This window comes from Argopecten irradians, chromosome 16, assembly GCF_041381155.1.
Source record: "Argopecten irradians isolate NY chromosome 16, Ai_NY, whole genome shotgun sequence".
NCBI lineage: Eukaryota > Metazoa > Mollusca > Bivalvia > Pectinida > Pectinidae > Argopecten > Argopecten irradians.
Genome location: NC_091149.1, coordinates 24,470,521 through 24,592,416, shown reverse-complemented (window position 1 = coordinate 24,592,416; position 121,896 = coordinate 24,470,521). Strand labels below are relative to the sequence as shown.

Genomic DNA, 121,896 nt, shown 5'->3' with positions numbered 1-121,896 from the left:
TATGAAAATTAAGCAAATAATGCTCATAAATATGTTTTCCCTATATAAACTACCGTAAACTTGACCGCCTCCCCTGGGGAAAAAATTAAACCCTAGGGTCATATAATTCATAATTTTTGTAAAGGACCTTAAGACCTTTCCATCGATATTTGATTCAACCATTTCTGGAGTTTCAGAAGAAGATTTGTGAAGTGTTAGCCTATTTGATCCTATTTGGCACCACCCTTCAGGCCCTTTGGTGTAAGTCGTGGAAAAATTATTAATGTGATTTAATGGTCATCTCATAGTGGTAATTTTGACATCTGACTTATTTCCCATTACAAATGACCAAATAATGCTCAAAAATGTGTTATCCCTATGTCAACTAAAGTAAATTTGACCCCCCAGGGGAAAACGTGAAACCCCAGGGTCATATTATTCACATTTTTTTGTAAAGGACCTTCGAACTTTTCCAGAAATATAATTAGTATTTGGTTCTATCATTTCTGGAATTTCAGAAGAAAAATTGCCTATTTGATCCCTTTGGCACTAAGACCCCTTGCGCGCTTACATCAGGGCCATCGAGAGTGATTCACATAAGTTGTAAAACTTGTTTCTCAATCGATGTAAAATAAATAAAGTTTATATTTTATATCCCTTTGGCACCAACCTTCAGACCCCTGGGGGTCAATCATGGATTTTTTTAATAGGATTCAAAGGCCATCTCATAGGGATAATTCTGACACCATTTGACGTATTACAAATGACCAAATAATGCTCAATAATTACAGTCTTCATTTCAGGTGACTTAAAACGAAAACAATAAAGAACAAACAAACAAACAAAGAATAAAGACCACAAGAAAAATGCAATATTTTTATTTCTGATGGAAAAGTGCATTATGAACACATACAATAGGCCTGAACCATATAACCAGGCATTAGGAACATAGGTAGGTGTTCTTTAACAATAATTATGAAATACTATCCACTTGAGGATTGCTCACTAAGTACAGATGTAAAATCAAAGTTTGGTTCTATTTTTAGCATACATACTTTAGGCCTTATAGGATATCACACATTGTAAAAAGTTTATATAAACATTTGGCGATGTAAATCTGAATTTATTTTTTCTCGGATCAGAGACGAAGCTTCCAAACGCAGAATCCAACTCTCAAGAAATCGTGATAGATAGGGCGATTTAATAAACTTAAAATTTGTGCTGGATATATACAACTGTTGGTAACTCTTACTCTCTTAATGAGTTTCAGATACCGCAATAGATGTGTCAAAAGAAATCTAATCTTACTGCTACCAAGAAATCTGCATCAGAAAAAGAATTTGAAAATATATTTACTACATATTTTATGTACTGCTATATTGATCTTTTTGAATGGGGACAGTTTATTATTGTTAAAAAATAGTTTAAATTGACCTGAAATCGATGAGAGACATTTTCATCAAAACCAATGACCAACGGACTCTGGTCATAGAGTATATACTGATATGAGGTATTACGCTCTTCGTTTGATGTATTTCAAGACTGGATTTTGGCCTATTTTAACATTATCTGATAGGGCTTAACTAGTAAGTACGGATACCAAATACATTTTCGCAGTACAAAATAGTTTAAACATCAGAAATCAAGTTTAAATTGATTGCAAAAATTTGACTAGTCTGCAAAAGATGAAAAAATGTACATCACTAGGAATTAGCCAAACATATAAAAACTTCATTCACAAATGACAAAAGGTCAAGTAACAAAAATATTACAGCTCTAAAGTTGGATATACCAATACTAGAAAATCTTTAAAATCCACTGATAGATATTATGAAACAAAACCTGGCAAGATAAATATCATGACACCTGGTGTAATTCGATAGTGATGGGGATAGTAGAAAGGGAATAGCTTATGTATATCACTCTTATTACAGTACATGTATTTAGCATCAGTTTTAGACAAAAATATTAACGTGTCATACGAAAAGTAAAATGTGTTGTAAAGGTGTTACATATCATAATATAATGAACATAACATTGATTGGTTAATGAAATCGGAAACATGCTCGTTTAATTTTAGCTTTGAGACACATTATTTAACTCACCCCCTAAAGTCATATTAAGACTCCCCTAATTTAAGAACTAGATCAGTCCATTATGAAATTTCAGGGGTGAATGAGGAAATTGAAACTATTTAAAACAACCGATTTAATCATTATTACTATAGATTAATGATAAATACAGACAAGGTACGACCCTGGTTTAAATTATAACTAAAACTTGAAAAAATAAAACCCTTCAAATCTACCCTGTGTTTATAAGCGCGTGCTGATATAAAAATAGCATGTGTGGTGAAATCTAAATCTACAACTAGATATGATAAATAAATAATAACAGAATAAGGGCGAAAAAACAACAACATTAAGGTATAAAGATAACGAGTCGGTAATAATAAACCTCCCATGTAAACTACAACAAAACTAAACAGGAAATTAATTAATGAAATTTGTATCTCCTACCTAAGTGGCAGTTAGAGCACCGTCATTACCATATCTTATATACGAAATCATCACCTACAGATCTTAGCTGTTTCTATTTTCTATTTCCATATTACGGAATTATCTGCCCTTGCGGGTATGTATCGAATATGACGTTATGTGATTGTGAGCGTAAGGTTTTTATAGAAAACAATATGAATTTAGTTCAAAATAAGGACATAATCGATATCTTTCTCCAAGGGAGGTAACTCTATAATCGGCAACGATTACATATTCGAACCCTGAAAACCCGGACAAATATCCCTGTTACACTTTTATCAAACTAAATAAAAAAATATTTATTTGATTTAAACATCAGCAATAGTTTTTTTGTCCCGGTAAAACAGATTACAGAGTAACCAGAGATATATTTCAAAGATTATTATTCAATATCAATATTTTCCAGAGAAGAACGACCTATATTTCTCATTTGCACTATCAATCATTTGGTCACTTTTTCGTTATTATAATTCATGTATACACAATAAGTCACTGTAATTAATACAGTTACAGAAACATTAAAATTATGTAATCAAGATAATAATTATAACTGTGCAGTTTAATATAAATCATACATTTGAAATACTGAATATATATTCAAATACAATTATCACATGAAATACTGAATGAAATAATTGGTGTATAATTGTCTTTCTAACAATTTTTCAACATTTAAACATAAAAAAAGGATTTTTTGAAATTGAAGAAGAAACAAGAGATCCCAGAGGGATCTTGGCGCCCACCAAAGAATGATCTATGTCTGACAACAGAAAGAGGGATCTTTTCCCTGCTTTTCAAACTTTTACTACATACTATATATGAACCTTGAGAAAGATCTTTTCAGTACTTTCTGAGATATGTAGCAGTAACAAACTTCAATTATCAAAATTCAAGATGGCTACCTGTCGATCATCTTGCTGACCGATCTGTCCCAAAATGCAATATGCATAACTAGGGTCGTAGGAGAACCTACATATAAAATTTGAGAAAGATTCCTTCAGTACTTTCTGGGAAATAGTGTTAACAAACTTTAACTATCAAAATCCAAGATGGCCGCCAGTCGGCTATCTTGTTGACCGATCACTCCCAAAATGCAATATGCACAACTAGGGTTCAAGGGGAACATGCATATGAAATTTGAGAGAGATCCCTTCAGTACTTTCTGAGAAATAGCGGTAACAAACTTTAACTATCAAAATCCAAGATGGCCGTCAGTCGGTCGGCCATCTTGTTGACTGATTGGTCCCAAAATGCAATATGCACAACTAGGGCCCTAGGGGAACCTATATATGAAATTTGAGAAAGATCCCTTCAGTACTTTCTGGGAAATAGCGGTAACAAACTTTAACTATCAAAATCCAAGATGGCCGCCGGTCGGCCATCATTGTTGACCGATTGGTCCCAAAATGCAATATGCACAACTAGGGCCCTAGGAGAACCAACATATGATATTTGAGAAAGATCCCTTAAGTACTTTCTGAGAAATAGCGGTAACAAACTTTAACTATCAAAATCCAAGATGGCCGCCAGTCGGCCATCTTGTTGACCGATCTGTCCCAAAATGCAATATGCACAACTAGGGCCCTAGGAGAACCAACATATGAAATTTGAGAAAGATCCCTTCAAAACTTTCTGAGAAATAGCGGTAACAAACTTTAACTATCAAAATCCAAGATGGCCGCCAGTCGACCATTTTGTTGACCGATCTGTCCCAAAATGCAATATGCACAACTAGGGCCCTAGGAGAACCAACATATGAAATTTGAGAAAGATCCCTTCATAACTTTCTGAGAAATAGCGGTAACAAACTTTAACTATCAAAATCCAAGATGGCCGCCAGTCGGCCATCTTGTTGACCGATTGGTCCCAAAATGCAATATGCACAACTAGGGCCCTAGGGGAACCTACATGTGAAATTTGAGACAGATCCCTTAAGTACTTTCTGAGAAATAGCGGTAACAAACTTTAACTATCAAAATCCAAGATGGCCGCCAGTCGGCCATCTTGTTGACCGATTGGTCCCAAAATGCAATATGCACAACTAGGGCCCTAGGGGAACCTACATGTGAAATTTGAGAAAGATCCCTTCAAAACTTTCTGAGAAATAGCGGTAACAAACTTTAACTATCAAAATCCAAGATGGCCGCCAGTCGGCCATCTTGTTGACCGATTGGTCCCAAAATGCAATATGCACAACTAGGGCCCTAGGGGAACCTACATGTGAAATTTGAGAAAGCTCCCTTCTGTACTTTCTGAGAAATAGCGGTAACAAGAATTGTTAACGGACGGACGGACGGACGGAAGGACGGAAGGACGGACGGACGGACGGAAGGACGGACGGACGACGGACCACGGACGAAAGGCGATTTGAATAGCCCACCATCTGATGATGGTGGGCTAAAAAGCTTTACATTTATATACATAGTATTTTCATATCACATTTTCGATTGAGCAATTATAATACTTAATTTATCGTTCCTGTGGACGGATGTTGAAACGTGTATTGAAAATAGCATTCACATAGAAAAAATTAAACATTATAAAGAATATCATTGAAATATAAGTACATAAATCCTTATAAATTGATATAAATACATATACAATACATTTTAGGACGGTTGAATATATCACAAGTTTAATTGACACAAAATGATTTCAAAATGTGTCCATCTAAAAATATCGCATAAAAGTAGACAAGGGTTTCTGAAATATGCAAATCAGTAAAATGGAATTATTTTGATCATCCCGCTAAAATTCATATTCACATGATTTCCGACATACAACTTTTAGCTTGATATGCTAATATAGAAAATATATATACAAAAATTTAGAACATTACAGAACCATTAGCTTTCAGAATCGAATGAAAACGTGGAGTTGTTACCGAGTTTTACTGATTTTAACCGAGTTTTACCGATTCACGGAAGGGTACTCAAACCAGATAACATTTCTAGCTTGACTTATTTCAAATACTATATATATAGTGTGATCTACCTACATTTAAGTGAGTAGCCTCCCTTTGGTTATGTTATTTCCCCCTAGAAGTTTTAATCCTAAATGTTGTCTTTGAGGAAGACACTGGTTGTTGATTTTGTAGATTATTACTTTGATCAAAAGGAGTAAATACACTTTTTTCATTTAAGATTCAGTGCTGATTAAAAAATGACAAGCTTTTTTTAAAATATAATATTTATAGATAGTATCTCTTGTCTAAACCGGAACGCACCGGCACCAGCATATTTTATCGGTATAGACAGGTTTCCGTATTACATAAGTTTGAATTACTATAAAATAAGATAACCTGCCATACAAACATGCCAGATTACAGAGGGGTCCGGATTAGACAAGGGGCTGATTTGACAAGCGATGCTATAATTAAAATTTTAAACATCAGAAGTAGTCATAGTCAAAGTAAAATTATTTACTCCTGTAGAATATTGAAACACGACCTAAAACAACCTGAGTATGTATGATGACTAATATTGGTTGAGTTTGAGCAGCTCAAACTCTGGGATATCAAGTCCGAGCCATGATAGCAGTTCATAGTAGGAGAATACAAATGCGCGTGTCATACTCTGGGAGTGCGTCATGCCTGACGACTCCACCTGTATGGTGTGGTTGAACTTTAAACGGGCTTCCAGCTCTGCCTGACGACGGGCCATCTCCTCCGCTAGCTTCCTGGCTTCCTCCATGGCCTTCTTGGCCTCCTCTTCCCTTTTGATCCTGAAGAAAGAAACCAAACACATACATTGAAAATGAAATAAATTTAGTGAAGAAATAACGTTTAGAGAAATTATCATCATATGTTAATCAATGTCCTTTTGGCCTTCCCCTCTTCTGTTCAACGGAAATAATCCTAATAAAGTCAACAAACTGACGTGAAACTTATATGGATACATGATCAATTTCCTCAGAAAAGAAAGAGAATATGTATCTCAGTCACAGTACAAAACCAATTCAGACAACGTCACAACTTCTATCTGAGTAAAGGCGATAAGCGATGATAACAATAAGATTGCAGTCACGTCCGAAAATATAACCCGGTAAAAGTCGATATCATAACAAAATTAACTATGTTTTTTTGTTGTTTTTTTGTTGGAGACTTTACCTTTCTTCTTCCTCTTTTCGTTTTCTTTCCTCTTCTTCCTTTCTTTTCTTTTCCTCGTAAGCTAATCTTTCTTCCTCTGCCATTTTTGCCAACATTTCTTCCTCTGCTATACGCCTCTCTTCTTCCTCCCTTGCTTTCCTCAATTGCTCCTCTGTAAATATGTGCAGATTAAATGAGAAACTACAACAGTAGCTGGTATCACTGACGTCTCTGATCAGGCTTACATTATGGAAATTCAAATGCTGTATATACGGTTCTCCTGTACATACATTGTTTTCAGTTTTATTTCATTTCAAATATCTCATTTAATCCAAAATATCCAACAGGGATCGGACAGCAGACACCGCCTATGTACACCTTTTCTCAACATGACATGCATTTCCATTGTATAGGTGAAATAAATATGTTAACACCTATATCTGAAGTATTGAAATTATAATCACGTTATGTGTATGGGACATATTACATTTTTAACAAGGCAGATGAAACATCAACCTCTTCCTAAGACATCTGAAATTATTACGATGTAGTAACCTTTCATGAGGAATGGACCTTCTTACGTTCTGACCGATTAGATTACTACTTAAATCTGGAATTCACGTACCTTGTCTCCTTTGTTCTTCTAAGATTTGTTTCCGCTTCATTTCTTCTAATTTTCGCTGGTACTCCTCCCTTCGTCTCTTCTCCCGCTCCTGCTCGGCTAGTAACGCTTGTTGTCGCCTATGTTCCTCCTCTGCTTCCTTAGCATTTTCCTCAGCTTCTAGCTCACGTCGACGTCTGCAAAATGAAAACAGGTCAAAACACATTTCCAAATATTTCAAATACATTTCCTGTATTTAATATAAAAATCATATTCACGTTGAATTTTGAGAAAACAATAAGTTTATTTGTATTAACTTTTCAAAAAATAAAGTTTCAAAGTATATAGATTTTCTTTTCATTAGATTACCTTTATTATCATTATATTTCTTATTTTGTTGTATATGTCTTATAATACGGATAATATAAACGACACTTCGATCATTAAATCAGTCTTTTGTGGTCATGCTTTATTCGAAGTACCTTCTATTTTCTTCGTTTCGTTTCCTTGCTTCCTCCAGCTCCTGTTTCAGAAGTTCCTGTCGTTCCCACTCCTCTTTCTCACGTTTAGACTGCTCGTCACGCTCGCGTCGGCGTCGGTCGACTTCCTGCCGACGTTTCTCTGCCTGCGCTGCACGTTTGGCTGCGCGAGCTTCCCGGTTAGAAATCTGGCGGAGTCTGGCAGCTTCGTCCTACACAAAGACACAATGACTAAAATGAGTCTGGTGTATATTACTTTACTTATCGTTTGAATCAGCAGGATATACCTGTTCATCCATCATTTAGTAAGACTGGGTGGTGGTGAAGTTGTCATTATTTTACGTATTTGACATATGATTTGAATATATTATCGCTTAATTGTTACATTGCCCAGATATTTGCTTTAGCAACACTCAAAATAAGCGTAAATTATTTTTACATTATGTTTATACGAATTGTGTTTTCAACAATAATATAATTAAAACACATCTATATCATCACTACAAATGAAAAAAAAATATAACAAAAATAATCTAATGAAACGAAAATCTACTTTAAAGGAAGATATTTTTCCGTGTCTATTCATAGAAAATGCTATAGAGATAAACCGATATGTTTTTTTCTCTAAATTATCAAAATAAATTATATTACTATAAGTTTAAATCTAAAGCGAATATATGTGTTTCGCATATACTTAACAATATTTCCAAAACACATTGGAAATTTTTAGGACCACAACTATATCATTTGGCTATAATGTTCTCAAAAAGTAACTCTTAAGATTGTATAAAGTTAAAACTAGAACTGTCGTACAGGAGGTCAACTTATACCGCCCCTTTGTTGCCACCATGATTCATTGTAATCTTTTTGGTAGGTTAGGAGGAGTGGTGTTTTTCAACAGAAGGACAACCTTAACAAGTATAGCACGTACGTTTGGGATCCGGTGGCTAGTGGGGTTGGGAGAGTGTATTAGGTTTGAAGGGTATAATTATATTTTGTAATAAATCTTGTAAATATGTTGTGTTTATATATAATGATAATTGTCACATAACTGATCTAATGTCTAATACGTTGAAGATATAATTGTTTCTTCGTCAATCAGCAACTCCCGGAGTACAACAAACCTAAATAGTGGCGATAAATATGCAAAGCGTTCCTGCATTGTCATAAAAATAACACGAAGCAAAGAGTGCAACTTAAAATACATTAGCTCAGCGGCAGCCAACTGAAACTAAATAAATATTAGTCGGCGGCTGAAAAGCATTTTTGCGAGAGATCGGCGCATTTGATTCAATATAACAGTATTCTAAAAGATAATACATATGAAATATAATACATGTAGAAATAAGTGCACACGTGGTTCCATCATTATTTTGTGAATTGATATAATGGATTGGATTATGCAGCTATCTTAAAACCTAGCAAGGACGTATCAACACATCCTTAAATACAACAGCTACATTCTAAATATTTCTACATAAACTCGTCTCTCTGGTATATCGCAAAGCTTTACGAAATACATTTAATTTTTATTCTAGAAATGTGTGTTTCTCAATCGGATTCTACAAACTCAGAGTATGCGTTTCTCAATAACCCTGCATTTTAAACGTTAAATGGTGTTAAGTACAATCAGATATAATCTTACCACTTTCTAATGCAGTTCATAGCCTATGAAAAAAGTTGATATTTAGTTCTTTATCAGGATATGGTAATTGATCTATGAATATTCATCAGTTCATTATAGCAAAGAAACCAGGTATTAATATTTTAATCAATTTTACAAAAATCGTTTGTTTTTATTTTATTTTTATCTTTTATTTTGTCTTTTTTCGCAATCCTGTAATATCTATAATTTTATGAGAGCTCTTCATCAGTTATCATAATAAAAAATACAAGAACAAAGTGAAAGAGACAGAATAACACAGACGTGCTATCATAATAATTGTTCCTAATAAAACAGTGATCTATTTATAGAAAAACACACATTTTGGCCGGTTAAGCTCCGTCTCTACATAATGTGATATTCAGTGCATTTTAAGCAAATTTACCTTTTGCTTCTTAGCCCTCTATATTTAAGGCATTAAAATAAACAAAACATGCAGATAAAAGTAAACATATATACATCCAACAGTCACAAGTGATGCATGCAAAGAAATAAATTTTGTAAAGAAATTAGATATGTATTTATATTTTATTGAGATCCTGATCATAAAGTTTAAACTCGAGTAAACTCGCAAATTACATAATATTTACACGGAAATGATCAAAATTGAAATTTACATTGAAATTAAATATAAACATATCATTTCAAACAAAAACATTTATATGGTATCAACCACTATTGCCTATCTAGCTACGCTGACAATGAAACAGTTAATGGCAATGATATGGTATCCATAATATTTTTTATGATACTGTAAGAATGACAAAGGTCGTCTAATTAAAAAAATAATGCTTATTATAAAATATAATGTGATCAAATGATTATAAGCAATACAATAATGAAAATGATAAAATAAAAACGCTAAACCCAAAATAAATATGTAAATCCAAAGCAGTGAATCTTAATGCGCATCATTGTGGAATGGTTTATATGATTGATTTCAACATATTAACCCCCTGAACACAAATTTAGACTCTTCCATATCAAAGGCTAGATCAGACTATTATGAAATTTCAGGGGTAAATTAGAAATAACGTGGAATCAACACTACGAGATCTTTGTTATCAATAAAGACAAGACGAAGTGTACAAAAGTGATTAAGATATCAAACCGCTAATCTTTGTAAATTGGGGGATTTAACTACACATTCACGAGCTAGATATTGTAAACTACGGAAGATATAGTTGGTTTTGATTTCGTAGTTCTAGGGGTTATGTTTTCTTTTTTTTGCAAATCAACAATCGACTAGAATGTTAACAGAATATGTTAATTAAGGAAATTTTGGAAATAATCTATGGATATGAAAATGCTTTAAAACCAAGTTGAATTGATGTTTAAAAGTTTCCAAGTTTATAACTTCAAAACATGCCACATATGAAAATGAATAGTCTACCATAATTTTTTTAAAAGTATTTTCTTTAGAAACAATGAGAATATCATAATTCACAGTTCAGGTGAGAATCACTCCACAGAGGTGCGAATTAGGTAAAATATAGCCCCATACTCAAAATAAAATATCAAAACTATCAACTACATGCTCTGACGGTGGTAAAATGATAACACAAATTCTAAGAAATATATCTGCCACCTTGTCAAACATCTAAACCCTTCCTTTCTTTAACCATGTTTGACTGAATGGTGTATATAATGATACTGTACATATTTAGTGTAGAGACAAGATTATTTACTTGGTGAAAAATAGAAAATGTGATAGTAATTTCGTTAAAAATATTAGAGTATTTTGTTATCGATACTTGATTCTGAATTAATGTTTAGAACGTTTCATCATTATAATTAAATATTAGTGATTTTTTGTAAAGATGAAAATGGATGTTTGTCAAGCTAACTACTTAAACAAAATGTTAATATCAATTATATAAACATTATTAATTATTAATATTATCGACAGATGGGACATGTATAAATATTTTACGAGAAAGAAAACAATCTGAAAAAGAAAGTTAAAACTACTTAAAAAGATTGACATTAAATAAGAAACATGCCATTAATATGGTGCTAAATTGTTTACCTGTTTCTTCTGTTTCTGTAGCAGGCCGAAGAAACGAAATAACAATTAATTATTTTCCGTAAAACAGTGTATCTCTTTTATAATGAAAATGACTGCTTTTATCTGTACTATGCAAGACCCCATAGCTTGTTAGTTATCTAAGTAAGTAAAGCTTCCGATTATCAGCATTCAAAAATGAAATATTAAGTTATAAAAAATCAATTTAGGGTTTTGTCGAAAGAGGAATATATAATGTATGGTTTTCTGTCTTATTATTTTACTGGTCAAATGTTCCCGAGATTTGAAAATTATTACTTCCAGAAGAATGAAAGGCTGCACAGGTTTTGTAGTATCAATTGATATTCTTCACTAATTATTAAAAGTCTTATAATAACGTGTTTGGAAAATTGTAAGATTTGAACAATAACTTATTAGCTTAAAGTTATATGTGCCGTAACTGGGCGAAAATTTTTACATGTTGATTTTTCTTAGTTAATCTATTGAAAATCATAAGGTTTGATTCATTAAGCCGTGAAAATCATTCAAATGGCTTCATATGCCTTATAAACCTTAGTTACAACACAGAAATTATGTACTGGATAATTGTTGTTTTTTATGCCTTTATGTATATTTAGATGGATACTTTCCTGCAGAAATCACTTTATAATTAATAACATTGTACAAATGTGAAATGATATTGTAGACCACAATTTGGCTTCATGGTCTGACCGTAGGTACTCATTTCGCTTTACTATAGATGTACATATAATGATTTTTTGCAGTACTGTTAAAAATCATTTTCTGCTCTTATTTATAGTTTTGAAATTAAAACCAATGCATTGAAAGCACTGTAATTTTCAAAATGTTAATAACTTTTGGTGATGAATAACATATTAAAAGCTTATCTTGATTCGTGAGTATGAAAAATACGGCACATATAACTTTAACAGAATTCAAATTCAACTGTCTATCTATCATTGTGCAAGATCCAATCAAATATATTACGTGAATCATAACAAATAGTATTTCATCACAATAAGTATAATACTAATGATTACCATTTTCTGAACTAAAAAGACTATATCATATTAGGTTGTCTAGGCACATGTGTTAACAGAATAATTCACTTCTACAAAAACGTGGCAAAAGTCAAAAGAAACAAAGAGAAAATTTCTAATGAGAAACAATTTGTATACGAGAACCACATGACCATATTTATAGCCCCAACATATACGTCGTGCGCTGATTTCATTATTATTTTTTGTGGTTCTGGTAAATTCTTAAAACGTACTTAAATATCATGCAAGTTGAATGTTTCTCAAACATTCAGTCATCAGTCTTTATGTAACAACCATTTATTATCTCACGGTCAAAATGAATTGCCTTTGAGGAAAAACGCTGCGACAGTATTATCTATAATTTCTTCAATGTGAAGCTAACATGATGGTAATTTGGTGGAATAATGAATGAAAAATAATAGCAATTCTAACAGAAGTCCCAGTTTATGAACATTCATTAACTTAAGTAATATAAAATTCTTTGTATAATCGCAATATAGACGTCAAGGTTAAAGCTAAGTCTTAATGCTTTTTTCGCAATGGAGAACTTTCACTTATCAAAGTCTTTATAGGTTCTATACCGCCGCAGAATCATATTGTTTATATATTTAATCAGAAACAGACGTTTTAAGTGGTAAAGTTACTTACTTTACACGTTTACCATCATTGAAATGTTTGAGCTTCGTTTTTGTTCTTCAGAATACATTTATTTAATATAATTAATTGCATCCCGAAAACAACCGTCGTGTTTTATGAAATTGGGTACTGATTATACAGACAACAAAAGCATACAACTTATTTTATATGTCTTTGTGTGTTAACTGAAGAATATATATACGACTAAACACCAATTATTTTCCAAATTATACATATTGTTTATGCTCTGTCGGCGGAGGAGCATCTTTAAGTTACAAAATGTTCATGAAACTGAGCCCTGGACTATCAGAAAATCACTTCAATACATTTACAATAATCAAAGTCATACAAGCAGCAACTCTGTAAGATTGTATTGAAAGATCAACAACATACAGTTAATCATCATATGTAATTACTATCATGATACTTATATAAGCTTTTCTTCAAAACATGTTTATCCCTCAAGTTTTCTATCACATAAATACACATTTCCCCGAATTTTTTTTTTCTAAAAGAGTACAAATGGTACTAATATGTAATTACTATCATGATACTTATATAAGCTTTTCTTCAAAACATGTTTATCCCTCAAGTTTTCTATCACATAAATACACATTTCCCCTAATTGTTTTTCTAAAAGAGTACAAATGGTACTAATATGTAATTACTATCATGATACTTATATAAGCTTTTCTTCAAAACATGTTTATCCCTCAAGTTTTCTATCACATAAATACACATTTCCCCTAATTGTTTTTCTAAAAGAGTACAAATGGTATGGATAAAATATATTTTTTACGATATATAATTCATTTGCAGAAGAAAGACAATGAAATGCAATATATGGGATCGACTATACTGCTACAGCATAAAGACATCAACAACTAGACCATTACAATGTCTTTGTGCAGACCAAACGTAAGATCAAACAATTCGGGAATTAAGTTTAACATGTGAGAGTTGTGGAACTTTACCATCACAGAACGAAAACTCTGAAAGTTGGATGGCAATTTAATATGTGAGGATCGTGGAATTTTTCAAATTACAGAAAAAGTAAACATGTGAGAAATTGTATTAGACGGGTGACAGAAATAAATCGGAGTCGTATTTCAACACACAACATGTGACATTGGTACTTTACTTAATAATATGAAATATAGTTGAACATGGTGGGAAGGTGGGTTACGCTTGTCTATGGTCACAATGATATATAATTAATATTATTATTTTTATTATCATTCTGTTTTAAATATATTGTACATTTTCTCCTTCTGGAGCACGATTGTTTGAATATTATTTTTTGAAATTTCTAGAAATAACATCAATTATTGTGAATAAATTACTTCATCGTTTCCTCTCTAATATTCAAACAGAGAAAGTCTTTTATGTTCGTGTTTCATACTAAAAAATAATTGTAAAAATATACTATTGTGATACTCTATTCTTTGAACGCTTACACAAATATTGATATTTAGTCTTACATTAATTTAAAAATTCTTTTATTATCAATTAACCGCATAAAATAAATTAATATTAACTGATTTTTCAGTCTTTTATATATGAATATAACATGAACAGACAGTAGCATATTTCATTTTTTAAATGTTTATGTATTTGTTCAATTTCAATTGTTCATATATCATAACTTCGTTTCAGCTGTGCATCAAAGGAATCTTACCGAAAAATATTTTATAATATGAAGTATTGATAACCATAGACACGTGCGTGAATTAATACAGATTTGACTTTCACATGTTATTAGGTTTATTACCTTTCCTCTCTGTAAAAAGAAAACAATTCAATATTCTGTTACTAAACATAAAGTAATGAAAACATATTAAGGAATGAAACAATTGTACCGAAATCCCACTAATGTGGAAAGACTATCTATGATGGATAGTGCAAAATCGCATATAAAGTGGTGGCATACATGGAAAACACAACAACGTCACGAATTCATTAAAACATAACGATAATTTTTGACACTTGAGTACAGCACCTGGAAATAAATTTCAATCTTATATCTAATTAAAATACTTTGCACTTCATCACCTTTCAACAAAACTAAGTTTTCTAAAGTCATATACAGTCGTATAAAATTGAATACAAATCACTGTCACAAATGAAAATATATTTATTTCGTTTCTTGTATTCCGTCTTGTATTTTACAGTTACCTCCCTTGTGAGTAGGTATCGATTGTGACGTTAAAACTGACGTCGTTTTCTCTGGAAAATACGATGTTACACTCCTAAAACATGACGTTACAATCAGTAACAACATGCAAGGGCAGATATTTCTGTTATATGCAAACAAAATTGTTTCTTATCTTGCATGCACACGTTATTATCATGCATGCATATGTTATGTTAAATGTCACGTGTTTACAATATGTACTTACATCTTCTTCATCATCCTCATTCTCAGTCTCCGTGTTGTCGTCGTATGATGGCAGTGACGGTAGGGATCGCTGAACTGGTTCTGGTGACGGAGAATCACGTACGATGTTGAACTCAAAGTCAGACTCTTCCTCAGATTTGTACGAGTCAACAATGGATTCCTGTATGTCAAAGGTCACAAAAAAGGTTACAGCCTCAAAGGTCATATAATTACTACACAAAGTTAATAAAATGTTAGCCTTAACATGATTTTTTATTTAAAGGTAAATTCACAACTAAACATCAATTCCTATTAACACTTTGAAGGTCATAGAATTTTGCATAGCATTTGTTATTTCTAAACTAAACCAATGAATTTTACCTTTCCAATGGATTTTAATTTCATAATTCCTTATTTGTGTTTTTTTAACCCATGACTGCCCTGGCAACATTTTACTCATCTTTTAAGAGCTTATAATCGCTTCTAAAATTAATTACTGGTAATCTGTCATATAATTCACAAAAGTAGAAAGACGGCATGTGAAGCTAACGTTGCTGTACAGTGAAATAAAAACCAACACGAAATGCATTGTGATAATTCAAAACACAACATGACGGAAAGCTGCAAACGACAGTGTCCAATTAAAAAAACTTCTTTAAGTGTATCTACCATTAGCTATCAAACGAAGATATGTGAATAACCATACTTTTTATATCAAATGAAAATTATTATTATTATAAATAATTTTCCTTAACAGGAAGGCGTATATCTTGTATGGTCGAATTTTTGCTCAAGTACTTACGATGTGAACTAAGATTACTTATTTAAAACTTTACTGTAATTAGGTTTTGCTTTATTAATCATTATTTCAAACTAAATCATTATATCTTTCTTACAAATGCGGTGATAAAACGAGTTTTGTTTTGTACAAGGGGGTTTTGTACCCAAAACAGAATGTGTTTGAGACAGAAGTGAGATGTGTCCGCCTGTGAAATCGACAACCACATGGAGATTTCAGCTACATAACGTGAATGATCTTTCACATTATCAAACAATTACTACCTTCGATTTCACTTTCTTCATCTTCAAATTTAAACTGTTTTGAATAGATTGTCTCTGAAATTAAGATATATCATTTTCGTATTTGAATATGGAGTTTTATTTCCGTGAATTGATGATGAATGATAAATGATGACATCAAATCATTGTTCAGCTCAAGCAGGGTGATTTTTGACTTAACTGATATTTTGTCAACAAGTTACAAAAGGTTAAACGTTAGTACGACATCCGTTTCTGCCTCTTGTTTTGAGAAATCAAGTCCTGATCTTAGGCTGAAATTCTAGGACTTTTCAAACCAGTATGGGAAAGTAGACATAAGATACTAATAAAAGATCCAACATTATTGGATAAGTTTGCTATGAGTATTTCGGAACGTAACGAAGAGTACAACTATTTTTTTACAACAAATTTTTCCGTATTCAGTGATGCTGACCAAGATAAGCCTCCAGACATATCAATCAAAAAATTAAATACACAAATTCAGAACAGTAACACTTGTTTAAAGCCACTCAATTCATGGTAAACTCACATTTAAAGATATGGCCGCGCTAGCGTGATCATTACAGAATAAATAAAAAGGAAACATCTGTAGAAATTTCAACAGAAACATTTCCAGATGACGAATAATGTTGTACTCTTACTTACCCGAACAGACTCGGCATCAACTTCCGGTTCCGGTGGCGGCGGCGTGGGATCTTTAGGTGGCGGTGGTGTTGGTTCTTTAGGAGGTGGCTCCGGCTCCTTCTCCTCCTCCTTCTTGGCTTTAGCTTTACCTTTACCTTTCTTAGGTTTCTCTTTTGGCTTTTTGAGAGGAGGTGAAGCTTTAGGTTTCTTATCCTTAGGTTTGCCTTTTGAGAAAAATCAAGAATATTATATATCGAAAATATTGAATATTTTGGAAAAACACCTAACCATTTTGACAACAAATATCGAATTATAAAGGTAAGCAAGACACACATAGCATAAATTCGGTTATGTAGATTAGAATTGGCAACAAAAAATCACTCAGCTGAGGAAACAATTCTTACAATAATTTTGACAGTAATAAACATTTCAGCAAGCGGTGGCTGAAGCGGATTCTGACGAGGCTTTGTCATGAGCGCCAAATGAATACAAGAATGTGTTTTAGATATCAAATATCATTGCAAGTCTTTCTCATATGGATATGATGATATTTATAGATGTATATCAGTATTGTAAATCATATATATAATTGTTAGCATCTTTCTGCCATGAAATATACATAGAATCGTACAAAACAACATAAAGATAATGTTTATGCCTTGATAATCAATTTACACAAACTCCAAAGACAATTTTACATACATGTTTCATAGTGTACTAATCAGTAACAAAAACGTATACCCAGGATAATCAGAGAGTCTAATACAGAATTACCGAGGTATTAATCTGGAAAGATAACAGTAGAAACCCACAGTTGTAGTCGATACAGAATAACGTGCTCATTTACAGTTAATGTGATAATGGTTGGTAGGACAGATACAGCTACATTGTCATGTTTTAATTAAAAGGGTTTGATACATAACATTACAATACAAACACAAAGAAACTGAAAAGTTTGGATACAGAAATAAAACATACCACAATCAGATTCAAAACAGGGTATAAACAAAGTTCAGAGAAAGGAAAATAAAATCATGGTTCATACCAACCCATTACTATCTCGTATCCAATTAAAAGGAGGAGACAGTTATCTAAGGTTTCTAGTTTGAGAGTTGTTATGAAAACAAAACCTTTTCTCATTTCTCACTTTTTGAAGAGTTATGTAAAATCTATGAAATTTTTTTTTTATTAATTGCAAAAATAGTTTTTGTGCCGTCCAATCTGACGATCAAGGTCTTAAACCTGATCAAAGTTAAATGTTTGTTTCGTGAGAAAAGGGTTTTGATGAGAGGAGACGAGTACCGTTTAAGTACATAGTATAGATAACACTGTAGTACAAATGAGATCAGTTCTAGCCGTTTTCTAAATCATACATTTATTTTCCCCATGAAATAGGACGCACCATATTCCCTACTGATGAATGAAACGGGGTGTAATAAATCTTAATTTCTAAAAATAACTATAAATCAAAACAAAAACTAAATTTTCATTTGGAAGAAATAGAAATGTTTCAAAAACTTAGATATCCCAAAAAGTCGCCTTCTCTGAAACACGACATCACGCTCGCAAACACTCAATGACGCAATCAATACCTACTCGCAATGACTCTTTTGTACGCAATTACATAATAAACAAGCTTACATAATAGCTCAAATTAAACGTATGATATTAACATAATCGTATGATTTATGTAAACGGCAAAATAACTGAACCCGCTATACAGTGTCTGAAGATAGTTGTGAAAGACTTCTATAACGTGAGGGTTAGTTAGGTATTCTTCTGCACGTAGAGAGGTCCGTGCCAGAGTTGTCTCACCCTTGTCTTTATTGGCGGGCAATTTTCCAAAAAGTTTTTCCAACTCTCCTTTGAAATTGGGCTTGCCTAAAATAGCAAAAAACTCTATTTCTAAGACGATGCTTAAGAGGGGAGTTATCTATGGAATATTTTCATATTTATCCCCTGTGTATTTCATTTATCTAAATCCAAATAGAAATAAGCATTTCTCAAATTCATGAGTTTGAGGAGTGTATCCAGATATTTCTATCTAAAATATTTGACATTACTCATTTTTCCTGCAAAAAAAAATCGAAATTTTCTATGGAATATAGATAAATCCTGAAAAACGAACTGTAACATTGAGATATAAATGAAACATAAACAAAAAGTTAAAATCAAAATGCTAACTGAAACAGAAACAAGTAAACACATTGTGATTAGTAAAGAAGAACGTAATTACTGTGAAATGAAATCAGTCTGAAAAAAACATGCTTTCAAATGGTCCACTAGGACAAACCAATGTGTCATCATTTCAATTCACAAATGTGTTACATATCTAGCTTCAGAAATTGAAAAACAACCAGTAAATGTGAAAATATTTCAGTCTTGCAATTCAAGAAATCAGAAAATGTGAACATTCAAATGTTGAAGTAGTTATGTAATTAAGAAGATAGTATGACATCCAGCTTTGCAACCAGTATTAGACAATCCGAAAAAAAGTGTAACCATTCAGCTTTAGTCATTAGCTAATAAAAAGAAAAGTACAACAGTCCAACTTTGCAATCATTATTAGCCAATCAGAAAACGTGAAGCAGTTCAGCTTTTCAATCAACAGCCAATCACAATCCAGAGCTCTGAGTGACAGCTCACCATCCTCAGGAATGGTAGAAAGCTCTTCTTCTTCTTGTGGTGGATTCACCACAATTTTTTTGGGCTCCTCTTTCTTTTTCGGAGGCTCTGGTGGTTTTTTGGGAGGGATATCTGCCTTTTTACGAGGTACCTCCGCTTTCTTTTGAGGAACTAAAAGTTTACCACAAATCAAGCATGACCAACTATTTACTTATAAGTTCATAAAAATGAATTTGTTGTTAATACATATATAAAACAGAACAACCCTAGTTTGTATTTGTACGCATTTTAAAAACATGTCCAAAATAGACCTAGTTTCAATCGAATACACAATATGTTAAAAATTTCGTAATCCTTTCGCAAAATAAACACCTGCGTCATGATAAGAAACTGGTCATATTTGTCTATTCAGTCAATTTATCGTTACATAAATTCAACATGGTAAACTATTACTTTATTTATCACAGTTAAGGAAAAAAAACTATCGATATTTACCTAATTTACATTACTTGATCATGATATCAAAATAAAACTTCACTAGGACTGAATTTAAGCTGGATATCCCTCTAGCTCTATATATCAACTATCAAAATGAAGTGACGGTTTGTACGTTAATAACTGGATCAGATGAGTTGGACATCAATGCATGCCGACTCAAATCAAAGGAATGTTTTTTAGTTTTCAAGTTGAATATTTTCTTTTGAAAGCAGTCATTATTTTCTCAATTAGATAAAAACAAACCGTCATTCTCATTCATTTAAAAAACATTACTCTATCCACATGCAATGTATACCAAAAAATACCAAAAATACCACATTTGACGTGCAATAGGTGCGACATACCAAGGAGAAGGACATGACGAGGGCATCAACCTCAGTGCGTGAAAACAGACAGCAGTGATCAAACACGACATTCTCAGAATGTTTTAATGGATATTTTACACAAGTTTGAAACTTGGAATAACCTGAATTAATAATAGTAACCTATCACTAAAAATGAAATGCATACCTTAATCATGAAACCTTTCCATTAAGTCAAAAGGTTACTAAGTATCTGCTACACAAACTGTATCACACAAATATATTGCATGGTGAAATCCTATCTTAAAATGTAATGATACAAGATCAAAAGAGTATAAAATTATATTTCAACTGATATAGAACATAGGACGAGTTTGCAGGGCGACAAAGTATAACACGAAATGTTCGTATGGTTTCTATAAAGATTTGGAGTGGTTAAGTATCATAACGGTGAAATAAGTGTTACGTCTTTAAAGTACATGTATAAGTTCATTTCTGCAAACTTCAGTACCCACAAATACAATGGCTAGATTGAAAAGAGTGATAACCTTGATAGCGTATTAATCTAAAAATTGACAAATCACGATAATTTATTGCCCGCAAATAGGTATAAAAGTAAATAGCATTAAATAATCGCGCAATTTTATCGAAAACTTAAAATATCATTAAATATATTACCAAAAGCAATAGATTTCACAGTATTGAAGTCACGTTTTCCGAGAAAATTTCTAATTACAAAAAATAACAACACTATGCGTACAAGACTCGGAATGCATTGTGTTGTATTCATATTTATGATAATAGAACAACAAAAATGTCCAGTTAAATTCCATTTGAACGAACATTTAATGACAAATTGTCTTGTGAAAACCGTAATAGTGCTAATAAATAAGGACCACAACATAGGCTGGAGTATAGGGGGTGTCACACGTAACACCAATCACTTACTGTCTGGTGTGGATTCTTTCTCTTCTGATTTATAAAATTAACAGAAAATATCGTTAACAGTGACGTTATGTGAAGAATTCAAATGTTTGAATTACGTAAACCATGCGCATCAAATCTGTTTTGAAATGTCAGGAATTAATATTTTATAAATGATAAATTAATAATTGGATACTTCAATCAGACCAATTAGCATGCTTATCATTTTAACGAGCAAATACTCAAGACAAAATATCATTGCTAATGAGGTAATTGAAAATATGAAAGATACATAAGTGGAAAACTGTAAATATTGATTCATGGGAAACATATGAGTGTACCACCACAACAAATGTAAAATATATTATAATCGCAAAAAGAGTTAGCGGTTATTTAAAACACAGTCAAGTTTAAGACAACAACAGTATGCTTTATAAAAATACATATTATGATATATGTGAACAATCAAACATTTAAAAGACATACCTGTCAAAGATCTATAAATATTGGTTAACAACTGGAGATTATACGTAACAACAGTTTAAACTAAATTAATGTATAGAATATAACATATTGGTTAACAATATCTGTTCATTTTAATATACATATGATAATCAGTTTTTAAGTAATTTATTGCAAATATTGATATCTTACAAAACACAAAACTAATGCTAAAACCATTTGACCATCACTGTTTGAAATTGTATGAAAAAAGAAAGAAATAAGATACTTTGAAGTTTAAATTTTAGAAATCTTCTCACACAAACGGGAGAATCCCGTGAGTTTTACGGGAGTCTCCAGTCCAATGCGGGAAACTTGACAGGTATGCTCAGGTATAAAACGTTATATTTATATATATGTAACATAAAACACACAAAAATACATTAAAACACTCACGATACAGGTCAAATCAGATCATTTTGGTGTGTTATTCTGATGTTAGGTAGACTAGGTTAGTTAGAATATTCAGAGTTTTATTAGAGTTTTCCCAAAGTTTGAGTAATCGGTCTTTAAAGTCTAAATATTAGGTCATTGTTTATATTTTCTTTCATTCAAGGCCAAGCTTTTATCTGCCCCTTATTATTAAAGTGAACAGTCGGGCAAGGATGGCTAAAGTCGGTAAAAATGGTGTGAATGTATCCAGTATAATTTCTTATGAAATGGAAAAATAAAATCTCTCGTCAAAATCTGTCTGCGTACGAAGAAATTAATTTAAAGTATGGAAATTCTAAAACGTCCTCCCGGTTCACTCTGTCCGTGGTTACATTTCCACGCAGCCTCGCTTTCAATGCTTTCAACTTTTCTTTACTTTAATGGTCAGAACTGGGAAACTAAGCAGAACTTGGCCGTATTATTAATATGTGAGAACTTTTGGAAGGCCAATGAACGCATTTAGACTGGTTTTCTTTGCCCGACTATTCACTTTAATATAGTGTTCCTTGAAATTTTGATAAGTTAGGAGAGAACATAAACCATTGTAGTTCGTATAAGTTGGATTGTACTGTTAGCCCGTTACTTTCGTAGGAATTATTCTTTCGTAATTCCATAGGGCATTGTTTAATTGCTTAATTTTATCCACAGAATATTAAAAAAATTATTGGATCATAAACATGCCATCACAAAACATTTAAACTCCCAAAATATTATTTTCTCATTTAGTATTTATTTTTTTTTTACAAAAACTGTTTTGTTTCTATTTGCGTGCAAAACCTGCACTTGGTCTTTTAGAAGTCTTGTAAAATGCTTTGCTTTATTTGTTTTTCCATTGTTTGTAAATAATGGAGTTAATTCTTATTGTCATCTTAATATGTAATATATATCAGGCAACGAAAAGAAAATTTTATTTTGCTTAAAACAAATCCAAGTCGTTTCATCATTGATACGATAATCTTTGATCAGCAATAAAGTTATTTTTTTCTCATTTCAACCACTTTTTAATCAGAATGCCATATTAAGAAAACGTATTCAACACGTTTTTAAACCTTTTAAATCAAACGCCATGCATAGTCATTTAATTTAGATATGCACAATGGGAAGACATAAATGGTTATAAACCATTCCCACCAACAGTATCACACAAGCATACAGTCAGAGACAGTTATAATAAAACCACATAGAATATTATAAACACAAACCACTTTTTCAACATGACATGAATGTGACATTATCATATTTTAAATGTTTTTATTTTTTAGAAACTGCAATTTATCAAATTAACCGCTGTGTATGAAAGAAACATCGAAGGAATAAAGGATGGGAGAAATTTCAGAAAAGCGCGTATATCTTTATAAACGTATATAACAATATGTAACTATGATTTTAAAAGATAGTGGGACTACTTAAATAGTTGTACCAATGCATTTTCAGAAAGCAAGCAATCTGAAAAAAGCTTCTTATACATTGTATTTAAATAAATCAAATATTTATAAATCGATGTCTGAATTGGCTCAAAGATATTTCTTCTCTCTTTTTTCCTAGTAATGTTTTACCCAAACCCCTCAAGACGATGATAATAAGAATATACAGTTTATTACGACGATGATTTAATTTACATTTCTTTACGCTAAAAACGTTCCGGTTTCAAATTAGAAGAAAATTTCAATAAAACCATCAATGACCATTAGGAAGAATTCTTCCCTTTAAATTACATAGAGATTGTTATGACGAAAGCTTCGGTAATAATTATTGACCATTCGACCGTTTGACCATTGAGATTTCCATCAAAACAACTAGAATATAATTATGTCACATACTTTACACCACAATTTGTTACAGTACACTTCACCAAAGGTTAATACGTCCCACACAAGTGAGAAACAGTTCTCACCAGGTTCGGCGGGCTGACTCGGCTCTTTAGAAGGTGGGTCCACAGGACCGTATAGCTGTTCTAACTCGTTTGTCTGTTTCACTTTACCTGTGTATCACCACACATACAACTCATCAATCCTTCTACCACATGATATTTTTTTTTATTTTCACATGACAATAATGTATGACACGATGGCAAGCCGTGATTGCAGTCGGAACACTTTTCACGCTGCTACAAAAGTGGATGTTTTCGCTAACACGTGCTAAATGTTTTATAAGCATAACGTTTTCGCAGTGATATACATTCAAACTTTTAGCTATAAAGTTCATACAGTCACAAAATATTGCAAACTGTGGAAATTTTCGCGATCACGCGTCTTCGCGTAATACGTCAATATAATATTCACTTTTCAGTATTCATTATATAAAGAGCTTCTTTCAGGTTTGTTTTCAAATCTATTAGTGTTATGGAACGGTCATTCTAGATACCAATATCGCAACCACCAGATAAAAGTAACAGTCAAATCACTAATCACTCACCCAACCCTGTAGACATATTTAAAAGTCTTTTCTAAGAGTAGATTAGTTCATTATAAAATTTAAGGAGTGAATGAGTCAAAACTACAACTAAGTAATGTATATATACTAAATACAAAAACTAAATGACAACAGGTCTGTAGTATTCAACTTATCCATCCCTATAAACACATTTGAAATGTTGTTATTCCACGGTTTAAGGTCCATTATCATATGTAATAAGCGGTGGTAAATTAATTTAATGAATATGACATAAGACTGGTAGTCTGTCAAACGTATCTAAGTAAAAGAACATCCAATATGAAGCCAAGCGAATTATAACACAGGATTAATTGGATTTCTTTTTGTGATAATACGTATAACTACTGATCTAAAAAGAATCAACAATCAACTGCACTACAGTATTCCGTCTTTGAATATTACAGAGTTAGCTCCCTTGCGGGTAGGTATCCATTGTGACGTCATTATTTGTGAGCACTATTCACGTCGTTTTCTCCGGAAATCATGACGTTACCCTCACAAACACATGACGTAACAATCAATACCTACCCGCAAGTGCAGATAACTCTGTAATATGCAAATGCAGAATAACTACTTCAACTGCATAAAAACACAAAAAAGTTGTACAATAATAATACCATATATGGATTATGTTAAACTCTGGTTTATTCTAATAAAGCAAATAGCCATATAACAAATATCCTTTAATATATTTTTTTTTATTTGGAAAAGATCGCTTAGTGTTTTGTAATTGATTATATTATTTTAATGATTTTAATAATAAAATATTTGCTACTGTAAATGTACATATCTTAGAGGTAGTATAGATGCGCTAAAATGATTGCACTGACTGTTGTGTATTGATTATGTATTCTTTATCGTTATTGCCTACATGTTCTAAATAGATTTTGCGATAAAACATTATTGTCCTAAAATATACACATTTACAGTATTTCTCATGTACAAATTAAAGTCCTAACATTAGCACTGAATGCCTATACCTTCCTTTGCGGAAGAAGCATGAGAGTATCAAAAAACGTATAGATGACGCTTACTTACCCACAACAAACTCGTCCCGTTTTTCCAGTTCTGATTTGCCTTTCTGAGATGTTGTGTCCGATACTTTATTCTTCTTGTCCGATACACGGCTCTTAGCACTCTTTGTGCTTTTCTCGTCCGACTTCTTACTGATGTCCGATTTCTGGCAACAGGAAATGACGTCAAAATACCACGATACATTGGGAGAGTTTAATTTCTGCTCTGAAGGGGAACGGAATTTAAACAGGAACTTACAGATATTTTCCTCTAGAGTGAGTGATGTATAATATAACATTCCAGTGTACAATGATAACATCTTTAAATGAAATGTCATTATTAACAATTGTCCATTTTGATACTTTATACTCTCTAAAGAGAACACTATTGTATTCAAGAAAAAAGTGCTGGATTCTGAAGAGAAAACTACTGGTAAGTTATATTTATATCTTATTGTGAACATATCTGCTGTCTAGTGACGATTGGTGAACAAAGAAAATTGAAATATGGAAATGTTTGAAAGACGTTTGAAAATTCTAAACCTATTGGATAACTTATTGCCTTCTATAATAGGTAAATATGTCCATAGCTTTTGTCTTCTAAAAGAAGTTCGGAAAAAAAAATGATTTTCAGTTACTATACACAGATAAACGTATTACGTTTTTGTTTTAAGAAAAAAACTCTTCAATGCTAGTTTCAATTATGAATTCAATCAATATTTTCATAACAGTAAACGTGGCATGCAGTTTTAAGACATTAAATGGAAAGTCATTCAAAGTTTACTCAAATGCTCACACTCAAATAAAACAATACTTAAAGTAAGAAAAAAAACATGCATAGATGGTAAAAAAAATAATGAACGAGTCTGAAAGTAAAAAAAAATCATCAAACTTGTTAAAGATCACTGTATAATTTGACGATAACATGCAAAACCTCAAAAAGAATTTATTAAGGTACAATACGAAAACCAGATCCTAAAATAATAGAAAAAGTTAAGATTCCCTTTCTGGTATTCAATATGCTTCCTATGCGTTCCAAAGACAATGATTAGGAAGTTAAAGACATTCAAACGGTCAAACGACATGCTAGGTCAGAGGTCATATCAAAAGTTTGACCTTGACCATGAGCTCACTCTGAAGACAGCCATGCAGAAAATCTTACATGGTGATGACTACATCGGCTTTGGTGACTTTGAAAACTGTAGCGACTTTGTAGACTCCTGTTGCTTTTTCTACTTCTAGCTCTCTAGATCAATAAATTATATCTGAATATTTTTATATTTAGTTTAGTTTTAATATCAAATCAAGACAAGTTCAACATTATTAAACATTATATTTTGCATTTTGTTTTTAAATCTATAAAGAAAATTATTGTCTTCGTTTCATTGCCCTATTATAAACACGTTCTAGAAGTTTTTATCAATATTCTGTACAGGTTGCTAAGAACCAAACGAAATTCTGTAATCTTTTTTTTTTTTGCTTCTAGCTATCTGACTGATCAATCAATCATATTTGAATAATTTTCTCTGGCAATTTGTGGTTATTTGACATTTATTTTAAAATAATCAAACATATTTAAGTTTGACTGTCGACCAATGGAAAATAATAGATAATTGCATTGCCACCTTCTTGAAATGTGTTCAGTTTACTGGGGAAAGTACTACTAACCATAATTCCTGGAATGTAACTAACTTTTTCTAAACATTGTGTCCACATTACCGAGGACTTTCTAGACTATTGACCACAACTACTTAAAGATAACTTATATTTTCATAAAAGTTGTGTTCAATTTATTGGGAACATTTAGACCATAGACCACAATTCCTGAACGTTACATATTGTGTTCAGTTTTAGTGAATACTTTTAACAACTGATCAAAATTACTGAGGTAACAAATTTTCATAAAAATGATGTCCGATTATTGGGGAAAATTAGACCATCGACAACAATTTCTGGATGGTAACAAATTGTCTTCAATTATGTGAAACATTTACAGTCGATTTTTTTAAAATACCGACCACAATTCCTTGAATATTTATAAAAATGTGTTCAGTTTACCAATAACCTATTATACAACCGACCAGACATCCTAGAATGTAGCCCTCACCTGCTCATCAGGAAGCTTCGGTTCTTCCTCCTGTACCGACGGTTCCTTCTGCTGCTCCTCGATCTCCTCCACGGCCTTTTTGAACTCGTCCACTTGCGGCTCTGATTGAAATGATACAGTAGATTTTTTGTCTGCCTCCACAACCTCCGGCGGTTCCTCCACAATGGACTCGCCCATGATGGACGGAGGTTGGGACTTACCAACCTTCTCTGAGGGAGCTTTATCTGATGGCGCCTTTGCGGATGGAGCTCTCTCAGAGGGAGCTTTTTCTGACATTGCCTTTTCAGACATCGCTTTCTCAGAAGAAGCCTTCTCTGAGCCCGACTGAGAAGCGGTGCCGTACTTGATAACGTCAAACTCTCCAATGTCAACATTGGAAGTTCGGTCGACTGGGATGGACCCAGGCCCCTTCTTGGCGTCTGTAGGGAGGAGGACAAAGGGAAGATAAGCCAAGCAATCTACGCAGCAAACCATAACCACACTAGCTATTGTAAGTTTATACCTTAAACACCTAGTGTAAACCAACATTCTTCCGCGGTTATTAAATTTCGCGACTTTTCTCGCGGAGATTAAAATTGAATGGTATTTCTTTTCAATATTAGAAAGGTAATGATATTACACGTGAAAGGAAGTTGGTTTACAGTTTATGTGGATTCAATTATTTATTGGTAAACTTACCTTTCCACGTTGACATTGTTTAAATAATTATTTTATATATCAGACCTTTTTGTCTTTCACATTGTAATTTTTTATGTAGAACATTTGGCATGAGATTTGTTACAAAAACATGAGCATATTATGCAAATGTAAAAGATCATGTTCGAGACAATATGAAATGCAAAACCATTGATAGTGTCGATATTGGTTTTTTCAATCAAAATAAAAACAAATGATAGTACGTGTATATTTTTGTCTTGAAGCTTAGAGAGATATAAGAAATCATAAATATGTCAATTATAAGTGTTATTAATACAAAATTGATACCATAAGATTACCGATGATTTTTCATTTGTTGAATACGTAATCTATAAAAAAATCTTCTTTTTGCTAAGCTACAAATTTTTATCGTCAATAAATGAAAGCAATTTTCAATATAATTCAATGCAAAGTAAAAAAAAATATGAAAGAATTGAAATGACCAAAACACATCTCTAGCCAAGTATAAACAGTGTAAACTAATTAAAACCACGTGTGAAAACATTTAAGCAGTGTATGCTACCAAACTTATGGTCTATATCAAAACCCTAGCATTATAAGTAAATGACTAATCGGTGGAATTTGATGCTAAGAAAAACCAAAATAAAAGATATTCCATGTTTTTAAAGAAACAAAATCCAACATCAAACTTTACATGACGCTCAGCAGATTGTTTTTTTATTAATGTTTGTGAATTAAATCTCTACAATATTATGTAGCAATCGTGCAGTATATTACATGAAATTATAATAAAAAGTAAAAGAAAAAAATGAAATTATAAAGACTTAAAATGTCATAACTAAAAAAAAGAATTAAACTTAACTGAAACTGAAAGATAAATTCAATGAAAAAGAAATAAAATAAAAAATCAAACCAGTCACCTCTAACTACTCTTATAGAAGAAAATAAATAAACTGAAAAATAACCAAGTAAATAAAATTATATAATCCCTATAACCAAAGCTAGCAGCAAGACGATACTTCCCAACATTGGCGGGGAGGGTCATGGGACGGGACATAAATATATTAACAAAAAGATACATCCTGATCAAACAAAACAAAACTCAACATAAGGTATATAAATACATTAGAATACGCTGTCTTCGTATTATTTCAGTATGCCTTTACTGTATTGTTGGTTATTTTCACTGGAAACTGCTGTGAACGCGAAAACTTCATCCGCGAAAATGTTGAGAAATGATTAAATTACATATACTCTGGAAGCTAGATCGCGAAAATTTTAAAACGCTAAAATGTTATTTTATTGTTTTCAGTTTTTAGTCATAACTTAGACCCACAACAATAACCGACTATGCAGCAACTTGTAGAAGCCTAAGTTACTTGGTTTCCGCTTATTATATCAAAATCTAAAACGACTTAAAGCGTTCAATTAAATACACTTGGATCATTACTATTAAAGTAAGGCAATATACGATAATAGCTATAAATCTCTTATTAACAAATGCATTTAATTTCAAAACATTAAGTTATAATCTATAATTCATGATAAATATTTCGTTATTTGACAGAAAATCGTAGTATAACAAGCACATCCATATTTTCTGGACAGTAAAACGTTTGACCTACTTTTAGATCCAGCGACGTAGATATGGCCCTCCTTGACTCCGCCCATGGCATTGGCGAGCTGACTTCGGGACCGGATTACACTTCTGCCACTGTCAGTGTCGTGGACCAGCTCCAGATCCTCTGGGGTCAGTGAGCCGTTAGTTAGCGCCTCAATCACTTCAGGTGTGATCTCGGTATCGTCCGGTATGTTCTCATTCAGACCCTGGGCTTTCACTGAAGAGGTAAGAAATATATATCATCAACTAACTAATCAAAGTGTCTGCATATGATAAGGCCTTCTAAAGTAAGAAATATGTATATATAAATATATTATTAAAACTTAAACAAACAAATTTGATATACTAATATACAAAACAATTAAAAATTAAAATTCTTCCTTTTTTAATTAATAAGTATTCACGTAATAGTTTTATATTTCAGATTAAAACAAACACCACAATTGTACGAGAGGTGTCTATAGATATTCTTTTTTCATTATAATTTTCATCAAAAAACATAGCAACATACGCGCCATATATTAGTTTCTATAACATGCGTAACTTGTGTTATCCTGTTCTATAGGTACTTACTGGCTGTTGTGAGAGATTCCTTGATTAGTTCCCTGTACTCGCCAGCTGTCGGGCCAGCACTCTTCCTCTTCTGTTTCTCTATCTCTATAATCTCATCAATCACCATCTACAAGGGGAGATAACACTAGTAAGGAAGGGGAGATAATTCTTAAAATCTAAATAAATAAATACATTGCTGCAGATGTTTTACCTTTGGTCCCAGATGAAATAAGATAATTACTTCATAATTATAAATTACGAATGATTCAGAGTTAATTTTCTTGTAGTTGATAAATATGCCTTCAGGAATTTGGAAAAATATGCCTTCAGGAATTTGGAAAAAGGACATCATCTTCTTTAATAGATTGTAAGAGCATTACTACAACTAACGAAATCATTAAATGTATTAGAAGTTATTGACTCATCAGCGTGTTTATAACAAAATGTAACAAATCAATGAATTGAACATATAACACCTGTCACATAGCCAAATGTGACTGACATTAAAACTTCCACCACAAACTGGCGTTGTCGTTGAACCAAATGCTAGACACACATTATAACTTAAAACATCAATTAAGTATAAACACACACCACACGCTTAAGTAATAAAATTTAAAACATCTAAAATTTTCTAGCAAATATCTGTAGCTATTTTCGCAATGACCTAACAAAACTTCCCATCCGTAAAATAAAGAAATAATAATATAGGTTTTGGTATCAGCTGCTAGTGACAACTTTGAAATAATATGTTAATTTCGTATAAGTGTAACTGAAATTACGCTTTTATTCCTTATTTAAGCTACATGCGATATCATAATCAGAGTTTTTACAACTTATATCTTGTTGTTACACTTCATAAGTATTTAAATTGAATATTCTTTAGATTTTTAATCAAAAGCATCAAAATGAACATATATGATATTAATAAAGTCAACAGAAATAATCTTAATGTCCATGCAAATTTGTGTTTGCATCAATATGAGTAATTAATTGAAGCTTTTAAAATAATCTTCCTACATAAGTTTGATATGTAATTAGCTGTTATAAGAGCCAAGTGGTTCGATGAATGAGCCTATATGTTTCCAAAGCTTACAAAGTGATGTGTAAAACACGTTTTAATCAGTGGATAAAATGTTCTTTAAAACTATCCAATTAAAAATGATATTCACAATCATGCATTTGTAACACAATTTCCTGTTGAATCATTTTGAATTCATTATCAACGAATGTAATATTTGTTATTCAAGTCACATTCTTTTTTCAAAAGCATGCAATTTCAACTAAATTCTAGCAAATTAAAATTTATTTCAAATTAGCAATGTAATGGTATACCAGGAATTCAAGTTTACACCAGATAAGCCAAGGAAAGAACTACAAAAAAATAATAAATCAGAGAGATATACAAATCACTTTCACTTAACACAATTAAATTAGAAATTTGGATGTGATGTGTTTTAAGCTGATAAATAAATCAGCTTAGCTTGGGCGCAAAATCAATAATTTTAGCATTTTTAGCAATTGAAGTATTTTGAAATTAATCCTTTTTAATCTACAATATAATTAAACAATATCATATTATAAATTAGTATACGGTATCCAATATCGATTAAAATGATTTAAATAACCAACAAAACAATTTTAAAGAAAAGCCTTTGTTTTGACTTTAGGTTATCTATTACATTGTACTAATTACCGAAATGTATGATAAACGTTTCTGTTTTTAGATGTCTAATTAAATGATATTCCGAAAAAAAGTGGTGAAAAAAATATTTATAAAATTTATATGATTTATCGACTTATAAAAATCAAAATCAAAAGTATTATTTTTGAACAACTGTTTTGATTGATATAAAATTTGCAAACCTAAAATCGGCAGATCATAATATATAAATATAAAAAGAACCTGGCAAAGTTATATATAGAAAGATAAACAGTGCAGACTTTCCTCATATTTTACACAGGTATAACAATGGTGCTACGGCAACAGAAAAAGACATGGACAAAGAACCTTTACATCCAATAAAACATAGTAAAATGATACAGTTAATCTGTGTCGAAAAATGAAATAGATGGTCTGTGTTCTGGTTTGAAATGAAATTTTCAAACTTAAAATCGTCATGTAAAGCTTGCACCTAAGTATGTAAATAAAATATAGCTTATCAACACAAAATAAAGTATAACCCTTTATATTATATTGTTCCATATATATTAAAAGGCGTATCAATAAAAAGATTATGTAAGATTATAATCACGTTATCTATATCAAGTCAAGATTTGATGCTACTTCATTTTTGTATAAGACAACAGAGAAATATGGTTACAATGGTTACACGTAGTCTTACATTGTCACGATTGTCCTGTATAGACTGACTGCGAGAAATTTGTCGTGGCGGGTGTCGCTCCATCCACATCTCGGCCGCATGCTGTAAGTGAGTCCCACACAAATAGATATATATAGAACACAATGACACTCATATTAATCATTAATGCAGGCAACAGATATATATCATTATTTACTGTACAACATGAGATGTTCACCGAGTATAACATTTCCCTGCTTCCGTGAGGAATGACCACAAATGTGTTCTGATTGTATAAAATACTACATGAAGAAGTTATCTAAAATTTATCTCGTCACGTCGATGTAGGTCAGATCGATACAATCAGGCAGATTGTCTGCAAATAAGCCCCCCCCGACCACTTTCGACATTTACCGTATTTAAGATTGAAGCAAATAAGTGAGCGCTTAATAGAATAGAAATGGACTAGCCTCTAATAAAATTATTCTACAAAGTAACCCATTTAAGTCAATTTGTAAACGAAGTAGTAAGTGAAATTGAAGCAAAAATAAAAAGAGAGGCGCTTATAGGGGCGCGCGATTAATGGGTTGAATACGTGAATTCATGTCTGGGTGAGGGACTTATTGGCGGTCAAAATGATGATTATACATGAACATTTCATGGTAACAGTTGGCAGGTATATATGGGCAAAACCAGCATTTAACACTCATATGATTCAGCACAAAAACAAACATGATAGATACATGGATAGAGTTCACAATATATATGTTTTATTATGATGCTCAAACTTTTAATATTTGCCAAACATAATATATGAAAAACCAAAATTAGTGTTCGATAAAGCCAAGTAGTATGGCAAAATAAAGACAATTTTAATCACAGCTGTAACCCAAACAGAACTACACTGCATTTGAGATTTGACCTACCCGGACGTCCGCCTCCAGATCCTTGCCTGTTTCAGACTTTGAACTTAGGACGCTGGCTGCGACCTGTTGAGCATGCTCAGTAAGAGCATTTACAATATCCTCCTCAGATATCTGGGATTTCACAGAACCTTCTGAAAATCGAAATGAAAATTCTAGAAATGCTTGCAAGAATGAAATGCATCCGAACCATGTATGAATTCGTGACGAAACAGTAACACGATATGCATTCTTTCCATTTCAAGGGCGACTTCATAGCAGGGGCAATAAAAGTTAATTTTCCAAATCACTTACCTTTGATAAGCATTGCTACATTAAAGAACACAACTACACAAAATAAATCATAATATACTTACATTTGATTCAGAGGTTGTTAATTTATTTTTGAAAGTTTTGATACTGAATTTGAATAAACAGATATTTTTTATTTCCTCTTTTTTAATGGAGTAACAAAAGTTGTGCATACTATGTATTTTTATATTCTTTCCATACTTATGGTTCAAGAGATCAAAATCTTTCAAATAAGTAACAATTAAACTTCCAATGAAAGTCTTCAACGTATTTTTGAAGTATGCTTTCATTTAAGTATTTTAGTTGAGTGTAACTACGTACTACTTTTGATGTCCATTCGAACAGAAATGTTATTACTACTTTTGACGCATTAAAGTGCGACTAAACTAGGCGCCACTTGGGGTTCCAGCTAACACATCAGGGACTATGTTTCTAATATCGATCATAATAAATTACAGTTATCTGTAATAACTACATTTTTAGTATTCATTATTGTCCTGAAAACACTGGTAATTAAAACAGCAATTACAAGTGAAGTTTGAAAAATTTTGTCTAAAGGTGAACATTTTTATAATAATTGAAGAAATTGCAAATACTACAAAGGTGTTCATTCAACACACAACCAGAGACATTGCACTATTAATTAAATGTTAATACCTGAAATAAAAAAAACAACATGCGTGAACACATTTGGGTAGAGAACAAATAAACACTTGTTTACTGGAGTGCCATTCAACATCTGGGTGGGTGAATTACTTTCTGTTGCTAGGACACGTGACAGGAAATCAGTGGTGACACAGGTCAAATGTCAAACAAAATGCTACCTCTTGCTGATACTGGTAAGCTTTCAGGAACTGGTTCCTGTTGTTGCATCTCTTCCTGTAGTTCCTCGGCGACAGACTTAGCCAGCGACAGACGAGACTGTTGCCTTGACACAACACGAGGCGTACTGCTTTTCCTTCTACTTTCTACTCTTGGTGTTTGGTCCTCGGGAATATTTTCCTCTGGTGTATTTTCCTTGTCTCTCACTTCTGTAGGTATCTGCACTGGCGTCGATACCTTTGTGTTCTCCGTGGAGACCTGATCAGCAGTCTCCGTAGGAGGAGTGGCGACCATAGACTTCTGGTTCTGTACAAACGTCACCTGGGAGACAGGAGCCGGACCCTCAGCGTTACTGCTGACTCGGCTACCGTCCGTTATCTTAGAGACAGTTCCTTCTCGTGTTTCTGGTCCCTGATTGGATTCCTCTTCTATCATATCTGGATGTGGGGTTTCTATGGGAGCAGGGAGTGGTGTACTTTCCATCATACTAACAGACGTGAGTCTGCTAGGAGCGGCAGTTCCCTCCCCTCCCAAGGAGGAGTTTAGAATCTCAGTACCAGGTGGTGCTGCGTATCGTGTAGAGAACGTGTCTTGGGCTGGTGTTGGTTCCGCTCGATCATTTTCTTCTGTTTTTTCAGTGGCACGACTTAGAATTGTTATATCTTTGGGTAATCTAGAGAAGACTTCTGAAAAAGGAAGTAATGGACGTCCAGGACCTTGCGCTCAAACCATTAAGTCATTTCTAAGTTTAAGTAAAATATTTGACACGGTTTTTGTTAAATTTGAATAATATTTTTGATACTTTTTTAAAGTGAATATAATTCCTTAAATAATTTTACAATTCAATGTGTTATCGATAGTTGTTTGACGAACACATTAATTAAAAGGAAATATGCATAAAGCAATCACTATTATTGCAATTACTGAAATACATTCAATAAATGTTATAATGTACATGTATATAGATAAATTATGTTTTTAGTCGTAGAACGCACGACAAAACCAGTGCAAAACAATCACATAGAGAGTACCAGGTGGAATCAGGTTAAAACAAACTTAGGTACAGGTCAAGATCACAAGATGAAAGTCAAACAACAGGTACATCGTTCTCATGTGACAGTATGTGGGACAATCGAATAGGACTGTTGTGAATGGGTGACGTAGACTTCATACGATCGGACGTGAATATTACAAAATGAAAGGGCATAAAACATCATCTATGGCAACGTGGAACATCTAGGAATATGAGGAAGGGGAAAGTTTTAAGTCTTAATCAATGAAAGTATTCTGAAGTGCGGTATTTGGGAGTATTTTGAGAATGTGTGAGAAGTCTGGAAGGAAACTGACATTCAGCAAAACTGGAAGTAAGAGATTATTGTACATGACATATCCTAAAATTGGAAAAAAAAGTCTAATGAACATGTGCTCTACATGTATGGTAACACTGTAAACTATGTTTCTATGACAATATCTAATGTTATGATAGTTGTACACGTGATGAGTAAACTAGGAACTTTCTACAAGAGTACCAGAGATAAGATTATGAATCTTTTTTTTTATTACGACTATTTGTCACTATCAGCTAGACAACGGAATAAAACTCTAAAAATGGTAAAAGTGTGATTTCAGCAGAAGGTAACTTTCAAACATCGGAAGAATAATGACGTTCAATATTTGGAACTTCTGGGAATGTGAGAAGAACTATAAAAATTATATTCAACTATCTGCAAATGATGGGGGTCTTTTTAATAATGGTACAGTCTACAGAAATCGTTTTAAGGGTTGGGAATGTAAACGATCACACGGAGGATGTTAGCTGGTTCCGGGACACTTGGTACGAAGGTCACAATTCACCGGTTACCTTGCTCCTTCGCACTAGACAGACCGTCTGGCAGACTTTTACATTTTGACGTCACGTCCATGACGTCCGTATCTGTGTCACGTGACATGTAGCTCCACGATTTGATCGACTGTGTGGCGTCAATATCGCCCGACGTATAGTCAATCTCTGATGGACCAATTCAACAATAGATATAATATAGACAAGGTTCTTGGACATTTACATGCTCTAATGAAACCCTTACTAAAACGTTCCACATCTATCAAAACAACTTGTGTATCAAAAGTGACAAAACATGAAAAATATATAAACAATTTATTTTGTGGTTGGCCATTTTCTAGATGAAGCATTCCAAAACAAAAAGACACTATCAACTGTGTGGTATACCTGTATTCTGTATAGTGTAAAGTTAGTCTCCTCAACTGTTGTAGGAATATCACAAATTCAATATCAATGGGGAAGATAATTAATTGGGAAAAAGTTTTTGAAACGTCTTAACTCTATCATGAATATAAAATGGCAATCACTCACTCATTTGTTTGCTAAAACTATGAAACTATTATAATGATAAGCTTTAACACTTCCATCATAGTACGACTTTCCAACCATTTTCTTAATATTTTCCAGAAATATCATATCGCTTGTAATTGACTTATGCCATTTGTATATCAGTGATTTCTCTTTACAGTCAATAGATCTATAACTACCAACATCTATACTATACAAAGAAACAATAGATGAATTATCGCCTGTTGTTTAAGAAAGAAGAGGTTTTTAACAAATAGGATATGCAAAATATTCATTCAGATTAAAAACGATTAACAGAATACACAATAAGCAGTTAACTGGTTCTGTCAGATAAATATAATTTGGTTCTGTCAGATAAATATAATGAGATACAAATGAAAAACGATATTACATTAAAAAGTAGGTCGAAAGCAGGTTATACAATATAAATTTCATATTTACTTATTTAACTGATAGATATAATTGACCTACCTCGCCTCATCACTTGTTGCCGACGTAGGGCCTTACTGTGCTTCCATTCCTCAGGTTCATCGTCAGATTCGTCGCTCATTAGATCTGCGGGCACAAAACAATACATTCATTCACCTACAACATTTCCCTCGAGAATTCCGTGTTTGCATGACTGTGACGTCATGTGTTTGCGAGCTAAGACTGAATAACCAGCCAATGAGAGCTGAAGATTTACTCCTCTTATACCGGCAACGTACGTATATTAGCAATCAGTGTATTCTAGTGCAAAACATGCTGCGTTGAAATATTTGATTTTTTTTTCAGCCATTGATACGATTGCGCAAACTCATCATTGCGATATCCTAATCAAAATCGGGTTTTTTCTTCAAAAAGTAATATTACGCCAATAAAAGTGTGTTGAGTAATTTCTTTAGGCAATGATAAATAATTTACTGTTACTGTAAATATTATTTAAGATTACTAATACCAAATGTATTCGGACATAAAAAAATAAAGTGTCTTATTGAGCATTCCAAATCAAATTTGGAGGGCGAAAAATCTGGGTTTGTATACACTGATATGGGCGTAACCTGGTGGATACATCGTTTTCTCCTTCAAAGATATAGCATCAATATAATGGTCAATCTGGCTGATGATTACAACACTACATATGGGATAACAATTCATATGTTTACATAATGAGCATACACAATCTACAAATGATACACACACATATATATATATGATAAATTTAAAGGAATATCCTTCCTATAAGAAATAAAAACAATGACGATTGACTAGTGAGCGCTTTCGCCCCATTCAAGGGAGCTCTTCATATATATATATAAATATATATATACACACAATTTCTATCTTTACATAATGAGTATATAGAATCTACAAATGATACACATACACATATATATATAATTTATATGCGAGACTATACAGTCTATGGAGAAATAATGCTATAACATATATGCGAGACTATACAGTCTATGGAGAAATAATGCTATAACATATAGTTAGGATTTTCGCAGGGTTGATACTGTCGCGGAAAATTGATGAGAAATGGATGAATTAAATACACCCTTCAAGCCTAATCCCTATTTTTTTCCCAACTGTTTAAACTTATTTTTCTCTTTTTTAGTCCAAATCGCGAAAAGCTTGACCCGCGAAATTTACCGGCTATATAGTAGCAAGTACATAAATATATTGGCCTGTAACAGAAGATTAAGATATCTATTTTTGCTAGTCAGTTGTGCGTAGACATCTATTTTTGTTAGTCAGTTGTACGTAGCTGTTCTGGTTAAAATAAGGCTCAAACATCCCCACCAATATCATATACATTTGTATAAACAGTTCTCAACGATCAACCATGACCAGACCTACAATCACTTTAATCTGTTGAAGACATTATTATAATCTTTTTAAATACAAATTTACAAATATAATTAGCGCCTAACGTTTTTTAATTCTCACAACCAGCCAATCAAATAACACATAACTTTTTAAAAATGTTTACTTCCCACAACCAATCGAATAACACCTAAAATTTTGTTTTAATTCCAAAAAACAGCCAAGCAAACAACGTCTAACATGTTTAATTCCCACAACCAACCAATCAAACGTTTCTGTAACACCAATAGTCTCAGCTGAAGCTTCCCCTACCATTTAATTAGGTGCCAGCTATCCCCCACATCACCATATCATTACCATCAAACCGACCACAGTAACGTACCATACATATCGTGGAAGGGAAGGTCGATAGTCAGGGATCCTAATATAACATCTGTAGAGGTCATAGGGTCAACAAAATTAAAACTATCGACGAAAACATCAGCTTATTTTAATGATAAAACACAATATATTCTTAGAAATTGACTATCACATTTTCTATTTCTAAATATCATGAAAAACAGAAATTGATTATACATGTAATCTTTTTTTCAAATACTTTTGTGGTTAAGTGGCAATAAAACCCATTAACCACATGCATGCGAAGTTAAGTGATTTCAGAGAGTAAATATCAGTCTAAAATACTCTTGTAACCTAACACAATTCAGGTGACTGTAATACAGGAAAGGGAACAAAAATGTCTAACCTAGTCAAAAGCCGAAGATGGTTTCCATTATATTATATAGGGAAAAAACCTTGAAAACATAGAAAGGTATAATCCCTGAATTGTTTTTTAGGGAATTTGCAGTTATTGTAATAAATGATGGTGATGGAGTACTGACCAAAACCACAGATCAGAGAGCATTTCCTCCAATAGTGCCATGCAATACTACGCTGTATATGGTAAGTTTCTGATGAAGACCCTCACAATTACAGAACATGCCAAAGGAGGGAAATGGGTGGTATAAGCTTTGGAAAGGAACATTTTGGGAAATACCTACATGTGTAATGAAGAATGTGGCAAATAACCGTTACTTACATTTGAAGCTACTACAAGTGTAGATGGTATTAATACCAGAACCATGGAGAACCTTTCATCCATTAGCTTCATGCAATCTACTTAAGGGACTAAGGTTCTAATGAAGACATTTCCTGAACAAGAACTTGTCTTATGATGAACCTTTCCACATACAAGAATATTGCAAATAATTCCCACAGAACATATATAATGAAAAGGAGGAATAAGTCTGAATCTATATATATATGGAATGGAGCATGCTTGGTGTGGCCAATTGTCTGAGGAGGGGTGCGACTAATATATGACTAGACTATATAAGGAGGGCTGCATGCCGACTGTAAAAGCTACAAGGTTTACCTTTACTTATTGGGGCAGGCTTTTTGATACCTAAAATTCAACATGTCATCAAAGTAAAAAATAATACATCAATCGCCATAATTAAATTCAGTGAGTTTCAAGAATATGTTGTGATGCATCAATAGCTGTAAAAAGAAATTCCATTGTGGCTTAAACTGCAAACCACATGGTAATTATTCTCGAATAAGTGATGGTGTAGTTGCCATTTTTAAAAGAAAGAAAAAATGTAAGAAAACATATAAAATACTGATGCAATATGGCTGTAAATGTAAAATCTGCTACAACTCTGCCCACAGAAACATTTGAAATGAAAACAAAACTGAGGCAAGAGTTAGATCCATTATTGGTAGATTTAATGATATATATTCGATCAAATAAAGGACCAGATATTCTAATAATGGTTATCGTAATCTCTGTAAGAAGTAATTTTTTCCCTAAAATATCCAACCAAACTTCATACTTGAAAGATCTAACCTGATCAGATAAATAAGCAAAATGTCTTTTTATCAAAAACAGAAAAGTTTCAACAATATTAATATTTTTTTCAAAAACAACTGTAAATCATTAACTTACCTTTCCCGAAGATACGGTTGGCGTCTGTCACCTGGTCAATCATGCCGGTGGCCTCTATACGGGGTGAAGGTTGGATAGCCCCGCCCACACTGATCACCTGACCGTCAGGTCCGAATATAATGCTGCCTTTCTGTGAAGCCTCATCTCCACTTCCTGTCATATGATCAAAACAGATCGTCAAATCATCTTAGTCAAGGACCATAATGTATCATCTTAGTCAAGGACCATAATGTACGAGATATTCTTTCGGATCATTTTTCAAAAAGATAATATAATGATAAATCAAGATGGTTTCATTAATAGAAAATGAGATGAGACTAATATTATCTTGAATTGAAAACTCACTTAGATTAACATTGTTATTAGATGATTTTATATGAATGGAATGATTAGATAGATGACTATGCAATGTAAAAAAAATATGATTTAGACATTCCTTCAAGATGTAAAACTTGCGAATTTAAAATCGAATAACAAGTACATAAAATCATCCTATCCTTCAGTTTGTTGATAAAATATCTCATAACAGTAAACCAAATCTTATATGTACATATTACATACAAAAGACGATTCCTGTTCTTAGAAATCAGAATACAAGTATTAAGCCATCCTTGTGCTTCTAATTTTATTGACAATTTTTAACTTCAAGTTGATAAGCAAATTAACTACATCTGTGAGCTATTTGTAATCTTGAAATACTTCCATACAAAAATATATCATAATGTCCGTATATTTCACAAAGAGTAAATTTCTATTGAACGGTGACAGTATGATAAGTGCATGAGAAAATAAAATGTGATTTTGGTGATGTACATTCAAATTAAAATAAACATGATGAATACATATATAAATACATGTATAGATATATATATAATGTTTAATGTGTCAAAAAGTAGATTTCAAATTCATATATATAGATGATTAATATAAAATTTATATATATCCATGTCCATTTGATATATTTCTGCAGATATTAGGTGTTCAGACTTGTAGTGTGAGGAAGCACGGTATATATATATTTTTTATATCGTGTCAGTAGAGTTTATACACGTGTGACATCCTACAAAACAACAATTAACATCAACCACAAACCCGTCCGAGACAAGTGACCAGAACAAAAAAGACAGATTTTTTTTTACAATTTAGTTAAAAGTAGTTTCATCTAAACTAATAAAATATGTAAGTGTAAAATCTAACATGTATGATGATGAAAATTGTCCTCAAGACTTGTTTTTAAATCTACATAACAACTGTCCACAAGATCATATTAATTAATATCATCATTTCTATTTTTAAACAATTTTTCTAAAATATTTATATAGTATTTTTTCCCTTTCTTTTTTGAAAGAAAAAGAATTATGCATTTTTTAAAACATTGTTGGGGTTTTTCCTCTCCTTTTTTTTTTTTATCTTTTTCACATTTTATATTTATTGTAATGTTATCAGCAAAATTCAGCACATTCTCACACGAAAACAAATCTTGAGGACATTTAGGACAAAATGAATTAAGGATAAGCTAAGAATATCATTCAAAACAACGATGACACATGAACTAGATTTCACTTCTTTCACAAAAAAGACGATTTCAGATGATAAGATGACAACAAAAGCTGAGATGTAAGCAGCTATACACATTCAAATCCATCTTAACCTCCTCCCATATTAACGTTATTGTTGTGTAAACTTTCTTTACCGCTTCAGTAGAGCTGTATGGTAAAAAGGAAAAAGGGGAGACAACAAATAACAAGGAAAGATAACTCTTATGTTCTGTAATAGACGTTATGTCATTTGTAAAGTTACCATAGTTAAATTTCACACACTATATGTTAAACTGACACCAAACCAAAAACACAGCCCCAATCTGGATATGGTGAATATTTAGAGAAAAATGGGTCAAGGAAGAAGACTGAAAATGAATTCAATTGGGATGAACAAAAATACATAATTGGCTTAATTCATCATAATCTGGATCTCTACAAATGCTACATAAATTTTAATGTTAACCTTTTTGTTTAAAACCAAAAGATATCTTTTGAAAATGTAATACTGTTTTTATGATGTAACTAATTTTTCCTTTTAAATGTTTTACTCTGAAATCATGTTAAAAACATTTCAGAGAAAGGTTAAGATATTTCTTTAACTTTGCAAAAAAATAATTTTACATAGTTATGTATTTCTAAAATGAAAGATTCTGTAATTGGAATTTACTATCACCACAAATACGCAAAGAAAAATATAATCAGAAAATTCATGTGCTTAACACAAACAAAATCAAAGAAATAAAATTGATATATTGCAGATTTCAACCACGATAGCCCAAAAATTACAGATATATATAAGTCTTTGTACAAACAGCAGCCAGAAGAGGGAACAGAATCAATACATACTGATCTACTTATAGATAAAACACAAAAGAAAACAATTACGGGCGTCAATTTCATTTTCTGGAGATATTTCTTCGTCACTTTCAGCTGTAAAATAAGCCAGGGTTAAAATGAAAACTAGAAGTATTATTTTTTTCAATTAACATAATTATGAATTTTAGTGAAAACGTGATTAAAGAATATAAATATATGTTTTATCAAAATATTTGATTTGGTTAATTAATGTCCTATAAACAGCTAGGGACGGCGTTTTATCAAAACTTAGAATTTAACAATTTTTTTTTTTTTTGCATCAATAAAATTACAAATGTTACATAAGTTAATGTTTTATCAAAATGTTTTGTTTGATTAATAAATGTCATATTAACAGCCAGGGGTATTAAAGGACAGCGTTTTATCAAAACTGAAAATTCATAAAACAAAGCAATTATTGTTTTAAGGAAAAATATTTTCTTTTCGAGAGTCTTGTAAACACACACTAGATGCTCCAGAAAATATATTAAAGAAAATTCCAGGAAATTTAATGTTATATTGATATTTGTAAGATCTGATTCATCAATGAAACATCAATCTAATTATTTGAATTATTATGAATATACATAAAATTCAAATTCTTACGGAATAAACTACATAAAATGAAATGCATTTTGAAAAATTTTTATTATAAAAAGCTTAAATATATCAATGATCTTTTTCACAGTGTAAGATACCGAGATTTCCAACATATTATTTTTTTCTTATGAGCCACTATTTCAACACTTTGTTTAAGAAATAACTTTAATGATTTCTAATTTCATATTTAGATTAATTTGTTCAATATTCAAGTTTAATCAACTCTTGCATAATCCTGAAACTTAGTTAATATAAAATGTTACTATACCATCAATTAACATACTAATTTTTTTTAATTAATTTTAACCTTTTGATAAATATGGGAAAAATACTTAATCTATTATTACATTTATGCAGCATTATCCATTTTTTTCTCAAATCATTGTTACAAATTCTTAAAAATGTATATGACAAATGTTTTTTATAAACAATAAACTTATTCTATTTATACTTCTTATGATAAAAGATAAAATCAACTTAAAATAAAATGTATTTTGTTCTTTGACTATCCAAGACTTATTTTTAGAGAAATTTTGTTTGACTATCCAACACTTCTTATAAAGGAAACATTTTTTCAAGTTTGAAATAGTTCCGAATGGTACAGGTAAAACAATTAAGTTCCCAAGGACATCTATAATTAAACAGGAGCAATAAATAAGCATTGAAATGTATAAAATCAATAAGCAATCATTAGTAAACAACAACAAAAACAAATATGTTTTAAAGCACCATCAGATAAACAATAAATTGAATTTCAAGAGAGAAAAAACCAAATGATTCCAAAGTAATTAAAAATACTCAATAATTATAAACATAATAGGTGGTATACAAGAATCAAAAGAAAAAAAAAGTATTTCGTGAAATATGATCAACTCATTAAGTTTTTTATAAGGTGTAAAATAATAAGACAAATTAAATTAAATGCTAAGTAATATAATATAAGGAAAATATATAACTTTCAATATTATTCTGTTGAAGAATGTCAAAATAAACTAGAATCTGGAGCTAAGCTTTGCAGAAACTCAGGCTAGCAAAACCGCTACTGTCAGACAGAGTTGCCTACCTTTCTTTGATCCCATACTCCTTAAGCTTTGGTTACTCCCCTTCCAGTTTGTACGGATAGGCTTGGCTACAGGTATGGACCCTGTGCTACCCGCTCCAAGACTTTCACTGCTACTCTGGAGATAGGCGCCGCCGGACACCGTAGGACCTGTACAAGGAATAGAGAGGGACATTCTTTAGACATAATGGCATCACTGTGAAATTTATTCCCTTTGGGCTCAATTCCAATTTAATATGCACATTTTTAATTTTTTTCCAGACTGAATTTTTAGGATAATGTCAAATAATGCTCTGCAAAATTCTACAAAAATCATCCACACAAAAGAAACCAGCCATGATAATCTAATAATAGCAATAAATTTATTCTATATATTACACAACCTTCTCCTCGCTTCCTTCGATGTTGTTCTTCTTTACGACGGCGTTCTTTGTCCAGCGCCTTCTGTCCTATAGCCCAGGATCCATCAGTCAGATCTGTAACCAACAAATATTGTGTAAATGGAAGTTTATTGTTGTACTGAAGAAGGCTTACCTCATATCAATTACTGAACAAGTTTGCTATATAGCCACTCAGGATCCTCTGTTTTCATTCTATTCTTATTTTCCAGAATCTGCACACAAATCAAAAGTTTATTTATATGTTCCTCTATTTGGGGATTGGAGATTGGAAAACAATTTTTGTGATTTTTCTTCTTCTTTTTTTTTTTTTTGCATTCTTTCCATCCTTTCTTTCTTTCTTTTTTTCTATTGTTTTTTGTTTTGTTTTTTATTTTATTTTTTTGATGTTTTTTTTTCCTGGGCAATTAATTTCAATTTCTGGATTTACCCAGTGATATTGATGATGGTGTATAAATCAGTGAAGCACTAAATTGGTTGCCCTTGAACCTTTATCAAGTAATTCAAGCAATTAGCTGTACTAGAGTTAATCATTAATGACTTTCTAAAAATAATGAATGGGAAAATTAAATATGTATTGAAACTAAAATGTCAAGATACTTTTATGGTATGTAAAGTGATTCTACATTGTATGCGTATATAAATAAGTTACAGTACCTGATGGGGACAAGTAACCGTCGGTACCATTAAATGTTAGTGACAATTTCTGGGTATGTTTTAATTGCCATATAATTCTTAGCCATGTCAATATCCAAAATTCTTCACGATTTAAAAATTATACACAGTTTTGTTATCTTCAACTCATTTACTTTCTTTCAACATTTTTAATAAGTCACACTAACATTGAATTGACAAAATAATAACCATTTAAAGATGCTCCACCACTGACAAATGGGTTTTTTCACTATCAAAAACAGGAACAGATGATCTAGGATTTTTCTTCAGCTACAAATGTTATTTAGTTTACACCATTACCACCATTGAAAAGTTTGAGCTTCTAATTTTACTTCCAGTAAAAAATATGAAAAATAATTAATTGAATCCCAAAAAACTTCAGTGGCACTATATCATATATGTAATGAAGTACTCATTGCGCATGCACCAAAAGCGAAATACATTATTTCATTTTATTTTTTGTGTTAATTAGGCATATATATATACATACATGATTAAACACCAATTATTATTCAATTAATAATATTAATTATATTCTGTCGGCGGTGGAGCATCTTTAAAAGTAGTAAAAGAAATCCGACATGTTATAAAATTGCAATTTTGGGTTATATTTTAATCATTTTTAATCTTTAACCAGTTTGTTTACATTTTTTCCTAACCTTTTAAATACATTAAAACATGATGAAACTGACAAAGTCAACGACTCATTTAAAAACAGTAATAGAACTTTGATAAATTATAAATTGCAATTCTAATGGTTACAGCTAAATCATTTTTGATCTAAATGCAGCCCATTTACAATATTCCAACAATTTCAATATATAAAGCATGAAAAAACTGAAATTGGCAAATTAGAAATTATTTTAAACGGGTAATAGGAATCTGACAAAATAACCAAATTGAAATTTTAAATGTTATAATAGTCCATTTACATATGCGACATGTAAACAATTAGCGTTGTTTACGTCTTTGTTTGTTTATTGTTAAGACGTAAATATATATATATCTATACATGCATCAGGTCACCTGGTTACCGAGGGAAACATGGACAACGATCACATTAAACTCTACTGATTGTCACGAACTGTTGAGTTATCGGTATTGATCTCCAAGGCCTATTAAACACTTAACTTCACAGGTAAGTGTCACACATAAGTGTGGTGTATATGATATTGTCACACCCTGATACACAGGACAATGTTACAATACATTAATGTCTTAAATAGCTCTTACCTTTACTGTCAAAGGGGTAAATAAATAAACAAGAGGCCCATAGGGGCCTTAACCTTAAATACCCAGTAACTATAACAGGGCGAGAGTAGAGTAGTTAATGTAAATTTTCAATTTTGAAAAATCAATTTAATTTTCTAAGTTAGTAATTTATGTCAATTATGTTTAAACCTGCTTCAATACTCAGACATTATTCAAAATTATCAAAACCTTTAGAAATAAGAAATCCTGAGCAAAAGATTCATATTGATTTTTTTAAGTTCATAATTAGGTATCAAATTATGATTAATGTTATATAAACTTCACATTCATGATGTGCAGTATTTATACAATTAAAACTGCTTCATTACTGATTTTGTTCTACGTTACCATCAAAACCTTTAGACAATAGAAGCTCATAATCATAAATGGAAATTAATACAGACTAAAAAAGAGCAAAAAACCCATATTAATTTTTCGAAGTTATAATGATTTATATCTTCAAATACAGTCACTGTAATAAACACAACATTCATGTCATTTTCATAAAACATAACATACACATCTGCAAATAAAAAACATGCTATATTTCCTTAAATAAGAGTTATTTTTATATTTCCTTAAATAAGAGTTATTTGTATATTTCCTTAAATAAGAGTTATTTGTATATTTCCTTGATTAAGAGTTATCTGTCCTTTGTTACCTTGCGGCTCCTCCTCGGTCTGCGTGTTGAGGCTGGGTTCCTGAGCTCCGTGGGGTGTAAGGAAGGTGTGCTGGGGGGTAGGAGGCTGAACGCTGACTAGAGGGACTAAAGACAACAACGGTGTAATAAGGTTAGGCAACAAGCTTAGGGGTCAAAGGTCATAGTTCTCTTCGCCGAAAGGTCAAATCTGCTGGTTCAAGTAATAAGGTTTTCATTTTCTCAATCCCTAATTATATATTTCGAAAGGTGTGAAAAACTATACTCCAAAATAAATTCAATATTCTTTTTACACAATTTGAAGAGATCCAATCATGTTGATTGCAGTTAAAATAAATATCTTTAATAACTTTTTAATTATAACTTTGATAAAAAGAAATTAAAAAGAAAAAACATTTTTGAAATATCACTGTGTTTGAAGCTGAGTATGGTCAAAGAAATATTTCTTTTACTGTTTTTTACATTATATTTCTATTCATAATCTGAATTAATTGGACAGCAGAATCGACCTCTCTAAGAGAACTACTTCTTCATGCGTAGCACTAATCAATAGCAGGGTGATGCGGGGGATTGCAAAGCAATGTGAAGACCTGTGTATTCCTACGTCACAGAAGTCAAGACACATTAATTAAAAGGAATTACCATTATTTTATTTTTAATTCAAAAAAATTATATTTGGTCAAATATACAGTTCAAAAAAATATTCATTTACCTCTCATTTTGTTCTTTTTAGATACTGCTATGTACTATTGAATTCTGTGCATATTGGACAGCAGGTCTTTTCTTATAACAATTAATAACATTTATATCAAGATCAAAGCGTATTTAACGATTCTGTTCAGTGAAATATGAATTAAAGAATTTACTCACTTAAAGCCAAATCATGAAATTATGTATCACGACAATTCCTTTGTCTAGTTTTAGATCCAAATTGCAGAAAATTTGACCCACAAAATAACTGGTTTTTTGGTAATCTTAGCAGCAAAAATACATCATGGAATCTTTGATCTTGCTAATAAATCTTAACAATTTATTGCAGCAATAATTCAGCGTTATATCATCTCAATATATGCTCTTTTTTTCTGAACATCAAACTGGGAGATTAACCTTTGTGACATATCTATTATACTGTATACATGCACTTTGTGTAACAATAACTAAGAAATATACTATCACATGCATATATATTCTCAGCAAATAATATAAAAATACATTTTTCTCGCTTGAAAGAAACTTACAGGTAGAAATTAAACAAAAAAAAATCTAAAGAAAAAATAAGTTTGAGCATAAGATACCCCAGTAGAAAGGAGAGAAAGATCTAAACGTTAAATAACTAATTTCTTCCAATACCATTTTAATGTTAATAAAATAACTATGTCTATAAATCATTAAATATTTAATCAATAATTTCTCCCCAAACCATTTTAATGTTAATGAAATAATTTGTCTATAAATTATTTAATATCTAATCAATAATTTCTCCCCAAACCATTTTAATGTTAATGAAAAAACTATGTCTATAAATCATTAAATTTAATCAATAATTTCTCCCCAAACCATTTTAATATTCATGAAAAAACTATGTCTATAAATTATTTAATATCTAATCATTAATTTCTCCCCAAACCATTTTAATGTTATTTTAATGTTAATGAAAAAACTATGTCTATAAATAATTAAACATCTAAATTCAAAGAATAATTATGACCTCCGCCAACATTATTAAAAGACAATAGCCCATTCACCACATTAAATTTGAGAAAATATTGTATGGGATTAAAAAAAATTGGAAAATATCAGGATTTTCTTTTTTATATAAGCTGAAAATGAGTATCTTCTTTGACAGTTTAAAATTCATAACCAAAGAGAAATTAATAGCCTGGAGAAGACTTTTTGATGCTTGAAATAGATGAATTAAAGGCTACATAAATATTTCCAAATAACAACTTCACTGAATATGGTCTATAGGTGATCCTAGTACACTATCATAGAACGTAAATTACCTGCGGTAAATTTTAAGTTATAACCATTGTAAGAATTATTAGGGAAAATTGAACCTTTCAGAGTCTTGTTCTATTCTCACTTATCCAAATAATGAAACTTAACATAATGAAAAAAACAATTCTTCACTGATGTGTCCAATTTTTCCAATAAATCTCTAAATTCTGATGGAAAATTATTGAATTTACAACTAATCCTTAGCCAGCTGCTTTAGAGAAGTTTGTGTTTGGGGAGGGAGTTACACTAAAATACATTATAAGGTGGAGTAGTTATAGCTGGTTAAAATGTCTGAGGTCAACAGGTTATATTTCAAGGGTTTTTTACCATAACCAGGTTAGAGTATACTTGGACAGTTATAACCTTAACCAGGTTAGAATAGACAGAATTAAAACCATAAATAAGTTAATTGCTTTGTAAGCGGTTAACCCGATCCCTTCACCCAAGCCCAAACTTTCAAAGAACAAAAGACATAAGAAGACAAGGAAAGCTGTATCCAAGGCATTTTCATATTTCACCTTTTAAAAGATGTGTATTTTTATGATACTCATAAAAAGTACTGGCTATTTAAACAATCAAACCACAAAGTTTTACTTTTTCTAATAAAGTTATAAAAATATTTTCCTGGCAATGCCCTTTTTATAACCTTTTTTGCTGTTTTCACATCTTTCTGAAAACCTTCCTTTTTCTTAAATATTAAATTCAAACTAAAGAACATGTTATACTGCTATTGAATCGCCTGCTCAAAAATACAGTTTCCAGTATAGCTGTGAGGTCAATATCTTTTTCTTATTAAGAAAACATAACATCTTAGAGAGGAGAATTGTGAAGATGCCGTCTAATTGCACAGGTTGTAAAAAGGAACAGAAGGAAAAAAAGAAAAATTAATATCTACTTGTGAAATATGTAAATAAATAATCTCTGAACAGAGTTATCTTACCTGCTTCTGTTGCAATAGGTGGCAGCACTACTGGAGGGATGTTGGTCTGTTCCCGACTCGCCTCCCCGATCGGCGGAAGAGGCATAGTTCCAGGAATTTGTGGAAGCGTAGTCGGAGAGGAATCTCCAGAACGCATTGCCACAACCGGGACATTTCCGACGTATTCTTTATCATCTCTCGAGGAAGAAAGTGACTCTGCAGAGGTCAAAGTTTAATATACAAAAGGGGGAAAAATTCTCTATCATAAACTTAATCTGTTTAAAACAATTTTTTCTCATTAAGAATATATTTCAGTGAATCATTAAGAGTTTACACAAAGTTTTGTCTTTTATCATACAGTGACAATTCAGATTCTAAAATGATTGTTCTACTTACTTCTGCCCTTGCTGCCCTTTGATCTTCTGGCCTTGCCCTTGAATGACCCTGAGTGTTCTGACGATTTGTCATCATTAAAGTCTGCATCTAGTACATTTTTCTTTTTCTGTCCATCAAGAAGCGACTGAAAAAAATTAAACAATAGAATATTAAGGAAATTTATAAAGAACTGTTGAAGTCTGCATCTAATCATTTTTTATCTGTCCTGTCCATCAAATAGTAACTGTAACAGTTTACAACAGTACAGCAAAGAGAACTTTGCTGGTGTTTCTTTCAAACTTAACATCAATGTTGTGTGACTGTCTGACCAGAATTTCCAGATTTGAAGTCAACTTTTGATGCGCATAAGTAATTAGCTACCATATAGCCAGTTATTTTCAAGGTGGAAATGTTCATGATTTTGAACTAAAATTAGAAATTTCAATTTTGGGGAATCAAAATTTCTTTATTTGGCTATTTGTTTATTATTCAATAAATAAAATTTCACAGATCAAATTTTCGTGACTTACATAATGACATACAAAATCGCGAAAATATCATCCTTACAAAAATAACCAGCTATACTGGATTATAAATAATGTAAAATGAAACTAAACATTGACAGACTACTAACTTACTCGGAGTTTCGCCTGTGACCGGAGTATTTTTAGAATGACCACATGGCGCCTGTAAACTCGAGCTTTAGCATACGTTAGATCCCCAGGAGGAAAAAGACCAATCCTGAGATCGCGGTAATACATAACTATTCACTAATTAGGCTTCCCAAGGTTACATTTGTAACAAACTCAAATTTCTTTAATTATAGATAATCACCTTATGTTATAGACATCTTATCATCAATTAATTAATTCTTGAAATAATAATTCAGATTTCCATAAATGGGCTTTCAGATGATAATAATTTTCTTTGTTGTTATGATTACATAGGTTTCAACACAAAAACACATGGGAATATGTGTTAGCAAAACACTACAGTCCTGGAACAAGTTAATGAATCCACACTCAATCCATTAAATTACATTATGATATATAAATTATATCAACACACATTACTTAATTCCTAACTAAAGTTGCATTTTAAATTCCAAGTTTCAGAATTAGAACACTTTTCCTATATCCCATGAAAATTTCTCCAAGATTGACAAGAAGATTTTCACAAATATTTTTCGTTCAACACTTATAAAGTATTCCAAAGAAAACCACATCTTTCATCGTTTATTCCTATGATATTGTGAAACATTTAACGTTCGCCTTTCTGTAACGCACTATCCACTGTGAACGTTACCACCCAACTGTTTTAAAGTTTGATATACTTGAGCCTACATATAGGAACCCTGGCAGTTATAATGCAGGTTAACATCAAAATAAGGCAACGGATGTCTTTCAAATTAGAAGTGATTGAAGATTAGTCACTTCAACTTAGATTTTAAAACATCTACAAAATGAACTTTAAAACATATCTTAAGCACATAAAAATATCAACTATAACATTAATGCTTTATTTCAACATTTAAATTCATTTTCTTGCATATAAAGTCTATGAAAGTGACATACCTTCAACTTTTGTAGATGATAATTTTTTTATTAAGCTAACTATTCGTTAAATTAAACGCCCCCCTGAGGTGGGAAACCATATATACATTTACACATTCAATTAATGAACATTTATTCATTACGAACATTGTCCAGAAATTGACCACTTAAAGGTGAAATTTGTTTTCCGAGTAGTCTTAACAGTAATCTTTGTAGAGATGTGTATAGGTAGTTTGAAAGCTTTCTCCGCTATTACAAAGATAAATGTCGCTATAATATACAGTCTACGAAAGTGAAATAGCCCCATTTCCTTCTGCTTAAGTCTGTGACGGAAAACTCAAACAAACTCCTGTTGATTAATTATCCTTAAAATACCAGTGGCGTTTACTTTATTTTTATAAGGAAAGATTGAAATAGAAACTTGCTTTCTTTAAATCAAAGTAGCCGCTTTATCAAAGTGTTTGCTTAAGTCTGTAAATAATTTTTTTTCGCAGTACACACACACCCAAGCCTTTAGATGTAGAATAAAAATAATGCTATTGTTGTTTTTCTGGACAGAGCCATGCGAAACAATATAGGAGTAATTTGACTTTACATACATTGAAGCAATAGCAGGTTCATGAATAAAATAACACTGAACTGTGATACTGGGGGTATAACAATGTCATCTTAGTGTAAGTCCTTACAAGTCTCATTGCTTGTAATTGTTGGGAGGGCGAAGGGGTGGGAGGAGGGAAGTTGTTGTGAAATGAGAATTAAAACAAATAAAAGTATATATTAATATGTTCTTTATTTGTTGTAATACTCATTTGAATTTCAGAAGATTAGTCAAGCTGATGATGAAACCTAAAGATTTAAAGGGGATATCAATCCTATTCCCCCCCCAGACACCATACACCATTTTGTGATTTGTCACCAGTCATCAGTCTTATCGAAGAGAGGTTAATGAAATCTTCCACTATATTGACAGGAACTCACCCCTTGAAGTAAGATTATCAAGAATCTATTAATATTATGGTTGAAATCCACCCCCATGGTTACCATTGATAATATGATAGTCATACCCTTCAATGTGGTCTGAAAAATCACATTTAAATTTAATGTCACAATCACCGGAACGTGGGACTAATGAACTATTCACCCAAGTCATTTTGGCATATTGGTTTGTGCATGCAGGTTGTCTTATTCATTACGTAACAGATTGCACAAATTTTTTAAACGGAAGCGCAGACAAAATATTTGCGTGACATTATCATTACACACAACTGTTAATTGTCTTAATTGAAAAGTATTATTCTCTTAGAGTTAAAACAGGGTAATCTTATCTATAAAGGTAAGTTTCTAAAGTTGTCAAGTCAAACGTGCCAACTGTTTGCATGACTGCCTATAAGAATCTTACTTTGAGGGTTGAGAGATATCTTACCCTCACAGGAAGTGCAGATACTCTGTCAAGGTTAAGAGAAATTATCTTCCCAAACAACAATTCTATCCCTATTTTAGTACTAAGATCAAACCTTACCAGCATGTGTGTTAGTATGTGACTATCCACAACTACAGGAGGCAGTAGACCAGAACCAAGACGCCTTAATCTCTGACCATCCTCAAGGTCGGCGCTGTATTTCAGAAAAACGTTTCGACATTGACGTCGCTTTTCTTTGGCACGAAGTAAGTTCCTGGGACGGCGTCGTTGCTGTCGGCCGAACCGTTGTTTGACAAGTCTATAGTAGTCATTGTTATCATCAGTTTGTTTTTTTACTTTGTCGACCATCTCCTGTAAACTTTCTCGGTGTGTACCAAGCCAGTGCGTTCTACTTAGCCCATCATGTTGATAAGAAAATCTATCCAATTCGTTGCTTTTTCTAGAATGAATGTCAGGAAGTTTACTTGTATAACTAGCACCATCTTTGTTATATTTAGAATGCTCAGTGTAGTTCTGATGATATTCATATTTAGGAAAGGTTCGTCTGTGATGATGGAGTTTGCGGTCATCTCGGTCGTCACTGTACTTTGAATACACCGTTCTGAAATGATGATTCTTAATGCGATCATCCCTTTTGTCACTATATTTAGAATAGGCACTGCGGAACGGTAGAGTTCTGTTATCACGTTCATCACTATATTTAGAGTACACACCATGTAAGAAATGACTTCCAATACGGTCCTCTGATTCATTACTGTATTTAGAATGTATGTTTCTGAATGGTAGATGTAATCTACGATCGGTCTCTTCGCTGGTAAGGGACGTCACACTATGGCGGCGGAAGATTTCTTCTTTGTCGCTACTGATATCTGGAAGCTTTGTACAACTAGAATGAAAGCTTTTTTCTCGGTTTGAAACAACCCTTCGATGACCTTTCCTATCATTGACCTTTCTGTACCCATCTTTTGGACGATGTTCTTTTTTCTCATCATAACGACGACCTAATCGCTCCTGTTTCTCCTCTTTTTCATCCTTTGTGATGACGATGGAGCGTTGCCTTTGGAGTCGTTTTAGTTGTCGATGAAGAATATTTGACCCCTTTGGACGCGACGACCTATGGTCCTCAATAGGATCAAACGACCCTGGCTGGTAGGTTGGTTTGGGCAGAACAGGAAACTGCTCGGCAGTTATACGACTTGTGATGGCTACCATATTTACTATTAACTTCTCTAATCCATATCTGAGGCAAATGCCAGGTCTTATTTTGACCTGATTTTGAACATCGGTAAAAGTTTGGATCTTAGATTCAGGTAGAATTCTTTGTTATGTCATATCCATATTCCAAACACAATGGACACATTTATTCCACTAGAATGGACCAGGCTCAACTAAACCTTGACTCATCTGGTTACTAAATCCACATCCTCATTAAGACATTATGCCTTTGCAGATCAACACCACTTTCTCGCTGAAATATAATTTATTATGCTAAAATTTCTTTAACTTTAGAAAGAGGAATACAGTCAGTAAACAGAACTGAATATTATCTAGGGGAGATAACTGGTAAAGGTAACCGAGAGTCTAAAGGAGATAACATCTAAATACAACAGGCATCATCTAAGGAAGATATCTGGTATATGAATGGTGAAGTTTATTGTTTATTATTAATTTATATTTAAAATACAGGATTTATAATATTCTATCTAAATCACAAATTGTATACAACCTACCTAAACACTACATAAACTTGAATCTTGACTTATCTACCTGAGGTCAAACAACACAATTAGCCTTTACACCTGGTAAGGTGTTGTATTACTTACATGGGTACATTTGTACCAAAGTATAAAAGACTTTTAACATCAGAATCTAATCTTTAATCTAATACTGTAGTCAAAATTCCAAAGTGTGGTATACCCAAACAAATCACTGGTCATTGTTTTACTTTGATAGGAAAACAGGATTTATTTGTTGTCAGTGACTCATTTCTCTCCCTTTATTTTAAAATTCATTCTAAGGGGATATGATTGCTTTCAAACTGAAAACTTAAAAGAATTGTGGCCAAGGTTATCTCGTCCAAAGTTTATGATATATGGAATCCATAGACATTTATAAGGATAAATATGGTTATTCATCTAATACTGGTTAATTCCATAAAATCAATGTCCTAGCCATTAGCCTCAGTCGATATATATCCATATACGACATACATCACTATCAATAAGGCCATGGAGTAATGTACACGACCATCTTAAAATAGACATTAGAACGTAAAACGTTACACTGATTTTTGCAAAATAAATTTATGCATCGTTTACTGTTCTTCCACTAAGAAAACAAATTAAGTTTATTTTCTTCACATTGTCAACTGCTACGTTTGTATTTGTTTGTAAATTAGAACGCTGATTTTTTAAAACATATTCATGCATAGATTACTGGTCTACCACCAAGACTTAAAATTAAGTTTATTTTCTTTACATTGTCAACAACTACGCTTGTATTTTAAATTTTTGTTCATAACAACATCGTAATTTTATATCTTTCATACTAACATGCCATATACCACATTGAAGTCATTTTAACTAATCATAACTGTTACAAATTTCATTCACAAAATGTGTATTGTAATTTTACTTTCATGAAACATAAATTGTATACCATGGAGTCTATTTTTGTTGTAGATAAGTTATTATTGAGAACAGAGAAATAATGTCTCGTTTATTTTTCCTGCCAATTGTTGTTTAATGTAGCGTGAGAGATACGTCAATTCTGCTTCGTCTGTGACAACCAAGCTTGCTTTGTCTACAATACCCTGTTTGTATATTTATTTGGTTTGTTTTCAGATTTGTTGATTTTTGCCAACAAATGAAATCAAAAGCGAGTTTAAATCTGGTAGGTAAACAGTGTATACTCTGTCGAAACCTTGTAGACTTATTCATGTACATTATATATACACATCTTTTTGGACCTTCAGAAATTTTTCTTCAGAATATTTTTCAATGTCTATAAAAATACTTCAGAAAATTTCGACAATACTTCAGAAAATTTGGACTAAATCAGATGGTCAACATTATTGAAGTAGCGGTAAATACCTGTCCATTTTACAGGTACACGTAGGTATATATATTAGATATATAAGTAATAATACCTGTCTATTTGACAGGTTAGGGTTAAGGTATACACGTAGGTTAAAACTGTTATACATTCAGGGGTGGGGTTAAGAAACTGACCCCAATGACTTTATCTTTCTCAAACAAATATTGAATGATTGTTAACAATGAATGCCAATTCTAAACTTTGTCAGGTCATAACCATTCAGGTAGATAAAAGTTAATTAAGTTATTCCAGGTAGACGCAGGTGTCCTAGGTGTTCAGGTACAAACGAAGCTTCAACAGATCCTTTAACAATCAAGAATCATATTTACAAAACACCCAACAGAGATTAATTATCATCATAATACATATTTCATTTTAAGATAGACTCATATCAGACTTAAACTATAGATGTATCCATTTTTTACACCACCTAAACTATAAATACATTATCCTATCTGTCTTATTTGACAATCTAACAAAAAAAATGTGTGAAGAAAAATGTTCAAAGATTTGCAAAAATAGATATCAATGGACATTATCCGGCCTTCAATGTTGATCAAAGGATTGATACTCTGAGAGCATGACGTTAAAAAAAATCTATCTATTTCTTTGATATGTTATCAAATAAAATTCTTTAAGTATATATATATTATAAGCACTGAATGTATTTCTTATATGAATTGATTCCCTTGTGTTTTTGCAAATCAAGCTTTATGTATATGCAAATAATGTTGCATTAATGTAAATAATGTCGCAATATAAGCAGCATAGAGCAAGTGCTGTCTTATATTGTTATATAATATGTGACATTAACTAAATATTCTTGTATCAATCTCAAGAGTAGAAAATGAATTACCATTAATTCAGTGATATATCTTCTCTGTATTTTTACAATATTAAAGTATTAACTTAAAGATAATTTCTTGATCTAAACAAATGAATTTTGACTTTGCTGTAAAATAATTAAAAGATAAAATCAATTTTGATCTTATAAATTATCTCCATTTTAGCCTTGATCCAATGCAGATACATACCAAACAGTAGATTTATATCTTACAATAAAATTACATCATTTTCTGTGATGATTCCTATATTTGATAGGTATCAATCCTCAAAGAAAAATTAAGAAATTTCACACAACATCAATCAACCACAATAAAACATTGATCCTCTTCAGCACATCGATCAACACATGCTCTGCTCACAACAGCCGATGTTGTTACACGAAGATAAATCCCAAAATACTAAAAAGCATTAGCACTATCCCATCAGTATGATAACGTTATCTCGTGTGTTGTGTCTGAGATCCAATCTCCACTTACTAACACAGACAGTGTAAATCCAGGTATATCTCACACAGGTAAGCTCGTTAACACCGGAAAATAAAGCGGCCGTTTGAGGTTACCCTGAGATAAGGCAGACGATACCAACTATGTGTGTATATAAATCATATCTCGCCAGGTTGGGGTGTTGGTGTATTAGAGCTATCGGGTCACGGTCAATGAACCGGGTAATAACTCATAATCGAACCGGGTAATAACTCATAATCGTTGAGCAATTGGAATAGCCATTTGTCAAGATTTACAACAGATTGATCCACAGGTATAATACTTCCACACAATCCATGATACTCTGATACAGTCGTAGGACTCATGCTACTGTTTATGTATCTACATAGAAGTCTGTAGCGGACAGATTCTTAGCTTTGTTTTCTTCCTTTCTATTGATATTCCCTATACATCGATGAGATCCTTAGCATTCCTATTGATGCTAATTATAATAATTTCACTGATGTTTTATTGTATGTTACTCTAATGTTCTAGTGTTCCTCCAAACGTCATTGGATTTCCCTGGTCATATCGTCGATTTATATATCCCTGGATTTGTGATCTTTATACATTCTCATGTATGATTTACTTTACTGTATATTTTCTTGAAGCTTATAGACGGAAATACTTGTTGGTATACAGCTGAACCTGCCACCTTAGTTACCAACAATGTATTTATAAAGACCACCTGTTTAATGAGGCCACTTTCTCAGGGTCCCAAACGGTCAATTTCAACACAATTCAGCCTGTATATAAAGACCACCTGTTTAATGAGGCCACTTTCTCAGGGTCCCAAACGGTCAATTTCAACACAATTCAGCCTGTATATAAAGACCATCTGTTTAATGAGGCCACTTTCTCAGGATCCCAAACAGTCAATTTCAACACAATTCAGCCTGTATATAAAGACCACCTGTTTAATGAGGCCACTTTCTCAGGGTCCCAAACGGTCAATTTCAACACAATTCAGCCTGTATATAAAGACCATCTGTTTAATGAGGCCACTTTCTCAGGATCCCAAACAGTCAATTTCAACACAATTCAGCCTGTATATAAAGACCACCTGTTTTCTCAGGGTCCCAAACGGTCAATTTCAACACAATTCAGCCTGTATATAAAGACCACCTGTTTTAATCAGGCCTGCTTTCTCACGGTCCCAAACGGTCAATTTCAACACAAATTCAGCCTGTATATAAAGACCACCTGTTTAATGAGGCCACTTTCTCAGGGTCCCAAACGGTCAATTTCAACACAATTCAGCCTGTATATAAAGACCACCTGTTTAATGAGGCTCTTTCTCAGGGTCCCAAACGGTCAATTTCAACACAATTCAGCCTGTATATAAAGACCACCTGTTTAATGAGGCCACTTTCTCAGGGTCCCAAACGGTCAATTTCAACACAATTCAGCCTGTATATAAAGACCATCTGTTTAATGAGGCCACTTTCTCAGGGTCCCAAACGGTCAATTTCAACACAATTCAGCCTGTATATAAAGACCACCTGTTTCTTTCTCAGGGTCCCAAACGGTCAATTTCAACACAATTCAGCCTGTATATAAAGACCACCTGTTTAATGAGGCTGCTTTCTCAGGGTCCCAAACGGTCAATTTCAACACAATTCAACCTGTATATAAAGACCACCTGTTTAATGAGGCTGCTTTCTCAGGGTCCCAAACGGTCAATTTCAACACAATTCAGCCTGTATATAAAGACCACCTGTTTAATGAGGCTGCTTTCTCAGGGTCCCAAACGGTCAATTTCAACACAATTCAGCCTGTATATAAAGACCACCTGTTTAATGAGGCTGCTTTCTCAGGGTCCCAAACGGTCAATTTCAACACAATTCAGCCTGTATATAAAGACCACCTGTTTTGAGGCTCAGGGTCCCAAACGGTCAATTTCAACACAATTCAGCCTGTATATAAAGACCACCTGTTTAATGAGGCCACTTTCTCAGGGTCCCAAACGGTCAATTTCAACACAATTCAGCCTGTATATAAAGACCACCTGTTTAATGAGGCCACTTTCTCAGGGTCCCAAACGGTCAATTTCAACACAATTCAGCCTGTATATAAAGACCACCTGTTTAATGAGGCCACTTTCTCAGGGTCCCAAACGGTCAATTTCAACACAATTCAGCCTGTATATAAAGACCACCTGTTTTCTCAGGGTCCCAAACGGTCAATTTCAACACAATTCAGGCCTGTATATAAAGACCACTGTTTAATGAGGGCTTTCTCAGGGTCCCAAACGGTCAATTTCAACACAATTCAGCCTGTATATAAAGACCACCTGTTTAATGAGGCTGCTTTCTCAGGGTCCCAAACGGTCAATTTCAACACAATTCAGCCCTGTATATAAAGACCACCTGTTTAATGAGGCTCGCTTTCCCAGGGTCCCAAACGGTCAATTTCAACACACAATTCAGCCTGTATATAAAGACCACCTGTTTAATGAGGCTGCTTTCTCAGGGTCCCAAACGGTCAATTTCAACACAATTCAACCTGTATATAAAGACCACCTGTTTAATGAGGCTGCTTTCTCTTCAGGGTCCCAAACGGTCAATATCAACACAATTCAGCCTGTATATAAAGACCACCTGTTTTATGAGGCTCGAATGAAAAGCAGGACAAAACTGAGGATGAAATCTCAGGGTCCCAAAACTGTCAAATTTCAAAAAATTTCAACACAAATTCAAAATGTATAGTTAAACTGACTATCATGACGAAGTTTCACTGTACTGGAAAAAATCAACAAACTTACTCGGACGAATGGAAAGCAGTACGAAGTTGTCCAAGAGACAAGGGCTGATGAGCTAGATCACAAATAAGACTGTATTAGGTCCGAATCTAGACGAGCAGGTTTAAACTGTTACTACGACGAATGACAAGACAAGGACGTAAACTGTACTAGGACGAAATGATGAGGCCAGGACACGTACAACTGTAATAGGGACGAATTTATGCCGAGCAGGAATGAACTGTACTAGGACGAATGATGAGCCGGGACAGAAAACTGTAATAGGACGTGATGGACGAGCGAGCTTGAAGGGACGAGTATACTAAGGACGAATTGTTGAGCAGGGACAAAACTGTAGCTAGGGACGATGGTCCAAGCAGGAACGTACGAAACTGTTACTAAGGACGAAGGACGGAGCAGTACAAAACTATACTAGAACGAATGAATGAGCAGAGATAAAAACTGTACTAGGAACGAAGGACGAGGGCAGGACAAAACTTTGTTACTAAGGACGAAGGATGAAGCAGGACAAAACTGTTTTACTAGGAAACGAAATGGAAAAGCAGGACAAAACTGTACTAGGGACGAAGGTTGACCAGGAACCAAAACCTGTACTAGGGACGAATGACGAGTTGGGACAAAAACTGTACTAGGAACGAAGGACAAGGTAGGAACAAAACTGTAATTGGGACGATTGGACAAGCAAGGACTAAACTGTACTAGGACGAATGATGGAAGCAGGAACGACACCTGTACTAGGAACGAAGGACAAGCATGACGAAACTGTTACAGAGGACGAAATGACGTGCAGGATGAAACTTGTTACTAGTGACGAATTGATGTGAGTATTGATGAAACTGTACTAAGGACGAAATGATGAGCTGGACGAAAACTGTACAAGGTCGAACTGGTTGAAGCAGGAGCGAAACTGTACTAGGGAGAATAACAAAGCATGGATAAAAACTTTTATAGGACGAATGAAAAAGCAGGGACGAAACTGTACTATGAGGACGAAGTGACAAGCTGGACTAAACTGTACTAGGTCGAATGACAAGCAGATTAGAAAACTGTACAAGGGAAGAAGGACATAGCGCGACAAAAACTGTACTAGGACGTATGGACACTGCAGCGGACAAAAACTGTGTACTAAGGACGAATGATGAGCAGGAGCGAAACTGGTATACTTGAGGACGTAATGAAAAGCAGGAACGAGAAACTGTACTAGGTCGTAATGATGAAGCAGGACGAAAATGTACTAGGACAAATGATGAGGTCAGGAACAAAACACTAGTACCTTGGACGAATTGATGAACGCAGGACCAAAAACTGTCACTATGGAACTAAGGCATGAGCAGGGAAAAAACTGTACTAGAACGAAGGACGAGGCAGGGACTACAAACTGTAATAGGACGAAGGACAAGCAGGACGTATACGCTGTACTAGGAGCGATTGATTGAGCGGGTCGTCGATTACAGGTAATTAGGACCGGAATGACAAGTGTCAGGGGACCAAAAATTGTACTGATGAGCCGATAGGAACAAGCAAGGACGAAAATGTTCTAGGACCGAATGACAAGCAGGACGAAACTGTAACTATGTCGTAATGACAAGCAGGGACGAAAACAGTAACTAGGGGGATGAAATGACCAATCAGGAACGAAACTGTACTCTATGAGGACGAATTGGACGAGCTAGTACACAAAACTGTATCTATATGACCGAAGGACGAGCAAGGACGAAGCTCGTGTAAATTACTAGGGACGAAGGAGGAGCTGGACAAACACTGTTAGCTATGAGCGTAGGAAGCACGAGGCAGGGGACGAAAATCTGTAGCAAGGACGATTGACAAGCAGGGACGAAACTGATTAGGACGAATGGAACAAGCAGGACGGAAACTGGATCATAGGACGAATGACACGGCAGGACGAAACAGTTACTGCAGGACTGAATGACAAGGCAGGGACGAAAACTGTACTAGGGTAGAGGCAGACGAATCATGAGGACTAGAACACTGTACTAGGACGAAGGTGACGAGTGTCAGGAGACGAAACTGTACTATACGAATGATTGTGCAGGACAAAAACTGTAACTAGAAGAAGGAGAGCAGGACAAACTGTACTAGGAAGAATGAGATGAGCATATCAAGACAAAACCGTTACCTCAGGCACGGAAGGTACGAGTCAGGCCAAAAGCTGTTGCTAGGAAGTCAATGACAAGCAGGGGACGAAACTGTACTTTGACAGGAGGACGGACTCTGAAATTGGACGAATGACAGGACAGGACATAAAAAACTGTACTAGGGACGTATGAACAAGCAGGACGAAACTGTCCTAGTACGACTTACGAGCTGGACGAACTGTACTAGGACGAATGGACATGCAGGACGATAAATGTGTATCTAGTGACGAAATGATGAGCAGGACAAAAGCTGTCGCGTCAGGACGTGACGACAGAACAGAATGGGGAAAAACAACTGTAACACTGAAGGGCCGAAGATGTATTGAGACTAGTATCGTTAATCGTGTGACTAGGGAACGAATGACTAAGCAGATAAAAAATGTACCTAGGAACGAATTGATGAGCAGGACCGAAACTGTAACTACTATAGGACCGAATGAATGAGCATGAACTGAAAACCATGTACGTATGGACGAGAGGACGATCAGGAGACATCAAACTGTTATATTGACAAATGAAGTGCAGGACACAACAATTGTACAATGGACGAAATTGACGATGTTCGTGGACAGGAAACTAAACTTACCTATGCACAAGGATGTTGAGCTGGGAATGGAAACTGTAATAAGGGTCAGTAATGATGAGGAGCAGAGCAAAACCTGTACCTAAGGACCGTGAAAGACGAGCATGGACAAAACTGTCACTAGGACGAATGAACTAGCAGGCTCGAAAACTGTACTAGTACGATTGTCAAAGCAGGAAAAACTGTAGTAGAGGACGGAATGAACAACGAGCAGGACGAGAACTAGTATTAGGACGAAAGTGACGAACGAGGGACGAAACTGTAATAGGATCGAATGATGTCAAGCAGGGACAAACTGTACTAGGTACGAATCACAAACAAGCAGGGTCAAAACTGTACTAGGTCGAAGGACGTGGCAGGGACAAAAAATGTACTAGGGACAAAGAATTGAGCAAGGACGAAACATAAAGCAGTAACGAATGACAAGCAGGACAAAACTGTTACTATTACAAATGGACGGAGCAGGTCGCAAAGCTGTACTAGGAGACGAATGACAAGCACGGACTAAAACTGTACTCACTTGTACGTTAGGACGACAGGACAAAAACTGTACATAGGACATAGGTGCACGAGCAGGACACGAATCTGTATACGGAGGCGAAAAATGCAGGACATAGTACTAGACGAAGGACGGAGGCAGAGATTAAATCTATACTAGGACGAATGGACTGTTAGGATGAAAATCAACTAGGAAAAGGTAAATCTGGACAATACTTGTACTAGGAAAAATGAAGGCAGCAATGATTCTAAGGTCGAATGATGATTAGGACAATAACTTTAATAGGACGACGCTTGATGACACGGACTAAAAACATGTACTTAGGACGAATAGACAAGCAGGACGAAAAACTGTACTAGAGAACGAATGAGGCAGCAGGACGAAAACTGTGCAAGGTACGTAAGGATGAAGGCAGGACTAAACTGTACTAAGACGCACAACGTGAGTAGATGAAAACTGAAGGAAAGAATGTGACAGATAAGATGTTACTAAGCGACGAAGAGACTGTACTAGGACAGAATAATGACAATCATGACAAAACTGTTAACTAGGACGAAATGGACGAGCAGGTACGAAACTGTACACTAGGACGAAGGAACGATGCAGGACAGATACTGGTACGAATGACGAAAGGACGAGGCAGGACAGTCGAAAATTGTTACTAGGACGATGATGATGAGGCAGGACAGTACTAGCGACGAAGGACGAGCAGAGACACAAACTGTACAAGGACGAATGACAAGCAGGAGAAACTGATGACGAAGACCAGCAGACGAAACTGTACTAAGGACAGAATGGCGTGAGCAGGACATAAACTGTATAAACTAGGTCAAGGAACGAGGCGAGGTCGTCTCCAAACTGTACTAGAGAATGACAAGGCAGTGAGCGAAACTGGTAACTTCGGCTCGCGAATGTTGGCAGGGGACGAAACTGTACTAGGACGAGATGACGAAAGCAGGGGGACGAAAAAAATGTACTGAGGGACGAAACTGAGATGAGACGAGCAGGACACCAACTGTTAAACGAATGAACTGTAAACTGTACTAGGACGAATGAGTGAGCAGGGACGAAACTGACAAGGAACGAAGGACGAGCATGAACCGAAAGCTGTACAAGGTCGAAGGACGAGCAGGACAAAAGGCTGTACTCAGGACGAATGATGAGCAGGACGAAATCTGTACTGGAGGTACGAATGACCAGAGCAGGACGAAACTGTGTACTAGGACGAATGATTCGAGCAGGACAAAACTGTACTAGGGACGAATGATGAGCTAGGACGAATGACATCGCAACGAACTGGTTTACTAGGGACGAATGACTGAGCTACGGAAAAACAACTGTACTTGGACGGAATGACAAGGCCGGAGACGAAACTCGTTACTATGACGATGATGAGGCGCGTGAGAGACAGAAACATCTGAGTAGCTTGCGACCGTAAGGAATTGAGCAGCCGGATCATAAACTGTAATAGGAGACGAATGAAGAGGCACGAAACTGACGGAAGACGAAACGAAACTGTACTAGGACGAATGATGAGCAGGACGAAACTGTACTAGGACGAATGATGAGCAGGACGAAACTGTACTAGGACGAATGATGAGCAGGACGAAACTGTACTAGGACGAATGATGAGCAGGACGAAACTGTACTAGGACGAATGATGAGCAGGACGAAACTGAATAGGACGAATGAGAGCAGGACGAAACTGTACTAAGGGGGACGAATGATGAGCAGGACGAAACTGTACTAGGACGAATGATGAGCAGGACGAAACTGTACTAGGACGAATGATGAGCAGGACGAAACTGTACTAGGACGAATGATGAGCAGGACGAAACTGTACTAGGACGAATGATGAGCAGGATGAAACTGTACTAGGACGAATGACGAGCAGGATGAAACTGTACTAGGACGAATGACGAGCAGGATGAAACTGTACTAGGACGAATGACGAGCAGGATGAAACTGTACTAGGACGAATGACAAGCAGGACGAAACTGTACTAGGACGAATGATGAGCAGGATAAAACTGCATTAGGAGATCTATAGTGTTTAGTATCACTGATATAAAACAGTATCTGTCAGATTCCACGAGATGTTTTTATCAGGTACGGTACCGATTCATCAAGTGATGTTAACAGCTCTGAAGATTACAATGTGTAAATTTGTGCCAATCAATAATCAATAGGAATGTTTCTATAAGTTTACGTTGGTGATGTTACGGGGGTATTAGGCGGTGTACATTAGCGCTGAATGGCATCCCAACAATGAGACTTACTGGGAACGCTGAATATATGCTGAATAAATCTCCGTAGGGTATCAGCTCGACATCAATTATCACAGATTCATTAGCTGCAGGTATAACGACTGATGTTTAAAACATCTATGAATAAAGACTCGGGGTACTGACCCTGATTATACAATATTGGCCTAATGTCAGGACGTGACTGGGTTTGATGGCCAACTTTACATAATGTCTCATACAGAACATCATCCATTTTTTTATTTCTCTTTTCAGAAGACAGAATGTCATTGCCTTCCTTTGACAATATAATTTTGACGACACATAATTTTGATTTATTGCTTTGTAAGGAAATTGATTTCCATTCCAATTTTTACATAATTTTTCAGACAAACACGAATTGTGATTGTAACACTCTGTGGTACAGTGGTATGGTGGATATTTTACCTCCCAGTCACCAGACATTGTTACAGAGTCATCAAATCTATATTAAATAATAGACCTTTGAAGTAGAACCCCTTCAGCCATGTTTGATCCCATTCTGTTATATGACACCATACTTCCACTTTATGGATTCTCCCAGACATAACGTATGACAAAATCCCATATTTATAGTTATTTTGTTTGATTTTAAGGTGCCCGAGTAAGATTAACACCACAGTATCAAATGTGTTTATTGCCTGTAGGACAAAATCACCAATGTTTATTCCTTTGACACCTATTATCTTTTGCTTCAAGGTCACTTATAGTAACAAAGTCAACAGCCAAGGTCATTTAAGGACAGGCCAGGTTTGATGGTGGAGGAATGCGGAGAAATTCACCAACCTGCAGTCAGAACCTCAGACAACTGCCTAACATGGAATTTGAACTCATGACCCACATGTGGAGAACTTGTGATAACATGTCAGGACATTTTAACCACTGAGCACCACAGCACCATTATAAACATATATGTCCATTAAAGCCATTATCTCAAAGATGGAACTTTAAAGATTGTATTAACTCATTCACCCCTGAACAGTCATAATGAACTGTTCCAGTCTTTTTATAAGAAGAGTTCAAATGTGTATTCAGGGGTGAATTAGTTAACAAATACTTAACTTCTACATTCTCTTAAACCATTTGTCCAATTGATTTGGAAAAAAAAAGACTTTCATGATGAAATCTAATATTCTAGACTTCCTTTGTAAATTTCTACTGTACAATGATTGCATACATGCACTGTTTACATATTAAATCCTATAAGTTCTGCCTTATTGCTGACCTTGTGACTCCATGACCTTGATACCATATTGACCCCTGACCTAATGTGACCTCCACCACATTATGTAACAATGCAATCCTTATGTATCAGGTATCAAGTAACACAGGTATTGTAATTTGAAATCATTTTTACACAAAGCAGATCTGTTAAATGAAGGCAACAGAGTGACACAAGCTTTAACAGTTAATGTGTATAAATACTAATTCTTCGAGAATGTAATTATGCAAGAAGAGCTTCAAACAGAATCAAACATATAGTGTCAACTTTAGACAGAATCAAATATATAGTGTCAACTTTAGACAGAATCAAATATTTATAGAGTAAAACCAAAGTTTCCTGATGTCTGAACACACATAGATTCTTCAAAACTTCAACAAATGAAAACTTAAGCTTAAAAGAAAGTGAACAATAAGTTAAGTATCTATACTGAATGTCAAATGTAGGTCATGGACCCAGAGTGACCTAATTTGCTTTGACACGTCACCTAACCAAGGTCACCAACCCTACCAACTTTCCAACATTAAGTAGTGAGCTCACAAACTTTATCCTTGATGAGGTCAAGGTCATTTATTTCAGGTGTATATGTATATACTTTAAGACCCCTCTGAGTTCAATAGAACAATTATCACTGTAGTTATTAAAAGTAGTAATACACATATGATAAAAGGGTAAATAACGATAATTTCCAGACAAAATTGGATGGCAGCATTTTATCAAATTTAGAACCAATTAAAACCTACACTTAATTCTATGTATCTCATGAAAAGTTAACAACTTTCACAAATCAAATTATGTAACTGAGACAATTTTTCTCATAACCTTCGAATAAGAAATAGTTGGTTGGAGCTGCCATTCTGGCGCCACCATTTAATGAACAACAGTTAAAACTATTCTATCCAATTTTAGCTGAGTTAGCTAGAACAAAGGGTTACATATTTCAAGGTCACTAAATAATGCAACAGCCAATAGCTCAGTACTGAACCTTTGGTCTCAAGCCTACAAATTGACCTCAATAATGGAAAAGCTCAAATAAAGGTATGAGAATTAATTAAAATATACTGGAAACATCAAAACCTCAAAACCACAGTCCTGATATTAATAACCAGTACACCTTTATCATTGTATACATCAGTGATTTTCTGATAGGTGTTTTACATGATTCTATCTATTTTCACACATGATTACTCCCTAGCCCTCCAGTCAACGCTGTAGTCCCCAAGTTTATCACGATTAAATGATCGATAAACGGCTGATAGTATTCATTTGATAGGTTTATTGTCAAAGACAAGTCTGTAACACCAGACATGGGGGCTCATTAAGGGATAATGGAATGAGCCTCCATATACTAGAAGTACAAGCACTGGTGTACGATTCCTTGAGGGGCCACAATAATGGAAAAGACAAAGACTTGTGCCTCGGTTGGAACTATGGAAGTGTAACGAAATTCCCAACATCCGGATTTGTGGTGAGATCAAAATATGGTGGGAGATCTCAAAAACAGACATCTAAACTGCTACAAATCACTAGGTATGGTGGCCATCTTGAGTTTCAAGTCCAGTCAAAAAGTCAGCTATATCTCTGAGACATATTAGGAAGTCCCAGTATATTATCTGGCATCAATTAATAAGACAAATATGCCATATTAGTCATTAGTACATCACATGACAGAATACTGACTATTGATTGGTTATACACTTGGGTACTCTGTTGTAATACTGCCAGCTAAATCCACATGCACTATTAAAATATGGTATGATACTGAACAAGGATCTTTTGTGACATCACAGAATGCAGAAGATTCAATCATCTTTGAACAGTCTGGGGTTTTATGGTAAACCATACCCTTTTAAAGTCATGGCTGACCATAACTTTCTTCTTTTAGCAAAACTCGGTACTTGTCATTCTCTCTAAGCTTACTGAATCAGATAATGATACCTCCCTTCCCCTGCGAATTGATGTTCATGAACTTTCATGAACCATGAAATGTTCATGAATGTTCATGAACTTTCTGTAAATGTTCATGAAATGTTCATGAAATTTTTTCATACAAAGTTCATGAACCAGTTCATGAACATTGGTTCATGAAGTGTCCATGAAGTTTCATGAACTTTTCATGAATAGTTCATGAACATAATATTTAAATATGGTTTTCATGAACTGTTCATGAACATCAGTAGATTGTTCATGAACTTATTTTTAATTCATGAACTATTCATGAACATAAATTATATGTTCATGAACTAAATTGAAGTAACTGGTTATATATCAATTATGCTTTAAAAACATGCCAGGATTTTTTAATGCTAATTTTTTATCTGTTTTTCAAAAATATGTGAAGCTCAAAAAAAATTTAAAAAATCATTAAATCGAAGAGAAGCCTCTTGCATGATCACATGACAAACAATCTGGCTTTTGATTGGTGCTGGAATATAGGGTCATGACATCAGCAGATTTTAAACAGTGATGGAGGCATTTACAAAGAGATGAACTATGTGCAACAATTCTTAGGATATATCATAATCCAAAGGTTCATATTATGGATTGATGACACAGTTTTCAAGGTATGTTAAATATCTAATTATATTGTTTGTTTGATTTCAATTTAATATGCATAGCATATCTTTTAGGAGCTGGAGTTTGCATCTACATGTGTGTGCAACATAACATGGAGATCTTTGATTTGATTTCTACAAGTACACAAGCTAGTTTCATAATCTGAAAAGTGTGAAACAATAAAGAAATGTATAAATAATTGGTATCTAAAAGATTAAAAGGTTAATATATGTAGAATCTGTTTTCTTCAAAAGTCACATTTTAACTATTGAAACTTTCAATTTACTGGCTCCATTTGTTTGACAAGAAATGCTTCACATGTAGTCAGAATCAGTTGATATACCTGGTAACTAGCCCTTTAATTAATGATAAATATTAGCATTTTATGGATATAGAAGCTATCAAATTTAACTAGTCATTTAAAGGGGTCATGACATTTCCTTTCACAAGCTAGTAGCCTGAAATGTATGTGTACATAATATTGTGCTTAGACATGTGTAAGGAATTTACACACTGAGATTAAGGATGGACCATTGGCCTGAAGGCCATACTTAGTGGGGATAGGGAGGGGGTACAGAGAAGGGGAAACAGCTGGACACAAAGGGCCCTTGCACTTATATACTATCAGTGTAAATTTCACCACTGCACTGCAATAGACAGGTTTATTCAAAATATTTGCTATCAAGGGAAATTTTTTCAACTCTACTTAAAAACAAAACAGACTTATATATAATAATTATATATATTGTATGTAATGTATATGCTATTATGACATCTATTTATAATCTATACTGTGAGTTTGCCATTTTCTCCTAAAAAGAAAATTCATAGCTTGAAAAATAAACATGTCAGCTGGAGACATTTTAATTAATTTGTTTTTCAATATTAAAGTATGATTGCCGCAGTTGTAATTCATTGCAAGTTTTGATTCAGTATCAAACTGGTTAGGATGCAGTTCATGAACTGTTCATGAACTAAATATTCATGAACCGTCATCAATTTTTTTCATGAACAGTTCATGAAACATTGTTTACTATTTTCATTTGGCCATTTAATGTTCATGAACAGTTCATCAAATGTTCATGAACTATTCATCAAATGTTCATGAACTATTCATGAACTGTTCATGAACTATTCATGAACTGTCCATGAACTATTCATGAACCAGTTCATGAACTATTCATGAACTATTCATGAACCTGTTCATGAACTAAATATACACGGACAGTTCATGAACTGTGCATGAAAAATACTGTGTATTATTTCCATTAGGCCATTTAATGTTCAAGAACATTCATGACTGTTCATGAACTTAGTTCATGAACTTTTGATGAATAGTTCATGAATAGTTCATGAATGTTCATGAATTATTCATGATCGATTCGCAGGGGTTATAAGAAAATGTTAATAAAGACCCCTCCCCAGAATCTAAGCATCCTTATGACCAGGACTGTTACTCTGTCTCTGAGAAAATGGCTGCAGAAGATGGAAAAGCTGATAACCACACCATTACACAAAGGCCAAGAGAATTTATCCTTAAAGTTATTCAAAACCATAACTTCTATATGAAGGGATGGATAACCATAACTTTTTTAAAATAAAAGTTATGTAAAACCATAACTTCTGTATGAAGGGATGGAAAGCCATAACTTTGTAAGTAAAAAAAGTTATGAAAAACCATAACTTAGTTCAAAAATGTAAATAATGACTGCTCCCTAAGTGTGAGTATGTTAAAAGATATGGATAATCATTACTTTTGTCAAAGCGATGATAAACCATAACTTTACCTTTATGATACAAGTGATGGTTAGCCATATCTTTTATGAAGGTATGGTTTACCATAAAACCCCAGACTGTTGAAATTAAATTTTGTGCAGAAATTGGAACTTGAAAAAGTAGCATTCTGTTTTCTGTATATTACAGAGTTACCTCCCTTACATTAAGGTATCCACTGTGATGTCATTATTTTGTGAGTGAAACTTCTGTTTTCTTTGAAAAGTATGATGTTACACTAGACAACACATAATGTCACAATCAATACCTACCCCCAAGGGCAGATATCTCTGTAATATGCAAATAGAATATAAGAAACATTAAAAAATTAAAAAGAAGAGTAACTCACCTCAACTGCATCCTGCATATCAAACTTTGGTACAGGAGATTCTGGCACCTCAACAAGTTTGTTCCCTTGGGAGTAATAGGTCCCATCCATGTACTCCTGGTATAAAACACAGAAAATACCACTAAAATCTCCAAATATCTCACTTTCTTACAGACTTCTGTGAACATACTTATTTTGCTGTAATTAAATTCAGCGCAAATCTGATTTTGAACAAGTTGATGAATTTATGCATTCACCATTGTTGCTGCATCAAACACTAACAAGACACATATAATAAGTACAAGGGTATTTTAGCACACAATATTTATAGTGAGAAATGCTCTAACATATTATAACCACTAATATACATAAAAGGGTGTGTTATCTTTAGGATGCAGTAAATCAGAGTACCCAGAGAAAAACCATTGACCTGCATATCTGGCAACTGCCCACATGGGACCCAGATATGCAGGTCTTAATTTGTTGTTATGCGGCCCCACATTTTAACACCACCCCCCACCCCCCAACCATGGTGACCCCTGATTTAGCCTCGCTATAAGAAAATTGTCCACAACCTTCAACCAACTGACCTGTTGTTTTTTCATGGCGTAGTGGACGGCGCTTTTGACTAGTAGGTCTGTGAGAACCTCCTCCTTAGCGTGGCGGTCCAGACTGGCGTAAGTTACCTCCCTTTGTATTCCATCTCTCGTACTTATCACTTTGATGGAGGCGCCTCGACTAATGGCCGTTCCCATTTCTTCGTGTGACACTGTAAACACAAAAATAGGCAAAAGTGGAAACATTTCATTTTTTAAAATCAGAAATCAATCTATCTGTTCTTCCAAAACTGTAAACCAACTATCTTTCGCAGCTACTAAATGTCGAGAATCCCATCTTGATATAAGTTTGTGAAGATTAATATTCTCGGATTTATAAAAACTGAATGGAAATTCCTTTTACTATATATAATGCAGATTCTGCATTAATATGCAATGATAAAGTTTTACTAATTAACGTGGATTACGAAATTTGTGTAAATAAATCACACCTGGAAGCCGATCGGATTACAGTGCTTAAATTTTATTTATGAAAAGGCAGGAATTCAGTTCAACCCTAGAGAACACAGTTCTAGCTGTTTAATGAATATAAAAACATTTTTTATGTGACAGCTTAGCAGTTCTGAGAATTAATAATTGTACAATGGCATATACCAAGTATAGTATTGATGCATTGAATCAATCAGGAATAACAGCTGTGAGATAGTTATTATTCAGAATCACATCTCCAAAATCTTTTACCAGTAAAAGGGGAGCTAACTCTAGCTAATACGACTAGTCAAGAAAGTTTTGTATTGCTGATGTTAAAATTAAATCTCACAGTAAATCAGTTAATTAATCTGTTAGCTTGAATTGTAGTAAAAATCATTATACTACCTTATTTTTGTTAAAACAATTTATTAAGTATCTTTCCAAAACAGACAACCTCTACAGAACAAAATAAATCAACATTATCTGTCTTTAACAGACAAATCAATTAACACACATTCTAATTGACAATTAAAGAACATGCAATTAGGAAACAATAGATTAGTGACAAATTTTACCTCGTTGTAATCCTGAAAAAATACAAGTGTATCTAGAATACATACTTAAAAGATTTCCATTAATCACAGGTCATTTTAATTAAGGTCGTGTCTTGTAACCCACTCTGACATTACAAAGGTTACTTATATGATCATTAATTAGCTAAAAACATTTTCCTTCAAGCATAGGTGATTCTATTTTTCCTCAGATGTATTTCCAAACAAATTTTAATTTGAACCAAATCTTGGCACTTCTTTCACTATGGCTTTGACATTGGGAAAATCAGTGAAGCAAATGACAACATCAGTAAGCAAATATCAAAATGTGGAAATATTGTTATGTGAGTTGAGGAAATGTATTGGCCATATTGGGGCTCAAACCCAGACCTCCAAACACTAGGCAGATTGACCCAGTCTAACGCCGCTACACTCTTCCCTCCTTTCTCTCAAAGTCTTCACCATCAAAGATACATGTGACCCTTATACTAACACCCTGCATTAACTGTTGGGTGCCCAGTTTATAACAGACGAGAAAATGTACTAGTTGTCAACTAGACCGGGGCTCAAACCCGGGACCTCCAAACTGTGCTTACCACTACAATATATCACTTCAGCCATATCAATAATGAAAAGAAATGAGGAGTAGGACTTATTCTTACTAAATGAAATCAATATTTGTGTAAACCTCTTTATAAATGTACTTAGGCTTGGAAAATAGTTCAGAACCTGTCCACAAGATCATTAAAAAGTCCAAAACAATCTGAGTTTAGACTGAGCCAATCATAGATGATGTTACATAAAAGTACATCATTTTTGATTGGCTAAGACTGTTTCATGATCCTTGGGAAGCTTTATCAGTAGAGCATGAGGCTATTGTTTAGGGTTACCCAGCCACAGCTTTCACACCCTGATCTGTAGGCTGCTACATTTGTTCTTCTCAAATTAAAAAATAGTGATTTTAAAAATCCACTTACGTATCGTCTCCGAGGACTCGGGTCGGACCCTATAGAATGTGTAACCAGAGAGACTGCCCGGGGACATTAACATGCTCCTCATCAGTTTGTACGGGACGGGGTAGTGGGACATGTCATCGTTTAATCTCCGCTGGAGGTGGGGCATCAACGGGTTATAGTAGAACAGGGACTTCTCCGTCAGGTAACCTAAAACATAAATCATAATTAAAACATAAATCATAATTAAAACATAAATCATAATTAAAACACAAATCATAATTAAAACATAAATCATAATTACAGTAGAACAGGGACTTCTCCGTCAGGTAACCTAAAACATAAATCATAATTAAAACATAAATCATAATTAAAACATAAATCATAATTAAAACATAAATCATAATTAAAACATAAATCATAATTAAAATAAATCATAATTAAAACATAAATCATAATTACAGTAGAACAGGGACTTCTCTGTCAGGTAACCTAAAACATAAATCATAATTACAGTAGAACAGGGACTTCTCTGTCAGGTAACCTAAAACATAAATCATAATTACAGTAGAACAGGGACTTCTCTGTCAGGTAACCTAAAACATTAATCATAATTACAGTAGAACAGGGACTTCTCCGTCAGGTAACCTAAAACATAAATCATAATTACAGTAGAACAGGGACTTCTCCGTCAGGTAACCTAAAACATAAATCATAATTACAGTAGAACAGGGACTTCTCCGTCAGGTAACCTAAAACATAAATCATTATTACAGTAGAACAGGGACTTCTCCGTCAGGTAACCTAAAGCATAAATCATAATTACAGTAGAACAGGGACTTCTCTCCGTCAAATAACCTAAAACATAAATCATAATTACAGTAGAACAGGGACTTCTCTGTCAGGTAACCTAAAGCATAAATCATAATTACAGTAGAACAGGGACTTCTCTGTCAGGTAACCTAAAACATAAATCATAATTACAGTAGAACAGGGACTTCTCCATCAGGTAACCTAAAGCATAAATCATAATTACAGTAGAACAGGGACTTCTCTGTCAGGTAACCTAAAGCATAAATCATAATTACAGTAGAACAGGGACTTCTCTGTCAGGTAACCTAAAACATAAATCATAATTACAGTAGAACAGGGACTTCTCCGTCAGGTAACCTAAAGCATAAATCATAATTACAGTAGAACAGGGACTTCTCTGTCAGGTAACCTAAAGCATAAATCATAATTACAGTAGAACAGGGACTTCTCCGTCAGGTAACCTAAAACATAAATCATAATTACAGCAGAACAGGGACTTCTCTGTCAGGTAACCTAAAACATAAATCATAATTACAGTAGAACAGGGACTTCTCTGTCAGGTAACCTAAAGCATAAATCATAATTACAGTAGAACAGGGACTTCTCCGTCAGGTAACCTAAAACATAAATCATAATTACAGTAGAACAGGGACTTCTCCGTCAGGTAACCTAAAATATAAATCATAATTACAGTAGAACAGGGACTTCTCTGTCAGGTAACCTAAAACATAAATCATAAATTACAGTAGAACAGGGACTTCTCTGTCAGGTAACCTAAAGCATAAATCATAATTACAGTAGAACAGGGACTTCTCTGTCAGGTAACCTAAAACATAAATCATAATTACAGTAGAACAGGGACTTCTCCGTCAGGTAACCTAAAACATAAATCATAATTACAGTAGAACAGGGACTTCTCCGTCAGGTAACCTAAAGCATAAATCATAATTACAGTAGAACAGGGACTTCTCTGTCAGGTAACCTAAAACATAAATCATAATTACAGTAGAACAGGGACTTCTCTGTCAGGTAACCTAAAACATAAATCATAATTACAGTAGAACAGGGACTTCTCCGTCAGGTAACCTAAAGCATAAATCATAATTACAGTAGAACAGGGACTTCTCTGTCAGGTAACCTAAAACATAAATCATAATTACAGTAGAACAGGGACTTCTCCGTCAGGTAACCTAAAGCATAAATCATAATTACAGTAGAACAGGGACTTCTCTGTCAGGTAAACCTAAAACATAAATCATAATTACAGTAGAACAGGGACTTCTCTGTCAGGTAACCTAAAGCATAAATCATAATTACAGTAGAACAGGGACTTCTCTGTCAGGTAACCTAAAACATAAATCATAATTACAGTAGAACAGGGACTTCTCTGTCAGGTAACCTAAAACATAAATCATAATTACAGTAGAACAGGGACTTCTCTGTCAGGTAACCTAAAACATAAATCATGATTAACATAAATCATAATTAAAACATAAATCATAATTACAGTAGAACAGGGACTTCTCTGTCAGGTAACCTAAAACATAAATCATGATTAACATAAATCATAATTAAAACATAAATCATAATTACAGTAGAACAGGGACTTCTCTGTCAGGTAACCTAAAACATAAATCATAATTAAAATATAAAACATAATTACAGTAGAACAGGGACTTCTCCGTCAGGTAACCTAAAACATAAATCATAATTCGAACATAAATCATAATTATAGCATAAATCATAATTAAAACAAAAGTCATAATTAATACAAAAGTCATAATCAATACATAAATTATAATTAATACATAAATCATAATTAAAATATAAATCATAATTATAGTAGAGCAGAGATTTCTATGTCAGGTACAGCTGTACCCTAAATTAATAGAAGAAAGAGTTTAATTTCTCAATCTGTCAAAAAGATTAACCTTGAACGCCAATATTGGACTCAAATCCCAGTAACTGCCCTATATATTTTTCTTTAATTCTGTAGTTTTTATTTCAAATAAACATTTTCTTTCATAAAGTTTACAACTTTTGTTTCTTACTTTATTCACCAGATATACTAATGTCAATATATTGAACTTTATCCAAAGCTATGAATAGAGTTACCTACCCTTGCTGATGACCTTTTCCAGGACAGAATCGTCCCAGGACTTTGTCCAGGACGACAGATAACGTTTTGCTGAGAACCCTGGTCTTATCTGTCTGTCAAATAAATCCTTTTTCTTACGGCCGCGTATAAACTTCATATTCATAAATCCTCCGTCCAGATCAGGGGAATCCTACAACAGGAATTGTGTGAAAATTATCTGAATTTCAACTTAGCATTATGTCAGCACAAAAATACAGATACTGATCACAAAGTACATACTGGTTTAATTGAGGTCTTTTTTTCATATTTGAAAACATTGTGCAAACTAATTCCCACCATTCAGTAACTTTCAATAAGGAGACGACTGACAATATTTACCACATTTGATCATGTAAGGGCCCCATCCCTTTTTGAGGCCTCTAACTACTTATCTTAAATCAAAATTCACCCAGTACATGATAGGCAAATATGAAAACCATATGTTTTTTTATCTCTTTCCTCAGCCAGTTCATTTGTGGCCCAATGATTTTTTCATTATTTTCAGCATACTTGGTTGGGCACATATTGGATTGAATACAGTATATACATTACAAAACCATAATCTCACATAATTTTTGCTATTTATTATTAGACTCATTTACTGTTAGATAATATATAATGTTTTACATTATCAAATATTTATCAGGTTGACTGTAACACTTTATTTCATGGGATTTTCTCCGATTTCAATTTCAAACATAACAACCACGATTTTTCAACACACATTTGGCGCTGATAAGTTATAGTTACCGATGATCGAAGGTTTTCTAGGTAGGTATATACTTCAGGTAATGCTCTCCTTACAGTTTTATTTGTTTTTATCTGGACCAATATATGCTCACTATACTTCTTGAAAATCATAATACACACACTTATTTCAAACATTGAAGTCAAACATATACTTGAATCAGCAATCCCAGTCAAGCAGACACTTGAATCAGACATGAGTTATTTATGTCATACACTTCAGTTATATTAGACAAAATGCTTCACATGATAAACTGGTGAATTCCATAAAGACAACTAGTCTGATAAAACCCTCCAATACACTCCAAATTTTATCATAAACTTATGATTTATTTGCTGGGGTTTTTTAAATTTCACAGTTTAATAGGCAAACTATGTATGGTAAAGGATAGAAAATACCTTGTTTAGTAATTTTCAATTTCTTCCCTAATAATATACATATTTTAAAGCTCATTTATTGTATCCAAGTTCAAAACACAATTTTTTAAAAAATCTTTGAAGTTGTTCCAAGACTGGACACATCAGTTATATTTTTTCTTATTTCTTTAGATTTTCAAAATGTGACAAATTTCTCCTTAATATAAATAACCTTTTTTGAGTAACAATTTTTACTTTATTCATTAATACATGTAAAAATAAAACCATACCTGGTTGCCATAGAGAAGAATTGACTTGGCAAGGTCATCTACTGTCTTTAGGTCACCATTCTCGTCTGGGGTGAGGGAGGAGAATTTGGTCTCGTCGAGGCTGTGGTAGTTGTGTCGTCGTACCATAGGCATGACAGGGTTCTTTTGTGCAAGGTCTTCAGAAAACAGGAGGAGAGCTCCCTTTCTGGTGGTAAACGTTTTGGGGATCGGGATCTCCGGTTTGTGGGAGCGACGAGAAAACGTGGGAGAGCTGTCATAGGCATAGGTAGGTGCTGGAGGCTCGATGGGAGGCAGGAATGTCCGAAAGTTGTAGTAGTCCTGTAAAATATACAAAACGATTCATAAATATATTATTTCAAAAGTAATCAAACACAAACGATTTATCACAAAACTTAATCTGAATGACAACACTGAGCTACAGCATTATAATGGGCCAAAATGACTGGCAAATTTTTATCTTTTAAGTTTACCTATATATATAAATGAGTTTTGTACAGTATCAAGAGCAGGAATAATTCAATTTGGAATTTGAAACGGTCCTAAGCTTTGACCATTGGTCATCCATCTTTTAGAAAATTAATTCTTCATTTATATTGTTAGTGGCCTCATGAGAATTGTCAAAATCTTAAGAACTAAGTGAAACAGATCAGTGCTGGAAAGAGGGAAACATGCATGTTTTTTTAGGTAAAAATGACGAAAATGGGTGAAGTATAAAAAAGTCATTAATTTTGAATGCTACAAATATAATGATAAGGTATAAAAACGGTATAAAGCTAGTATATAAATAATCCGAAATAAAAGGCCAAAATAAATTCAAAGTAAAATCAAAATCTTTTCTATGGAATATATATTCAGCCACTATAGGGCCTTCTTCAGTCCTCTGAGTCTACAAATATACAGTTTTTGCATTGTAATTACATGAACATGTTCCTATAGGGATGAAAAGAAAAGTCTATAGGTATGAACTCACATCTCCTTATGTATTATAGATTCTATAGCCTTTATCCTATACTTGTTAATGGGCCATAAATCAATCTAGTCTAAGTCTGCAAAGGTCTGTACTAATCAGGCAGAAACAGGTACATGATACGACCATTACTAGGGTTGAATACCACTAAAGTATATGAAACGGTACGACACCATACCCAGTATCACGTAAACGATGGCAATACCTATACTTCTGAAGAAATATAATGTTTGTCTTACATACTAGACTACATGTATATAGCTACATATAAATTTTTTACTTGCTTTAACATTGTAATTTATGCATGCATATAAGAAAATACACAGGTTGTAGTGCAAATAATGTATTTTAATTGCATTATAAAACAGAACTGCAATACTTTTGAAGATCATGTTCTTATTACACTTATAACGGGATTGTCTGAGACCAGATAGCTAATATAGCCCGTACAATAGCCTGTCTCCTTCATTTAATCACTTTTACATGTGGATTTACTTAGAAAGTCATGTTGGTTTTTTTCAAATACCAATAAGATTATTGGTACTTTTTAAAACGAGTAACGATACTATATCAGTATCAACTCTAACTATTATCCATCAGAAAATATAGATGTCTCATTGTTAAAAATAGATGTCTCATTTCAGAAAATATGGCTGTTCAGTGATTGGTTAATTCTGCTTAATGACTTATCAATAGCTATAGGTCATTCGGGGAAGGTCAAATAAAAATGTTCATGGAGATTTTGTGTTTTTTTGGGAGACTGCAGCAGAAAGCCTGTGTTTCAATGATTTAATGTCCTATTAACAGTCAGGATCATTTAAGGACAAAGCAGGATTCAGATAGTGGAGGAAACCTGAAGTATCCAGAGCAAAACCACCGACCAGCGGTCAGCATCTGGCAACTGCCCCACATAGGATTCAAACTTGTGACCCAGAGGTGGAGGGCTAATGGTATTATGTCAAGACACCTTTATACCACTCAGCCACTGCAGCCCCTGAATGATTGCGTTTTTGTGATAATTGGAATTCTTGTCTGTGTTGTGTGTAAGGTATAAAACAAATTATGCAATGATGTGTGTTTTTTATAATTTTTACTTTCTATATCGCATGTCTACATGTAATAGCTAAGATTTTATGAGTAAGGTAGGGAACTTTTCCCATCAATAATTCAACATAACATATTAGACTGTACCTGGTCACCCCCGACTACAAATAACAGCATTGATTTAGATATGTACTACGATCTGCTTTTTTGTACTGTCAGATTTTGATTAACAATGATAAATGATATTGTAAATGTGGATTATTTTCGCGAGTGCTGAATTTTGCGATTTATGTTCATAACATTTCCACAGTGTTGTTATTTTTGAGAAAGATACACATACAGGTACAAAATATTATGTGGGGGAGGGTGGACTTTTGCTATTAATATTGTGCTTACATGTATTATGATAAATACAGTACTTTTATCTGTTTCATTTATTAGTTGTCAATGCTCAAAGGCTGACTTATTGTTAGTGGAAAAGAAAAGGTTTCAGACTAATTCAAAGAGCAGATATACTGAAAATATCAAAATATAACACTAAAGTTAGTAAGGGGGATATAATCTAGTATATCAATAACTTAGTGTCTGGTGGCCAATCTAATATACACTTAGACTGAACACCAGTCTCTAGATTATCAAAATACAGATCACTAAAATCTGTCTTAATAATATTTGTCTCTGCAATATGTCTGCTCCTAAATTTCAAACTAGGGGGAGATAATCTAGTGTTAGTCTTATCTTAGCATCTGGTAGCCATTCTAATCTACACATAAATTCTTACATAACAGAGAATACAAGAAACTAAAATGATAACCATTTAATGTACCATATCATTTGTTCACTTCATTAAATTGTTTTATATCATGATTGTTAATAACTGTCTAGTCAGGGAAATATTTAACACCTAGATGAGAATGTATTGATGTAATTAGCTATTTAAACAGTTAAAGTTGATACAATCACTGTATATAAACACAGCAGTACTCGATACTACATTTGTCGTTAGTTCAATAGTTGATACAATATTAATGTAAAGTACTCTCCCGAGGACGCGGAACACGAAATGCTAGCTATAGAGGGCTAACGAGGGAAACAATAAATAATCCTTAATCCTCCGATTAACCTTATAACAGTCATACACCTCTAATATAAAATGTTAACACAGACCATGTACAATTACCCTATAAAGAGATAAATTAAAGTAGTACAAGCACAGATTAAAAATAAGTCGGAATCCTCACACTTGAAATGTTAACACAGACCATGTACCACTTGAAATGTTAACACAGACCATGTACAGTTACCCTATAAAGAGATAAATTATAGTAGTACAAGCACAGATTAAAAATAAGTCGGATTCCTCATACTTGTAATTGATTTATGTTACGAATGTTACAGTACTCATGATACTGGACTTAAGTAGTATGATGACATTCCATTTTTATCAAAGTTTATTATTGATAGAAATATAAGAGGAAAACAGCATGTAATTTGTATTAATATTTCTGCAAGAACTAAAAAATTAAAGAGAAATATGAAAAAAATGTTCATTTTAAACTATTTAGGTCTTACTAAATAACAATATCTACATGTAGTCATAGTTATTTCTGTTAATTTGTTATTTCTCTCTAGGGTTGACTTAGGACAAAATGATTATTACCAGTACATTATACACTATTCAAGGATACATAAATCTGTGAATTCATTAAATAACAAGTTAATTGATATCTACATCTGCAAATATCTTCAAATCACCATGATTTTTATTTTCATGCAATGTTTACCGTAATTAAATCTTACAATTAAAAAGATAGCAATCACTGCGATTAAGTAATTGACGTAAATTTCCTAACTACCAAATAGACGTCTTTGATCTTTTTAAAGAAATCAAGATTTTGACATCAATGTTGATAAAATTTGAAAACACATATGACATTTATAATTAATCAAAATGCTAAAATAGCATTTAATTGTTATGTGTAGAAAATCATGTGCTACATTGATTAAACATAGGTAATCTTAATGCCTACGACGTTTGCTATAAAAAACACCAACTACACAATGTAATGACATACAAAATCTTCTCAATCTTTCAGCTTGAACTAAAACAATGGTGAGTTGAGTCTGCATGATTGGATCAGTATGATATATGGGTATGAACTCCAGACGTGACTCAATGGTGTTTATAACGTATGTAAAGTGTATATAAACAGGTAGGATTGTCTGGTAATCAATGATCAGGACACACCTAAACTGTACACATAATAATGCATTTGACTCGAGAAAAAAATAAAAAGGTTAACGCCAAAACAGATGGAATCTTTTTTCTACATTTATCATTTTAAAGTGAATCAGACAGACATATTACATGTATATTAGGTATGACTTCAGTATAAATAAGTGTCATTACTTATATGTTTTCAATTTATTTTATATACAGGAGGATTGATACTAAATGAGTGTACTGTAAATGGATAAAATGGGGTCCCTGTCTGTCTTATTTGAATTAATTAACTTTTAGAAAAATCAAGTGGGGGTCCTTTTCATTTCCTGTATTTGTGGATGTGGGGATGGTATTGATGCAAACCTTGATGTATCACAACGTCAGGAATGTCAAGAAACAATAGTGCGTTTTTATGCATCAAGATCACATTTTATCTTTATAACCAATTGACATCAGATGCTCTCCAATATAAGAGTCCAGTGACATTGAATGATTAGCGAATACGTCGACAGGTTTTTAAGTTTATATTTTGGTGATGATGTTTGCATGAAAGTATACATTGTAATTGTAGATAAAACTGGTGTTTGAAGTCTGCTTTCCCTACATTGTAATACACCATTAATGTAGTTTTGAACTTATTTTTTATTCAGTTCTTACCCCCTGCTTTGCTATATGGACGAACAATGATACATAAATTAAATTCTCCAAAAATTAACCTACATGTTGTCACGAAAAAGAAATAAAAAGAAAGGAAAACAATTCTGGACAAAAGTAAAAGTACACACATTACATACATGTTGTCGTAAATATACACATGTGTACGTGAATTATAGCCAGGTAGGCCTAGTTGGTGAGAAATGAACCAGACATTGTGTCTTATATTTAGAGGACGGAAACGGATTTCAATCCTGTTATTTGTCTGAAATAAACAACAAAAATAAACGTGCAATATACTATTGTGTATCCAATGTTTACACTTTTACCATGGTGTAAAACTCTGTCTGGTTTTAGGATTTCCCGTGTAGAATGTAGACAGGTAAATAATATGACAATGACCTACCTGTGGCTCAAAAAGAACTTCAATCTTCTCGTGTCCATTTTTAGAAACTTCTCCAACACCACGACTGAGAAGTGATAGGTTTAATGCACCCCCACTTCCCGCCATCTTGTCGTGAAAATCTGTGCTAGACAGAAATCACTGCAGTAAATATCACACAAATTTAGATATGTTTGTAATGTCCGTTAGACTGTGTATACAGTCAGACATTTTAGATTCAGCCGGATATCAGGCGGGCGCCATTCGATACACACTGACACGCGACCATTCACAGTTCAATCTACAGCTGACACTGGGCGGCCATATTGTTTGTCGTTGCTGGGTGCTTGTGACGTCACACAGATCTAGATCAAGACCGGGCACTTGTCACTTCCACTTCTAATTAATTGATACCTCTTATCGACAACGCGTTGATTAGCGTTAACTAAATAGTTAAACAACACATTAAGATTTCTGTTAAATAACTTACTCTAAAAGAACATTGCAATGATTGCCTTTACATGGAATCATGGTAAAATATTAATTACTGTACATGTAACACTTAAGATTTCTTGTAATTATACAATTGTAATTTGATAATTTTGGTGGTTTTTTTTTGTCATTTAATGAATGCAAATGTTTAAAAATAAATATGTTATCAAAATTTGTATCGAATCTATAATATTTGTATATAATTTGATATTTTTTCAACAGTCGAGAGACTTTATTGGATTTTGAATAATGTCGTGAATATAATACATTTAGGCCTTATTCAGTCCTTATTAATTATTATAGATTTAAAATATATCTTATACCTTTTTCGTGGACTCTTTTTATGCGCCAGGATAAAGATAATATATCTTACCAGAATTACACATTTTGATAAAAAAAAATCAAGAAAAACGGACCAATAAAAAGTTATTGAAATTACGATAATTACATGTACAGTCATACAATCCGCTAGAGACGTGTTATCATGTAGACTCCTCCTTTTTGTATTGATTCAGTCGGAACGGAGGAAATATGGGGATTTCATAAAGCTCCTGACATTGAAAATGTACAAAGCAGTTTCTTTAAAAGAGTAATTGGTGTGAAGAAAAACATCACTAATGCTATGGTAAATATTAAACTTAGAAGAGTTTCTTTATCTACATGTATTATCAGGGAAATTAGAAATCGAAGAAAATAATCATAGCTGGATTTTTCAGTCTAGATTGGAATTAAACAATTGTGGTTTGGGCTATATATATGATTTGGAATCGTTTCTTAAATCTGATTCTAATCTATTTGAACTCAAATTAGAAGATCTTTTTAGACAGGAATGTATACGTTTGATAAATGATTCATCTAAAGGAAATTTATATAAACATATTATTTTTGTCAACCTCATTCAAATAAATTTTTAGACATTAAAGTTAAGAGAAACATATCTAAATTCCGATTATCTGCATATGATTTGAATATAGAGAGGAGAAGATATAGGATATACCTAGGAATCAAAGATTATGTTCATTTTGTAATGATGATATTGAAGATGAATTCCATTTCGTTATAAAATGTAAGGTGTATGAAGATTAAAATTTATAAAACCATAATATGTCAGAAAGTAAATTCAATTATTAAATACACAAAATGTAAAGGAATTAAATAATTTGGGTAAATATATTTATTTTGCTTTAGAAAGAAGAAAATTGCTGTCAGGTTAAGACCAAAAATTGTTACTGTCTCTCTCTCTTTCTCTCTATTCTACAAAAGATGTAGAATTTAATTGGGTTTTTTTATCTCATTTACTATATTTGCAGTAAAGAACTGTACATGTATTAAAGTATGCACTGTGAAAAATGTGATGAAAAACATTTCTAGGGCTGCTTGCTGATGAACTTAGGTGGAAATAATTTTGAAATAGTAGCTATATTCTCACTATATAGTTACTTTTAATATCCATGCTGGTTTATATTTATTTGTAAATTAAATAACTAAAAAAATGTAGCTATGTTCAAAATGTCATTACTTTGTTGTCCATTCTGATACATATTTATTAAAAATGAAATTTATCTGACTAATGTATTTAAAAGTAGAAGTAGCTATGTTCAAAATGTAATTACTTTTTGTGTCCATTCTGATATATATTCATTAAAAATAAAATTATTTGAAAGTAGTAGCTATGTTCAAAATCTACTTACTGGATGTATGAATTTACTGATTTACAATGTGTATTTATAAACGGTGTTCTTTACACGGGGCCTGAGGCTTCCGCACATCAACCGGTTCAACAAACGAGCCAAGTGTTTCATATACATGTAATACTTAAATATCCAGCGTTTTCATCTATGCAAAGCTCTCCTGAACTTGACGAAACCCACGTTAAACAAGTATAGAGGTTACAGGAGGGTAATACCTCATTAACTATATGTAGCTGGAATGTCCAGCGCAATTTAAGGACTTAAGCTGGAAAATATAGACTTTTGTAATGTATTTAACAAAACAGATATTGTGTTTTTGTCAGAATGTTGGTTAGATAATGACTCCAACCTTGTAATAGATGGTTTTGAATTTTGTAAGCCAGTCATTAGAGCAAAGTGTAAAGGTGGAGGTATCGTTTGCCTACTCAAAGCATGGCTTTGTCCGTTCGTGTCAGTAGAAATGATAGAATTAGATAGTATTATGTGGATCAGAATAGATGGCTCTCTCTTTGATGATAAGAAAGATGTTTATGTGGCTTTTACCTACATTCCACCAGAGAGATCTATTTTCTATGGTTCCTATGATGAAGATATATTCCAGGTGTTAGAGAATGGGGTTGGTCATTATAGTGAGAAAGGTCATGTTTTTGTTATTGGTGACCTGAACAGTCGGACTGGAGTAGAACCAGATTTTATAACATTCGACAATATGTATATGCACAATAACATAGATAGTTTAAACGACGGCTTTATATATCTTATAACGTAGAACAGACTGTCCCTGAACGTAAATCCGAAGATATACGACTTAATACGTTTGGACGTAGTCTTATTGAACTATGTAAATCTACCGGTTTAAAGATTGTCAATGGTCGTTTATCTGGAGATAGAAATGGTAAGATCACGTTTTATAATACACATGGTACAAGTGTAATTGACTATGTGCTTGCTGATATTATGGCTTTGTCAAATGTTACCAGTTTTAGTGTAGGCTGCTTTAATGAATTCTCAGATCATGCACCTATATATGCTACCCTGAATTGTCAAAAGACAATAAGTGATAAATGTAATTGTTGCTCAGATGATATTAAGCATCCTGTCATGAATGTAGTCTGGTCTCATGAGGCCAAAGAGAATGAACGTATTTTAGAAAACATGCATCTAATTGAGAGATCTGTAGATCAGCTAAGTAATACTAAGGAAAGTATCGACGATTGTTTGGATAATTTTGTTAAATGTACACGTTCTTTGTTTGATCAGTTTTGCTTACGTCGACGAGAAATAGTAAACTGTACTTGTTCTTGTCATTGTTTAAAGTCTACTAAGAAAGTACCTGATAAACCATGGTTTGATGATAATTGTAGGCGGTTATACTCTAATTATAAATCTGCTCTGACTATTTTTAATAGAGACAGATCATTCACTAACAGGATAGGTCTATCGGAGGCTAAAAAATGTTATAAGTCATTTGAAGCGAAGACTAAGCGTTCTTATATGAGAATGCAAAGGTAACATGATGGATTTACTAAAGCGCAATAACCCTAAGGAATTTTATAAAACCTTTGCAAAGCGGAATGTCAGTAGTGTTGGAGATATAACATTAGATGAGTTTTTTCTTCATTTCAAGAGTCTTGCTGGAGATCATATCACGTCTGACACTGATAGTAGCTTGGATGGTAAAAATCTCGATAATGTTTTTCCTGAATTAGACGTGGATTTTGAATTAGATGAAGTTATTCAGGCAATTAAAGGTCTGTCTAGAAATAAGTCGGCTGGTACCGATATGATACTAAATGAGTACATGATTGAATATAAAACCATTTTTTGCACCTGTTCTGTTAAAATTGTTTAATAGTATTATGGAAGTCGGATATTTTCCCGATTCCTGGGCTCAAGGTATAATTATTCCTGTATATAAAAAAGGTGATAAGAACAATGTAAATAACTATAGAGGTATTACATTGATTAGTCATGTAGCAAAGTTATTTACCAGTCTTTTGAACAAAAGGCTGTTAAAATGGAGCGAATCTGTATCTGCTGTTACAGATGCGCAATTTGGTTTTAAACCCGGTTTCGGTACTCGTGATGCTATATTTGCATTAAGTAGTCTAATTACTAATACTTTACAACAAAATAAAAAGCTTTGGCTTATGTGGGAATTAGGGGTAGATTGTTGAAAGTGATTATATCAATTTATGATAATGTAAAATCATGTACAAAATTAAGTGGAAAACTATCTGCAATGTTCGATTTACATGTCGGACTCTTACAAGGGGAATCTTTGTCTCCGATACTTTATTCTCTTTTTGTTAATGATATAGAAAGTGAATTGATAAACTCCAACTGTCAAAGCTATCAACTGCAACTTTTAAATTTGTTCATACTTATGTATGCTGACGATACAGTTTTGTTTACTGAAAATGCTACTGACCTGCAAAACATGTTAGATTGTCTGCAAAATTATGCAAATAAATGGAGTTTATCTGTTAATATAGATAAAACCAAAATAGTTGTTTTTAGAAAAAGTAAACGTCTACAGGCTAATGAGTACTGGACCTTTCAAGGAAGGGCTATAGATATTGTTGATAATTTTTGTTACTTGGGGCTAGTTTTCAATTATAATGGGAGATTTACTCTAGCGCTTAATACTTTAGCATCACAAGGAAGAAAGTCATACTATCTCCTTAATAGTAGAATGAAAAAAATACATGCTTAATGTTGAAACAAAATTATCCTTATTTGATACTTATGTTTCATGTGTGCTTAATTACTGTTGCGAGGTATGGGGCTCGCACCCAGCACCTAAGATTGAATCTGTACATCTTTTATTCCTGAAGAGTCTATTGAATGTGAAAAAAACAGTCAATAGTTCTATGGTGTATTTTGAGACTGGAAGGTTTACTTTACATATACAGCGTAAAATAATGGTGATGAAGTATTGGTTAAAGCTATTAAGAACAGATAACTGTATTTTAAAGTCATGCTATAATGCTCTATTTGAGCTCATTATGAAAAAGCCTAATTATAAATTAAATTGGTTGTATGATGTAAAAAATGATTTAGGCAGATGTGGTTTCAACAATATTTGGATTGCTCAGAATGTAGATAATGAAAAACACTTTTTGGAATTGTATTCACAGCGCTTGCATGATATATTTATTCAGGAACTGCGTTGCGCATTTGACGTGTCTCCTAAATGTGAAATTTATAAACATCTTGTTGATAACTTTGAAATTCAATTTTATTTAAAGAAGCCTTTGAATTCTAAAACTAAACAAATATTGAGTAAATATCGCATGCAAGCCCACTCTCTGCAAATTGAAGCTGGCCGTTATAACGCCGTTCCCAGAGGCGATAGACTTTGTACTGTTTGTGACAAAAATGATGTAGAAGATGAAATGCATTTTGTATTACTATGTCCTGCTTATTCTGAGTTACGTAAAAAGTTTATAAAAACTTATTACCACAAACACCCAAGTGTATATAAATTAATTATGTTATTTTCATCTAAAAATGTAAAGAGCTTAAATCTGTTGGGGAAATATTTGATCCAGGCAACAGAAAAAAGGAAAATTATCATTAATCAGCAGTAGTATATATATCATCATACTCATGTATTAATCATTTTGTTTAATTTGGTATGAAGTATATTGGAATTATCCTCCGCCATCTTGAAACATAACAACGATCATTGTATTATGTATTTGTGTATTGGTTAAACCTATATGCTGTATTGCATTTGGAAAATAAAAAACTTGAAAACTTGAAACAAACCCGTAAAAGTTGGAGGTTTCATGAAACAGTCTATAACCTTACCTGTAATTATCTGCTATTGTTTTATCTTTCACACCTAGTCTCACCTGGACAACAAAATACCTTACATGTATACCTCAAAATTCAGAATGTTGGCTGAGTGAGAAGACACCGAGGAAATAGGGCAAGAGTGATATAGCAAAGATAATATTTGTAATTAGTGTTCTATTTTACACATGAATGTAGTCAGAAACGTTTACTGATACATATGTATGTAGTCCGCTAAACCTGCCTATATCACTAGGCTTTTTCATTTTTTTGCCTAATATATATTAGGCACACAAAAATGGAAAAAAAAACTAATAATATACACTGTGGTAATTTCGCGCGGATTTTAACATATTACACCAGAGATTAAATAGTATTGTACATGTACGTACTTCATATTATCAATATTATTTTTTACGGAGTTTTCACGCGACTGAATACCTACAAATACTAAAAAATCATATTTTTTTAAAGAAAGGATATTTACAATACATGTAAAATATATTTCTACAAAGATTGACTAAAACAAGGATTTCTACAAGTAAGTGAGATGTCATTGATTAGGTATTCTCTTATATGTCATACTCAGATATAATGTGTATAACCAATGTTATAATGTATACATATCTGTGTTCTCTGTCATTTTGATTTTCTTTACTTTGTATTTTTTTCTCCCTTTTATTTTATGACCTCTGGTAGCAGTAGGGAAAACAAACGTGAGCGGCTGCGTGTTATTGCTAGGTTTACACTATGTTCCCGGCGACCACGGTAGCCCCGTTTGTCCGAAACGTGGTGCGCCGTGGAATTTTGGCTATTTTTGCAACTGTATTCAAGTTGAGCTAGGTCTTGTAAAGTTTTGCCACGGTCTTTTACGGATTACGTGGTGGACCGTGGATATACGGGAAAGTGCTGTTCCCGGAGGTTAAAGGAACACTACGGCTTGAGCACGGTCTATCAAGGATACCACTACGTTCTCTCTAGGCCTGTTACGATCTGATCACAGGTGTTCGTTTCTAATATAAGTATAAGTATAATACTGGGTCAAGGTCTATAACTCGGCCGGCCATATAACACTACCCAATTTCAGAAAAAGTATGATTATTAACCAACCGTATAGGATATAATAATAGGAATACTCTCAATCGACAGCCAGATAATTTATCTTTATTTTGGTATATGATACAATATATATCATGCCGTATAAATGTCACTAGGTATCCAAAAACATCGGAAAACAGCCAGATTGCAACTGGTCGGACACTGTGGTGTCCTCCGATGAACACGCCAGGGCTCTAATGGGAAGCTCAAAAACCACTGCATGTCTCAACACTTCAGCGTCATAAGAATGAAAGTTTGGTAGAAAACAAACTTACCGGTTAGTAAATCCCTGGATAAATACCATCCATTTGCCTTACGTAGCCCTTTGAAATTTCCGATTGAAAAAAATTATGTCTCTAGCCGCCATGTAAGTATGTGTGCAGTAGATTTGTTTTGTCGGCGTTGATTGGCTCTCGAAAATTAATTGACCAATCAACGCCGAGAAAACAAATGTACTACACACATATCAACATGACGGCTAGAGACACACATTTTTTCAATCGGAAATTTCAAAGGCTGTATTGCGCAAATGGATGGTACATAGATAAACACTAACATACCGGTAAGTTTGTTTTTTACCAAACTTTAATTCCTATGAAGCTGAAGTGTTGACATGCAGTGGTTTTTTGAACTACCCATTAGAGCCCTAGCGTGTTTATCGGAGGACACCACAGTGTCCGACCAGTTGAAATCTGGCTGTTTTCCGATGTTTCTGGATACCTAGTGACATTTATACGGCATGATATATATTGTATCATATACCAAATTAAAGATAAATTATCTGGCTGTCGATTGAGAGTATTTCTATTATTATATCCTATACGGTTGGATAATAATCATACTTTTTCTGAAATTGGGTAGTGTTATATGGCCGGCCGAGTTATAGACCTTGACCCAGTATTATACTTATACTTATATTAGAAACGAACACCTGTGATCTGATGAGGTCTGCTACGTTTTACACGTTTTGATCGGACTCCAATACGTTTTTCGCGGTCCGCCAAGGCTTACTAGGATGAAAGTCTGATGCCGGGCATTTTGGAGCAAATGAAACAATATTTATTGCCGAAAATGTCATTTCAAACACGTTTTAATTACAAAATTTGTTAAAAGCATATTTGGTATAAATATATAATTATAATAGCCAAGTGTTTCTACGCAAATATTTTTTTTTCTGTACTCATTTAATCTGCCTTTTGCAATAATAGCTTTGGTGTAATTCGAGGGTTTAAATGTGTTTGATAATGACTATTCCTATTTATTAATACAAATAGTTTAATGAAGTAGCAAATATGTACCAGGCCAGGCAATGATACCCTTATCATATTTTGCTTGCAACGTAAGACCGTAATAAGACGTAACAAGCCGTATGACGTCGGACTTTCAACCGCAACAAGTCGTAAGAAGCCTTGTCAGAACGCATCAAAACGGTTTTCATCCACTTTGGCTTGCCGTAAAAACCTTGACAAAACTGGACAAAACGGCACGAAACGTGCAGCCAATCTGCAGCAACCGTGGTCAAACGTGGAAAAAACGCTACAGAACGTCACAAAACTTGAAATCACCGTGAGATTCTGGGGAACGTGCTTGCTGCCCGTTCTACCACGGACCGTCTTGAAGTTCTGTTACGGCCTCGTACGCACTGTTACGTTTTGTTACGTCAATCCCGTTTTATTACGTCCTGTGGCGTTCACCATCTGTACCGTGACTGCCGTGGCAAATTTTTTGACAGTTTAAAAATCTGGCACGGCATCCACGGTAATCACGATCGCTCACGTTTATCTATCACGTCCTTCTGCGTTGTCTCACGTTGTCTCGCGGTCACCACGTTTTGTCCACGGTGGCCTGAAACGGGGCTGCCGTGGCCGCCGGGAACATAGTGTAAACCTAGCATTAAACTGCCAAAAAATTGCCACGGCAGCACGGTACAGATGGTAAACGTAACATGGCGTAATAAAACGGGATTGACGCAACAAAACGTAACAGTGTGTACGGATAGAAACATATATACATAGAGATTGGAAACGCTTTCTTTGTCTTTGTTGACAGGCAGAGGGACCTCAGGTTTATAGGCATTTTCCCTTGGCTAACTACTTTTAAGTGTATTCTTTTAAACATGATATTTTTGCATCAACACAAAGTTTCAACATTATATCATAGTTTGATGTGATCAGTTTTCCCGATTGATGTTATTTAATATGATTTTTGAAAGCACGAAAATAAGTAATTTTACCTGGTTTTTCGAAAATCAGGCATTCAAAACCGGAAGTGCGTTTTGTTTCATTCATAAATAACTTAAAATATTATTTTTTCTATCCAAAACCGTACTCCTTGGCCATATTAAACTTTTGACATTCTTAGTGAGGATTTTAAGCCGATTAAGTGAGAACTTTTACATAAAAAAATGATTTGCGTAGAAACACTTAATATTAAACTTTTGACATTCTTAGTGACGATTTTATTGCAATTCATTTAACAATGAACAGAACCATTGTGAACTACCCATATCGAACAGCAGAATCAAAATGGTCCCTTTTAAGGATCAGAAAAAATAGTTTTTAGGCCCAACAGAAAAGAATTCAAATTAAAAAAAAGATATCTGAAACCATGTCAGGGGTTGATTTTTCTGCAACGACAAACAGTGGTAAATTGTCCCAAACAATGATAGCTTATTAAGTCTTGGCCAGATGGAAGAATAGTATCATGTTTCTTATATCTCGATGTCTTGGGATAATTAAATTGTTTCAATAATCTCATTGAAGAAGTCTAGAGCAGTAGGAAGACATTGACATTTCTTTGAGGGAGTTCTCCAATAGTGGTAACTGTTGAGCAACCTCTTGTTACTTAGCTGCTATACAATACATTGAATATTTAATAATTATATATTTATACCAAATATAGTCCAGATTTTCTTTTCTTTTAACACATTTTGTAATTATAATGTGTTCTAAATGAAATTTTCATTTCACCTTTGATACTCTGGACATACACATAATGATTTAGCAAGACGACACAATACCAAGGCGTGGATTTAGCGGAGTTTGTTTAAATATTTTGCTACACTTGACGGTCTCTCAATAATATATGTATAGCATACGCGCCTACAATACAATAAGACATCATTCTTCACAGTTATGAGCACTACCTGAAGTCATATTTAAAGTTATTTTGAAAGTTTGCTAATCGGAAATAAAAATGTCATTAACTTGCAGCCGGCCAGAAGACATTTAGTAGGCCGGTACCTACATATTCGTTCTAATGATAGGTGACATATAGAGTTTTTTTTTACCTAACATCAATGATTTGTGTATCTTTTTTTAAATGAAAATCATTAATTATCCTGTAATACCAATAGCTCTAATGACATTGTACAATATAATAAACATTTACAGTGTAATGTAAATAGAAAATTAATTTCTTCGACGTATATCTACGCATATCTACGCTCATATTTTATGGACTGAAAGTTTCACTGCACATTGAGCCATCAAGAGCATCTGGGTTATATAAATAAAGAATACTATATAATATGGGGTTTGTTTCGTGTTACCTCCTTTTATTTTACTACAGACAAAAAAGAATAAATGTCTCTAGCTTTACCAATCAAGACACTCTGAAGAAGCATTGTAAGCTTATCTTCAGGCCATTTCATACTGTCAGCTATTTTCTCAAAATGCAGAAAATACTTGTCAACTTCTTTCTCTTGAAAAGGAGGAACTAGCCTAATGTTTCTATCTGTCCTGATTGTGATGGTCTATTCAAAGACAAATATTAAAAGCTGCATCATCGGGGTTGCCTGATACATGTACTTGGAGCATGTGTTGTCTGTAGTAAACTTTCCTCTTACAAAGTGACACTTTATCCGAAAGTCGGCTAAAATGACTAATTGACTTTGTACATAGCCTACATTGTTTATCACAAATATGTATATACCTTATGCACCAAAAGTAACTTGGCTTGCCATAATAATCGTACGTACATATGTAATTAATGTTTACCATATGACTTCAACGGGTCACGTGTGCGTTAACATAATTTTGACCAAATTAGAATATCATGTCATCTAACAGATCAACTTTGAAGCTTTGAAGTAATGTCTGTCAGGAAATGTCTGTCAGGATGGAATATGTTGTTTTTTTTGCCAGATCGCCCGGTCATCGCGCGCCTGGTCATGATCACGTGACCGGCGTACCCCGGTAGCCGCTTGTCGGAAAGAATCGAGCAGGGGTATGGACGAACCCGTCAGAGAGATCAAGATCATGTAAGTCTGCTTCTTCAATTGTTTATTTATAAATGATCTTAAAGCTATATTTGTTCAGATTTGGACAGTGAATGTACTTTTATGATTATTTGTATACGGTTGGTTGAGATTAGAAATTATATTGAATTACATCAAAATGGACCACATGCACAGAGTATATTGTACAGTACATGTACATTTTAGTCTCTAGTCTAATAATGTTCAGACATACTATAGCAGGAAACATCTTTTATATACATTTGTATCAATGTTTCTAATATTTTAAGTCACCTGTATTAGTATATATGACTTTGTATACATTGTATACGTACTCGAGTCCGATCGCGATGAACTGGCGATCACGTTACGCACGGACGAGTTCCGAGTCCGAACCATCCACACCTCGGAATTGAATGACCACGGTAAATACCACAGGGACCTGAGAATTATTTATAGTTGATAATTTTTTTAACTCACCAGAGTGTCCATAAACCATTTTATGAGATGTTTTATAAGATATCGATAATGACGTATAATGTAATAATGTATCTGAAAATAGCTAAAACTGGTCTATAGACCAACTGGTGGGTCCAAAACATATAAAAACTGTATCTAATTCTCAAATCCCTGTGGTATATACAGGCTATCCCACTTATTATGTAGGACTATCAAAATTTCATATTTTGTTCATGTTAGATAATAAGCACTAGACTTTCGACCTACACTGCAAAATTTCATATTTGCACACAAATCCATATTCTAGATTACAGTGACAATTTTTATAGAAAAAAAAGTAATGTTGGCAAAATGTGACCAGAAAGTCATTCAAGGTGATCTTTTATACATGGGTAAAAAACACATACACTTAAATAAAGGATGGATACTAGAGTTAGGGTTTCAGAGTTGAGGGAGGGACCATTTAACCATATATCAATACTGAGAATTGACCATAGAGATATGTGGATATCTTGTACATATATACGGATCAGGTTGTAAAATTTCATGGTAGTGTCCCTGTAATACGGTAAAGTATTAGACATCTTATTATAAATTAGAACTATATAAGACAAGCAAATTGTCAGGATTAGGTGATCAGGTCAAACTCAACTTACTTTAACAGTTTTAAACACTCTATTTTTTTTTATTTGTATTCAACTTGCTCCTCTTTGTCACCAGGTCCTAAATGACCTTAGATGTCGATTGGCAGTAAAACTCAAACAAACAAACAAACATGTCACCAGGAACATATATTGTTGGACCTTGTTAGAATCTTTTATTGATTTCATTAGTGCTGCTACATTAAGTAGCCTATGCAGATATTTGGTTTAATAGATATCATGTAATTTCCTCAATATTGGTATGAATTCCTGTTTGACCAAAAACTATGGATTCTTGTATTCCCATATACTATGAACAGCTGCCTTCCTTTACCACTAATACACATGTGGGTTGTTTACATGTATAAACGATTAATCTTATGTAGTTTAATATTTATTGTTGCATTGGAAGAAGTAGCATAAATATTCTCCCGAATTTCCTGGTGATCGTCACGTGTCAATCCCCAATTTAGTTTGAGAGGTTATCGGAGAGGTATCGGTGTTATTTGTATACATGTACTTAAGTATGAAGTGGGACAACAGGCTACTAAACTGAAAACCAGAAATATTTGCATATTTATCTAATTCATCTATAGTTCCTTTTAATGATTTTTTTTATATCGACCGAATATTAAAAATCTGTCATCTGCATACTGTGAGTTTAGAATTAGACAAATTTACATTTTTACTAGTGATATTAGTACCTCGGCACATAAGATAAAAATACACGGAGAAATGGGATCGCCTTGACGACAACCGCGATTAATCTTAAAAAAGAGATATGATACCCCGACCCCTTTGTTGAGCTTATAAGTTACAATGATTTGTTACGCAATTTCTGATCCGAAAGCAATTTTGTAAACTATATTCAATAAGGAAATAGGCCTACAGTTCTTCAAAAAAAGTTTGTAAACGTACTCCCTTACCGTTTTGATTTCACTAAATTTCAAAGTATTTTTTGGGAAGGAGTCAATTCCTGAATCACACATACAACGTCCTCTGTGTTAACTTTCCGGACTCCAAAAGGAAATCAAGTTGACCTTGATTATAGGTTTTGACCTTCGCTATGTATATCTAGAAATATCAGCATGCTGTTCTCTAAAATATATACTTAATCAAATATATGTTAAATTATCACTAGTTTTAGGATTATTAATTATAATATTCTTGTAACTTTTGTCACAATCTAAATCAGGATTGGGCATTAAATCAAATTCTTAAACTGATAAAGCGTTTCTTCTATTTTACTTTCATTTCGGGCTATCCGAGTTAGGCCCATACGATGTGAGTTGTTTACTCGCTTTCAATATCTAGATACAGTACTAAAATTAACTGTCAATGGAACACTTTTCTCAGTTCTTAAACATATTTACTTCAAACTGATCACTGATAAGAATTGCGAACCCTCTTGCATTTGATTTAAAAGAATAAAAGAAACAATCATATCCCCATTCACTCCGTAATGTCTTCTCGACCTTCTGTACATGTAAAGTGAGTGTCATAAAGACAGTAAATATTGTAATGGTTCTCTCCCTAAAGACAGCATTTCACTTAAACGAGTATCGTTTCGTATTGTTATGACAAATGTGATATGTATGACAACATAAGAAGACATCTTATCCATATGTATTAATGACAAAAATCTTCAGTGTACAAAATATCCAAGCTATTCGATGTAAACAGTATCAAAGAGTAATTTAGGTAAACGTTGTAAACTAATGAGATCAGTTTTACATATTCAATTTGTATTTCCTGGCGTGTATCTACCATAGACTCCCATACTTCCGTAGAACACATATAGTAACGTTTTTATTTTATTTTTTTTGTAAGTAAAGGGAAGTAACTCTCTTATACACATATAAAAATATTACCTTACTACCATCAATTTCCCTTTGATACATATAACAACGTCTTACCTTTCTACCGTCACTTTCCTTTTACTTGTAACGTTTTTTGTACAGAAAGAGTCGCACATTTTCAGTTGAGCTGCCAGGAAATCCCTCACTACTTTCTCTGTGGCTCTTGGGGTTTCTCGTAATTCACCCTTCACTCCTCTAATTGCTAAGTTCCATTTGTGGCCCCACATATCTAACTTGGTGCTCATGTTGTCTGCAGCAGTGATCTTATCTTCAATGTTAGGGATCGCGGATTCATGGATAACCCTAATAGCGTCGTTTGGGTGTTCTGCAAACTGGTCATGGTTTGAGACCATTTCCATTAGGCTATTGATGTCGTCCCAAATTCCAGTAAGTTCCAAATGGAGTCTTGTAAAATACCTTCCGATATCCTCCAAACCCTTGCATGCATATTCTCCCGCAACATCGGCCGTGTTGCTCGTAATATTCAGGGAGGCCTATTCAGGACAGGCTTACCACCACTCCCGTTGGGAGCCTCACACCCAATGTCCATAGGTGAGTTGGCCCGGTCACTAAGTACACTTTTACCTGTACTGGCCACGTTATGTAATTTGTTACACGTGTACAAGGATGAATATATATAGTCAAAATACGACTCACATAAAACACAAAACTAGTAGCCCACAGTGGTAGGTTTTCAATATTATAGTCAATACGGTAATGTCATAAAGCGTGACGACCCAAAATCCAGACGCACAAATATAGTTTTAAGGTAGTAAATCAAGGAAATATTGAAGCACGGTGCACTCACCACCTCATCGACAGGCCATCAAACCGGAAACCATTTTGAAATTCAAGGTGACCGTTTAAATTTAAATTGTGTCCGTATTTCACTCTGTAAGTGTCACTAAGTGATCAAGCAAAAATCAAGCTAACACTCTTAAAATGTTGACATATATATGTCGTGCCTTGAATTATATTGGAATAAATTCCTGGATTGTAACTCTGCATGCATCAGCGGAGGATCATCTTTCATGGGCTTTATCGACTCCTCAACTAGCACATCTTCCAGTCGCAAGTGAACAGCAATTGACAAAATCACTGCCCATTTGCAGCTAACACCCAAACTCATACCTTTTCACTTCAAATGCGATCAATAGGGCGCCTTCTCGTCTGTTTTTTGACAGTAAATCCACAGTTGATTTCTTGTCACTACCCATTACTTCCAATGTTGGAACGTGCAGGAAACATGATTATCCATTACTAAATTCTAGGGTATTGGTATCTTCTACCAAACCTTAACTTTCTTCTTCCTCCTTTCAAATCTTCCCTCATAGTGATACTCCTATGGAAATGCCAAATCATCTATAACCACTTCAGTACATCTAGACACATTTCGCCTTATGATGTCTGAGAACAAATCCACCTTATTTCTCGTGTGTATGTATGCATTTCTTATTCATATCATACTGACGTCTGTCATCCCTATTTGACTTAAACAAAGTTGATAAAACTATTTTCTTTTAGTTGCTTGGGGCTTCTTTTTTTCTTTTTTTTTCTCTTTCTTTTAAAGATGTCTACCAATTTACTTAGCACTTTCTCAGAGCAACCGCTATACTTTTTTTAATGAGCTGGGGTAGTAGACGCACAGGAGTTCCTGGTGGCACAATCAGCATCTTGCACTTTTTCAATTCATTTTATTCCGAATGCAAACAGCATATAGGATTACAATAAGCATGCATATGACAACATATTAAATATGGTCAGAGAACACAGCCAATTTAATACAACACAAAATATGATATACATTACAAAAAGCATGTGTGAATATTAATAAGTTTGCCATAAGAAAACAAGAAACACAATATATGTGTGTTATGCAGTTACAGTTAATTTACAATTGCAGTTTTCAAACTACATGAATTAATAACATAAAAAAGACAATAAGTACTGGTAATGAGAGATCTTGTGTGCAATTTGCTATATGTTTGTGTTCAATACATGTACATGTATTATATAAATAAACTGCTTAACTATTTAATAGTACCTTTCTTTACCAAAATTTCTACAGTTTTTACATGGGCACTACAAAACAATTTAATCATCTTGAAAACAGATGGTCGACGATAAAAGTATTGTTTTAAATATTTTACCCTTAAATCTAAAAATCTTGGACATATTAAGATAAAATGGGCTTCATCTTCAACCTCATGGCTATCACAAAAGTACACAACCTTTGTGGTCAAGGGATACTGGTATATCTACCAGTTTCAACGTTCATAGAATGGGCATTTAATCTGTACTTTGATATTATTCGCTTTATTTTGAAAGTCAATGGTTTACTGAGATAATCCTGTATCAAAAGCTTATCAACGATATGTTTGTATATAATGCACTTTGAAGAACTTTCTAAACTAGTTCTCTTTTCTCGAATAAAAATGTCTTGCAAACGTTGCTTATACAATAACAAAAAATATTTTTCATTTTTAACACTCTGTGTATACCCAATTATCTTTGAGATTAGGCTTTTTAATATTAAGTTCAAATATTTCATCATAACAAGCTCTCAATATGCAGTTTTCGGTCTTCAATAAATGAAGCCAATATTTCACAATATAAATCTTTCTCGTAATGTAAAAAGGAAAACGTCCTAATTCAAAATAAACCATGGGATTGTTAACAGATTTTAAACACCCAGTATTGACTTTAAAACCATCAAATATAGTTTTTCAATTTGTGGATTATAGCCCCAGACTTCCGAAGCATAATTCAAAATACAGGATACGTGAGTATCAAGCAAAGAGAGTTTTGTATTTTCATTCAACATAAACTTTTTCACTTTACGATTAAGAAGATTTAATGATTTTCTGCCTTTTATTGCAATGTTGTTCTGTGCTATTGCAAACTTACCATTGTAATTAAAAGCTAAACCTAAATAACAAAACTGGTCTACCACCTCAATATCTATACCATCATATTTCCAGTGTTCATTTGGTAATAAACGCTTATTTTTTCTGAATACTACAATTTTGGTGTTATCTATATTTACGGACACATTCCGTTGATCAGAATATCGTTTCATGAAGTTAAGCATATTTTGTAGATCATCAATATTTTCGGAGAACAAAACAAGCATCTGTATTTGGTAACTTTGACAATTGGATTCAATTAATTCTGATTCCATATCATTTACAAACAAAGAAAACATTATCGGCGACAAAGATTCGCCTTGTAATAACCCGACCTCTAGGTCATACATACACAGGATTTGATATTTTTATATAAAGATTTAATAACATTTAATAAACGTCCCCTCACCCTAGATTTCCAAAACTTTAGCTATAAATTATCATAAGATATTATACTATCAAACGCTTTTCTATAGTCTACGAGTACACAATATAATCTTTTATTATTTTGCAAAGTTTCAGAGATTAAACTATTAAGAACAAAAATTGCTTCCTTGGTACCACATCCGGGCTTCAACCCAAATTGAGCATCGGATATTACGTTATCGCCCCTACTCCAATTTAAAAGGCGCTTATTCAAAAGTGATGTAAATAATTTTGCTAAATGACTAATCAAAGTAATGCCCCTATAGTTATTAGCGTCACTTTTATCTCCTTTCTTGTGCAAAGGGAAGATAACTCCTTAAGACCAAGTTTTGGGAAAATAACCGACTTGTAAAATCATATTAAATAATTTCAATAAAACTGGTAAAAAAAAACCATCACTGTATTCAATGAGGTATTCATTAAGGATCCCGTCTAGTCCTGGAGATTTACCTCTAGACAATCCTTTGATTGCAACAAATAATTCTTCAACGCTAAAATCATTTTCAAGTTCAGGATATAAATTTTCATTACTTTGCATTTGATCTAAATTAACATCAGAGCACTCAACCGGTATATTGCCAATATTTCACTCTTCTGTTTCTGTTTGGCGATGCGTTTTTATAAAGTTCCAAAATACTCATAAAAAACAGTTTCAACTGATTTAGAAAATATCGGCTTAAGGTATTTACAGGATATATCTCACTCACAGCAGCCTTTTTTTCTGGAGATAAGCTCCAATCAGGTTCAATGAAATCATTTCATTTTCAGCAACTATATTTCAGCTGGCAATGCGGAAATAAGGAGGTTTAGAAAATATCGGCTTAACGATTTCCAGTAAATATTTCACTCACGGCATCCTTTCTTTCTGGGATGAGCTCCAATTGCAAGCAGGTTCAATGAAATCATCTCATTTTCAGCATCTCTATTTCAGCTGGCAATATGGATTTTAAAGTGTTTAGAAAATATCGGCGTATGGAGTTTCAAGAAATATCTTGCTCTCACCATTTCTGTTTCTGTTGGCGATGCGGTTTTAATGAAGTTCCAAAATATTATTAGTTTCAGAGATCCAAGAATTTTTCTCTTTCTCAATCTCTCTGATTCTCCTGGATATTCTCTTTTAACAAAACCTATGAAATCATCTTATTCTCAACGTCTGTTTTTCCTATCGATGAAGATGAACGAGTTTGTTCCTCTAAATCATCTCTTTCCCAGCCTCTCTGTTTCTCCTGGCGATGTGGGCCAAGTTCAACCGAGCCGAGCCAAGTCCGTGTCGAGTAAAAGAGCGTACATATGTATGGGTCTGTGCCGCCCGAGCAGAGCCGAGCCAACCGAACCGAGCCCTCATCTCATCTCATATTATCTCATTCTCAATATCTCTGTTTCTCCCGGCAATACTGGCATGATGAGTTTCACGTTCCCTCTTATTTGCTTATTCTTAACATCTATATTGTGTTGTGGCGATGTGCGTTGACTCCAGAAAACGAGTACGGCATCCGGGAAGCACACAAAACAAATTCCCCTTTTCTCAACAACATTAATTTTCCTCGGGTAGCGTTATTTTCAACAGGCGTTGTGGACTCAACGATATCACCGAAATCATTTCACTATCAGTATCTCTGTTTCTGTTGGTAAATGCAGTTTAAGAGGAGCCCAGAAGATATTAACTTAGGGATTTCAGGAAATATCTCATTTACAACATCGATGTTTGCCCAGTAGATGCGACTGAACTAGTTCCACGAAATTATCTCTTTCTCAAGTTGTGTTGCTCCTGGATTTTCCATGTTAACAAGAACTACGAAATCTTCGCTTTTTATTCTCTTTGTTAATCATGGGGATGTGCTCTAAGCGCGTCCCATGAACTAATTAATCTTTTTCTCAATCTGTCCTGGAGATTCCGTTTTAACGATATCTATGAAATCATCTCATTCTGAACATCTATACCAGTATTTCGTATGGTGATACGTGGTGAACGAGTTTCAGGAAATCGTCTCATTATCGGCAAATATGTATGTGTGTCGGGGATGCAAACTAAGCATCTTCACATTCTCAGCAGCTTCTCTTCTCTCGGTGATGCGATTTTGTTTCTTTATGCTATGATGGAGAATACTTGTTAAAATGTGACATTTTGTCAGACGAACAACTTGTTGTCTGTAATTTCTCATAATACCTAGTAGCCTCTTGATCTGATCATTTCGAATGTTTAAGGCCATAAGCTCCTTGCTATGAACTGGATGCGGTCTTTTATATCCACGAAGTTCATGGTTTAGAAGTAGTTACGCCGCCTCTGCTACTTTTGGGTGGTCACACTCATTCTTCATGGTCAGTAAAGTTGAAAATGTTTAGAAAACAAAAACCAATTCAATGGTCACATTTTGATGAATATTCCTCAACTCTGTTTCCGTGAAACAATATTTGTTTCCTGATTATGTCTATAAAAATTATAATATTCACTTAACATTCCTCAGCAATGCGATTGCAACTCCTTATATTTTCAGAAATGGCTTCAATTCAAGCAACATCATGATGCAAGTGGAAAATTTTACCGGGAAATGATTTTGACAGTAAACTTGGTCTGAAACTAACCTGACATTCAGATCAAACTTTTTTCGCTAAGTTGATCTGAAACGAAAAAATATTCAATTTCAGCTTCAAAAATAAGGATCTAACGTTTTAAACTAAATTATCTGACTCCAAACAACTCTGTTTCTGTTGGTGATGAAGCCTTGATGAAGTTCCATAAAATATTGGTTTAAGGAGTTTAAGGAAAACATATAATTCAAAACATCGCCAATTCTTATTTCGATGCCTTTCAAACAGTTGCAACGAAATCATCTCATTTTCATCATCTATCTTTTAGCTGGAAATTTGGATATAAGGAGGTTTAGAAAATATCGGCTTATGGAGTTTCAAGAAATGTCTCACTCTCAACAGTCAGCTATGTTTCCGTTCCCGATGTGGTCGTAATGAAGTCCTAGAAAATATTGGCTTAAGCAGTTCCAGTAAATATCTCATTCACAACATCCATTTTTTCTGTCGATGAGCTTCAAAAAGGTTCAACAAAATCATCTCATTTTCAGCATCTCTATTTCAGCTGGCAATACGGATTTTAAGGTGTTTAGAAAATATCGGCGTATGGAGTTTCAAGAAATATCTTACTCTCACCAATTCTGTTTCTGTTGGCGATGCGATTTTAATAAAGTTCCGGAAAATATTGGTTTAAGGAGTTTGAGGAAATATAATATACCATTCACAAAATCGCCGATTGTTCTTTCGATGTCCTTCAAAGAGTTTCAACGAAATCATCTAATTTTCAGCATCTCTATTTCAGCTGGCAATGCGGGTTTAAGGATTTACAGGATATATCTCACTCACAGCAGCCTTTTTTTCTGGAGATAAGCTCCAATCAGGTTCAATGAAATCATTTCATTTTCAGCAACTATATTTCAGCTGGCAATGCGGAAATAAGGAGGTTTAGAAAATATCGGCTTAAGGATTTCCAGTGAATATTTCACTCACGGCATCCTTTCTTTCTGGAGATGAGCTCCAATTACAAGCAGGTTAACTGAAATCATCTCATTTTCAGCATCTCTATTTCAGCTGGCAATACGGATTTAAAGGTGTTTAGAAAATATCGGCGTATGGAGTTTCAAGAAATATCTTACTCTCACCAATTCTGTTTCTGTTGGCGATGCGGTTTTAATGAAGTTCCAAAAATAATATTAGTTTCAGGAGATCCAAGAATTTTTCTCTTTCTCAATCTCTCTGATTCTCCTGGATATTACCTTTTAACGAAACCTATGAAATCATCTTATTCTCAACGTCTGTGTTTCCTATCGATGAAGATGAACGAGTTTGTTCCTCTAAATCATCTCTTTCCCAGCCTCTCTGTTTCTCCTGGCGATGTGGGCCAAGTTCAACCGAGCCGAGCCAAGCCCGTGTCGAGTAAAAGAGCGTACATATGTATGGGTCTGTGCCGCCCGAGCAGAGCCGAGCCAACCGAACCGAGCCCTCATCTCATCTCATATTATCTCATTCTCAATATCTCTGTTTCTCCCGGCAATCCTGGCATGATGAGTTTCGCGTTCCCTCTTATTTGCTTATTCTTAACATCTATATTGTGTTGTGGCGATGTGCGTTGACTCCAGAGAACGAGTTCAATGAAATCATCTTATTATCAAATTTATGTTTCCCGGGGAAGCACACAAAACAAATTCCACAGCATCTTCCCCTTCTCAACAACATTTTGTTTCCTCGGGTAGCGTTATTTTCAACAGGCGTTGTGGACTCAACGATATCACCGAAATCATTTCACTATCAGTATCTCTGTTTCTGTTGGTAAATGCAGTTTAAGAGGAGCCCAGAAGATATTAACTTAGGGATTTCAGGAAATATCTCATTTACAACATCGATGTTTGCCCAGTAAATGCGACTGAACTTGTCCACGAAATTATCTCTTTCTCAAGCTCTATTGCTCCTGGATTTTCCATGTTAACAAGAACTACGAAATCTTCGCTTTTTATTCTCTTTGTTACTCATGGGGATGTGCTCTAAACGCGTCCCATGAACTAATTAATCTTTTTCCCAATCTTTCCTGGAGATTCCGTTTTAACGATATCTATGAAATCATCTCATTCTGAACATCTATACCAGTATTTCGTATGGTGATACGTGGTGAACGAGTTTCAGGAAATCGTCTCATTATCGGCAAATATGTATGTGTGTCGGGGATGCAAACTAAGCATCTTCACATTCTCAGCAGCTTTTCTTCTCTCGGTGATGCGATTTTGTTTCTTTATGCTATGATGGAGAATACTTGTTAAAATGTGACATTTTGTCAGACGAACAACTTGTTGTCTGTAATTTCTCATAATACCTAGTAGCCTCTTGATCTGATCATTTCGAATGTTTAAGGCCATAAGCTCCTTGCTATGAACTGGATGCGGTCTTTTATATCCACGAAGTTCATGGTTTAGAAGTAGTTACGCCGCCTCTGCTACTTTTGGGTGGTCACACTCATTCTTCATGGTCAGTAAAGTTGAAAATGTTTAGAAAATGAAAACCAATTCAATGGTCACATTTTGATGAATATTCCTCGACTCTGTTTCTGTGAAACAATATTTGTTTCCTGATTATGTCTATAAAAATTATAATATTCACTAAACATTCCTCAGCAATGCGATTGCAACTCCTAATATTTTCAGAAATGGCTTCAATTCAAGCAACATCATGATGCAAGTGGAAAATTTTACCGGGAAATGATTTTGACAGTAAACTTGGTCTGAAACTAACCTGACATTCAGATCAAACATTTTTCGCTTAAGTTGATCTGAAACGAAAAAATATTCAATTTCAGCTTCAAAAATAAGGATCTAACGTTTTAAACTAAATTATCTGACTCCAAACAACTCTGTTTCTGTTGGCAATGAAGCCTTGATGAAGTTCCATAAAATATTGGTTTAAAGAGTTTGAGGAAATATATAATTCACAACATCGCCAATTCTTATTTCGATGCCTTTCAAACAGTTGCAACGAAATCATCTCATTTTCATCATCTATCTTTTAGCTGGAAATTTGGATATAAGGAGGTTTAGAAAATATCGGCTTATGGAGTTTCAAGAAATGTCTCACTCTCAACAGTCAGCTATGTTTCCGTTCCCGATGTGGTCGTAATGAAGTCCTAGAAAATATTGGCTTAAGCAGTTCCAGTAAATATCTCATTCACAACATCCATTTTTTCTGTCGATGAGCTTCAAGAAGGTTCAACAAAATCATCTCATTTTCAGCATCTCTATTTCAGCTGGCAATACGGTTAAGGTGTTTAGAAAATATCGGCGTATGGAGTTTCAAGAAATATCTTACTCTAACCAATTCTTTTTCTGCTGGCGATGCGGTTTTAATAAAGTTCCAGAAAATATTGGTTTAAGGAGTTTGAGGAAATATAAAATACCATTCACAAAATCGCCAATTATTCTTTTGATGTCCTTCAAACAGTTTCAACGAAATCATCTAATTTTCAGCATCTCTATTTCAGCTGGCAATGCGGATTTAAAGAGGTTTAGAAAATATCGGCTTAAGGATTTACAGGAAATATCTCACTCACAGCAGCCTTTTCTTCTGGAGATAAGCTGCAGGTTCAATGAAATCATTTCATTTTCAGCAACTTTATTTCAGCTGGCAATTCGGACTTAGGAGGTTAAAAATATCAGCTTAAGGATTTCCAGTGAATATTTCACTCACGGCATCCTTTCTTTCTGGAGATGAGCTCCAATTGCAAGCAGGTTAACTGAAATCATCTCATTTTCAGCATCTCTATTTCAGCTGGCAATACGGATTTAAAGGTGTTTAGAAAATATCGGCGTATGGAGTTTCAAGAAATATCTTACTCTCACCAATTCTGTTTCTGTTGGCGATGCGGTTTTAATGAAGTTCCAAAAATAATATTAGTTTCAGGAGATCCAAGAATTTTTCTCTTTCTCAATCTCTCTGATTCTCCTGGATATTCTCTTTTAACGAAACCTATGAAATCATCTTATTCTCAACGTCTGTGTTTCCTATCGATGAAGATGAACGAGTTTGTTCCTCTAAATCATCTCTTTCCCAGCCTCTCTGTTTCTCCTGGCGATGTGGGCCAAGTTCAACCGAGCCGAGCCAAGCCCGTGTCGAGTAAAAGAGCGTACATATGTATGGGTCTGTGCCGCCCGAGCAGAGCCGAGCCAACCGAACCGAGCCCTCATCTCATCTCATATTATCTCATTCTCAATATCTCTGTTTCTCCCGGCAATCCTGGCATGATGAGTTTCGCGTTCCCTCTTATTTGCTTATTCTTAACATCTATATTGTGTTGTGGCGATGTGCGTTGACTCCAGAGAACGAGTTCAATGAAATCATCTTATTATCAAATTTATGTTTCCCGGGGAAGCACACAAAACAAATTCCACAGCATCTTCCCCTTCTCAACAACATTTTGTTTCCTCGGGTAGCGTTATTTTCAACAGGCGTTGTGGACTCAACGATATCACCGAAATCATTTCACTATCAGTATCTCTGTTTCTGTTGGTAAATGCAGTTTAAGAGGAGCCCAGAAGATATTAACTTAGGGATTTCAGGAAATATCTCATTTACAACATCGATGTTTGCCCAGTAGATGCGACTGAACTAGTTCCACGAAATTATCTCTTTCTCAAGTTGTGTTGCTCCTGGATTTTCCATGTTAACAAGAACTACGAAATCTTCGCTTTTTATTCTCTTTGTTACTCATGGGGATGTGCTCTAAGCGCGTCCCATGAACTAATTAATCTTTTTCTCAATCTTTCCCAATCTTTCGATATCTATGAAATCATCTCATTCTGAACATCTATACCAGTATTTCGTATGGTGATACGTGGTGAACGAGTTTCAGGAAATCGTCTCATTATCGGCAAATATGTATGTGTGTCGGGGATGCAAACTAAGCATCTTCCCATTCTCATCAGCTTTTCTTCTCTCGGTGATGCGATTTTGTTTCTTTATGCTATGATGGAGAATACTTGTTAAAATGTGACATTTTGTCAGACGAACAACTTGTTGTCTGTAATTTCTCATAATACCTAGTAGCCTCTTGATCTGATCATTTCGAATGTTTAAGGCCATAAGCTCCTTGCTATGAACTGGATGCGGTCTTTTATATCCACGAAGTTCATGGTTTAGAAGTAGTTACGCCGCCTCTGCTACTTTTGGGTGGTCACACTCATTCTTCATGGTCAGTAAAGTTGAAAATGTTTAGAAAATGAAAACCAATTAAATGGTCACATTTTGATGAATATTCCTCAACTCTGTTTCTGTGAAACAATATTTGTTTCCTGATTATGTCTATAAAAATTATAATATTCACTAAAAATTCCTCAGCAATGCGATTGCAACTCCTAATATTTTCACAAATGGCTACAATTCAAGCAACATCATGATGCAAGTGGAAAATTTTACCGGGAAATGATTTTGACAGTAAACTTGCTCTGAAACTAACCTGACATTAAGATCAATGTTTTCTCGCCAAATTGATCTGAAACGAAAAAATATTCAATTTCAGCTTCAAAAATAAGGATCTAACGTTTTAAACTAAATTATCTGACTCCAAACAACTCTGTTTCTGTTGGCAATGAAGCCTTGATGAAGTTCCATAAAATATTGGTTTAAAGAGTTTGAGGAAATATATAATTCACAACATCGCCAATTCTTATTTCGATGCCTTTCAAACAGTTGCAACGAAATCATCTCATTTTCATCATCTATCTTTTAGCTGGAAATTTGGATATAAGGAGGTTTAGAAAATATCGGCTTATGGAGTTTCAAGAAATGTCTCACTCTCAACAGTCAGCTATGTTTCCGTTCCCGATGTGGTCGTAATGAAGTCCTAGAAAATATTGGCTTAAGCAGTTCCAGTAAATATCTCATTCACAACATCCATTTTTCTGTCGATGAGCTTCAAGAAGGTTCAACAAAATCATCTCATTTTCAGCATCTCTATTTCAGCTGGCAATACGGTTAAGGTGTTTAGAAAATATCGGCGTATGGGTTTTCAAGAAATATCTTACTCTAACCAATTCTTTTTCTGCTGGCGATGCGGTTTTAATAAATTCCAGAAAATATTGGTTTAAGGAGTTTGAGGAAATATAAAATACCATTCACAAAATCGCCAATTATTCTTTCGATGTCCTTCAAAATTTTCAACGAAATCATCTAATTTTCAGCATCTCTATTTCAGCTGGCAATGCGGACTTAAGGAGGTTTATAAAATATCAGCTTAAGGATTTCCAGTGAATATTTCACTCACGGCATCCTTTCTTTCTGGAGATGAGCTCCAATTACAAGCAGGTTAACTGAAATCATCTCATTTTTCAGCATCTCTATTTCAGCTGGCAATACGGATTTTAAGGTGTTTAGAAAATATCGGCGTATGGAGTTTCAAGAAATATCTTACTCTCACCAATTCTGTTTCTGTTGGCGATGCGGTTTTAATGAAGTTCCAAAAATAATATTAGTTTCAGGAGATCCAAGAATTTTTCTCTTTCTCAATCTCTCTGATTCTCCTGGATATTCTCTTTTAACGAAACCTATGAAATCATCTTATTCTCAACGTCTGTGTTTCCTATCGATGAAGATGAACGAGTTTGTTCCTCTAAATCATCTCTTTCCCAGCCTCTCTGTTTCTCCTGGCGATGTGGGCCAAGTTCAACCGAGCCGAGCCAAGTCCGTGTCGAGTAAAAGAGCGTACATATGTATGGGTCTGTGCCGCCCGAGCAGAGCCGAGCCAACCGAACCGAGCCCTCATCTCATCTCATATTATCTCATTCTCAATATCTCTGTTTCTCCCGGCAATCCTGGCATGATGAGTTTCGCGTTCCCTCTTATTTGCTTATTCTTAACATCTATATTGTGTTGTGGCGATGTGCGTTGACTCCAGAGAACGAGTTCAATGAAATCATCTTATTATCAAATTTATGTTTCCCGGGGAAGCACACAAAAACAAATTCCACAGCATCTTCCCCTTCTCAACAACATTTTGTTTCCTCGGGTAGCGTTATTTTCAACAGGCGTTGTGGACTCAACGATATCACCGAAATCATTTCACTATCAGTATCTCTGTTTCTGTTGGTAAATGCAGTTTAAGAGGAGCCCAGAAGATATTAACTTAGGGATTTCAGGAAATATCTCATTTACAACATCGATGTTTGCCCAGTAGATGCGACTGAACTAGTTCCACGAAATTATCTCTTTCTCAAGTTGTGTTGCTCCTGGATTTTCCATATAAACAAGAACTACGAAATCTTCGCTTTTTATTCTCTTTGTTACTCATGGGGATGTGCTCTAAACGCGTCCCATGAACTAATTAATCTTTTTCCCAATCTTTCCTGGAGATTCCGTTTTAACGATATCTATGAAATCATCTCATTCTGAACATCTATACCAGTATTTCGTATGGTGATACGTGGTGAACGAGTTTCAGGAAATCGTCTCATTATCGGCAAATATGTAGGTGTGTCGGGGATGCAAACTAAGCATCTTCACATTCTCATCAGCTTTTCTTCTCTCGGTGATGCGATTTTGTTTCTTTATGCTATGATGGAGAATACTTGTTAAAATGTGACATTTTGTCAGACGAACAACTTGTTGTCTGTAATTTCTCATAATACCTAGTAGCCTCTTGATCTGATCATTTCGAATGTTTAAGGCCATAAGCTCCTTGCTATGAACTGGATGCGGTCTTTTATATCCACGAAGTTCATGGTTTAGAAGTAGTTACGCCGCCTCTGCTACTTTTGGGTGGTCACACTCATTCTTCATGGTCAGTAAAGTTGAAAATGTTTAGAAAATGAAAACCAATTCAATGGTCACATTTTGATGAATATTCCTCAACTCTGTTTCTGTGAAACAATATTTGTTTCCTGATTATGTCTATAAAAATTATAATATTCACTAAACATTCCTCAGCAATGCGATTGCAACTCCTTATATTTCAGAAATGGCTTCAATTCAAGCAACATCATGATGCAAGTGGAAAATTTTATCGGGAAATGATTTTGACAGTAAACTTGCTCTGAAACTAACCTGACATTAAGATCAATGTTTTCTCGCCAAATTGATCTTTAAGGAGTTTGAGAAAATATTCAATTTCAGCTTCAAGTATAAGGATCTAACGTTTTAAACTAAATCATCTGACTCCAAACAACTCTGTTTCTGTTGGCAATGAAGCCTTGATGAAGTTCCATAAAATATTGGTTTAAAGAGTTTGAGGAAATATATAATTCACAACATCGCCAATTCTTATTTCGATGCCTTTCAAACAGTTGCAACGAAATCATCTCATTTTCATCATCTATCTTTTAGCTGGAAATTTGGATATAAGGAGGTTTAGAAAATATCGGCTTATGGAGTTTCAAGAAATGTCTCACTCTCAACAGTCAGCTATGTTTCCGTTCCCGATGTGGTCGTAATGAAGTCCTAGAAAATATTGGCTTAAGCAGTTCCAGTAAATATCTCATTCACAACATCCATTTTTTCTGTCGATGAGCTTCAAAAAGGTTCAACAAAATCATCTCATTTTCAGCATCTCTATTTCAGCTGGCAATACGGATTTTAAGGTGTTTAGAAAATATCGGCGTATGGAGTTTCAAGAAATATCTTACTCTCACCAATTCTGTTTCTGTTGGCGATGCGATTTTAATAAAGTTCCGGAAAATATTGGTTTAAGGAGTTTGAGGAAATATAAAATACCATTCACAAAATCGCCAATTATTCTTTCGATGTCCTTCAAACAGTTTCAACGAAATCATCTAATTTTCAGCATCTCTATTTCAGCTGGCAATGCGGATTTTAAGGAGCTGGCAATGCGGACTTAAGGAGGTTTATAAAATATCAGCTTAAGGATTTCCAGTGAATATTTCACTCACGGCATCCTTTCTTTCTGGAGATGAGCTCCAATTGCAAGCAGGTTAACTGAAATCATCTCATTTTCAGCATCTCTATTTCAGCTGGCAATACGGATTTTAAGGTGTTTAGAAAATATCGGCGTATGGAGTTTCAAGAAATATCTTACTCTCACCAATTCTGTTTCTGTTGGCGATGCGGTTTTAATGAAGTTCCAAAAATAATATTAGTTTCAGGAGATCCAAGAATTTTTCTCTTTCTCAATCTCTCTGATTCTCCTGGATATTCTCTTTTAACGAAACCTATGAAATCATCTTATTCTCAACGTCTGTGTTTCCTATCGATGAAGATGAACGAGTTTGTTCCTCTAAATCATCTCTTTCCCAGCCTCTCTGTTTCTCCTGGCGATGTGGGCCAAGTTCAACCGAGCCGAGCCAAGTCCGTGTCGAGTAAAAGAGCGTACATATGTATGGGTCTGTGCCGCCCGAGCAGAGCCGAGCCAACCGAACCGAGCCCTCATCTCATCTCATATTATCTCATTCTCAATATCTCTGTTTCTCCCGGCAATACTGGCATGATGAGTTTCACGTTCCCTCTTATTTGCTTATTCTTAACATCTATATTGTGTTGTGGCGATGTGCGTTGACTCCAGAGAACGAGTTCAACGAAATCATCTTATTATCAAATTTATGTTTCCCGGGGAAGCACACAAAACAAATTCCACAGCATCTTCCCCTTCTCAACAACATTTTGTTTCCTCGGGTAGCGTTATTTTCAACAGGCGTTGTGGACTCAACGATATCACCGAAATCATTTCACTATCAGTATCTCTGTTTCTGTTGGTAAATGCAGTTTAAGAGGAGCCCAGAAGATATTAACTTAGGGATTTCAGGAAATATCTCATTTACAACATCGATGTTTGCCCAGTAGATGCGACTGAACTAGTTCCACGAAATTATCTCTTTCTCAAGTTGTGTTGCTCCTGGATTTTCCATGTTAACAAGAACTACGAAATCTTCGCTTTTTATTCTCTTTGTTACTCATGGGGATGTGCTCTAAGCGCGTCCCATGAACTAATTAATCTTTTTCTCAATCTGTCCTGGAGATTCCGTTTTAACGATATCTATGAAATCATCTCATTCTGAACATCTATACCAGTATTTCGTATGGTGATACGTGGTGAACGAGTTTCAGGAAATCGTCTCATTATCGGCAAATATGTATGTGTGTCGGGGATGCAAACTAAGCATCTTCACATTCTCATCAGCTTTTCTTCTCTCGGTGATGCGATTTTGTTTCTTTATGCTATGATGGAGAATACTTGTTAAAATGTGACATTTTGTCAGACGAACAACTTGTTGTCTGTAATTTCTCATAATACCTAGTAGCCTCTTGATCTGATCATTTCGAATGTTTAAGGCCATAAGCTCCTTGCTATGAACTGGATGCGGTCTTTTATATCCACGAAGTTCATGGTTTAGAAGTAGTTACGCCGCCTCTGCTACTTTTGGGTGGTCACACTCATTCTTCATGGTCAGTAAAGTTGAAAATGTTTAGAAAATGAAAACCAATTCAATGGTCACATTTTGATGAATATTCCTCAACTCTGTTTCTGTGAAACAATATTTGTTTCCTGATTATGTCTATAAAAATTATAATATATTCACTAAACATTCCTCAGCAATGCGATTGCAACTCCTTATATTTTCAGAAATGGCTTCAATTCAAGCAACATCATGATGCAAGTGGAAAATTTTACCGGGAAATGATTTTGACAGTAAACTTGCTCTGAAACTAACCTGACATTAAGATCAATGTTTTCTCGCCAAATTGATCTGAAACGAAAAAATATTCAATTTCAGCTTCAAGTATAAGGATCTAACGTTTTAAACTAAATCATCTGACTCCAAACAACTCTGTTTCTGTTGGCAATGAAGCCTTGATGAAGTTCCATAAAATATTGGTTTAAAGAGTTTGAGGAAATATATAATTCACAACATCGCCAATTCTTATTTCGATGCCTTTCAAACAGTTGCAACGAAATCATCTCATTTTCATCATCTATCTTTTAGCTGGAAATTTGGATATAAGGAGGTTTAGAAAATATCGGCTTATGGAGTTTCAAGAAATGTCTCACTCTCAACAGTCAGCTATGTTTCCGTTCCCGATGTGGTCGTAATGAAGTCCTAGAAAATATTGGCTTAAGCAGTTCCAGTAAATATCTCATTCACAACATCCATTTTTTCTATCGATGAGCTTCAATAAGGTTCAACAAAATCATCTCATTTTCAGCATCTCTATTTCAGCTGGCAATACGGTTAAGGTGTTTAGAAAATATTGGCGTATGGAGTTTCAAGAAATATCTTACTCTAACCAATTCTTTTTTCTGCTGGCGATGCGGTTTTAATAAAGTTCCAGAAAATATTGGTTTAAGGAGTTTGAGGAAATATAAAATACCATTCACAAAATCGCCAATTATTCTTTCGATGTCCTTCAAAGAGTTTCAACGAAATCATCTAATTTTCAGCATCTCTATTTCAGCTGGCAATGCGGATTTAAAGAGGTTTAGAAAATATCGGCTTAAGGATTTACAGGATATATCTCACTCACAGCAGCCTTTTTTTTCTGGAGATAAGCTCCAATTGCAAGCAGGTTAACTGAAATCATCTCATTTTCAGCATCTCTATTTCAGCTGGCAATACGGATTTTAAGGTGTTTAGAAAATATCGGCGTATGGAGTTTCAAGAAATATCTTACTCTCACCAATTCTGTTTCTGTTGGCGATGCGGTTTTAATGAAGTTCCAAAAATAATATTAGTTTCAGGAGATCCAAGAATTTTTCTCTTTCTCAATCTCTCTGATTCTCCTGGATATTCTCTTTTAACGAAACCTATGAAATCATCTTATTCTCAACGTCTGTGTTTCCTATCGATGAAGATGAACGAGTTTGTTCCTCTAAATCATCTCTTTCCCAGCCTCTCTGTTTCTCCTGGCGATGTGGGCCAAGTTCAACCGAGCCGAGCCAAGTCCGTGTCGAGTAAAAGAGCGTACATATGTATGGGTCTGTGCCGCCCGAGCAGAGCCGAGCCAACCGAACCGAGCCCTCATCTCATCTCATATTATCTCATTCTCAATATCTCTGTTTCTCCCGGCAATACTGGCATGATGAGTTTCACGTTCCCTCTTATTTGCTTATTCTTAACATCTATATTGTGTTGTGGCGATGTGCGTTGACTCCAGAGAACGAGTTCAACGAAATCATCTTATTATCAAATTTATGTTTCCCGGGGAAGCACACAAAACAAATTCCACAGCATCTTCCCCTTCTCAACAACATTTTGTTTCCTCGGGTAGCGTTATTTTCAACAGGCGTTGTGGACTCAACGATATCACCGAAATCATTTCACTATCAGTATCTCTGTTTCTGTTGGTAAATGCAGTTTAAGAGGAGCCCAGAAGATATTAACTTAGGGATTTCAGGAAATATCTCATTTACAACATCGATGTTTGCCCAGTAGATGCGACTGAACTAGTTCCACGAAATTATCTCTTTCTCAAGTTGTGTTGCTCCTGGATTTTCCATGTTAACAAGAACTACGAAATCTTCGCTTTTTATTCTCTTTGTTACTCATGGGGATGTGCTCTAAGCGCGTCCCATGAACTAATTAATCTTTTTCTCAATCTGTCCTGGAGATTCCGTTTTAACGATATCTATGAAATCATCTCATTCTGAACATCTATACCAGTATTTCGTATGGTGATACGTGGTGAACGAGTTTCAGGAAATCGTCTCATTATCGGCAAATATGTATGTGTGTCGGGGATGCAAACTAAGCATCTTCACATTCTCAGCAGCTATACTTCTCTCGGTGTTTCTCCTAGTGTGTTTCTTTATGCTATGATGGAGAATACTTGTTAAAATGTGACATTTTGTCAGACGAACAACTTGTTGTCTGTAATTTCTCATAATACCTAGTAGCCTCTTGATCTGATCATTTCGAATGTTTAAGGCCATAAGCTCCTTGCTATGAACTGGATGCGGTCTTTTATATCCACGAAGTTCATGGTTTAGAAGTAGTTACGCCGCCTCTGCTACTTTTGGGTGGTCACACTCATTCTTCATGGTCAGTAAAGTTGAAAATGTTTAGAAAATGAAAACCAATTCAATGGTCACATTTTGATGAATATTCCTCAACTCTGTTTCTGTGAAACAATATTTGTTTCCTGATTATGTCTATAAAAATTATAATATTCACTAAACATTCCTCAGCAATGCGATTGCAACTCCTATATTTTTCACAAATGGCTTCAATTCAAGCAACATCATGATGCAAGTGGAAAATTTTACCGGGAAATGATTTTGACAGTAAACTTGCTCTGAAACTAACCTGACATTAAGATCAATGTTTTCTCGCCAAATTGATCTGAAACGAAAAAATATTCAATTTCAGCTTCAAAAATAAGGATCTAACGTTTTAAACTAAATTATCTGACTCCAAACAACTCTGTTTCTGTTGGCAATGAAGCCTTGATGAAGTTCCATAAAATATTGGTTTAAAGAGTTTGAGGAAATATATAATTCAAAACATCGCCAATTCTTATTTCGATGCCTTTCAAACAGTTGCAACGAAATCATCTCATTTTCATCATCTATCTTTTAGCTGGAAATTTGGATATAAGGAGGTTTAGAAAATATCGGCTTATGGAGTTTCAAGAAATGTCTCACTCTCAACAGTCAGCTATGTTTCCGTTCCCGATGTGGTCGTAATGAAGTCCTAGAAAATATTGGCTTAAGCAGTTCCAGTAAATATCTCATTCACAACATCCATTTTTTCTGTCGATGAGCTTCAATAAGGTTCAACAAAATCATCTCATTTTCAGCATCTCTATTTCAGCTGGCAATACGGTTAAGGTGTTTAGAAAATATCGGCGTATGGAGTTTCAAGAAATATCTTACTCTAACCAATTCTTTTTCTGCTGGCGATGATGCGATTTTAATAAAGTTCCGGAAAATATTGGTTTAAGGAGTTTGAGGAAATATAATATACCATTCACAAAATCGCCGATTGTTCTTTCGATGTCCTTCAAACAGTTTCAACGAAATCATCTAATTTTCAGCATCTCTATTTCAGCTGGCAATGCGGATTTAAAGAGGTTTAGAAAATATCGGCTTAAGGATTTCCAGTGAATATTTCACTCACGGCATCCTTTCTTTCTGGAGATGAGCTCCAATTACAAGCAGGTTAACTGAAATCATCTCATTTTCAGCATCTCTATTTCAGCTGGCAATACGGATTTTAAGGTGTTTAGAAAATATCGGCGTATGGAGTTTCAAGAAATATCTTACTCTCACCAATTCTGTTTCTGTTGGCGATGCGGTTTTAATGAAGTTCCAAAAATAATATTAGTTTCAGGAGATCCAAGAATTTTTCTCTTTCTCAATCTCTCTGATTCTCCTGGATATTCTCTTTTAACGAAACCTATGAAATCATCTTATTCTCAACGTCTGTGTTTCCTATCGATGAAGATGAACGAGTTTGTTCCTCTAAATCATCTCTTTCCCAGCCTCTCTGTTTCTCCTGGCGATGTGGGCCAAGTTCAACCGAGCCGAGCCAAGTCCGTGTCGAGTAAAAGAGCGTACATATGTATGGGTCTGTGCCGCCCGAGCAGAGCCGAGCCAACCGAACCGAGCCCTCATCTCATCTCATATTATCTCATTCTCAATATCTCTGTTTCTCCCGGCAATACTGGCATGATGAGTTTCACGTTCCCTCTTATTTGCTTATTCTTAACATCTATATTGTGTTGTGGCGATGTGCGTTGACTCCAGAGAACGAGTTCAACGAAATCATCTTATTATCAAATTTATGTTTCCCGGGGAAGCACACAAAACAAATTCCACAGCATCTTCCCCTTCTCAACAACATTTTGTTTCCTCGGGTAGCGTTATTTTCAACAGGCGTTGTGGACTCAACGATATCACCGAAATCATTTCACTATCAGTATCTCTGTTTCTGTTGGTAAATGCAGTTTAAGAGGAGCCCAGAAGATATTAACTTAGGGATTTCAGGAAATATCTCATTTACAACATCGATGTTTGCCCAGTAGATGCGACTGAACTAGTTCCACGAAATTATCTCTTTCTCAAGTTGTGTTGCTCCTGGATTTTCCATGTTAACAAGAACTACGAAATCTTCGCTTTTTATTCTCTTTGTTACTCATGGGGATGTGCTCTAAGCGCGTCCCATGAACTAATTAATCTTTTTCTCAATCTGTCCTGGAGATTCCGTTTTAACGATATCTATGAAATCATCTCATTCTGAACATCTATACCAGTATTTCGTATGGTGATACGTGGTGAACGAGTTTCAGGAAATCGTCTCATTATCGGCAAATATGTAGGTGTGTCGGGGATGCAAACTAAGCATCTTCCCATTCTCATCAGCTTTTCTTCTCTCGGTGATGCGATTTTGTTTCTTTATGCTATGATGGAGAATACTTGTTAAAATGTGACATTTTGTCAGACGAACAACTTGTTGTCTGTAATTTCTCATAATACCTAGTAGCCTCTTGATCTGATCATTTCGAATGTTTAAGGCCATAAGCTCCTTGCTATGAACTGGATGCGGTCTTTTATATCCACGAAGTTCATGGTTTAGAAGTAGTTACGCCGCCTCTGCTACTTTTGGGTGGTCACACTCATTCTTCATGGTCAGTAAAGTTGAAAATGTTTAGAAAATGAAAACCAATTAAATGGTCACATTTTGATGAATATTCCTCAACTCTGTTTCTGTGAAACAATATTTGTTTCCTGATTATGTCTATAAAAATTATAATATTCACTAAACATTCCTCAGCAATGCGATTGCAACTCCTAATATTTTCAGAAATGGCTTCAATTCAAGCAACATCATGATGCAAGTGGAAAATTTTACCGGGAAATGATTTTGACAGTAAACTTGCTCTGAAACTAACCTGACATTAAGATCAATGTTTTCTCGCCAAATTGATCTGAAACGAAAAAATATTCAATTTCAGCTTCAAGTATAAGGATCTAACGTTTTAAACTAAATCATCTGACTCCAAACAACTCTGTTTCTGTTGGCAATGAAGCCTTGATGAAGTTCCATAAAATATTGGTTTAAAGAGTTTGAGGAAATATATAATTCACAACATCGCCAATTCTTATTTCGATGCCTTTCAAACAGTTGCAACGAAATCATCTCATTTTCATCATCTATCTTTTAGCTGGAAATTTGGATATAAGGAGGTTTAGAAAATATCGGCTTATGGAGTTTCAAGAAATGTCTCACTCTCAACAGTCAGCTATGTTTCCGTTCCCGATGTGGTCGTAATGAAGTCCTAGAAAATATTGGCTTAAGCAGTTCCAGTAAATATCTCATTCACAACATCCATTTTTTCTGTCGATGAGCTTCAAGAAGGTTCAACAAAATCATCTCATTTTCAGCATCTCTATTTCAGCTGGCAATACGGTTAAGGTGTTTAGAAAATATTGGCGTATGGAGTTTCAAGAAATATCTTACTCTAACCAATTCTTTTTTCTGCTGGCGATG

At 34.0% G+C, this 121,896-nt stretch overlaps 1 protein-coding gene and 1 pseudogene across 19 annotated transcripts; one reads left to right on the top strand and one right to left on the bottom strand.

Moving 5' to 3' along the window:
• Nucleotides 1–841: 841 nt before the first annotated feature.
• Nucleotides 842–85,646, bottom strand: LOC138310308 (uncharacterized). Of its 19 annotated transcripts, XM_069251454.1 has the most exons (32): nt 85,334–85,646; nt 80,039–80,356; nt 78,627–78,795; nt 75,719–75,904; nt 73,753–73,931; nt 73,184–73,279; nt 51,628–51,751; nt 51,253–51,447; nt 48,318–48,422; nt 45,716–45,808; nt 45,336–45,482; nt 43,703–43,747; nt 41,277–41,429; nt 39,672–39,722; nt 37,952–38,035; nt 34,003–34,133; nt 33,119–33,199; nt 32,109–32,147; nt 30,795–30,900; nt 30,226–30,438; nt 27,944–28,362; nt 26,999–27,082; nt 25,862–26,003; nt 24,285–24,371; nt 19,755–19,904; nt 17,130–17,332; nt 15,448–15,606; nt 11,376–11,390; nt 7,687–7,895; nt 7,229–7,401; nt 6,625–6,775; nt 842–6,239 (listed from the first exon to the last, which is right to left on the bottom strand). In XM_069251454.1, exons 1-32 carry the CDS (start codon nt 85,436–85,438, stop codon nt 5,993–5,995), a joined length of 4,659 nt encoding a protein of 1,552 aa, XP_069107555.1. In that variant the 5' UTR covers nt 85,439–85,646; the 3' UTR covers nt 842–5,992. The 19 variants fall into 19 exon arrangements, with proteins under 19 accessions (XP_069107555.1, XP_069107556.1, XP_069107566.1 ...); XM_069251455.1 differs by lacking the exons at nt 19,755–19,904; nt 73,184–73,279; nt 73,753–73,931; ... (2 more) ...; nt 80,039–80,356; nt 85,334–85,646 and adding exons at nt 18,924–18,989; nt 21,482–21,505; nt 54,679–56,047; nt 58,710–59,168; XM_069251465.1 differs by lacking the exons at nt 73,184–73,279; nt 73,753–73,931; nt 75,719–75,904; ... (1 more) ...; nt 80,039–80,356; nt 85,334–85,646 and adding exons at nt 54,679–56,047; nt 58,710–59,173 and having other exon boundaries at nt 27,944–28,044.
• A 4,007-nt stretch (nt 85,647–89,653) lies between these two features.
• On the top strand, nt 89,654–91,251 carry LOC138310591 (uncharacterized; annotated as a pseudogene).
• Nucleotides 91,252–121,896: the final 30,645 nt, after the last annotated feature.

Coding starts and splice junctions, on each gene's coding strand:
- LOC138310308 (XM_069251447.1), bottom strand. CDS start 55,791: ATGGTAGCCATCACAAGTCGTATAACTGCCGAGCAGTTTCCTGTTCTG. Junction 26,004..26,998: donor GCCGATGTAGTCATCACCAT/GTAAGATTTTCT, acceptor TCCTGTTGCCAG/AAATCGGACATCAGTAAGAA. Junction 17,333..19,754: donor TTCTACCATTCCTGAGGATG/GTGAGCTGTCAC, acceptor TTTTCTCAAAAG/GCAAACCTAAGGATAAGAAA.